Here is a 140,781-nt window from a genome sequence, read left to right as displayed (position 1 = left end):
TAGAACAGATATGCTGATCTGGACAATGTAATGACCACACTCAGGTTCTAATATCAGCAAAGCACCTCGTGATTAGTGTACACATCTCCGAAAATAGAAGAGCAGCCTACTCCCAGCAAGTAGCCTGCAGCCGTTTCCTGCTTCCCTTCTTATATAAATCCTGGCTAACACTTGAAGAGTTGGGAGTTGGTTCTTTCAGGCAGTAGTCCACTTTCTCCCCAGGTTGTCAGCTTCCTTAAAATAAAGTTACTTCTCCTTTACCCAACACTTGTTTCTCAGTGTTGGTTTCTTGAGCAACAGGCAACAGAAACTGAGTTCCATAACAATACTGATTTCATTTCCTTTGGATATATACCCAGAATTGAGATTGCTGAATCAAAAAATAGTTCCATTTTTAACTTCTTAGGAAAACACCATACTGTTTTTCATAATGACTGTACCAATTTACATTCCCACCAACATGGCACAGGGGTTCCCTTTTCTTCAAATCCTCACCAACACTTGTTACTTCTTTTCTTTTTGATAATAGCCATCCTTACAGGCGTGAGGTGATATCTCACTGTGGTTTTGATTTGCATTTCCCTGATGATAGTGATGTTGAGCACCTTTTCATGTACTTACTGGCCATTTGTGTATCTTCTTTGAAAAATATCTGTTCAGGTCCTTTGCCTATATTCCAGTGGGATTATTTGGGTTTTTCACTATTGATCTGTAGGAGTTCCTTATATATTTTAGATGTTAATACCTTATCAGGTATATGGTATCTAATAAATTTTTTTTTCCCATTCCCTAGGCTGCCTCTTTATTTTGCTGATGGTTTCCTTTGCTATGCAGAAGCTTTTCAGTTTGATATCGTCCCGTTTGTTATTTTTGCTTTTGCTGTTTATGCTCTCAGTTTCATATCCAAAAAAAATCATTGCCGGGCTTCCCTGGTGGTGCAGTGGTTGAGAATCTGCCTGCCAATGCAGGGGACACGGGTTCGAGCCCTGGTCTGGGAAGATCCCACATGCCGCAGAGCAACTAGGCCCATGAGCCACAACTACTGAGCCTGCGCGTCTGGAGCTTGTGCTCCGCAACAAGAGAGGCCGCGACAGTGAGAGGCCCGCGCACGGCAATGAAGAGTGGCCCCTGCTCGCCGCAACTAGAGAAAGCCCTCGCACAGAAACGAAGACCCAACACAGCCAAAAATAAAAATAAATAATAAATGAATGAACGAAGAATGAAAAAAAAAATCATTGCCAAGACAAATGTCAAGGAGCTTCTTCCCTGTTTTTTGTACATGTCCGTTAGGTCTATTTATTAGTTTCATTTGGTGGTGTCATGTTTGCCTGCTTCTTTGTGAACACAAGTCTGTTTCCTTTGGTTTGCTTTCTCAATACAGTCCTCCTTGATGGCTCCACTGGCGTTTTACAACCTCTTACCTGGAACCCATAGTTTCCACATAGGAACTTTTGTCCATGGATGGCTGCTAAGATTACTATTGCTGTGGGGTTATATATGAGAGACCTCCTATTCCACCATCTTGCTGACCCAGAGCAAACATTGTAAAGCCAAACAGAGTATTCTCTAACAGTTTTTGGAAGAACTATGATAGACGACATTTCCTACATGTAGCATATAGCATCCTTCCTGGCACACCCAAAATCCACATTTGATGTATATCTCTATGGTTTTCCTCCTGGGCTAGAAAACTCTCAGGGCATCTATCTTAGGAAAAAATCATAGGTCAAAAACCACTATGCTTAAAATAAAAAAATAATAATAAATTTTAAAAAAACACTATGCCAAAGACCTTCCCATGTCCCAGGCTCCCCCATCCTGCCTGTTCCAACTTCAGACTTACAATTTCTACTTCCATTTTTATATGTTGTAAGCCCTTGTTCCCATCAGATCTAATCTCTCAGGAGACATCAATAAAACACAACCAAAGTGGAATGGGAAAGAGAGAACATTACTGAAAACAGTCATTCACATAATTTATTCTCATTGGGCTGAAGGCAAGTAGGGAATATGAATCCTAAAGGTTTGGGATAGGAAACAAAGAAAAATTATTTCCTCATTCTCCCTGACCATACGTTTCAAGTCTTCTTCCTGGTTTATTACGTTATTAGGACAAACACACTTGACCACACCTCCTGACATTACTCAATATTTGCTTGAGTGAAAGAGACTGAGACAAACTGAAGGAGCAGCTCTCATTACCATCTGTCCATTGCCCAGTAAATAGCCAGCGATGTCCTCACCATTCCTGTACACTGTTGGAGAGATGAGACCATCACACCAGCTGCCCCTACTGGGGTTGCTATTGTTTTCTCTTATTCCAAGTCAACTATGCCAGATCTGTGGTGAGTATGCTTTGACCTAAAATTGCTCTAGCATGATAGTCTGAAGGCTACTGACAGGGAGCTTTGCGTAGAGTTACCTGAGAAAAGACCCTATTCCAATTCTGTATGCTGTTGGACTCTATGAGTAATGTAAAGGGTGGCAGGAGATGGTGAGGAAAGTTCCACAATGTATGTTGTTTTAAGAGGGATCATAGATTCAACATTAACTTGCCTAACTCTTCTTCCTATGCTAAGATCCTTTCTACCACAACAGGCCTGCCCAGTAACTGTCTATTCTTATTCATTTTCATTGATAGAAAATTCATGACCCAGAAATTATTCAAGATCATGGAAAGGTATCTTCTGATTTTGAGATGCAATCTATTTTTCTGAAGTTCAACCTATGGGTTTTAGGTTAACTCCTTGTTTAACTACGAAGAAAAAAATAATGTTAATAATCTCTTTCAAATGACGAAGACTGTTCTCTTGTCATTATTGAGTTCAGATATTCCAAGCTACACATCTTCTTCTTTTCAACTCTTCCCCACAGGACGTGGGTAGAAACCCATCATCTCTCCTCTGGGTGTAGGCTCCAGAGAGTATGTGATTCTATTTCAAAAATACTAAGAGAAAGAAAAACTGGGTTCAGGTATAGTCTGACCCCTTAATAGCCAAATGAGCCAATGTTTCTGAACTTTTTTAGCTTCATCCATAAATGGAGGATAATCAGGGAAGGGTGTTGAAGCAGGTGATTTCTTAAAGTCCAGTATAGCTCACAGGTGCATGATTTCTCTATTATAAGTCTTTACCCTGGAATTGAGCTTCAAACCAGTCCAAAGATGGTGCCACAATGTGGTGTCAGCTGCGGCTACATGTTCCTGGTCTCCACAGCCCACAAGAAGTGATCCATCCCACGGCAGAAACACTAAAGTTCCGAATCTGCCAGCTCTAATTGTTCTTCCTGGCCTGTCATTTCTTCTGTTGTATCCTAAGAACAGGGGGTCTCCATGGAGGCTTTGGAGTTTCATTCATTGTACAAAATAATTAACTTTGTTTTTAGTGGTTAAGGAAGCTGATTTGAGTTGTTGACCAGGAACTAAAAAGTCTACTTCAGTGCCAGAAAATCTGCTGAACTGGATGCTTCCACCAAATCTCAGAGGTGACTCACAATTGTCCAATTGTGCCTGTAACAAACCATGACCCTTCTACAATCACTCCATTCAGATCTTCCTGACTCTCTCTTTTAAAGTGAAGAAAGGTGGGCAAGGAAAATAACATTTCCTGGACTCTCTAAGTATAGTGATCCTTAGAAACTCGAGTTGAGCTAGAGGTAATAATATGTACAGTATTTTATAGTTTACTTAGTGGGGTTTTTTTGTCCAATATCCATGGAGTAGGTGTTAATATCCACCATTTCAACTGAAGTCAAGAAAGTTACATAACTTGGGACTTCCCTGGTGGCGCAGTGGTTAAGAATCCTGCCAATGCAGGTGGCACAGGTTCGAGCCCTTGTCTGGGAAGACCCCACATGCCGCGGAGCAACGAAGCCCGTGCGTCACAACTACTGAAGCCCGTGCGCCTAGAGCCCGTGCTCCACAACAAGAGAAGCCACCGCAGTGAGAAGCCCGCGCTCCGCAACGAAGAGTAGCCCCCACTCGCCGCAACTAGAGACAGCCCGCATGCAGAAACGAAGACCCAACGCAACCAAAAATAAATTAATTAAAAAAAAAAAAAAAGAAAGAAAGTTACGTAACTTACCCCCAGTTATAAGTTAAGGAGCAAAGAATCCAGCCAAGGTCTGCCTGAACTCAGGGTCCAGATTCTTCTCACTATTCCACAAACCCATGAGATAATCTGGAGATGGGTAGGATTTTCTTAAGATTATGGTCAAAGAATATTTAGAAATGTTTTCAGTGATAGCTAACTCTTCTTATTCTCCAGTTCCTGGGAGGTCCGGATTCTCCTTTTACTTCCACAATGTAATGGGACTCCCTCCATCCTTGCCCCTGGGATTTGGACACGTCGTAGGCTAAAACCAGAAGGTTTTCCAATGGGTCCATAATGCTGAATAATGATCTTGATGCCTGGCCACTTGGGCAGTCAGACAATGCAGCTTTGGGCTCAATCACCAATGACACGTAGAATTTTTGCCTTCTTTCTCTTCTCTCTTCTTCTCTTCAGCATTAACCCAAGTGAAGTAGAAGAAGATGGAGAAGGAAATAACTGAATCCAGAAAGTAGATTGGGCTAGGCTCCAATTACCAAGGTCTCTTTAAGGATACCCTCTCTAGGCCTCAAATTAGGTAACGGTACTAGATCTACCAGGCAGGACTTATATTCTGCCAGGACACAATGGTAAGGCTGAATAGTTGTTAAAATAGTTAACACTTCCATGCTGGTTGGCAAAAAAGTAATACCTGGCAGAACGGGGCTCCAGACACACTTTTGTATTGTTACAGCAACACTGCTAGCGGCTACTGGAAGGGTCTATGTCTGTGCCATATCTGTTACTAAATCTTTTAATATCATCTTTGTTCCTAGCCCTAATATTTTATGAGTGTGTGTTTCTTATTTCCTCCCTCCCTTGCCACAGAGGTAAGCAAAGAAAACTGCTCCTATCTAAATCCTCTAGTAAACACAATGGTAAATTCAAACTATACCAAAGGAATCCAAAATGCCAACATCCTGTTGACCCTCAGACTTGTTGGGATTCAGAACCAAAGGCTAGAACAACAGCTGACTCAACAAATTCAAGAAGATATGAACAGGAGAGGTGAGTGCCTATATTCCCCGGAAGAGTTAGGAAAAGACTTACCTATCTATAAAGATGATCTCCAGTGAGTTCTAAAAATTGTGTGTCCAAAACATCCCTGATACATCAATCTTAGCTGTAGAAAACTTGAGGTGAACAGGGGTAGATATAAAATGTAGTACACATGAAACTTATTTAATGTTATGTTACCTAAATGTACCTAAATGTTACCTAAATTTTTAAAAAATCTAACACAAGTACGTAGTGGGGTTTTTTTTTGATAAAGTTCACATGAAATTCAAAAAAAAATTGAGATGACACAACGGTACCTCAAAACATCAATCCCCTGCCACTTACTCTAGAGCTAGGCCTTCCTTCTTTGAGCCCTGAAAATCATATTCCTTCAAGAAGTTACAAGGAAAAGCAAAAGAAATTATAGACTCTCATCCATTAAGACTGTTATATGATATAGTTGAGTTCATGACCAGAGAGGGTGTGGACCACAACAAAGAAAGCTGACAGTAGAGAGGCAGCCATAGAGCAACAGAGATATGGACTGGGTTTGAGACCAGATTCCACTCTGAGCCTTTCATTTCAATATCGAGCTTTAGCTTTCTAATGAGTGTAAGGGGGAAATATACCACCCCTACCTACCTAACAATATTATTGTGAGAATTAGGAGCAGCCTGAGAGTTTGGACACTCTATAAGGCAGAACATACAAGTCAATTATTCCTATCCAGGAAAGATGGCACCCACAAGGAGAGAAAATTCCAAGGCTTTGTTATTTATCTATTTTCATTCTTTGTTCATTTTTATAAGGATTGCATGATTCCAAAAAGAACCCATAATTTCATGGGAAAGATTAAGATCCCGCTTGCATTTATACAGTACTGCTAGAAAAGGCTCTGTTTTGGGGATAAAGAAGAGAACAATAAAATATTAGTAAAGAGTAGAACAGGAGAAAGGAGTGACAACAATATAAGTCACAAGGAAGACAGGAGGCCAAAAAAATTATAAGCATGTACCTTGTTTAACTTGAATACTTTTCTTTTCAGAGTCAGAGATAACCTCAGGAGAGCTTGCCTTGGTTATCCTGGCTTTGGGAGCGTGTAAAAACCTTGATGAAGAGTTTATACATGATGCTCATCTGGTTAGCAAACTAGGAGAGAAATTCAAAGCAGAAATTGAGAATATGGGTGAGAATCAAATGTTCAGAGACCCTGGACATCCTTGTCTTCTCCTCCACTGATTCAGAACTGTATTAAGTTTCCCCCTACTTTTTCCATCTCCTCTTCACTTCATTCATCCCACTATACCTTTGAAGATCACTTTCCCTTCTTCCTTCTTTCAACATGCATCTTGAGTTTTCTTTTCCAATATGTTCAACTGAGCATTGACCTTACGTAGGATGATGAATGCACACACCAACACACAGACATACAGGTCACAGTTCTCTAGTCCTCCAGAAGCTTGGCATTTAGACAAATTACACCAGAAATAGCTGAGCAATACGAGACACTGTGTCATACGTATCAAAGCATATACATATGATTCTATAATATTACAAGAGCTAAAGATGGCAAAAAAGTACTTTATCACTGGGAAAAATAGGTTGACCATCACGGCTGCTAGTGAGGTACATTTGTGTGTTCTAGTCCTAACTATGTAGCCACCTGAACATCAGGATAGTATTTTTTTTAATTTTTATTGGAGTATAGTTGATTTACAATGTTGTGTTAGTTTCAGGTGTACAGCAAAGTGAATCAGTTATACATATACATATATCCACTCTTTTTTAGATTTTTTCCCACATAGGTCATTACAGAGTATTGCCCTGTGCTGTACAGTAGGTTCTTATTAGTTATCTATTTTATATATAGTGGTGTATATGTCAGTCCCAATCTCCCAATTTATCCTTCCCCCCCTTATTCCTTGGTAGCCATAAGTTTGTTTTCTACATCTGTGACTCTACTTCTGTTTTGTAAATAAGTTCATTTGTACCCTTTTTTTAGATTCCACATATAAGCGATATCATATGACATTTGTCTTTCTGTGTCTGACTTACTTCACTCAGTATGACAATCTCTAGGTCCATCCATGTTGCTGCAAATGGCATTATTTTGTTCTTTTTTATGGCTGAGTAATATTCCATTGTATATATGTACCACATCTTTATCCATTCCTCCACTGATGGGCATTTATGTTGCTTCCATGTCCTGGCTATTGTAAATAGTGCTGCAGTGAACATTGGGGTGCATGTATCTTTTCAAATTATGTTTTTTTCTGGGTATATGCCTAGAAGTGGGAGTGCCAGGAGTATTTTTTATATCTTTAATGGTGAATCTCCTCAGTTGTAAAATGAAACGAGTTGAGTTGAATTTGGTGGCCCTTAAGAACCTTTAAATTTCTCAAGTTTGCCGATTCTATGAGCAATATCTCCCCTCTGTTATTCACCTCTCTTTAAATGTAAAGAAATGGAGATAAAGTAAGTAGAAATAAGTTTAAAATGTACTATTCCGGTACCACTTCTGTGAATAAGGTATTTCTTTTCTCTCTGCCAGAAACACACAGTGACAATCCGCTGACTAACTATTACCAGCTCAGCCTGGCCCTCTTGACCTTGTGTCTGTCCAATGGGAGCTACTCAATCACCAACGTTATTCCTTACTTCACTCCTGAAAATAAAAACTATTATTTTGGTGGCCAGTTCTCAGTAGGTGAGTCATTTAAACCCAATTCCCTTGGTTTCAAGGACATAGGCACCAATAGGCCTTGCCCTTTGAATTTTTCTACCAGTAAGTACTTGAATTTTTTCTATCCTCTTTACCCTAGTCTCCTCAGAAGAGAATTTTTGTTTAGAAGAATGGATATTGAGTAGTATTTAAGCCTCTTTATAGATGTGCGGTATAGTAGAAAGACGTGGTTCCTACTCACACTTTTCTTTGAGTAACCAACGGATGTTAACTCTTGACTTTAATTTTCCCATCTTTAAAATGAGGATAGATCATGAGACTCTTCAGATAAGACATCTTAGGAAGTATAAATATTAGAGAAAGGGAATGCAGTGGAATTCATTTATCTCAACCCTGCATCTTTCTCTAATCTATTGGGACCATTTGGATGTGTGGGATTACTTGAATAATACAACCTCTCCAGTGGTCAGGCCCAATATTTTGATCAATAAAGTGTGTATCCACCATGGAGAAGGACCAGAAATTTCCCACTGGATCAGCTTACACATCCAAAAAGAAGTCCCCTTTAGACAAGTAGTGTTGTTGCTCAGTCCCTAGGGGCCCAGATCCACAAGCTCATTTTCCTCCAAGAAGTTCAAAGAAAACCACCATTCAGTGTCTCAGGATAGTAAGGAGAAAGTGAGTTTTTATACTCCTTCTTCTATGAGAGAGGGAAGGCACCGTGCCTAAAGAACATAGAGGAAACCAAGTAATGAGCCAGGAAAAAAAGACCTTATCCTCCATTCTTCCCATCTCTTGCCTCCTCCTCCCCATTAAGAAGGTTTATTGAATAAACTGCTCTTAAGCGCTATTTCTTAATCAGTCTAATGGAAACCTTGGAACTTTACAAAGACATATTTGTTTGGAGTATTATCCTGGGTTTTCTCAATTTCTTTGCCAATATGGCTAAAAGATAAAAAAGATGAGAACAACCAGTATGTAAAAGCAGACCATTCATGTGTTTGCACCTACAAATCCATATGTGTTTCTATGACCAAGATGTGAGTTTCTGAGTACAAGGTACATGGCTATTCAACATAAGGAAGGAATCTTGCAATATTTGAGAGGTTAGTGCCAGAGGGATGACTGCTGTACCTTGAAATTCTTCTCTCCCATCATTAACGAGCATGACCAACCATCCCAGTTTGCCCAGATTTGTCCTGTTGTTAGTACTGGAAGTCCCACATACCAGGAGATCACTCAGTCCAGGGTGAACCTGGATGGTTAGTCACCCTATCACCGGTGTTTTGCTTCCTGACAGATACTGGAGCAATGGCTGTTCTTGCTCTAACCTGTGTGAAGAGGACTATAGAAAAGGAGAAGATTGAAGCAGATATAAAGGATTTAAACAAAACCAATGTTTATATAACATCACTGGTAAATAAGATTCTGTCTGCAAAACATGACGGTCTCTTTGGAAACATATTTAGCACAGGAGAATCTATGCAGGTAAGTCAGAGGGTAAACCAGGAGACAGAAGGGGTTCATGGAGGAAAGCCACATCTTCATCCTCCCTTACTGGCCTCCTAAAGACTTATTATCCATTCTGTTTCCTATACTGACTTTGATTTTACTCATGTGATTCCCCTCTCCTGCCTGAAATGTATTCTCCTCTCCTTTACCTTTCCATATCTGATGCTTCTATGAAGCTCTTCCTGACTACATTTAAGAAATTCTAGAGCCTGCTACAATCTACCTTGTTGTTTTATCACATGCAGTTTCACACTTTACCATTCTTTGGCGTTTCACCTTACCTCCCAAATTAGGTTACTGGTATGGAAATAATAAGTGATAGTGGCAGTAACAGCAGCTGGTATTTATTGACATTAAGTCATTAATGCACAACCACCCAGTGAAGAAAGAATTGTTATCTCTATTTCCTAGGAAGTAATAATAATGAGTGTGAATCATGGAGTACCAGTAACTTGCCTAATAGCACAAAGCCAAAGAGTGATGCAGATGGGGATAGGACTGAAATAATTGGTTTCAAAACTCATACTCAATGCCAACACTATCCTGTATATGTTTCTTGAAGACTGAGAATTTATTCCTGCGTTTACTCAATGATCTACTCAACTCTAAGGGGTAGATGCAAGAGGAGATGAAGAAAGGTTTATAGAAAAAAAAAAAGACTTCACCGAGTCTTTGGCATGAATTTGGGTCTGCTAGGCTGACTCAGGGTGAGAGGACTTTCAAGGGGAGAGAAGAAGCAAGGACGAAGGACAAAGGCACAAAAGAACATTCCGTATTTTAGGAAGATCAAAATGTTCAGCACAAGGTACGTGGGAAAAATTACAAGATGAGGCTGATGACGTAAGCAAGGGTCCAATCATAAAGAGTGTTCATATTATTGTTACTGTTCACACTTGATAAGTTTGAAATTAATATAAAACCGTGGTTTCCCATTCTGGCTGCACATTTGAATCACCTGGAGGAGCTTTTATAAAATACTAATGTTTACACCCCACACCAACCCGTTAATACAGAAATTTAGGGGTGGAACATGGGCCTTGGTCTTGTTTAAAAACCCTACAGGTGGTATTCATTCACAGCAGGACCAAGAGCTGCTTACCTACCAGACAGTTTATAACAGAAGATATAATATGATGAGTTTTTTTTTTTTTTTTTTAATATCCCACAAATGCTGGTTGACTACTTGGTTATCTTTAAGAGTCTTCAAGAAAAAATGAAAAGGAGAACTGTCCTTCCTTGAGAAACCACAGAGCAATATCTTCAAGTTTAGTCCATTTTAGTCCTTGTCTTACTCACTCTAATACCCTCTTAATTTTTCCTACCCTGTAATTCTGCCCCTTCAGTCCAGTTTATATCTGCTGCCTGGATAGTTTCTGTTTAAGAACCTGTTAGACTTCCCACTGTCAAGCAAATGATGGCAGACACCACACCGTGAAATTCAAGAGTCTACCAATCTGGTCCCAACCTCCTTTTCCAGGCTGTCCTTCCACAATTGCCCTGAGTGTTCCCTCTATACCAGTTCTCCTAAGCCAGAAGGAATCCTCTGGGGATTTTACTAAAATGCAGATACTCTCATCATGGCCAGGCCAGGCTCTGGCCATTCCTACTTTATCCCCTTTGGTCAGGTTGTTGCCTCCTCATGTCACCTACTGAAATGCCATCATACCACCAAGCCTATTCAAGTATTGCCTTCTCCACCAAGCCTTTCCTCAGTCTCACTAAATGTTTATGAGCTCTTCCTCTTTGGAAAGGCCATGCCGCTAGATGCTTCTCCTAGGGCATTCATCTTAGGGACTCCTTTACAAGAATCTGTTCACACTATTTATGGATTGCCTCCTATATGACAAGTACTGTTTCAGCATCAGTGGTACAAGAGTAAATACGGTAGAGAAAGTCTGTTCTCATTGACACTATGAGAGATTGTGTGATTTAACAATTCCCACCTCCCCACCCAAACTAGCTTATAAGCTTCTTGATGGTGGGAAAGGTATTTTAGTGGTCTAAGGTGGTTCCTATGTAGTCAATGTCCAATAAAGGTTTACTAAATTAGTTAGATGCAGGCTTTCCCATTATGTGAAGTTTCTCTCATTTATTCTCATTCTCTCTCTGTCTCTGTCTCTGTCTCTCTCTCACGTTAGGCTCTGTTTGTCTCCTCAAACTATTACAAAAATGAAAGGAATTGCCAAGAAACTCTGCACACAGTACTTTACAACATTTCTCAGGGAGCATTCCATCTGCCAATTGCTGCAGCCCAGATCTTACCTGCCCTGATGGGAAAGACCTACTTGGATGTCAACAAAGACTGTTCTTGTGTCTGCAGTCCAGGTATAGCACTAATGAGCAGACTGTTTTGCCTTTCAGCATAACACCCAAAGTGTGTGAGACTCAGGTTTCCTCAGGGACCAAAAGTGACCAGTTAAACCTCTAAAGCATAACAGTTCCCAGATAGAACTCAGTCCTCCATATGTGATCATAAGCACCTGAGGATTTGTCCTTAACAGAGTAGTAGATGCTGTTCTTGGTTCAAACACTGATGAACAAGGTAGAGTTTATTAAAGGACGTCTATCTCCAAAGGGATGTTTTCTGACTGCTGGATACAGAGATTTTCTGAGCATCATTCCCATCCTAAAAAGTATGGTGTCTCTGACTTTTCATTATGCTCAAGGAGTGGTCCCTCAGAGACATAAGACATTAATGTGGAAAGAATATGGCAGTATTATAAGAAAATTGCAGCATGAATCCTTAATCAAACAACTGATTTTGCAACAAGGTACAAAGAAAGAAGACTTTTCCTTCTATCTTGTTCATTTCTGGTTCAGGCACATGTAGGTTTAGGGATCTTAGACAAAATGTTTAGCTTCTAAGCTTCAGTTTTCTACTATAAGAAATGCAAAGGATAATAGTATGTAACATAGGTATTTGTAAGGACTGAAGGAGAAAATCCATGTAAAATGATTAGTACAGTGCCTGGCACATACTGTTTTCAATAAATGTTAAGAAATAAAAAGGCCGGGGATTGAGAAAAAATAGGGGAAGGGCACTAAGAGATACAAACTTCCTGTTGTAAAATAAATAATTCATGGGAATATAAAGTACAGCATAGAGAATATAGTCAATAATATTGTAATAACTTTGTATGGTGACAGATGGTTACTAGACTTTCCATGGTGATCAATTCGTAATGAATATAAATGTCGAATCATTGTTTTACACCTGAAACTAACATAATATTGTATGTCAACTATACTTCAATAAAAAAATTAAAAGGCAAAAAAAAAAGGGGGTGGGGGGAGCATTATTGTATGCTGCACCAAAGCAAAAAACAAAAATCAGGAGCCTGTGTGGGAAATGGGAGATGGGGCAATTGAATTGCTGAAACAGCTGGAAGTTGACGCAGGCACAAGCCTGCACAAGCCGGTGAGTATGTGGTTTTAATTTGTGCTTTAGTCATATGAGAGATCTGCCCCTCGATTGCTGACCCTTGCTCCTTGTACAAACCTTCCTCTGCATCAAGGGAAAGAGTCGTTGCATAGGGGTTGGATAGGTGTGCAGACTCTAACATCATTTTTATTATTCCTTATAATCATTCTTCTCTGCTTTTCTGTCTCTGCCAGTTAAATTCAACATCTCCACTGACGAGCCTGTAACTGTGACACCTATCATCTCACCCTCGTATATTTCAGTCAATTACTCTGTGCAAATCAATGAAATTTTCAATTCCACCAAAGTCACCGTGAGAAAGGGTTCTGTCTTCCTCGATGTGATGAAGGCAGCTCAGAAACAAAATGAGGCTGCATTTCGGTATGTCTGTACATGACCTAAGGTTAAGGAATTTAATGTGATTATGACTCAGCAAGAATGCATCTGCACCTGAATACAATGTACATTTAAAACACCTCTCAGTCAGTACTTTTGCTGTTCACCAACATCGCACGGCAGGGGTTAAAAAAAGGGAGGTGAAACTTCTTCCTCTTCTAGCATGTAGCAAGTATTAAATTATTGCTCACTGAATAGATAAATAAGTACCAGGGATCTCTCTTCTGTCAGTAAAACTCCTTCAATAAATAGAACCTCTTAAGTCAGACATTTTGTGTCTGGAACAGTGGTTCTTAACTATTTTTGAATCACTGACCCCTTTGAAAGTCAGAAGAGTGGGATTCTCATCCCAGAAAAAGGAATATACACACAAAATGTGTCATTTATTTTTTTAATTTTTAATTTATATTGGAGTATAGTTGATTAACAATGATGTGTTAGTTACAGGTGTACAGCAAAGTGATTCAGTTATACCCATAAAAGTGTCCATTCTTTTTCAAATTGTTTTCCCATTTAGGTTATTATAGAATATTGAGCTGAGTTCCCTGTGCTATACAGTAGGTCTTTGTTGGTTATCTATTTTAAATATAGTAGTGTGTACATGTCAATCCCAAACTCCCAGTCTATCCCCTACCCCTGCTACCTTTTACCCTTTACCCCTGGTAACCGTAAGTTCATTCTCTAAGTCTGTAAGTGCAAAACTTGTCATTTATGGTTTTTTTACATGTGCGGGTTTTTTAAAATTAATTAATTAATTATTTTTTGGCTGCGTTGGGTCTTCGTTGCTGCACATGGGCTTTCTCTAGTTGCGTCAAGTGGGGGCTACTCTTCATTGCGGTGCGCTGGCTTCTCATTGCAGTGGCTTCTCTTATTGTGGAGCAGGGGCTCTAGGTGCAGGGGCTTCAGTAGTTGTGGCATGTAGGCTCAGTAGTTGTGGCTCGTGAGCTCTAGAGCACAGGCTCAGTAGTTGTGACACATGGGCTTAGTTGCTCCGCGGCATGTGGGATCTTCCCAGACCAGGGATCGAACCTGTGTCCCCTGCATTGGCAGGCAGATTCTTAACCACTGCACCAGCAGGGAAGTCCCCAAAACTTGTTTTTTAAATCAGAGGTTTTACAAATGCCCAGAAGCTTCTCCATGCCTCCCCCACCTTTCAGGAGGTTCATGGACTCCTAGATTAAGGTTCCCTGGCCTAGAGAGTTCAAATATTAAAATTAAGATATTGACTTTGCCTCTGAAAAATATGGCTTAGTTGGCTCCTTAAACCTAACTGACAATAGTTTATTGTGTTTAAAAACATGCTGTAAGATGCAACAGAGAAAATCGTATATATATGAAAATATATGTCTATGTGTATATATATAACTATAAAGCCTGCTTTCAAGTGTTCCCAGGAAGGGAGAGAAATGTGAGTAAAGAATGTGAAAAAGACATTGACTATGTCACTTTTTAATAAACAGATATGAATTACTAAATTATCCTTTCCTGTTCCTCTTTCCTAAGTGCCTCTAGGACAACCAATTAACACTTTCTTGTACTGCTTTAGTGTCTTCATCAGTTACTGTCTTGGGTAGAAGATTCGAAATTGTCGATGGCAAAGTGTCTACTGTGGCAGGAAGGAGGGGCAGAAACCAGGGGAATCATTTCTCTAATTTTGCATGGATTGTAGAGGGCCTGCATCAGAATGACCTGGAATGTTCATAAAATGTGCAGATTCCTGGTCCCAGCCCAGACCGACAGAATCAAGGTATCTGGGGATAGGGCCAGGAGATCTGTGTATTTTGAAGCATCTTCAAGTGATTCTTAGGTATGTTAAAGTTTGAGAAACGCCCATGGAGAGTTGCCTTCGACCATTCTAAGTTCCTGTAACCCATTCACTGTCCCCCACAGTTTCAAAATGGAGGACAGTCCATGGGGGCCCTACATCATCTCTGTTCAGGACATAACGGCCAACAATAGTGACAGAACCTACTGGGAACTTCTGAGCAATGGCCAACCGCTGAGCCAAGGTAAGGGAGAGTACAACAAACAACGCTGCAGAGTGAGATGCCCAAAGCATTCAGGTGTGAGGGTGTAAGCTTTGGCAGGGAACGTGCCAAGGAGTTGGGAGAGCCATATCCATTATCTGATGATTTGGTGGTCAAATCATTTGACCTGCTTCTCCTTCTTCTTCCTTTTCAGGAGCTGGGAGTTATGTTGTCAAAAATGGAGAATATTTGCAGGTTCGTTGGAGCAAATACTAATAAACCCAAACCATCCTCAGCTGGGTCTAACCCTTTTGTAGTGAGATTCCATGTGGAAATTGATCTTACACCTTCCTTTTCACTTATCTCGATCCCAATAGCATAGTCAATAACCTCTAATTCTCTCTTTGCATGTTCAATAAAAGATCAACAACTATACAAAAAGAGCATGTTCTAATAATTTCATAGCAAAAAGGAATTACTATTAGAGAGAAGACTACCTCAGGAGGAAACAAAGTGAAAGAGATTAGACCCACTTGTCTAATAAACTGAGTTCTACTCAAGGTTCCCCTGCTAACTATCTGGGTGACCTTGGGCAACTGGGGAAAATGGAGATAAAGTTCTAGGTCTAATGGTGCAGCAGCAACCAATGAGATCAAGGAGAAAGTTCGTAGGGAGACTGAGCTCTCTGAGACCCAGATGCAAGGGAGGAACTGAGTGGACGTATTGGCCTCATACAGGCAGTGGGTAGAGAGAAAAATATTGCCCTGGAGAAAGGGTAAAATGTGAGGCTTACACATAAAAAGTCCACAAAGTTTGAGGAACACTTTCATCCCCTCCTCCAGCTGCCTCCCCTGGGTCCCATTTGTTCTCCCACATTTATTTTCCTTTCATTTCACCATAAAAATCACCCTTATAGTCATATCATCAAAATACACATGTAAAAAAAATGACTCCAATGTTCATTTCAGCAGAATTCACTTTAAAAAAAAGTTGAATCATGTCTTAGCATGAGCTGGGTTACACCTTTTACTGAGTACCTGAGCTATGTGCACATTCAGTCAGGAACCAGAAGTGCCTTTAAGAAGCCGAAGGACAAAAGGTGCTTCAGATAAAGCATAAAGTAACCCACTTAAAATAACCTCCAAAAGGAAGAGGCCTTGAGGTAGAATTAGTTAACTTATTTCAAAAATGTCTTCCTCATTGCTCCTTGTGTTTTCATGATACTCTTCTCTTCTCCCCCTCCACCAGCAACCCTGATTCATTCACAGTCAGGGTTTGAACCCTCTTCCTACACACTGCTTTCTGGCACTGATCTTCAACTCTCAGGTTCAGCTCTGCCCTGGCCTTCATTAACCGGGTGTGACAGATGCCTTCACAACTACACAGCAAGGGATTCCAACCTCTTGGGTCTGTGTCACATCTTGAAAGCTAAGTTAGAGACAGAGGGAATCTCCATGGTGCTGTGAGCGTGCAGTACCAGCTGTCAGATCTATTCGTAGACTATACAATCTATGTGAAATTGAAGGATAATGGTTTAGGTCACAAATATGCAAAATATTAGGACTGGCATTGCTGTCCATCACAGTGTGACCATACAGTTAATCATCCAACCATAACTCTGTTAAGAGTGAAAGTGAACATTATTGATAAATATACTCAGAAAAAAAAAACAGATTAAAAACTGGGACTATCCTGGGAAAACCAGAACATATGGTCAATGTTGTCCATAAAGGGAGCTCAAGCAAAAAATATAAATACAAATATGTCAAAATAACAGAAAATATTGCCCCTGAAATAACCAATGAAACTGAATCTCAATATAACAATGGAATAGGTCTCTCCAACATCCCTAACTCTCTCTCAATGATTCTAGCTCATTTTCTGTAATATTCAGTCAATACCAGTAAAGCACCCAATTTGTATTAGACCTGTTTTCCCAAATGTGGTACAAGAAATTAATCTCATTGGTATACCAACATGGAGTCAAATAACATGCCATCACAACATTAAAGTCATTTTCTTTTCAATTCTCATTTAATTCTGATTGGATTAAATATCAAACCTCACTTTATGCCACTATGTTTTCCAACACTCCCCTCTAGCACTGCTAACCTCCGTTTCTGATGGAGAAAGATGAGTTTCTCCCAGCCCATGGTCTTTAAGTAGAAGGTAGTAACACTGTTGTCTGATAGAAATGCCTTTAGTCTCTGAAACAGACATGAAGGTCAATGGAATAACATTTCTTTAGCATTCCACTAACATTGGCCAGTGAAACCTAGCTCTGGCCACACTTGCATTCTGAGAAGATCCTATGGCTTGAGATTATGTCAGAACCTAGACTGAGTCTGAGGGGAGAAACTTACACCTGCAAAGAAGTAATTAACACAAATAAACATTTCAGATGCCCAGAGAAAATCGCAGCACTTTGATACCAGAAAATTAGGCACAGGAAAAAACAAACAAGGAAATAAATAATTAAGTCCAGTCAAGAGTTAACCAAAGACTGTCAAAACATATTCTTTAAGAAACTATAGAGGAGATTGGTTCAAGATGGCGGAGTAGAAGGACGTGCTCTCCCTCCCTCTTTCAAGAATACCGGAATCACAACTAACTGCTGAACAATCATCGACAGGAAGATACTGGAATTCACCAAAAAAGATACCCCACATCCAAAGACAAAGGAGAAGCTGCAATGAGACGGTAGGAGGGGCGCAATCACAATAAAATCAAATCCCATAACTGTTGGGTGGGTGACTCACAAACTAGAGAACATTTATACCACAGAAGTCCACCCACTGGAGTGAAAGTTCTGAGCCCCACATCAGGCTTCCGAACCTGGGGGTCCAGCAACGGGAGGAGGAATTCCTAGAGAATCAGACTTTGAAGGCTAGCGGGATTTGACTGCAGGACTTCAACAGGACTGGGGGAAACAGAGACTCCACTCTTGGAGGGCACACACAAAGTAGTATGTCCATTGGGACCCAGGGGAAGGAGCAGTGACCCCATAGGAGACTGAACCAGACCTACCTGCTAGTGTTGGAGGGTCTCCTGCAGAGGCAGGGGGTGGCTGTTCCTCACCGTAAGGAAGGACACTGGCAGCAGAAGTTCTGGGAAGTACTCCTTGGTGTGAGCCCTCCCAGAGTCCGCCATTAGTTCCACCAAAGAGCCTGGCTAGACTCCAGTGTTGGGTTGCCTCAGGCCAAACAACAAACAGGGAGGGAACCCAGCCCCACCCATCAGCAGACAAGCAGATTAAAGTTTTACTGAGCTCTGCCCACCAGAGCAACAGCCACCTCTACCCACCACCAGTCCCTCCCATCAGGAAACTTCCACAAGCCTCTTAGAGAGTCTCATCCACCAGAGGGCAGACAGCAGAAGCAAGAAGAACTACAATCCTGCAGCCTGTGGAACAAAAACCACATTCACAGAAAGATAGACAAGATGAAAAGGCAGAGGGCTATGTACCAGATCAAGGAACAAGATAAAACCCCAGAAAAACAATTAAATGAAGGGGAGATAGGCAATCTTCCAGAAAAATAATTCAGAATAATGATAGTGAAGATGATCCAGGACCTCGGAAAAAGAATGGAGGCAAAGATCGAGAAGATGCAAGAAATGTTTAACAAAGACCTAGAAGAATTAAAGAACAAACAGAGATGAACAATACAATAACTGAAATGAAAACTACACTAGAAGGAATCAATAGCAGAATAACTGAGGCAGAAGAACAGATAAGTGACCTGGAAGACAGAATGGTGGAATTCACTTCTGTGGAACAGAATAAAGAAAAATGAATGAAAAGAAATGAAGACAGCCTAAGAGACCTCTGGGACAACATTAAACGCAACAACGTTCGCATTATAGGGGTCCCAGAAGGAGAAGAGAGAGAGAAAGGACCCGAGAAAATCTTTGAAGAGATTATAGTCGGAAACTTCCTTAACATGGGAAAGGAAATAGCCACCCAAGTCCAGGAAGTGCAGAGAGTCCCATACAGGATAAACCCAAGGACAAACATGCCGAGACACATAGTAATCAAATTGGCAAAAATTAAAGACAAAGAAAAATTATTGAAAGCAACAAGGGAAAAACGACAAATAACATACAAGGGAACTCCCATAAGGTTAACAGCTGACTTCTCAGCAGAAAATCTACAAGCCAGAAGGGAGTGGCATGATATACTTAAAGTGATGAAAGGGAAGAACCTACAACCAAGATTACTCTACCCAGCAAGGATCTCATTCAGATTCGATGAAGAAATCAAAAGTTTTACAGACAATCAAAAGCTAAGAGAATTCAGCACCTCCAAACCAGCTCTACAACAAATGCTAAAGGAACTTCTCTGAGTGGGAAACACAAGAGAAGAAAAGAACATACAAAAACAAACCCAAAACAATTAAGAAAATGGTCATAGGAATATACATATTGATAATTACCTTAAACGTGAATGGATTAAATGCTCCAACCAAAAGACACAGGCTTGCTGAATGGATACAAAAACAAGACGCATTTATATGCTGTCTACAAGAGACCCACTTCAGACCTAGGGACACATACAGACTGAAAGTGAGGGGATGGAAAAAGATATTCCATGCAAATGGAAATCAAAAGAAAGCTGGAGTAGCTATACTCCTATCAGATAAAATAGACTTTAAAATAAAGAATGTTACAAGAGACAAGGAAGGACACTACATAATGATCAAGGGATCAATCCAAGAAGAAGATATAACAATTATAAATATATATGCACCCAACAGAGGAGCACCTCAATACATAAGGCAACTGCTAGCAGCTCTAAAAGATGAAATCGACAGTAACACAATAACAGTGGGGGACTTTAACACCTCACTTACACCAATGGACAGATCATTCAAACAGAAAATTAATAAGGAAACACAAGCTTTAAATGACACAATAGACCAGATAGATTTAATTGATATTTATAGGACATTGCATCCAAAAACAGCAGATTATACTTTCTTCTCAAGTGTGCATGGAACATTCTCCAGGATAGATCATATCTTGGGTCACAAATCAAGCCTCAGTAAATTTAAGAAAACTGAAATCATATCAAGCATCTTTTCTGACCACAATGCTATGAGATTAGAAATCAATTACAGGGGAAAAAAACGTAAAAAACACAAACACATGGAGGCTAAACAATACATTACTAAATAACCAAGAGATCACTGAAGAAATCAAAGAGGAAATCAAAAAATACGTAGAAACAAATGACAATGGAGACACGACGATCCAAAACCTATGGGATGCAGCAAAAGCAGTTCTAAGAGGGAAGTTTATAGCAATACAAGCCTACATCAAGAAACAGGAAACATCTCGAATAAACAACCTAACCTTGCACCTAAAGCAATTAGAGAAAGAAGAACAAAAAAACCCCAACGTTAGCAGAAGGAAAGAAATCATAAAGATCAGATCAGAAATAAATGAAAAAGAAATGAAGGAAACAATAGCAAAAATCAATGAAACTAAAAGCTGGTTCTTTGAGAAGATAAACAAAATTGATAAACCATTAGCCAGACTCATCAAGAGAAAAAGGGAGAAGACTCAAATTAATAGAATTAGAAATGAAAAAGGAGAAGTAACCACTGACACTGCAGAAATACAAACGATCATGAGAGATTACTACAAGCAACTCTATGCCAATAAAATGGACAACCTGGAAGAAATGGACAAATTCTTAGAAATGCACAACCTGCCAAGACGGAACCAAGAAGAAATAGAAAATATGAACAGACCAATCACAAGCACTGAAATTGAAACTGTGATTAAAAATCTTCCAACACACAAAAGCCCAGGACCAGATGGCTTCACAGGCGAATTCTATCAAACATTTAGAGAAGAGCTAACACCTATCCTTCTCAAACTCTTCCAAAATATTGCAGAGGGAGGAACACTCCCCAACTCATTCTACGAGGCCACCATCACCCTGATACCAAAACCAGACAAAGATGTCACAAAGAAAGAAAACGACAGGCCAATATCACTGATGAACATAGATGCAAAAATCCTCAACAAAATACTAGCAAACAGAATCCAACAGCACATTAAAAGGATTATACACCATGATCAAGTGGGGTTTATTCCAGGAATGCAAGGATTCTTCAATATACGCAAATCAATCAACGTGATACATCATATTAACAAATTGAAGGAGAAAAACCATATGATCATCTCAATAGATGCAGAGAAAGCTTTTGACAAAATTCAACACCTATCTATGATAAAAGTCCTGCAGAAAGTAGGCATAGAGGGAACTTTCCTCAACATAATAAAGGCCGTATATGACAAACCCACAGCCAACATTGTCCTCAATGGTGAAAAACTGAAACCATTTCCACTAAGATCAGGAACAAGACAAGGTTGCCCACTCTCACCACTATTATTCAACATAGTTTTGGAAGTGTTAGCCACAGCAATCAGAGAAGAAAAAGAAATAAAAGGAATCCAAATCGGAAAAGAAGAAGTAAAGCTGTCACTGTTTGCAGATGACATGATACTATACATAGAGAATCCAAAAGATGCTACCAGAAAACTACTAGAGCTAATCAATGAATTTGGTAAAGTAGCAGGATACAAAATTAATGCACAGAAATCTCTTGCATTCCTGTATACTAATGATGAAAAATCTGAAAGTGAAATTAAGAAAACACTCCCGTTTACCATTGCCACAAAAAGAATAAAATATCTAGGAATAAACCTACCTAAGGAGACAAAAGACCTGTATGCAGAAAATTATAGGACACTGATGAAAGAAATTAAAGATGATACAAATAGATGGAGAGATATACCATGTTCTTGGATTGGAAGAATCAACATTGTGAAAATGACTCTACTACCCAAAGCAATCTACAGATTCAATGCAATCCCTATCAAACTACCACTGGCATTTTTCACAGAACTAGAACAAAAAATTTCACAATTTGTACGGAAACACAAAAGACCCCGAATAGCCAAAGCAATCTTGAGAACGAAAAATGGAGCTGGAGGAATCAGGCTCCCTGACTTCAGACTATATTACAAAGCTACAGTAATCAAGACAGTTTGGTACTGGCACAAAAACAGAAATATAGATCAATGGAACAGGATAGAAAGCCCAGAGATAAGCCCACGCACATATGGTCACCTTATCTTTGATAAAGGAGGCAAGCATATACAGTGGAGAAAAGACAGCCTCTTCAATAAGTGGTGCTGGGAAAATTGGACAGGTACATGTAAAAGTATGAAATTAGAACACTCCCTGACACCATACAAAAAAAAACCCAAAATGGATTAAAGACCTAAGTGTAAGGCCAGACACTATCAAACTCTTAGAGGAAAACATAGGCAGAACACTCTATGACATAAATCACAGCAAGATCCTTTTTGACCCACCTCCTAGAGAAATGGAAATAAAAACACAAATAAACAAATGGGACCTAATGAAACTTAAAAGCTTTTGCACAGCAAAGGAAACCATAAACAAGACCAAAAGACAACCCTCAGAATGGGAGAAAATATTTGCAAATGAAGCAACTGACAAAGGATTAATCTCCAAGATTTACAAGCAGCTCATGCAGCTCAATAACAAAAAAACAAACAACCCAATCCAAAAATGGGCAGAAGACCTAAATAGACATTTCTCCAAAGAAGATATACAGATTGCCAACAGACACATGAAAGAATGCTCAACACCATTAATCATTAGAGAAATGCAAATCAAAACTACAATGAGGTATCATCTCACACCGGTCAGAATGGCCATCATCAAAAAATCTAGAAACAATAAATGCTGGAGAGGGTGTGGAGAAAAGGGAACACTCTTGCACTGTTGGTGGGAATGTAAATTGATACAGCCACTATGGAGAACAGTATGGAGGTTCCTTAAAAAACTACAAATAGAACTACCATATGACCCAGCAATCCCACTACTGGGCATATACCCTGAGAAAACCATAATTCAGAAAGAGTCATGTACCAAAATATTCATTGCAGCTCTGTTTACAATAGCCAGGACATGGAAGCAACCTAGGTGTCCATCATCGGATGAATGGATAAAGAAGATGTGGTACATATATACAATGGAATATTACTCAGCCATAAAAAGAAATGAAATGGAGGTGTTTGTAATGAGGTGGATGGAGTTAAGAGTCTGTCATACAGAGTGAAGTAAGTCAGAAAGAGAAAAAGAAATACAGTATGCTAACACATATATATGGAATCTAAGGGAAAAAAAAAAAAAAGGTCATGAAGAACCTAGTGGCAAGATGGGAATAAAGACACAGACCTACTAGAGAATGGACTTGAGGATATGGGGAGGGGGAGGGGTGAGATGTGACAGGGTGAGAGAGTGTCATGGACATATATACAATACCAAATGTAAAATAGATAGCTAGTGGGAAGCAGCCGCATAGCACAGGGAGATCAGCTCGGTGCTTTGTGACCACCTAGAGGGGTGGGATAGGGAGGGTGAGAGGGAGGGAGATGCAAGAGGGAAGAGATATGGGAACATATGTATATGTATAACTGATTCACTTTGTTATAAAGCAGAAGCTAACACACCATTGTAAAGCAATTATACTTCAATAAAGATGTTTAAAAAAAAAAAATACCTAGAGACAAATGACAATGAAAACACGATGATCCAAAACCTATGGGATGCAGCAAAAGAAGTTCTAAGAGGGAAGTTTATAGCTATACAAGCCTACCTCAAGAAACAAGAAAAATTTCAAATAAACAATCTAACCTTACACCTAAAGTAACTAGAGAAAGAAGAATAAACAAAACCCAAAGTTAGCAGAAGAAAAGAAATCATAAAGATCAGAGTACAAATAAATGAAATAGAAACAAAGAAAACAATAACAAAGATCAATAAAACTAAAAGCTGGTTCTTTCAGAAGATGAACAAAATTGATAAACCATTAGCCAGACTCATCAAGAAAAAGAGGGAGAGGACTCAAATCAATAAAATTAGAAATGAAAAAGGAGAAGTTACAATAGACACCACAGAAATACAACGCATCCTAAGAGACTACTACAAGCAACACTATGCCAATAAAATGGACAACCTGGAAGAAATGGACAAATTCTTAGAAAGGTATAACCTTCCAAGACTGAACCAGGAAGAAATAGAAAATATGAACAGACCAATCACAAGTAATGAAATTGAAACTGTGATTAAAAATCTTCCAACAAACAAAAGTCCAGGACCAGATGGCTTCACAGGTGAATTCTATCAAACATTTAGAGAAGAGCTAACACCCATTCTTCTCAAACTTTTCCAGAAATTTGCAGAGGAAGGAACACTCTCAAACTCATTCTATGAGGCCACCATCACTCTGATACCAAAACCAGACAAAGATACTACAAAAAAAGAAAATTACAGACCAATATCACTGATGAATATAGATGCAAAAATCCTCAACAAAATACTAGCAAACAGAATCCAACAACACATTAAAAGGATCATACACCATGATCAAGTGGGATTTATCCCAGGGATGCAAGGATTCTTGAATATGCGCAAATCAATCAACGTGATACATCATATTAAGAAATTGAAGGAGAAAAACCATATGATCTTCTCAATAGATGCAGAAAAAGCTTGTGACAAAATTCAACACCCATTTATGATAAAAACTCTCCAGAAAGTGGGCATAGAGGGAACCTACCTCAACATAATAAAGGCCATATACAACAAACCCACAGCACACATCATTCTCAATGGTGAAAAACTGAAAGCATTTCCTCTAAGATCAGGAACAAGACAAGGATGTCCACTCTCACCACCATTATTCAACATAGTTTTGGAAGTCCTAGCAAAGGCAATCAGGGAAGAAAAAGAAATAAAAGGAATACAAATTGGAAAAGAAGAAGTCAAACTCTCACTGTTTGCAGATGACATGATACCATACATAAAGAATCGTAAAGATGCCACCAGAAAACTACTAGAGCTAATCAATGAATTTGGTAAAGTAGCAGGATACAAAATTAATGCACAGAAATCTCTTGCATTCCTATACACTAATGATGAAAAATCTGAAAGAGAAATTAAGGAAACACTCCCACTGACCATTGCAACAAAAAGAATAAAATACCGAGGAATAAAGCTACCTAGGGAGACAAAAGACCTGTATGTAGAAAACTATAAGACACTGATGAAAGAAATTAAAGATGATACCAATAGATGGAGAGATATACCATGTTCTTGGATTGGAAGGATCAATATTGTGAAAATGAGTATACTACCCAAAGCAATCTACAGATTCAATGCCATCCCTATCAAATTACCAATGGCATTTTTTACAGAACTAGAACAGAAAATCTTAAAATTTGTATGGAGACACAAAAGACCCCGAATAGCCAAAGCAGTCTTGAGGGAAAAAAACGGACCTGGAGGAATCAGACTCCCTGACTTCAGACTATACTACAAAGCTACAGTAATCAAGACAATATGGTACTGGCACAAAAACAGAAATATAGATCAATGGAACAGGATACAAAGCCCAGAGATAAACCCACGCACCTATGGTCAACTAATCTATGACAAAGGAGGCAAGGATATACAATGAAGAAAAGACAGTCTCTTCAATAAGTAGTGCTGGGAAAACTGGACAGCTACATGTAAAAGAATGAAATTAGAACACTCCCTAACACCATGCACAAAAATAAACTCAAAATGGATTAGACACCTAAATGTAAGACCAGACACTCTAAAACTCTTAGAGGAAAACATAGGAAGTACACTCTTTGACATAAATCACAGCAAGATCTTTTTTGATCCACGTCCTAGAGTAATGGAAATAAAAACAAAAATAAACAAATGGGACCTAATGAAACTTCAAAGCTTTTGCACAGCAAAGGAAACCATAAACAAGACGAAAAGACAACCCTCAGAATGGGAGAAAATATTTGCAAACAAATCAACGGACAAAGGATTAATCTCCAAAATATATAGACAGCTCATGCAGCTCAATATTAAAGAAACAAACAACCCAATCCAAAAATGGGCAGAAGACCTAAATAGACATTTCTCCAAAGAAGATATACAGATTGCCAACAAACACATGTAAGGATGCTCAACATCACTAATCATTAGAGAAATGCAAATCAAAACTACAATGACGTATCAGCTCACACCAGTTAGAATGGGCGTCATCAGAAAATCTACAAACAAATGCTGGAGAGGGTGTGGAGAAAAGGAAACCCTCTTGCACTGTTGGTGGGAATATCAATTGATACAGCCACTATGGAGAACAGTATGGAGGTTCCTTAAAAAACTGAAAATAGATTTACCATATGATCCAACAATCCCACTACTGGGCATATACCCAGAGAAAACTGTAATTCAAAAAGACACATGCACCCCAATGTTCATTGCAGCACTATTTACAATAGTCAGGTCATGGAAGCAACCTAAATGCCCATCGACAGACAAATGGATAAAGAAGTTGTGGTACATATATACAATGGAATATTACTCAGCCATAAAAAGGAATGAAATTGAGTCATTTGTTGAGACGTGGATGGATCTAGAGACTGTCATACAGAGTGAAGTAAGTCAGAAAGAGAAAAACAAATATCGTATATTAACGCATGTATGTGGAACCTAGAAAAATGGTACAGATGAGCCGGTTTGCAGGGCAGAAGTTGAGACACAGACGTAGAGAACAGACATATGGACACCAAGGGGGGAAAACTGCAGTGGGGTGGGGATGGTGGTGTGCTGAATTGGGCGATTGGGATTGACATGTATACACTGATGTGCATAAAATTGATGACTAATAAGAACCTGCAGTATAAAAAAACGAACAAAACAACTAATACTAATCTTTCATTGGGTTATTTGTATGGAAATATGTTAATATAAATGTTTCAGACATTACATGAAATTTCTAAAAATCTTATATGTTCTGGTATAATGTTATAAGTCATAATTCTAGTTATTATTTTAAAATGTATATCTCAGAAATAACTAAATTTCCTTGTCAAGTGCATTATTATGAACTTTCATCAAATCTTTAACTGTGGTCATTTTAAAGTCTTTTGTCATTTACAGACAGTTCTGGGTGTACTGTGATGCTTTTGCAAATATGTTCCTATAAAAGGGTTTCATCTTCAAGGAATTCATGGATAAGACTCTGACAAGTACAGGTTTCTGGTAACTGACTGAAGTGAATGAATAAGCATTTTCAGAACTCTAATGAAAAACTGATGAACTCATAAAAGTGCTAACAAAAGATCAAGATGAAAAAAAAATTAATTACATGGGACTGAGTGAACTGATGAGGATGATTATAATTTTTGTGACTTTCTGTTTGAATTAAAAAAAAAAAATCCCACAAGGACTCAGAGGCAAAGAATATACAAATCAATTTTCACTGCAAAGTAAAGGAGCTGTTACAGTGGAGGATTACTGGACTGAATGTCAATATTATGACATAGTATGGGTGTGTTTCGTGTTTCGTAATTGCGATCATTGTTGTTTTTGTTGTGGTCATCCATTTACAATGCTTGGTGTCAGTCTATTTATCTCTTGTAAAAATAAAATACAGTGTGTGTGGAAAAAAAAAAAAAAGAAGAAAAGAAAATGGTATAGCTGAACCGGTTTGCAGAGCAGAAATTGAGACACAGAAGTAGAGAAAAAACATATGGATACCAAGGGGGGAATGCGGCGGGGGTGGGGGGTGGTGGTGGGATGAATTGGGAGATTAGGATTGACATGTATACACTGATGTGCATAAAATGGATGACTGATAAGAACCTGCTGTATAAAAAAATAAATTAAATTAAATTAAAAAAAAAAAAAGAAACTATAGCCTCTGTGGTTTCTGTTCTGAAAGTTATTTGCTAATGGAAACAACTGTGTCAACATCAGTCTTGAAGCAACCATGGCTGTAAGAAAGTGTATGTTCAGAGAGCAGGCACACCAAGCGTGCACGGGTTATCTCAGGACGGTTATGAGCAGGTCTGGAACCCAAGGTCAGCACCATGCTGGTTCCTAATCCTGTATTAGATCCTTACTGCTGCTCTAACAAATTACCACAAATGTACTGGCTTAAAACAAAGATAGATGTATTCTCCTACACTTCTGGAGGTCAGAAGTTTGAACTGGGACTCACTGGGCTAAAATCAAAGTGTTGAAAGGGCTGTGTTCTTCAAGAGCTTCTAGGGGAGAATCCATTTCCTTGTGTGTTCCAGCTTCTGGAGGAATCCTGCGCTCCTAAGCTCACGGCCCCGCCGCCTTCAAGGCCAGCAATTGTATCATGCTGACCTCTACTTCCTTCATCACCTCTCCTTCTCTGACTCTAAGTCTCCTGCCTCCCTCTTCCACTTATGGACCCCTGTGATTATATTGGGTCCATCGAGATAATCTACAATAATCTTCTTATTTTAAAGTCAGTTTAATAACGACCTTAATTCCCTTTGTTATCGACCAGGGTTTTTGGCCTCCTTAGTCAGTAGAAATTGATCAGAGGCCAGACAAGAAATTCAGGTGAGGCTTTATTGGGACCCCTGCTACAGCAGCGGGGAGAGAGAACAAGTAACATGTTCCCTTGCTAGCTCACTCCCCGAGCAGGAGCAAGCTGGTTCCTTACATGGGGGTGAAGGTAGGGATGTGTCTGGGGATCGGGCCGGGGGGTGGGGGGTGGCGTGCACAGGAGGCATGCACAGTACCCTGCTTTTGCTCCCAGCTCTTCAGAAGTGCCAGTTGAGCTTGTTTGGTCTTTTTGTATTTTTTGTCCAGAATTTGCCCCAACTGCACATTCATGAAGTTATTTTTAGACCCTTATAGTTTCTTTGTATTTTGTCGCTCAAGGAGACGTTTGTCCAGGTTCAAGCGTTGCAGCACTGCACAAAGGGTCCCAGGTCCCAGCCTGACTCACCTTTACCATGTAACTTAGCATATTCACAGATTCCAGAGATTAGGATATGGACCTCTTGGAGGTGGGGGAATTATTCTACTCCTTCATAGGGCATACAAGGCTCTCTACCATGCAGACCAAAACTGTCTTTCTGGCTTCATCTCCCACCACATGCTGTGTATTAGTGATATATCGCTGTATAACAAGTCACCCTAAAACTTAATGGCTTAAAACAACAACACTTATTATCTCACAGTTTCTATGGGTGAGGAATCCAGGGACAGGTTACCTGGGTCCTCTAGCTCATGGTCTTTCATGAGGCTGCAGCCAAGATATCGGCTGGGGCTGCTTACATCGCAAAGCTCAGCTGAGGAAGGATTTGCTTTCAAGCTCATCCTCGTGACCCTTGGCGGGATTCTTTCCCCCCTGGCTGTGGGCTGGAAGCTGCTCTCAGTTCTTTGCTGCACCGGCCCCTCCATAAGGCAGCTTACAGCGCGGCAGCTGCTTCATCAGAGCAAAAAGCGAGAAGAGCCAGAGAGACTGCAAGCAAGACGGAGCCGGTCTACTGCAACCTCATCCCATCACTTTTGCTGTATTATATTTATTAGAGGCAAGGCCAGCCCACACGCTAGAGAAGGGGATTGATTACATAAGAGCATGAATGCCAGGAGGTGGGAACATGGGTCGATGTTAGAAGCTGTCTAGCACACCCCAATACGTATCCTGTGTTCTCACCTACGAAACCACCAAATTAATCCAAGAAAGAAAAAAACATACTTTTTTTTTTATCACCCATGCTCTATATTTGTTCATTAATTCACTCGTTCAAAAAGTATTCATTTGATAATGCCACTTGCAGCAACATGGATGGACCTAGAGATTATCATACTAAATGAAGTATGACAGAGAAAGACAAATATCATGAGATACTTACATGTGGAATCTAAAATATGATACAAATGAACTTATTTACAACACAGAAACAGACTCACAGACTTAGAAAACAAACTATGGTTACCAAAGGGGAAAGGGGGTGGGGGAGGGATAAATTAGGATTTGGGGATTAGCAGATACAAACTACTATATATAAAATAGATAAACAACAAGGTCCTACTGTATAGCACAGGGAACTATATTCAATATCCTGTAGTAAACAAAATGGAAAAGAGTATGAAAAAGAATATATAACTGAATCACTCTGCTGTACACCAGAAACTAAAGAATAAAATAAAATTAAATAAATAAAATGAAATAAAATTAAAAAATAAATAAAATTTTTAAAAAGTATTCATTTGATTCCTACTGTGAGCTGGGTAGTGTCTCAAGTACCTGGGACAAAGCAGTGAACAAAATAGATTAAGCTCCTGCCCCTTTGGAGCAGACATTCTAGTGGGGAAGGAGACAGACAGTAAGTGAACTACACATAGAGTATGACAGAGGGAGAGGAGCTAGAGCAGGTAAGGGGCACGGTGGGTGTCAGGGGGGTGAGGCTGTCTCATATGGAATGGTCTGGAAGGCTTCTCTAAAAGCTGACCTTTGAGCAGAGACATGAAAGAAGTGAGGGAGCCACCATGAGAGTATTTGGAGTAAGGATTTCCCAGGCAGAGAGGACAGCAAGAGCAAAGGTGGCTGATGGGTCCAAGGAACAAGAAGTGCTGCTGCAGGGAGATCAGCTCCGTGCTTTGTGACCACCTAGAGGGGTGGGAAAGGGAGGGCGGGAGGGAGGGAGATGCAAGAGGGAGGAGATATGGGAACATATGTATATGTATAACTGATTTACTTTGTTATAAAGCAGAAACTAACACACCATTGTAAAGCAATTATACTCCAATAAAGATGTTAAAAAAAAAAAAAAAGAAGTGCTGCTGGAACAGAGTGAACAAAGGAGAAAGTGGGTGGAGGTGAGGTCCAGAAGGAAACCAGATGCCAGATCTTACAGGGCCTGGAGGTCATTAAAAGGAATTTGAATTTTTTTTTTTTTTTTTGCTTTTTCATCATATGGTATATTTGTTCAATTTTTATCGGAGTATAGTTGATTTACAATGTTGTGTTAGTCTAAGCTGGGAGTCACTGTGAGAATGGCCTCCTAAAAGGAGCTACTTAAAATGCGGTAGTTAGAAAAAAAAGTAGCCCCCTCCTTCATAATCTCATTATTTCCAGTTCTCTGTGTGAGGGGGAGATATACTTTGCTTTATTATACAGCTACAATTCTAAAAAAGTTTTTAATATATACATATTACTTAATATAGTTCATTGATCTCATGCTTTGCAATTACTTACTTTAAAAGATAATATCTGAAAGCCCTGGGTGTTTGAAACTGCTTTCAGCCCCAGATAAGGAAAAAGAAATCAAACAAAACAATTTATGGCCCATTGCTTTCCCAACATCAAACAACTTCAAAGAGCCTAGGCTGGAACCCAGGTCATGTCAATTTAATTCATTGCATAAAGCCAGACCTCACCTGGCCGATGCTCACCTGAGAGCCTAAGAGGGCTTATTGTAAAGCAAGTGCCTCAGACTGTAAGTGAGGTGGTGCCTTAGGAATCCCCCAAACCTCAATGAAGTGGTTGCCAATAAACAGCCAAGAGGCTGTCTGGGTGTGCAAAGGCTTAGGAGAAAGTCTCTGTTATACGCACACATTAGCCGGCCTCCCAGGATTTTAGTAAAGGATACTTGGTCATCGCTGCCTCCACCGCATATTAAGCCCTGAGTGTCTCCTATGACTGTGCGGCCTAGATGTGACCTTCAGGCACCTTGGAGGCTCTATAGTAGGTAAACTTAGATAAGCAAATGGAAATTAGTTTTATCAGGGAGAGAGCGGTCAGCATAAGTGGTTAGGAGTGGCTGGAGGATGGGGGAGGAGGGCAGACTGTTTTACAAAGAGAAGCGTATATAAGAAAAAGTAGAGAAATACTCTACTTGCAAACACTGGGACTTGTGAACGGGAGACATGGACAGGACAGGGGAGAGTGGGATGACCCGGGTCACCCTCCAACTCCTGACCCTTCTCTGGGCTATGACTGGGACCAGCACCCAGACCGGAAGCTCATGCTGTGAGTAGAGCATTTTCTCCAAGGTCAGGGAAGCAGTTACCCTGGGGATAGGCAGAAACCTCAGACACTGACGTCTGCTCATGAGGTAGTGCCTGAAAATAGCGATCACTCTCGGAGTTCCAAAACAGGTGAGTCAGGGTGTGAGCGTGTGTGGTTCATCTTTCCTGACTTAATAGCATAAGCTCTTTGAGAGGCAAGTCTATGCATTTTACTTTAAGAGAAATTGAAATACCATTGCAGGAATGATGGTTGATGATACAGAGAAAGACCCTCAGTGGCTGTTCTGACCAGGTACCACTACTAGTGAGAATGTTGGGTACCTGCTGAGGATAGGTCATATCCCAAATCTTTCATATTTTTCATGTAAGAGGGAGAAAAAAATGGATTCAAGGAAATCAGTGACTTCTAGGAACATGCTAGAAATAGCATGAAATGTCTGTGAGCCATAGTGCTCGATGTTACTAAGTGAAAAATCACCTTCTTAAAGATAAGGGTTATTTGGGAAGATGTAGGGACTAATTGGCCTCAAAAGAAAAAGCCCAATGTTTTCTCCATTGCTCTTTAATAATCACCCCAAAGGGAGCATCCCTGAGGATACCAAGGCTAATCCTGTCTTCTCCTAAGAGACACAGGAAACATGTTTCTGAGAAGAGGGAATGAGGATGAGGGGTGTGGTAAACGGCTTTGTCCCTTGCAGCTGTTCCCTTAGCAGAGCAGCCCTTGGTTAATGGCATCCAAGTGCTCATGGAGAGCTCCGTGGTCAACTCTGCCTTCCCAAACCCCAGCATCTTGATTGCCATGAACCTGGCCGGAGCCTACAACTTGGAGGCCCAGAAGCTCCTGACTTACAAGCTCATGGCCAGTGACACAGCTGGTGAGAAGACAGGGCCCCTCTGCCCGCTCCCTGAATCTCCACCCCCAGGGCCCACGTCCACGTCGCCCCACCCCAATGCTACCTGTGATGGTACCTGAATCACCCAAACACCTTTCCCTGCATACTTGGAAGGACTCATGTGTGAAGTCAGGGCATTCACACAGGAGGGCAGTAAAGCAGAAAGAGCTCTAGATTAAATGTAAAAGAGTGGATTTCCAGGTCTGGCTCTGCCACTTACTAATTCTGTGACCTTGAACTAGTCACAGATCCCCATCAACCACAAGTTCGTCATTTGCGAAATGCAAATAATTTTAATAACAATAACACTAATAGCAATAACAACAACAACAATAACAATAATAATAAAATCTCTGTTCTGCCTACCTCACAGGAGTTGCCTTGAGGTTCAAATTAGATAAACTTGAGTAAAGTTAAAATTATCTTGTAACTATACATTTTTTATATAGGAATTTGTATGGGTATTCTTGCTGTTTTTCTAAACAGATACCAGGAATTCCTTATGGGGTTGTCAAGTCACATAGAGGCCACTAGATTAATGGCCTACTTAATGTTTTTCCATACTTCTTCAATGTTTTTCCATACTTCTTTCCTTAAGAAAGATCAAAAAACTAATCACATTATTTAAAAAATCGAAATGATCTGGAAAGAAGCAGAGAGCTCAGCCTGGCCCCTGGTGCTCTCTCCCCTGAGAATGCCTTCGTTTAACTATATTGTTCTCTCTTCTACAGACCTTACCATTGGTCAGCTTGCCCTCACCATTATGGCCCTCACCTCCTCCTGCCGAGACCCTGGGAACCGAGTATCGATTCTACAGAGACAAATGGAGAACTGGGCACCTGCCAGTAAGACCTCATCAGAAGGGAAGGGGAAGTGAGGCAAATGGCCCTTCCTGAGAATTTTAAATCTATAAAGAAAAAGGAAGGGAGAGTGGAAGTTTAGGCAAGAGACACAAAGTACCTCTGATGATCCCACAAGTGAGATCTCCACTTCCAATCCAATGAACTAGAAAAGACCACTATCCCAGGGAAACAGTTCTATGCCATCATTGAAGACAGCAGCATCCCTTTTATTCTGTTCTCATGCCAGATGACAGTCTTACTCTGAGACACATGGTCGTTATCTCTTGTCATATGGTATCTTTCTTTTTGGACAGGTTTTCTAGCAATGTCTCTTTAAAAGGTTTGGCTTTTCCTTTTTCACAAATATCTTCTTTATGGTGAATGTTAGTCTTATGAAGGCCCTCTATCCCTTTCCAAGGCCTCAATACCCATGCTTCCTCCTTCTATGGGCCCAGTCTGGCGATCTTGGTGCTGTGCCAGAACAACCCGGAGACGACCTTACCCATAGCAGCCCGCTTTGCCAAGAGCCTGCTGGCCAATTCCTCTCCCTTCAACATGGGTGAGTAGGTCACCACTTTCACACAGTGCCCTGAGCTGGGAACATCAAGGTCACTGAAGGGTAGAGCTGGAGGGAAAGTGGGGGGGGGGGAGCTTTCCATGGAAGAGGAGCTCAGGACCATGAAAATGTCTGTAGATGAGAGATACTTGGCAAATATTTGTTGGACATGTGAATTAAGGTATAAATGAAAGAGAGAAAATAAAACAGAAACCAGGACAATACTTGACATGTCTGACAGTTACAGAGAAATCAGAATCTCCACTGAGAGCAATAAATATGTCATCCAAGTCAGGAGTTGTTCCCAGATGAGTGATTAAATTATTAAATCAGTGTCTGGACTCAGTCCCACCCTGAACCTCCTTTTTAATCGCTGCTGACGCTTCCACACTCTATTCTTCTCGATGCTTCTCCTTACTACATCCAAATATTCTTTTTTTTTTTTTTTTGGCTGTGTTGGGTCTTTGTTGCTGTTCACGAGCTTTCTCTAGTTGCGGCGAGCGGGGTTGGAGCATGAGCTCTAGGTGCATGGGCTTCAGTAGTTGCAGCATGCAGGCTTCAGTAGTTGTGGCTTGCGGGCTCTAGAGTGCAGGCTCAGTAGTTGTGGCTCACGGGCTTCATTGCTCCGCGGCATGTGGGATCTTCCCGGACCAGGGCTCGAACCCATGTCCCCTGCGTTGGCAGGTGGATTCTTAACCACTGCGCCACCAGGGAAGTCCCCAAATATTCTCTTTATACTAAACAGCTACTCTCTGAACACTAAACCCATAATGCTGCCCTTCAAGGATGCACTGGAACCATCTTGTTCCTTCATCCTGCAAGCACGTGGCTGCTTGTGAATGGAAGCTCTATCCTCTACCACACCATGTCCTTCTTCTGCACATAACGATCCCTTCTCTGTATGATGCCCTCTGTGGGGGCCACTGTTATGTCCCTCATTGGTGGTCATCTTTTCTCCTCTACCACTATCTAAGCAACAGTATTATCTCAGGTTTTCACCCCTTATACATGCCACATGAGCAACCTTTCTCTTTTCAGGCTTTATCAGACCAGCACCCAGGTAGATATTTACTCAAGTACCCTCCCCATGGGTCAAACACAGACTGGCCTCTGTTTCCCATCTGGGACCTCATGCATTGCTGGGGCCTCTCTGCCAGTTCAGGAAATTGGGACTTCTTTGCCAACATTGTCATCCTTAATGAGGTGATGAAATTTTGGGTGGAGATTAGGGTGGGGAGGAAAAGATTGATGAAAAAAGTGCCATCTGGCAAGTCTTTGATTTGTTCTGGTCTCGTCATGCCAGAGTTTGCCCATTCAGTTCACACATAATAAGAATGAAATAATGAAAAAAGCCCTTGTGCTGGGTACTATGGGAGATGAAAATCCCCGCCCTCCCCCCATCCGAGAACTCACAGGGCACAGTAACAGCAGAAAGTGCCGAGATCGCAAAACAGGTACGAACAACAAATGCTAAAGGAATCCAGAAAAGAGACTACACTTGTTGTGTGGGGTGACAGAGAGGACTTAAATGAGAGGTGGTGATGGCTGGACCTTCACCACTGCTGACATTTTGAAAGATAAACATTGGGACAAGAGAAGTGGGATTGAAAATGCTGCTAGTTGACTTTCATTCAAAGCATGAGCTGTGGAGTCATACAGATCTGCATTCAGGTGTGTGGCCTTGGGCAGTTACCTAACCTCTCTGAGCCTCCATTTCCTCATCCCCTAAATGGAGATAATTATAGGTCCTATTTCACAGACTGTCCTGAAGGGTAAAGGAGGTAATGAACCTGAACACAATAAGCACACAAATGTTAGTTGTTCATATTGTGGTGGTGGTGGTTGTCTTATCCTGTGCTGTGATTCTCAGACACAGGAGCAATGGTGACCTTGGCTCTGACCTGTATGTACCACAAGATCCCCGTAGGTTCAGAGGAAGGTTACAGAGTCCTGTTCGGTCAGGTACTAAAGAATACTGTGGAGAATATCAGCATGAGGATCCAAGACAATGGCATCATCGGAGACATCTACAGCACTGGCCTTGCCATGCAGGTAAATGCATCATTGATGCCCTTCGCTGGGTCCATGTCCCTAAGCCTGGATTGTAGGACCAAGAGACCAGGCTTCTGGTAGTATCTCTGGGGAGGACCAGCTACTGTGGCTAGAGGTAGATTCCTTACGGCACCTGTGCCTCAGTTTCTCTACTGGTGAAATGCAGGTAAGTGTTAATTCATCCCTACCTCACAGGTAAAGTATAAAATCAAATATGCATGAACTCTTTTCCCTTCCATGGAAAAAAAAAGAAATAAATAAATCCAAGAAATATATTGGTTTATTATGAATAATGATCAGTTTGTTCATAATAATTATAGACAATTGAAAGTTTGGTGTATTAAAAAATAAGGATATTCAAGGAGGTCCTCAAAAAATATTGAATCTTCTGATTCCATGCTGCCAATCAAGTGTTCTTTTATCAGATCTTTACCTTGATCCAAAAAAAGGTGGGATTGTATTCAAAATGATTAATGAAAATAATCTAAAACGGCCTGGACATCTAGTCTTTGTCAAGGTCTTTTACTATCTCAGTCTCAGTTCAACCTCACAAAGATCCCTAATATATGGCAGCGCCAGATGTGTCTGGTCATCAAGTCTATGCTCAGTCCTATGCTTCCCTAGTATAGAGTCTCAGGCTTGGATTCTATAAGATGCTGCTTGATATAGCTCCAAATACAACCACACACACACACACATACACACACCCACACACACACACCCCTCCCCTTCCGTTGATTAGGGCAACATCTTCCCATGGAAAACACACCAATAATAACGGGGAGAGAGAACCAACTAGAATCAAAAATTAAAGGGTCATCTGTGGCCAAATCCTGTAGTCCAAACTAAGAAATTTATGCTCCAGAGTCTCAAAATGCCCCATGGGATTAATAGAAAAACTACATCATGACCTTCCCAACTTGGAAATCCCAAGAAACAGAGAATCATAATGTTATGCTTAATGAATTAAATCAAGCAAAGAAAGATAAATGCTGCATGATATCACCTATATGTGGCATCTAAAAAATAATACAAATGAATGTATATGCAAAACAGAAACAGACTCATAGATATAGAAAACAAACTTGTGGTTACCAAAGGGGAGAGGGAAGCGGGGAGGGACAAATTAGGGGTATGGGACTAACAGGTACAAACTACTATGTATAAAATAGATAAGCAACAAGGATATACTGTATAGCACAGGGAATTATAGCCATTATCTTGTAATAATCTATAATGGAGTATAATCTGCAAAAATACTGAATCACTATACCATATGCCTGAAACTAAAATAATATTGTAAATCAACTATACATCAATAAAAAATAAAGAAAGAGAACCATGGAGTTACAATGCCAACCCTAAATCTAATTTAGCTCTGGACTAGTGCAGGGGGTTGGAGACTGGTCTGATATTCTATACATTAAAAATTAGTGATGTAATGTACAGTATGGTGACTATTGTTAATAATACTGTATTATATATTTGAAAGTTACTAAGAGAGTAAATCTTAAAAGTTCTCATCACAATATAAAAAATGTGAAACTATGTGTGGTGATGAATGTTAACTAGACTTAAACTGTGATCATTTGACAATGTATACAAATATCAAATCATTTGTTACTATACCTGAAACAAATATAATGTTATATGTCAATTACATCTCAATTTTTAAAATATTTTTTAAAATTAAGATTAAAAAATGAGCAAAGGGCATAAATAGACTAGAAATTAGTTCATGTTAAACATAAGAGTAAATACAAAGTCCCCACTCCAATGTGCCATAGGACCAACTAATGAAAATAAAGTCAGTTTCTACATCATGTCGTGGTCAATAAAATTTTGTCAGAGAACAAAACAGTTTGTTTTTATGGCTGAATCATACAAAAGCTTTCCCAGGGCTCAGGTCTAGAAAGCTTTGTCGGGGAACAAAGGAAGTCTTGAAGAAATCTAAGGCAAGTTTTATTCACGACTCACTTAAAATAACCTTGCTCACCTTAGAGCCAGACAGAGAAGTGTTTGCTTTTGCTAATTTGGTTTGTGAATTATATTTGGGATTTTAGCACCTGCAGAGTACACCGTGAAAAGCTGTACCTGGGAATTAAAGTTTTTCCTTGGAAAAAGGCAGGACCTCCATATCCAGATATCATCCATATCCAGATATCAAAGGCCACGTGGATTACTTATCAGTTAGGATACATAACCTCTCCCTACCTGAGTTATGCCAGAGTTTACCCAGGCAGTCTGAAGTCTGAAATCACCAGATATCTACTATATAAACTTTTTCTAATCTAAAATGTTCTGGTGTCAAAAACAAAGGGTTTCTAAGGCTGTAACAAGTTGGGTTTGCATCCCAGATTGGCCACCATTTTAGGCAAATATTGAATTTCCTGGAATTTCATTTTCCCCATAATAGTGAAGGTATAAAAAAAGTCACAGGCACAATGTGGCATTTAATAATTGTTTGTGATCTCTCCCAATGGAAGAGAGGTGATATTTAGCTTCCTTTGCAGCCTTCACTCACCCTCTGCCAGCTGTCAGTGCCCTTCAAGTGACCTAGGCCACCCACATTGTTTCCCAGAGGCATTTCCTCCTCTTTCTTCCATAAATATTCCAACGCTTTCAAGGTTCCTCTGACAAGAACCTAACTTGGGGGCATGAACTTCTTCATGCGAAGTTATTATTGACTTCTAACTGGCTAATGCATTACTCCTTTCTAAAGAGTTGGTGTTGTGATGTTTTATCCCAAGGGGATACATCTCACTTAGTGGGGTTTGGGATATGAATATGGCAAGTGGACGAGATACAGATACGGTTGCTGGGAAAGCCTAACTGATGCCCTTTAACCAAACTGCCCTGTAAAGGGGCCTCTGGGAAGAGCCATTGTCATGGTTAGGGAGGTTAACAGAGCCTGTCAAAACTGCCTAGTTGCTCTCAGTACTGCCTCTAGCTCACAGCCATTTCTGGCTCCCCTCCCTTCTCCCATTTCCCATTCAAAGCTTCAAGTGAATGGGTCATCAGCAACCCCAGCCCATTAACGTGCTCTGGTGGATGAGTCAGCACAACCCTAAAGGCAGGGAGGTGCTAAGGACAGCTTCTGCAACACACCATTACAAAATGCTTTTGCATAGCATCCCATCTGAACCTCCAATGACCGCCCCAAAGGTAGGCAGGAACTATGATTTCTATTTTACCCATGAGACAGAAAACTCAGCAAAGTAGAGTGACTTGCTTGGTGTATTCATCAAGACTCATTTTGCAAATAACAGAAACCCAAATAATTTTTGCTTAAGAAAAAAAAAATGGAGATTTACTATTTCACATAAACTGGGGGATCCAGGGCTCGATTAGGTGATTTCGGGATTAATCAGAATAGAGGGCTCAAATCATATCAGGGATCACTCTTTCATCATCTCTCAGCCATAGTTTTTCTCATTCTCTCCTGCTGTATGGCTTCTTCAGAGTGGCTGAGAAAGATGGTCACTAGCACCTCAATGATTACTAACCCCAGCAAAGGGGAAGAAATGTTTCTCTCTCCCAAAGTCTGTGTATCATGGAAGGACTCTGATTAGTGCATGTGTCCATCAATCACTGTCACCAAGAGGATGGCACTCTACGATTAGCCCAGCCCATGAGTCCACCCTTGTGGCCAGGATCCTGGAGCCTCTCGCTGACAGTACTGACATGATCAAAGAATGTGGGAAGAGTCCACCAAAGGGTGTGTAGAACAACAAAAAACAAAAGAAGTCTACTACCGTTAGATGGCCAGGTTGTCCTACACTAAAGCTTCCCCAGGAGCTTGCTTTGCCAGCTCTCATCCTCCTTCTACATGCAAGAACTGTTAGTAAATACAGCAGCCCTAATAGCACTCCCTGAATCTGAGTGTAGCTCAGATATTTATTGTGTGACTGCTATGTGACAGACACTGAACTAAGCAGTGGGGACACAGCCGTGAATAAGACAGATGTTGTCCTGAACCTCGTGCAGCTTCGGTTTTGGACTCTGGTTGATCACAAAGATTAGTGATCAAGTCTGTCCCTTATAAGGCTAATAAAGGCCAACTCTCAGCTATACCTAATCTGTCTCTCTCTCTCTACCCACCCTCCCACCCCCACCCCGGCCCCAGGCTCTCTCCGTGACACCTGAACGACCTAACAAGGAGTGGAACTGCCAGAAGACCATGGATTCTGTACTGGATGAGATTAAGGAGGGGAAATTCCACAACCCCATGTCCATTGCCCAAATCCTGCCTTCCCTGAAAGGCAAGACATACCTAGATGTGCCCCATGTGTCTTGCAGCCCTGGTAAGAACTCTTAACATCTGTCTCTCCCTATAAAGTGGCAACTTATGCCAGGAATGATACGTGGACCAATTTTAAGTGGCATAAGGGCTTGTTATATCCATGACTGCCATGTAGGCAGGGCCAGTTCCCAAGAGTTGTGTGTTAGCACGCAGCCGTGCTGTCCTGTCCTCAGAATTCTGCTCCCACATCCACTTCATTCAACACACATTTACTGAGCACCTACTATAGGTAAATCATTTTGTTGGATGCTTGTGGAGAGAGAAGATCCATGGTCCTAACAAATAACATATGACTTCATTCATTCATTTGACAAATGCACCAAACATTAGGCAATATCTTATCATATCTGCTCTTTACAAAGTCAGGAGATGGTATGTAGACAAAAACTACAATATTTGGAAGAATGAAATAAGTATTAAACAGAAATAGAAGCCATATACAGTGCAAAAGCAAAGAAAGTATGACCGATCATTGAGTTTGGGAACCTTAGGAGAAGAACAGAGTTGATATTTCAGCCAAGACTTGGAGATACAAAAATGTGCTCATAGCACACCAAGGGGATGGGGTGGAAATCTGGCACATTACCTTTTTATTTGAAATATCTTTATTTTATCCATTTACAAATATAATACAGAGATACTTAAAATTCAAACATGGCAGAAATATACATCTAGAAAGTAGAGTCCTGCAAAAAAATTTATCACCCCAGAGTCTTTGGTATAGAGTCCTCCAACTCTTCTTTCTAATCAAATACTAACATAAAGTATGATTCATCTTATGTTGCATGGACTTCCTGAGATAAGCAGAGATTAGTAAGCTCCTTGTCTATCTCAGTACAGAATCTATAGAGACCACAATTAAGCAATCTGACAACAATCATACCAAACATAGCCACACTCACTAACTCCTTAGGCTGCTTCCCAAAGATTTCCCAACTTGAACAAGGTGGCCATGGAGTCCTTCCTAGGATTCTACACTAGGTGCCCAGGTATTTTGTTAAATGGTCTGAAACTTACTACCTTGGCTTCCAGATTCTTCGGGTTAACAAAAAACCCCAAGTGAACAGAGAGCACCATGTAAAATACATGACTTAGGGCTCAAAGTCCTCCCTTCAGTTTACAAATCCTTTTAACAAAATGAACGTTCGTTATTAAGCTAGCTGTCAGTTCTTCAGCTACGATCAATTCTCTAGGATGGAAATGAGAGCTTCATAGGTCACACCAGTTCTTCAGAACAATCCACAAAGGACACAAAACCACTGTCATCTCTTGAAATGTGTTCTGGGATAAGCTGCCAATAACAGAGATTTTGTACCTGTACTACAAACCCCATAATCTTTAACAAATTTGGCCTCTTTGCTCTTCCCAGATCATGAGGTGCAACCAACTCTACCCAACCCTCCTAGCCCTGTTCCCACCTCAGCATCCAATATCACCGTCAAATACACCATAAATAACCAGCTGAGGGGTGTGGAGCTTCTCTTCAATGAGACCATCAATGTTAGTGTAAAAAGAGGATCAGTGCTACTTGTTGTCCTAGAGGAAGCACAGCGCAAAAACCCCACGTTCAAGTGAGTGTTACAAGTGACATTCACCACTCCTCCCAAGCCCAACCTGAATTCCCATTCTCTCTCTCCTTCCTTCATTTTCTTGCTTTTTTCCCTTCTGATAACATAACAGATCTTTATTTAATAGCCCTTTGAAGAGCCTGCAATCTATTAACTAGGCAAGGCTCTCATAAAAATTAAATCATTCAAGTCAATATAAGATGGAGTTTTTTTTTTTTATAAATTTATTTATTTTATTTATTTATTATTTTTGGCTGCGTTGGGTCTTCGTTGCTACTCTACGTTGCGCTGCATGGGCTTCTCACTGCAGTGCCTTCTCTTGTTGCGGAGCATGGGCTCTAGGCACACGGGCTTCAGTAGTTGTGGCACGCTGGCTCAGTAGTTGTGGAGCCCAGGCTTAGTTGCTCCGCTGCATGTGGGATCTTCGTGGACCATGGCTCGAACCCGTGTCCCCTGCATTGGCAGGTGGATTCTTAACCACTGTGCCACCAGGGAAGCCCAAGATGGAGTTTTTAAAACAGGAATTCAAAGGAGAGAGAGCACAGTGTGGATTAGAAGAGTCAAGGAAGGCTGGTGGCTTTGGACCACATTCAAAGAATAGGTACCATACAGGAAGATATGGAAGGATGGTGTTCTAGGAAGAGGGGGATGGTGAGGACAAAGCATTTGAGACAGGACTGAGCAAGGAATTTAGGGTCAATGACTAGACCAGCTTGACTAGACAAGAGAATACAGGACTGAATTAAATGAATGATGTCTGGAAGGATAGATTGGGTGATATTGTAGAAAGCCTGAAATACCAGGCTAAGGAATTCGGACTTCATGTTGCAGAGAAGAATTGAAAGTTTTTGAGTAAGAAAAGTCATGTTGTAAAACGTTAATTGGTTTGGGGAATGAGTGACAAGGAGGAAAGCTAGGGCATGACTACAGAAATGAAGCTGTAAACTGATGAGGACTTCATCTAGGAGAAATGTCCTCATACCAAGGAAGATGCCCCAGGGCTCATGAGTGACTGGATGTGGGGGTCAAGAGCAAGAAGCTTCAAAACTATTGGTAGGAGTGTCAGGAAGAAAGAATGTCCTTCAGAGAAAAACCCAATTCCTTTAGATGATTGTTGGCATTCAAAACAGAAACATTAGGAAGCTTTTGGAGGTATAAAGGAAGTCCTAGAAAAAGAGGTCAGGACAAGCAAAAGAGATTGGGTAGTCACCTGATAGAGTTGACGACTGAAGTTAGGGACAGTGTAGTAGGTGGCAGATACAATGTTTCCAATAAACCATGAGACAGATATAATTATTCCCATTTTACAGATAGAACCACTTAGGCCCAAAATGGTTAAGTAATATTCTGAAGATCACATAACATGCAACTAGTGGAATTGAGATCTGAACCCAGATTTGACTGACTCTTATGTTCTTTCTACTACCCAGTTGGGAAAGGGGAAATTATAGAAATAAATCACAAAGGAGAACATTAAACATTGGGGAATGTTTATAGTTTGCAAAAAGAGGAAAAAGTAGAGAAATATGGAGAAGCCTAAGCTATAGGAGGAGGAGGGGGAAGATGCCAGGTCATGGAAAGGAAAAGAGGAGATACTTTCAAAGGAAAGATGGCCCAATCCAAATTCTGCAGAGAGATGTCCAGGAGAAAGACTGACAAAGGCCAAGGAATAGACGAGTGACATGGGATCTATTCTCCAGGGTTAGGATAAGTACACGTGTCTGCTGCCCACAGACCAGCTCCATAACTTCCCTAACTTCTGTGGAACAGGTCAAGATAAAGATCGCATTTCGAGAATACTTAATTTTCCAACAACCTGCTGAATATACTTTACTTCTTCTCTAAGCTTAGCTTTAAATTTGCCTGATTTAACTTTTCCTAACTATAAATGTAATAAATACACATAGAAGAAATTTTGAGGGGGGGAAGCATAAAGAAGAAAACAAAGCATCTATAGTCTATCCACAATATAATCACTGTTGATATTTTTTATAATTTTATAGGTATTTTCTCCATGCATATTACAAATAGTTGTGATCCATAATATACGAGATAGATATTTCTGATACAACGTGTATCCCACATTTTCACTTAATATTATTGCATAAGCATTTTCCCATTTCACTGAAAAATATTGAAAAATACGATTTTCATAACTGCAAAAGAGTCAATCTTGGATATTCATTCCATCACTCACCTAATTTTTTTGCCCATTGTTGGACATTTACATTTTAAAAATTTGCTTATTGATAGGTTTTTTAAAAATCTGTTCATTTTATTTTTATTTAATTCCAAGTGAAGTAATTTTATGTTCATTAGTCATTTGCATTTTCTCTTTGAAACATGATTTTTTCTGATCTTTAAAGCATTTAGAAGGTTTCTGTCCCTTCATCTTAACTTCTTATTGCCTGACTTAAAGTGAGGTATTAATCGTATATGATTTTATTCTTACAGATTTGAAACCACAATGACATCCTGGGGACCTGTGGTCTCTTCTATTAACAATATCGCTGAAAATGTTAATCACAAGACGTTTTGGCAGTTCCTGAGCGGCAAAACACCTTTAAATGAAGGTGAGAGAAGAAAAGGAATGTGGGCATTTTCTCCATCGTTTGAAGGCTAATTCTTTCATTGCCATATTTAATTTATTCATTTATTTAATCGATAAATAATTGTGAGACTGTATGTATATACAATAATTGTACATATAGCTGTTACATATGTATGTACATACGCAGATATATTATGAATATATATACAGTGTTGATAGATGATAGATAGAAAGATAGAACAGATGGGTAGCTCTCTAAAATAGCTTTTGAAAAAATCAAGAATCCTAACTCCACTCCGAGCCAGTGGGAAAATACCCAGTGAACAAGAAAAGTGGATTGACCTAAAGTAGTAAGAGCTAAAGATGGAAAAAGCAGATGTGAGAAAGATTTTTTTTTTAAGTGTGTGATCTAAGAAGATGGCCAATTCGGGGTTAAAAAATTAAACACGTATGTGTAAAGCAAAAGAACAGTGAATTCATAGCCAGTGGGAAATAAATGAGAGGGATAAGATAACATCTATTAATGTAGTAACGTTATCTTATTTCATACTCACATCAACCCTGTAGGCATTAGTGACTCTTTTTACAACAGAAAAAACTAAGTCTCACAAACAAAAAAGGGACTTGCCCAAGGCATACATGTAGTATGTGATAGAGCAGATAATCAAGACCACAGCTTCACTCAAAATCCATTCTTCGTCTTCTTTTGTTGTAGTGTTGTTAAAAATCACCAGAAAGAAGAATGTTTGGGTGAGGAAAGTGGGAAGAATAAAACTCAGACTTCAGCAAAACCTTAACAATCTTTACAATGTTTGTGCAAATACTAAAATATCCTGCAACTTAAAGAGTACTGGTCTATGGTTTTGTCGAAGGATGATGTTACCTAGTTAACCTGATGTTCATTGTCATCGTGCTTTGTCAAGATGCTTCATTATCCAAGATTACAATGAGAGAGACGTTTTTCCTAGAGCCTACCATGGATTTGACAAAAATATCTGGTCAGAATTTGTGGAATTGAAGCACAGCATTTAAGAAAGATCTTAGAGTCACATAAGCCTTGGTTAGAATACCCTTCTCTCTCTCTCTCTCTTTTTTTTTTTTTTTGCCACACCATACAGCTTGCAGGATCTTAGTTCCCTGACCAGGGATCAAACCTGGGCCCAGCAGTAAAAGCACTGAGTCCTAACCACTGCACCACCAGGGAATTCCTGAAGCCCCTTCTCTTATTTTCTAGCTATACTAGGCAAATAATGAATCTTCTCTGAGGCACAGTGCCCACAGCTATAATATGGAAAGAGCAATAACCATTTCTTAGGTTATTGTGAGGATTAGAAATAATGTGTTTGAAATGAGTAAATTCAGTGCCTTTTGCATGGCATTTGTTCAAAAATGCTAATCACTATTGCTATTAATTCTCTTACCACCTTCATCTTAAGAATTGCCCTGGGAACTTAAATCAGGCTAATTCTCATGTCTGCCAGTTACTTTTCTTCTCTGGGGAAAAGAAAGTCCTCTGAGATCCAAAAAGATTTGGGCCTGGAATTGTCATGCTTTCTGATGCCTGGCTACTTCAGAGTTAATCATCGATTATGTCATCATCTGTGTTTCCTGCCCAGAAAGACAAGAATTCTCAACCCACTGCCCTTCCTCACTTCTTACAAAATCTTCCAAAATGAACATGAGTTCCCACCTTGAATGCTCTAAATTTGGCTTACATAAGCCATTTTAATAGTAACTACTTTCTTGCATACTTATTATGTGTCAGATACTGTATGAGGCATTTGGCAGTCATTATTTCTAATCCTGAAAATAATTCTTCAGCATAAATACTAGTAGTACAATAGTGTATATGAGGGAAGGAGGCTGGCACAATATAAGGGGCTTGGCCAAAGATGTGCTCCACATGGCAACTGAGAACCTGGAAACAAGGACCCCTGAATCTCAGTTCCATGCTCCCTTCATACTAATCAACTCTTTGGCGATTTTGTCTCTCTAACTAATTTAATGGGCTGGTCCCGTGGGAGGGTGGCGTGGTTATGGGCACCGTGGGCACCTCGTGTTGTTCTCTGCTTGTTTCCAGGAGTTGCTGACTACAAACCCTTCAACCATGAGCACATCACAGCCAACTTCACACAGTACTAAGGAGGAGAAGGATTGAGCTTCTATCAAACGTCCCCAGAGGACGGCTGGAATTTTTTTTTCACCTCATTTCAAATCTGTGCAAAAAAGTCAGTATTTACAATGCTACCATATTCCTGGTTAAAACATGGAAACCACAATGTAAAATAAATGATGCAAACGTCACTGGAGTTTCAACATCTGTGACCCATGAAAGAAAAAGTCCGGCTTCTCAAGACAATGACGGCCAGTCATCATTTAAACCTAGGGTGAGGGGGAAAAGGGGGCGTCTCACTGATATTTTGGAAGGTCTTTCTGATCTTTTTGATTAATTAACCAACACACTCTTTTATTCTATAAAGGAAATGATGTATCTTTAAAACTTCTATTTTTATTTCTTATACCAAGTACTCCTTTTCAAATCACCTAGTGTAAACATATATATGTACACACACATTCATCCATACATAAAGTGATGAAAATTATTTCATATGAAGCTCCCAGATGGTTCAGAACTAGGTAAATCATGTTATCGATATATCACAACTCTCCCCTTCCATTTCTAATATTTGTTCTGCGTAAATCACATTTCAAATATATTTTGTATAATTTATATATGTATTTAATATATTAATATGAACATAATGTGTGTTTAATAGTAATATAAATTTAACATACAATATGTTTTATATATTAAATGTAGATATATAACTGTGTCCCATAAATAATACATATAATATTTTAGATATAAAATATAGATCTATAATCTCACCCTGTCCTACATATGTATATAAATACTGAAGTTACAGATCTTTGGGAGAAAAATTTAAGACAATCAACTGGTAAATTCTGCTTGTTGGAGTCAACACTGGAACAAACTTTCTAGAGAAGAATATGAACATTTGTATCAAAAGACATAAGATATACACTTTGATCCCCAAAAGTCCTAATTCTGAAATTTATAGAAAGGGGGAAATCATAAGAGGACACAGATATATATATAAGAATCTAAATGTCAGCTGGGATGATTAGAGAAAAAAACTTAGATATGCAGCCTCAATACAGTTCCTAAAACTGAAGCCCAGAAGTGGACAGACTTCACGGCCCCATCACAGGCCTCCCCTCCTGGCATCTCAGAGTAAGAACCTGCTCTCTGGTAACAATCTGGCTCCCAGGAGAAAGAGGCATGAACCACACAGGCCCAGATCCTCACACCCATCACAGCTATTAGGTAAGTCACTGTATCCCTGAAAAAGACCAGGACTGTTACAATGGTAGAAACCCTCAGGGAGTGGTGAATAAGTGCTCTCTCATAACATATGATAATGTTTGTAATATGGAAAACATGGAAACAATGTGTATGTCCAAAAACAGAGCAATGCATAGGTAAACCCTGGTGGGTCTGTATGATGGGATTCTTATAAGTCACTAAAATTCATGTTGAAGATAAATACTTGATGACATGAAAAGACATTCATGCATAGCCAAGTGAAGAAATCAGACTACACAACATCACAATATCATCCATCCCAGGGTGTGACAGTGGTTATCTCTGCATGATAGAATGATTAGTGATTGATGTTTTTTTGTTTATTTGTTTCTCTGGTTTCTAAGTTTTCTCCATTCAACACATAATAATTGAGCAATGGAAATGGGGGGAAATTATTTTAAACAAAGATGACTTTTTCTCCTTTAACAAAAAATTGGGCAACCAAAGGAAGGTGTGTGTGTGTGTGTGTATTCCACACCCAGCGTTTGCTCTAATGATAGAAATTGAAGGGAAAAGAGGGGCATGAAAGACTAGGGGGAATCTCAGGCTGGTTTCATGTATGAAAACCTCGTTTTAACTACCTACCTAGTAATTAACTGTGTTCATCTGTATTGGCAGGGGTGGGGGTCAGGGGATTGAGGTTGACAATGGGTCTGCTATGAGAAGTTGCAATTCCCCTTTGAGGAAGCACCTTAATTAAATGTAGTCTGTGTGGGTTCATTTTTGCGTAATCTGTAATGCCCTAGACTGCATTCCGTTGTTTCAGTGACTACAATAAGTGCTTTTGTGACCTCTAGTGGTCATGGCTGGTAAAAGGCTAAGCCTCCTTTAGGGAGTGGTCAGTTATGCATAACTGCTTTTGTGAAGATGCAGGAGAAAGAGGAAGGAAGATTGCTACCAAATACTTTTCCCCTATTTAAAAATAGTATGGAATTAACAAAGTGGATATAGAGGGAACATACCTCTACATGATAAAGGCAAGCCTACAGTCAATATCTTACTCAAGCATGAAAAGCTGAAAGCATTTCCTCCAAGATCAGGAACAAGACAAGGATGCCTATTCTTGCCACTTTTATTCAACATAGTATTGGAAGTCCTAGTCACAGCAGTCAGACAAAGAAAAAAGAAATAAAAGGAATCCAAATTGGAGAGGAATAAATAAAACTATCACTGTTTGCAGATGACATGATACTACATATAGAAAATTCGAGACATTACCAAATAACTAGAGCTAATAAGTGAATTCAATAAAGTTGCAGGATACAAATTAATATAAAGAAATGTCATGTTTCTATATACTAACAACAAGCTATCAGAACAATTAAGAAAACAATCCCACTTATAATTGCATCAAAAAGGATAAAATAAGAATAAATCTAACCAAAGAGGGAAAATACTTGTACTCAGAAAACTATAAGACACTGATCACAGAACTAGAACAAATTCTAAAATTTGTATGGAAACACAAAAGACCCCGAATAGCCAAAGCAATTTGAGAAAGAAGAACAAAGTTGGAGGTATCACGTGCCCTGATTTCAAACTACACTTCAAAGCTACAGTAATCTAAACAGTATGGTACTGGCACAAAAAATAGATCAAAGGAACAGAATAGTGGATCCAGAAATAAACCACACTTATATGGTCAATTAAGCTACAATGAAGGAGACAAGAATATATGACGGGGAAAAGACAGCCCCTTTAATAAATGGTTTTGGGAAAACTGAACAGCTATGTGCAAAAGAATCAAACGAGACTACTTCCTCACACCATATACAAAAATAAACTCAAAATGGATTAAAGTTGTAAATGTAAGACCTGAAACCATAAAAATCCTAGAAGGAAACAGAGGCAGTAAGTTTTTTGACAGCAGTCTTAGAAGTATATTTTTGGATATGTCCCCTTAGGCAAGAGAAACAAAAGCAAAAATTTTTTAAATGGGACTACATCAAACTAGAAAGCTTTTGTACAGCAAAGGAAACTATCAATCAAGTGAAAAGGCAGCCTACTAAGTGTAAGAAGATATTTGCAAATAATGTATCTGATAAGAGATTAATATCCAAAATACACAAAGAACTCATACAACTCAACATGAAAAAAAAAACCTGATTTTAAAATGGGCAGAGGACCTGAATAGACATTTTTTTCAAAGAAAACATACAGAAACCAACAGGTACATGAAAAGATGCTCAATATTGTTAATCAGCAAATCAAAACCACAATGAGATACAACCTCACACCTGTCAGAATGGCTATCATCAAAAAGACAACAAATAACAAGTGTTGGCAAGGATGTGGAGAAATTAGAACCCTCGTGTACTGTTGGTAGGATTGTAAATTGATGCAGCCACTATGAAAAACCGTATGGAGCCTCCTTTAAAAATTTAAATAGAACTGCCATACGATCCAGCAATTTCACTTCTGAGTATTGACCTGATGAAGATATAAAAAAATATAATTCAAAAAGATATAAACACTGCAATGTTTATTGCAGCACTATTTACAATAGCCAAGATATGGAAGCAACCTAAGTGTCTATCAATAGAAATCTTACCATTTGTGACAATCTAGATGGATCTAGAGGGTATTGTGCTAAGTGAAATAAGTCAGACAAAGAAAGACAAATATTGCATGATCTCACTTATATGTGGAATCTAAAAACAAACAAACAAACAAACAAAACAAAATGAAAACAGATTCACAGATACAGAGAACAAACAGGTGATTGCCAGAAGGGGAGCAGTGAAATAGGTGAAGGGGGTTAAGAGGTACAAACCTCAGTTATATAATAAATAAGTCAAGGGAATATATAGCATAAGGAATGTGGTCAATAATATCGTAATAACTTTTTATGGGTCCAGATGGTTACAAGACTTATTTCATAATGTATGCAAATGTCAAGTCATTATGTAGTACACCTGAAACTAACATAATATTGTATGTCAACTATATTTCAATTAAAACAAGTTTTAAAAGGTACAAATGAACTTATCTACAAAACAGAAACAGAGTCACAGATGTAGAAAACAAACTTATGGTTACCAGGGAGTAAGGGCGGGGAGGGATAAATTGGAAGATTGGGATTGACATATACACACTACTATATATAAAATAGATAACTAATATGGACTTACTGTACAGCACAGGGAACTCTACTCAATACTGTGTAATGGCCTATATGGGAAAAGAATCTAAAAAAGAGTGGATATATGTATATGTATAACAGATTCACTTTGCTGTACACCTGAAACTAACACAACATTGCAAATCACCTATACTCCAATAAAAATTTTTTAAAAAACCAAAGATATTCCAAAACAACTGACTACAATTAAATTTCACAAGTAAATGATTCTTGTTCCTTTGGGTCTGGGTTTGCCAATCAGCTTTCATACAGTTGCCTGCTTCTGGAACCAAGTCCTTGACTTTGTTTGCAGGTACACTCTTTAGAGTTGTCTCAGCGATGCCAGCTTTAAGCTCTGAAACCTATGCTAATAAATCAATTTCCTGAAATACCATTAAATACATAAATAAATAAATAAATAAATTTTTAATAAAAAATAAAATAAAAACAATATGCAACTGTACTTGCCTTTAACCAGCTATCTGAATGACTTGTAGCAAGTTCATGATTGAAGATAACATGCTGATGAGAGGTAGAACTAAATACTTGACTCCTCTAGCCCCTCCCAGCTGAGAGCCTGTAGTTCTTTGAAATAGCAAAAGCCTTGAGTCTTGCTCAGAAGTGCAAATGATTCTGAGATTAAAATGAACACACACAAAAAAAAATATGAAGAACAAGAATTCTGGCCAAGGAAATAAAAATGGAAAGGGAGAGAAGATGGAACTTAACAAAAAGTTTTAAATTTTATCTTGAAGACCAAACATGCAAAACATGCCATAATGTTTTTTGCAAAGTAAAGTGCAAAAATGGAGACCTTGACAAGACATATATAAAAATGTGTAATAAAGTAACAATGATTAAAACAGTGTATCACTGGTTTCAAAACAGAGAGAACATGAGAATGGAATAAAGTGTCAAAAGGAATCAAAAAAATTATGTGGGAATTTAGTACATTATAAAGTCACATATTAAATGAGGATTTTCAACTTGGAAAAGAATTATTTTAGATCCCTACCTCTGGCCCTTATAAGCATATGATCAGAGTCAAAAACTCTTAAGAAAATTACTGTCAGATTTTTCTGCTTAAAAAAAAACATAATGGGGAATTCGCTGGCGGTCCAGTGGTCAGACTCCTCGCTTTCACTGCCAAGAGCCCAAGTTCAATCCCTAGTCAGGGAACTAAGATCCCACAAGCTGCGTGGCACAGCCGAAAAAAAAAAAAAAAAATCATAATGGTCATGCCTCAAAAAAAAATTAAAAGACATACTGAAAAATGAAAAAAAAATCAAAACATATACAACTGAAGAGGAGTTAATGTACTTATACATAACAAGCAGTTTTGAATCGATAAAAAAATGAACAGTATGATTGAAAAGTACACAAGCAAGCAAATCACACATACAGTAAAACAAACAGACAAAAACATATGAAACCAAAGAGATGAGAAAAAGTTCAACATTGCTAGTTATTTTTTTAAATTTTTATTGCTAGTTATTGCAAACTAAGGGACTTCCCTGGTGGTCCAGTGGTTAAGACTCCATGCTTCCAATGCAGGGACTGCAGGTTCAATCCCTGGTCTGGGAGTTAAGATCCCACATGTTGTTTGGCCAAAAAAATAAAAAATAAAAACAAAAAAGCAAACTAAGTATAACCAGATGTAAGTTAGATCACTAAGTAGAACTCAGAGAAGGCTATCAGAAATCAACTTTAGTTTACCTTGCTACTATTTATCCAAACCAACTCTGTAAGGCTGGGGGTTTTTTTGCATTTTCTCATTACTCTCTGATATTAAAAAAAAAAAAGTTGTGTTGTCACTTCTAACCACAGAAAACATATTGATTTCAGTAACTAAAATGTCCAAAACTGTGTAAAAATCAAAACTCTGAATTGCATTTGAAGGTAAAGCTGCTCCCCGCTCCCAGCTCAGCCCAACTCCAGATAGAAAGTGGGGAAAACAAAAATGTAGGCAAGGGAAGAGGTCTCTATTTCCTCACTTCTGCACATTTACCAATCACTTAAGATCTTTTCTGCCCCTGACCCCTCATCTCTGACCCCTTTGGGGTGGCTTACCATCATGGCACCTGTTATGAGTTGACTTGTATCCTCCTCTCCCCTGAAAAAAACATAAGTTGGAGTCCTAACCCCCAGCACCTCAAAATGTGGTCTTATTTGGAGAAAGGATCTTTACTGAGGAAATCAAGTTATAGTGAGGTAATTAAGGTGGACCCTAATCCAATAAGACTAGCGTTCTTATAAAAAGGGGGAATTTGGACACATGACAGACAAACATAGAGGGAAAATGATATGAAGAGACACAGGGAGAAGACGGCCATCCACCAGCCAAGCAGAGATCCTTCCCCACAGCCCTCAGAAGAAACCAACCCTGCTGACACCTTGATTTCACACTTCAAGCCTCCAGAACTGTGAGGCAATAAAATTCTATTGTTTAAGCCACCCAGTCTGGGGTACTTTGTTACAGCACCCAACAGTACCGACTCGGGTCCGGGTATAGTTTAAAGTATACTCTTTCTCTTATGGTGCTTTATGGAGTCTTCAGAGGACACACACACACACACACACACACACCCTAACCTTAACTGCTGAGGACATCTCAGTTCCCTTGATGCAGGCAAATTCACCTCTGCTAAACGTTTGGCTGTTTGCATATAATTCTTCTCACAGGCCCTGGACATCCATCATTACACCTCTTCCACCTTCTTTCTCCTTGTCTCTCCATGGGGTCCCGTTGGACAGGATATAAGAAAACCGTAAACCCACACACTGCACTGGGGTCCGCATCTGGTCAACAGGATATTCACACCTTTGACCTGCCATCAATAGTAATGTGGCTACTTCTCTCTACTCTGATGTCACAGGCTGCTTTGATCAGCCTCCAAACATAGACTTTCCCAAGCCTGTGTCAACACAACCCCCTTCAAACTGCAGAGGCCTCATATCAAGCTCTCTGCATGATCTTGAAGTGTCTCTCACTAAGCTTGATGGATCACCTCACCCCTAACCATTGGAGAGGGGAAGTGAAACTCACAGTATATCAACTCTGTCCAAAGAAATCTTTATTGTCATTGCCAGTTTCCACTTCCTTTCTTGATTTTTCCAGTGCTTTTTACAGGTTGGAGGAGAGTGGGTAGCTAAGAAAAGCAAAGCCACTTCCAACCAGCTCCTTTATAAGTCCAGCCTAGGAGGCCCAGCTCCCCACTTTGGAATACGGGGATTACCACATACCTTGGGCCCTCAGGCAAAACTAAGTCAGAAGCAATTCTGCTTTAAAACCCTGTTATAAACATAACATTGGATGTGGTTTTTCACCTTTCATATTGGCAAAGCTCTAAAAGAACTTTCATATCCTTCCTCAGAAAGGATGTATATAAACAGTCACGCTGATACATTGTTGGTGAAGGCCAGTTTCAAGCAATTTTATGAGGTAAAATGATTTTAAATGAACATCCCTTTGATCCAGTGATTTTTCTTTGGAATTTGCTCAAAAGAAATACCAAAACAGTACGAAAATGGTATGTATAAGGATGTTCATTAGAGCATGGTCTATAATAACAGACTTGTAAATAACTTGACTAAGCCACAATAGGGAATCATTTATTATGGTGAAAAAATTCATAGGAATACCATGGATCTAGTCTGTAAACGCCAAGACAAAAGCATGAACAGTAGTTGGCATTGTTCCCTCTTCTTGGCCAAACAATTAGGACTAGATCCATTCTTCGTGCCTGTTGACTTACTCCCTGAGAAATGCTGGAAATAGCTCTCTTGTAAAACTCTATTAACTCCCCAAGTTGGGACTGACTCTAATTTAGCTGGAAAGCTCTGGAATATGTGTAGACACATTCATTTTTCTCATGGCAGTAAGGTGTGTATGTGTATGTGTGTGTGTGTTTGTGTGTGCCATTTAAGTCAACAACCGGACCTGGGACTGGGCTACAAGTTTCTGTTATCTCTGGATGTTTAAATAAGAAGATTAAAAACTGAGGTGTTAGATAATTTTTATACAGGTGGGAAAAATATACATCCCAGTGAATACTGGCCTGGATAGTCCAGAAACAATGCCTTGTACCTATACTCTACTTTTTAAATTTTCAAAGTGCTCATAGAGCGCTGATTCCCAAACTTGATTGGGCATTAGAATCACCTGTGGGGCTAGTTCACAATAGGACTTCCTGAACCCCACCTTTAGAGTTTCTTAGTAAGTGGGGACCAGATATTTACATTTTTAACAGAGGCCTCAGGAAAGTCCAAAGACCAACTTTTGAGAGATGTTAGCAAATGCATTCCAATAAAAGTAAGTTCATCAAGGTTCTTAATCCTACTTTGCATCATACTACCTGTGTAGCAAATCGTTTAATCCCTGAACCTCAGTTTCCTACAAATAACTGCCATTGAACTATCAGAAGAGAAGAGTAAGTAAAAGAGCTGTGAAAAATCGAAGGGAAAAATGATTTTCTGTGATCAGGGAAGACCTCAGGTCCACCCTTCGATTTTTCACAACCCTTTATTTAAACTTCTCATATCTCAACGTTAGCTATTTGTATTCTCATCATATCATCGCTACATAAATGTAAATTCATAAAGGATCACTGATTTTTCATATTTGTATCCTCCATTGTACTTAACACAACTCTTACAAAGAAAAATAGACATTACAGTACTCCTTAAATGTAGAATTTTGAGTTAATTTTTAGTTCTTTTAAAATAAGCAATGAGGTAGAAGTTTTAGGGCACCAAAAGACTTAGAGACCAATCAAAGAGTGATTGTACTGCAGCTTTATTCTCCATCCAAACAATCTTATACAATATTCAGCTTGAGATTTTTAAATACCTGAGTACATTTGAATCTCCCACTTTCGGTGGAAGGGAGAGGGGAGCACAGAAGAGCTGCCCAGAATCCGACACGGGCTGAGGGGGCGGGGGTGGTTTCACCCTTTTAAAACTGCTCTTGGGACAGAAATGATTGGCTGTAATAAAATTCACTAACTCTTTTGATACAGATTCAGTGTGCAAATAATCAAGAAGTACATAAAACCTGTAATCTCGCAAAGCTACTGGAAGAACTCTCCCTGTCCACAGTTTTATTTGTTGCCATTTACGATATTAATCCTTGGAGAAAGACCACGCACAGATTTAGCATGATTTAAATACAATAGACATCAGCCTCAATTGGTAATCCCATCGGTGTCCTAGAAGCTTGGAAAAAGATACTCCCTCTTTCTAAATATTAAAAAGCTTCAGGCCCATAAAAATGATTTGCCCAACATTCTCCCAGAATAATTATACCTTTTTTTCATTTTAACTTGATATCGAGTCATATTGTCCGTTCACTGGGGTCTGTGGAGTCACACCGACTGTGCTCAAGTACTGATTGTACTGTTTTCCTGCTGTGTGACCCTAGGAAAGTTAAATCCTTTGACCTTCGAGATGGAATCTGCAAAGTGGGTGTAATGACTTACTTATCGCATGGATTCGCTGGGAGGACTAGACGCAAGGATGAGGTACTCATCGCCCGACACACTGCAAGAGCCCAGTAAATGTTAAGACAGTGATGAGTCCTTCGCTTTTTTCTAACGTCTTGCGGGAGAGAAAGGGGCTAGAGACGCGGCGTAATGTAGTGAATTTTAAGGAACCAACTTGCCATATGAACCCAGGCTTTCTCAGCATGGTACTTCGCGGAGAAAACTCCCCGCCCTGCCGCCCTCATCTCCGAAGGGACCCCAGAAAGAACGCAGAACCCCCAACAGCCCAAGGGGCGCCGGGGCGTGACCCGCAGACACCAGGGCGGAACCCAGGTTCCGAGGCTCCGGTTTCTTCCGCTTCCACCCGCCCTCACTGCAGGGGGGACCGGCGCGAACGCAACTTCCGGCCCGACCAGGTGGGGGCCGGAGCCGGTTCCGGCGTGGCTCGAGAGTGCCGCGTTCCCTGCCCGCGTCGAAGTGTCCGCTGCGGTCGCCGTGGGTAGCCCGACGCGACCGCACGCGCGTGACCATGTGGCGGCTGCTGGCTCGCGCCCGCGCGCCCCTCCTGCGGGCGCCTTTGTTAGGTCAGAAGTCCCCTGTTGTTCCCTCCAGGCCTTGCCTCTCTCCACACCCCTCCCCCGCATCGGGTATCTCGCACAGTCCCAAGACTCTGCGCATGGTTGCGGAAGCACGGGGAAGGGGCTGCGCTTTGCTGCCGCCCCTCCCGCCATAAGATTCGTGCAAAAGGGTCAACAGCGTTCGTGCAACCTGGGGATCGGCGCCCAGAGTCCCCGGCTTGTCCTTTGGGGGCGGGGGGCAGTGAGCCCCTTTAGTGGAACCCACGTCCCAAACCCACAGGACACCTCTGTCAGGAGCATATTTGGCCCAGAGTGTACCAAGCCCTGGCCTTCTCGCCTTCGTCGTTTAACTTGATCTGTCTTTGTAGATTCTTGGGCAGCGCCGCCCGCCAGCGCTGGCCTAAAGACGCTGCTCCCGGTGCCAACTTTTGAAGGTGAGAGCTTATCTGTTTTCCTGTTTGTAAGCCTTTAATGCGATGGAACCCAGCAGAGGATAGGTAAAGAGTAGGAGTGTTCTTGTGCCCCCTATCCCCATTCACCCATTCAGTAATTATGTATCGAAGGCATACTGTATGCCAGGCAGTGTTCTAAACGCTAGAGAAAAATCGAAGAACAAGAGACTCAAAAAGGCTCCTGCTTTTAGGGAGCCAACCTGTCATGGAATATCTCCCCTATGGCCTACCACTGGTGCGTGGCCCACAGCTGCCCACTCAGCTAAACCTAATTGGCCTCAATTTAGACTTTTGATGTTTTCCCCAAATGAGGTTACACATGTGCAGTCAGTAACAATATTATGTGAAAAGCATTAATTTGTTAATATAAACAATTAAGGTAAGCCACAATTTGGTATATCTAACTTACTTTTTTTTTTTTTTAAATATATTGGAAATCTCAAAAATGAAAGGGGCCTTGACCTCTGAGGGCCTTATCTTCTACACATAATTGTGAAACTACTACATGCACTGAGTACATATGGCCGTGGAGGCAAGAGAAAGCATTACTAAGTTTCTCTGTAGCTACATATAGAAATGGCAGGGGGCAGTTTCTGTAGCCTTAAAGTCTCCTGTTTTATATTGGACTCCATCACAGAGCCATGCTTGTTTTACTATAGAAATACTTTAGGTGACTTACAAGTTAATTTTTTTTTCCATATTGTCAAAACGTCAGACATGATAAAGACGGAGCATGCCTGGCCCTCACCCAGCAAGCACATTGTAGTACAGGTCTCAGCATGAAAAGCGCCTGTATATATAAAGGAAAGAGCACTGATCAAAGGAGTACTAGGTTGTAAGTTTCCCAACAAGAATGTGGCAGAGCAGGAGAACTTAGGTATTTTGATGTACAATATAGTATCCTTTCCACTACCTCTGTTATCAGAGAGGCAGTGTGGTATTTTTTCTTAAGTGACATACTGTCTAGCTTTGCTGTTTCGACTGGATGACCCGAACCAAATTATAAAATGTCTCTAGGCCTGAAGTTCCTCTTCTATAAAATGGAGATTAAAAATACTACCTGCCTATTGTTCTGTTTCTTGATGTGGATGATAGTTATGTGGGTATGTTTGTGTGATCACTTTATGATACTTCACATTTTTTTATGGGGCCCTTTGATACATGTGTGTTAAACTTTTAAAGGTTTAAAAATATTAAAAAGGAAGCCCTAAAAGATACTAAGGCTATCAAGTTGTTTTAAAGATTAAATGAGATGATGCATGTAAAGCATTCGGCTCAATTCCAGCACTTAGTAAACATGCACACACACACAAAAATGTTACCTAGTGTTATTTTGTGACACTCTCATATCTCTATACCTTCTCTAACAGTCCCTTTTTCAGTGTTAGGTACAGAGTAGGCATTTTAAAAAAGCATTTTGGTTTGAAGGTTAAAACTCTGCTCTCTTAAAAGGTTCAAAAACATCTGCATCAACCACTGTTGTAATCAGAAGATTCCAGTGTCAGTGAAAGCATCCACAAGATAAACCTAACACACTTTTGGAATTGTTGTTGAGTGGTAACTTTAAGACTTTGACCTGATTGTCATAAATCTTTCTAGGAAGAAAATGAATCCTTTGAGATGTGTGGTTTGACTTATTCTTGGTTGTCTGTGCTCCTTTTAGATGTTTCCATTCCTGAAAAGCCCAAGCTCAGATTCGTTGAAAGGGTACCACTTGTGCCAAAAGTGAGAAGAGAGCCTAAAAACCTGAGTGACATAAGGGGACCTTCCACTGAAGCCACTGAGTTCACTGAAGGCAGTTTTGCGATCTTGGTGAGTCCAGCGTCAAGCGGCTATAGGATGGAAGCCAGGGAGTTGCCCTTTAAACTGATGAGCAGGACCCAGTAAGCATTAAGTCATAAATGTTTTTTGTTTTACGTAGAGTGAAAATAATGTAAAAGCAGAAGGAAGAGGCTACCTAATTTACCCCATAATCAGACCATGAGATTTTTCAAGCCTCTGGTCAAAATAAAACTATCCATGTTTTAGTACATGGGACAGACGTTTCCTTACTCATCAAGTAGCTTCCGTGAAGACTTGACGTCAGTACCTACACAAACGGCTGTGGACAAGGATTTAGTTCCCATCAGGCAGCCAGAGTGATGTTTTAACGTCCGATTCCCACAGCCTGCATGATCAGCCCCTGCCAGCCTCTCAGATCTCAGTCTGTTCCCCATTCCTCTCTCTACTCCGGCCACACTGGCTTCTGCTCAGACTCACCAAGCCATTTGCTGCACCAAAGCCTTCGCGTATGCCATTCCTCTGCCTGGAACACTCATCTGTTTTCCCTTGGCTGGTTCGTTCCATTCTGGCCTCAGCTATAAAGGTCACCTCCTCAAAGAGATCTTCCCTGGCTGTCCACTGAAGTGGGTCCACCCTTGTTCCCATTTATTACTGTACCCTAGGCTTTTCCTCCATGGTACTTACTAGAACTTATATTTTTACTTTCATGTGTATCATTGAAGCCACAGTTACCATAAAAGAAGAGACATAATAGATCCCATGAAGGATATCTAAATCCCCATACGTTTCTAATTCTTCCATTTACTTTTAGGCACTGGGTGGCGGTTACCTCCATTGGGGGCATTTTGAAATGATGCGCCTGACAATCAACCGGTCTATGGACCCCAAGAACATGTTTGCCTTATGGCGAGTACCAGCCCCTTTCAAGCCCATCACTCGCAAGGGTATGGGACAGCGCATGGGGGGCGGCAAAGGTGCCATTGATCACTACGTGACCCCTGTGAAGGCTGGCCGCCTCATAGTAGAGATGGGCGGGCGTTGCGAATTCCAAGAGGTACAGGGTTTCCTCGACCAGGTTGCCCACAAGTTGCCCTTCCCCGCGAAGGCTGTGAGCCGTGAGACTCTAGAGAAGATGCGGAAAGATCAAGAAGAACGAGAACGGAACAACCAAAACCCCTGGACCTTTGAGCGCATTGTCACTGCCAACATGCTGGGGATACGGAAAGTGCTGAGCCCCTACGACCTGACCCATAAGGGGCGATACTGGGGCAAGTTCTACATGCCTGAGCGTGTGTAGTGAGGATGTGAGCAGGAAATGGACACAGGCTGTTTATTCCCCTCAGCCAGTCCTTCAAGTCTTTGGGTAGCTCTGATGTCATAACCAAGGAGCAGCATATGCTTTCTAAAAAGCTGTACATTATCTGTCAGGTTTTTTAAAGTGGATTATATTTATATTAAATAAAGTTTGAGCATCACCTCAAGATGATGTAACTTCTCATTGGTCACTAATTCCCTTATATGATTAAGAACCAGGCCTGATTGACTGTTTGTTAGGAGCTCTGATTCTCCCCGGCTATAAGATAAATGTCTTCAAGGCTGAAGCAAATGTTTGCATCTCCCACCTCTGATTCAAGTCAGACTTAATATCTGTACTGCCTTTTATATATACACACTTCAGGAGCTAGTTTCTATGACATTTTACTAGTTACAGACTTTTAATGTTTTTGGAAAAGCAAAGAAAACTACAGTACATAGGTTAATTGATTCAACATATTTATTTACGCCCAGCTACCCATCTTCTCTCAATCTTAGAAGGGGGGATGTTGGACAATACGGCAACAGACATACCCTTGCCTTTTAGCAAAAGGAACTGATAGAAACAAAACCTGAATTGTGTGGTCCTTCCTAGGCCTGAAACCCGCCGGGGATGGGGGGTATTTGGCTCTATATCTGTGTCCCTATAGGTCCTAGCACAGTGCGGGGTGCCACACAGCACTCAAATCATGACTGTTGAATGAACAAGGGCCCTGGGTGACTCAAAGCCCTATGGTTCCAGCTCCCTGTTCGCCTTTAACAAAATTCATCTATTTTTCAGAGCTAGCCAGCAATGGTTTCTATCCTGTATTCAAATCAAAGGAAATACAGATTGATAGGGAAAATATTAAACCATTTGCTTTGAAAGTGGGCAGAAAACAGCACACTGACTAAAATGTCAATTTTTTAAATCCCACTTTCTTAAAAAGTAAGACCTCCGGCAAAGAAAATAATTTACTTTCAAAAGTACAAATTTAAGCAGTGGTGTGGTCCTCGAGAATTGTATACCGTGATTTTTTAATATATTTTTAGTGAACCTCTTGTACTATAACTAATCACTAAATTGCATTAGAACACACCTGAACCTTGAATTGGGGACAGCGTTTGGAACAGTTTCTTGTACACAAGTTACTGGCCAGCAAAGCCAGTGTCAGCTGGCAGCGTGAATCAGTGAGAAGGGGTGTGAGTGACAGCCTCGTTTTTCTGACCTAACTTTGTCACCTCTTCGTTAGGGTTCACAGAGCATGGTATTCGTGACTGTTGGGCATTCAATCACAGCATAACGTGTTTCTTATGGGGTCCACGTTTAATTACTGAACCACAATCCTGGGGCCAGCCATCTCTGCAAAGTAAGAGGCCGCTGAGAGAACTCTATCACCACCTCCCATAAAAAAAGGACTTTACAGTGTATGTTGTGAAAGTGGGGCCTGCTGTGCTTCTGCGTGGGTGGATGGACCATTCCCAGGCATTTCTACACAGCCTGTGACACAGACCATTTCCCACTGATGCCTTAAAGCGTTTAAGAGGCAAGTCCAAGGACTCGGCCATAGCAGAAATGAGAGCTTAATTTCAGATAGAGTCAACAGATTTTTGAGCAGCTATAAGCGGCAGGCGCTGTGCTAAGTACTGGGGACACAGCAGCAAGGGAGACGTGCCTGGGGCCTATCGTTAAGACAATCACCTTGGAGAACGCTGGACCCTGAAGAAGGAAGGAGACAGAGCGTTGGTCAAAGGTGAGACCCAGAACTGGAAGAGCAGAAGTGACAAGTGCCCTGATCCTGACTGACTCCCAGCAGTTAAAATCAGATCCTGATGGGCCGGGTGTGCTTCAGCCATAACGTCAGCCTGGGCTCTCTGGCTCTGAGTTTATTTCCTAAACAGGTACCTATGCTTTCTCCTCTACCCTGCAGTTTCCTCCTTTAACCATCCTCCTAACCTGCTACACAGTGCTGTACTCCCTGTTCCTTCACCCCTGCCTGCCACCCAAGTCCATATTTTTGTAAATCTCCCTTTGCGTAACTTTTAACTGGTAGGTGGTTGAGGTCCTGTGTCCTAAGAGGTTTCATAATGGAAAGAAGAGCTTTTGAGGAATCTGCAGCGGAGAAGGGATGGCACCACAGAGGTGGAGGAAGAATTGAAAATGCCAGGTGAAGATCCATCTGTGAGGACTGAAGGGGATAACAAAAACGGAGGGAAAAAAATCATAGATTATACAGCAAAACGTGTGGGGCTAGGATCACCAAGCCTGTCTACAGGGGTAAGGGACTACTCACAAGGCTGCAAAAACCTGTCCTAACCTCATAAGGGGAAAATTTTATTGATATTTACTTTGGGCTCCCTGTGTGGCCCTCTTCCAAAGAGTTCAGGGTGCTTCTAATGCAATAATGAATTCATTCTCCTCTGCCGTTCCCACATGCCAGTGCCCAGATTTCACTACGGGAAATCAACACCCTCAGGCAAAGCATTCTGAACAAAACAGTCTGCCACGAGACCTGCTTATGGGACAGACTGCCACCTTCTGTCTCCCCATTTACCTATTCCCTACCAACTCCCTCTTCACTCATTTTTCTTGGTTTTCTCCAACCTTTATTCCAGCACCCAATCCCACACAGATTAAGGCACCTGGTGACAACCAAAGCCCTCAGGACACAAGCGTCTTGGGCAAAAACAAGCCTGACCCTCCCCACAGATGGCTCACCTGTTTTGTTTTGGCTTTTTTCAGGCAAATATGCCCCCAATAGTAGAAGCTAAGATGATCGCAAGGATAACACAGCAGATCATGATCATGATCTTCTTCTGCTCATCCAGACAAGGAAAGAAAAAGCACGTGAGAAACAATGTCACTGCAGAGAGGGTTCCAAAGGAGGGGAGACAAGGGTGGGTCTGGGCATGGAAGCAGATGTGAAGGTAAAGGGAGATGGATCTGGCTTCTAGAACCCAGGGTACTAAGAGAAACGTTACTTCTCGGTGAGAGATGCAAAAATCAGATCCACGGCAAGCTCAGAGGATGTTTTGTATGTAACATGTTCTGCCTTCCAGCTGCCATCCTATCAGATTTACCCCCACTTCCCCCCAGAGCGAGATACTCTCAGTGAGTCAGCTGAAGTCTTTTGGGGGGGGGATCCCTTGAAATCTTAAGACTCAAATACAGTTACACTGCACTCTTGGAGAGTTAAACCATTTTCAAAAATTAGAACTTTTGATCCATCTGAGCTAGCACATGGTTAAAAAAAAATCTAACCCCTTTCCGAAACCTAAACAAAAGTCACCACATGGTGGCAGCCAGTCACCAAGTGTTTTACAAGGACATCGAGCCAGAACTGTTTCACAATCAATATAAAGTCATTTATTTTTAAATTAGCAATAAAATAATCAAGTTTACATTTTTAAAAAAAGTACAAAGAAAGAACAAAAATCCCTTCACTTGTATTCCAAACTATAAGCCCCAGGCCTCAATCTCAGGAGAGCAAAGATCTGTGTGTGATTGAAGCTTGTCTGCCCTCGTTGCGGAGCCAGGCCTGTTGGACATCATAGCCACAGGCAAGAGGGCGTCCCCTGGGCTCTGTCCAAGTGCTGGGCAATGATGAGGAGGAATCATTCCTTTGCAAAGGAAGCCAATGGACCAGGCCTGGGTCAGGGTGCTCGCTCTATCCTAGAAGGCATTAAAGTCAAAGCTGAAATATCAATCCGGGAGGCCGGCAGAGACCAGCAGGGTATCTAAGGGGCTCACACTGGCTCAGCACGGTCACTACACTTAGAAACTTCCTGGCTTTTGTTTGCTCCATGACAAGCGGGGGCGACAAAGAATCGATCAAGCTCATGAATGTGGGAGCAGGAGGCGCTGCTGAGTAGACCCTGGCCTCCCCGAGCTGACTCCGTCCTGGGGACGGGACATCCCACAGGTCCCATGAATGATATCAGATTCCGTCTGCTGAAAACCTAATGGGGGTCAAGTTGGTCCTCACCCCAACCATCTGTGATTCTCCGAGCGCTTGTGCAGAAAACAGCAGGTTTCCCGATGATGTGGGAGGGTCACATTTCTACTATGATTCATTTGCAGGTAAGCAAATGTCTCTTACCTAATTTTTAGCCTAGCTCAAGTTATTTTTTTGAGGTTATAATATCCTCATTTCCAGTTTCCTACTTCCTGAGAGACATATACATGTATGTACATACATCTCACACACACGATTATAAAAATACACTTGGAACACATGAAATGACTGAATACTCATACTCGCCCCAGTCTGAAACATTCCCAGAGCCTGAGACTCAAGCACCTCATCCCTGGCTTAATTTTAGTGCCTGGTTATTCTGGGCCTCAAGGCAATGGCTTCACAAAGCATCACTCTAACAGTAAACAGCCAGTTCCCAAGACTGAGACACGGAAACAGTTACTCCATACGACCAACCTCTACAGACGGTAACCTCAGACGACTGTCTCATGGCAGCGCCTCCTTGAGTCAACAGTAGGGAGTACAACGTAGACAGAGATCGAGTTGGCCATCGAGCTGAACACACTGAGAGCTTAATTAGAGGCTGAATTTCAAACAAGTCAGCTTCCAAGACCAGAACGACCTCTGCCAGTCCCTCCTGCTTTCAGGACAGGGACAACCAGCCATGAGCACTGGGGTCCTGCCAGGTAGAAGACTCAGGTCCAAGCCTTACTGTTGCCGAACTTGGAAGAATCCCCTTGCTTTGTTAAAGATATCCCCACCCCACCCCCCCGGCAAAAAAAAAATACACTGCGATTCTGGGGAGAAGAACACTCCATGAGGTAGAAAATACAGCACCTTGGGGAGGTCTCAGGTAGGCTCTCCAAGGTGCGGGGCATAATTTGACACATCAGAGGGGAGAAGGAGAAGCTGGGGCAGTTGCTACAGTCCAGGAGAAGGTGCTTCAGAGTCGGTGGGGCAGGAGAAGGTTCTGAGGGCTGCATCAGTAGTTTAGATTCCTCCTGGGCTAGACTGTTTGCTGGGTCAGGTCCAAGGTTGGTTACAAGAAAACAAAGGAACAGGTCCCACTCTCTCTCAGGAAGGCCATTCACACTCCGTTCCCATCTGAAGACAAGGGTGGCCACACCAGGCTGGGGTGAAATGGGCTCTACAAGAGGCAGGGGGAGGAGGAGCCGGTCAGCGGCCAGGGTGACGGTGAAGAGCAACAACAGTAAGACTCAGCCACAAGCCACACACCTAGAAGGTGGAGAGGAAAGGTCAGAACCAGCTGCAAAAAGAGAACAATGGAAGACTCAACACAAACCCAAGAAATCCAACAAGCACACCCACGACAGGGCCTGGAATTAAATACCCCACCGCACCAGAAACAAAAAGCCCTGTTACAAGAGGCAAAAAAATAGGAAAATCCCTGGGCCTTTTACAGCCCTTCCCAGGGGCTGTCGCGTTACCGTGGAAGGACTTATGGGAAGAGAGGCACCATCGCTGGTGGAAAACACCTGTTCTGTCTGTGGGGCTCCCATCAGCACCTTTCGAATACAAGTTTCAGAAGCTTGCTGGCACTAGAATCATCTTCTCCTTAGTCCCCCTATCCCCCACTCATCTTAGAAGGCAGAAAGGCACCGTGAAAAAGATGCAGAAAAGTTCAGGTGTCACACCTGCTCTGCCTTGCGAGCGGTGTAGGCTTTGGGTAAGTTCCTAATTTCACTGAGCTTCACAGAGCTTCCCCAGTGAAGATGGGGTGATGATGTTATCCTAGAGCACAACTGGGGAGCATAAACATATTCAGAAAAATAATACTTAAGAAGTCACAGAAGTCTTCACGGTGCCAGTAACTAGATCATTCTTGTCATGCTGCTGCTGTACACATGAAACCCTGATTCAGTGGTCAGCTCTATTCTTTTTACCAGATTTTAAAGAAATTAATATCCTGAATTTTAAAGTTGCTATTGGGACTTCCCTGGTGATCCAGTGGTTAAGAATCCACCTTCCAATGCAGTGGACGTGGGTTCGATCCCTGGTCAGGGAACTAAGATCCCACATGCCACGGGGCAACTAAGCCCGCACACTCTAGAGCCCACGCGCCGCAACTACTGAGCCCACGCACCACAACTAGAGAGCCTGCACGCTGCAACTACTGAACCCACGCGCCACAATTAGAGAGCCCGTGCACCACAACTAGAGAGAGAAGCCCGTGCGCCACAACGGAAGTTCCCACATGCCACAACTAAGATCTGACACAGCCAAATAAATAAATATTTTTTTTAAAAGTTGCTATCCTCTAAGGTTCTCTAGACTTTGTAGATGATGATAAATGGCCACCTTGTTTTACAAAGAGAAGCTAGGTCCACTATTAGCTGTGTGTTCAAACGTGCCCGTTACCAAACTTCTGTAAGCCTGAGCATCTTCATCTGTAAAATAGGGACGATAATGGCACCTGTCTCACACGGGTGGCGTGAGGACTCAGTGATGCATGTGTAAGGTGTTTAGTACATTGTCTGATACCACCCAGCCCTCAAAAATGTTAGCCACTCTTATCATTCGAGATCCAACCAGTCAACCACAAACAAAACCCTACAGACCCAAATCCCGATTCAAAGCTTCATTTACACTGAAAAGGATACGGAAGGCAAAGCCCAAGATACCTGAAAGCCAGTAAGAACTCACAAGACAAACCCCAGATCCCAGACATAGACTGCACCCAGCTGAGGAGGAGCAGGCTTGCTGGGGAAGGGGAGTGAAAATGAGGGACGGTGTTGAAACAGGACAAAGAGCGGGGACAGAACCCACAGAAGAGGAACAAACAGGAGACCCAACCCCTGTATGCAGCCAGGACCCGAGAACAGGAAGTTACATAGATGAAAGAACGCACAGGTACTGAAGTCTCAGAGCGCTCGGTGTGTCCAAGGACAACCACAGGGGGAAGAAGCAGAATTTTAAATCCCAGGCTCATTTCTCAAGAGGGAGCCAATCCAGAGTCCCCGAGTACCTTCCATTTACTTACATTTCAGGGCAGCAGCCTTCCGGGCCGCCCTTACTTCAGCCCAACGGAAAGTCCAATAACCAACGCTAAAATGCCCAGCAACACAACCACTACCACAATGATAATTATCAATTTCTGGAGAGAGGGATAAGAGAAATAAAAACAAGTCATTATTACAAACAACCAGAAAGCCATAGTAAGTCATCCAAAACCCAACCCCTCTGCCTCTACATAGGAAGCATCTTATCAATCCAAATAAATGAAATAAAAAGCCAACATCTCTACATAAAGACACTCTACTAGGATATTTTGTTTCTTAAATTACTTCTGCACTAGCAATGCCAGCAGATGGGAATATGGAGTTTCCATCAGCTCTCAGCTCACACGGCGGCCTTCATGTGCGCACAGATGTAAGGGCAACCATAATGGGGTCTCCAAGCAGCAACAGGCCAAGATACAAGTGACTAACTTGTTCCTTTTCAAGGAGGAGTATAAAGACATTTTTGACATAGTCCTAATTACACACGTCTGTCCATCTCTCCCCCAAAGTACATTCCCACCTGTCAAACCCAGTACAGTGACTGGGGATCAGAAAGTATGGTTACGGTGCTGTTGCAAACCAGCCTGGATTCATCACGTAAAATAACTTCCCAGCTCCCTAGATACCTGCCCAAGCAATAGGTAAAGTTGGAAGAAAAAGAAAGAATTGAAGAACAAAAATATCAAGAGCCCAAGAGAAATAGAAGAGAGCAGGCTAAAAAGCAAAACCCACCAGAGCTAGCCACCACCGTCACTAGGTAGAGAAGCTTACAAGTCCTCAGGTGACAGGGCCACCAGAACTAGAGGTGGGGGGCAGGCCGTGGAGACAGGATGGAAACAGCTTGATTGAAAAGCTGAATTTGAATCCTGGTTCCTATGCTTCCTAGGTGGCCCAAAGCCAATTACTTAACCTCTGATTCTCTACTGTTTCATCTATAAAGGAGAAGTAATCGGTGCTCCCAAGATACAAGATAATGTTCACATAGCCATCAGCACACCACTGGGTTCATGGTAGAGAAAAAGAGACCAAGTGGGGCAGGGCTTGGGCTACCGGAGTGGAAGGCAATGAAGGGAAGGCTTCTGAACAGCAGAGGAGTCAAGTGTAACAGCTGAAGGGACCATGAGCTCTGGCCAGGGGCTTAGCAGCAGCACCTGGGCAATGATGCAGAGCTGCCTGCAAATGTGGGTTCTCGGGTAGAGGGCACGTGAGCCAGATCCATGCGAGGCACACCTGGGAAGGAAGGGCAGCTATGCTCTAGGGAAAGCTGAGGTAGGCTTCTGGACGAGGCCAAGACGGAGGGAAGGCACGGGCTCCAGGACACGGGTGGGGGCGACCAGAGAGAGGAGAAGCCGGTGGGTCCAGCTGGGACTAAGGGCTCACCCTCCGAGCTTCACTCTGATACTTGACAGCCTTTTTGGTATCTGCCACGGCCCGCTCCACGAAGCCCACTGACTGGTCCATGTTATTCTCAATACGATCAATCATGGCTCCCTTTGCGGGGACGCAAGAGGTGGGTCCAGCAGAAAGAGGGACGGGGAGAGAGAGGGAGGAGAGAAAGAGCGAGAGACGGCGCGCACAGTGGACTCTCTTCTCCGAAGGCAGCAGGAGAGGCTCACCTTCCGGGCCTGACCCTGGTACTTCACGGCTCTTTTTGTCTCCTCCCGAGCCTTCTCCACGTGGTCCACCGTGTGCATGACATTCAACTCTATGTTATCTAACATCTCACCCTGCAAAGGACAGACACTAGTCACACCCAGGAAACCCACCCCAGGACAGTCCTAGCTCACACGAGAAAGGGGTTCTCTTTCTTTTCAGCACCAAGAGGAGCATCTGGAAACTTTAACATGCAGCCTTCTGTGGGGCAAACTTGCACAACTTCCCCATGATTACCTGTGGTTCCCCAGGCCTTGGTGGCTGTCACTCATTCCAGAAACATTCACTCAGTTACTTCTCTGTGACAAGCACTGCACTGGGCACCTGGAGCACACTGTCTAGATGCCTGGAATATTCTGAAGGATCCCGCCACCTTTTTTTTTTTTTTTTTTTAAGTATGTGAAGAGAGAAGCCAAGATATTGGGTTGGCCAAAAAGTTCGTTCGAGTTTTTCTATACCATCTCACGGAAAAACCCGAACGAACTTTTTGGCCAACCCAATACATCTATCTCATGTTCTTAGGGCATTGCCAGGATGCCGGCTTCTTCCTGCTCATTCAGACCTGAACCAAGTTCATTCGGCCTGAACTGAGTTCATTCACTACTATAGAATAGTGCCCAGCACACAGCAGGTGCTCAATAAGTAGCTGAGGTGGGAACAGTTGCTTTCTCTAAGGTACTCCCAGGTCCCATAAGTGACAGACATTGGTTTTACCTGAGTTATCTGGTTAAGAGACAGCAGTGTCTTAATAAGATTCCCAACCTTTTCCCAGCTATTACTTCCAGACCAGAAGTTTGGTCTCTCCAATTGATTTCTGTGCATCTTAGGATGGGAATTCCCTCCACCCACCTAGACCTTCCTCAACCCAACCCATGGCGTTACGGCAGTCTCTACACAGAGAACAGAACTTACCATCACTTGAATCTCAAACCAGTTCCTCGGCAAGGCAGTGTGGGGAGAAAAAAGAAGAGTAGGGATGGAGGGGCAGGAGAAATGGTCTCAAAGGCCGCAAGTGGGTGGAAGAAAGGCACCTGAGCCCAGAGCAGGGAACTGATGTCAAAACCAGCCAAGTGGTGCTCGGGCTTCAGTTAGGTTTCCTTCTACAAAGGAAGCAGTTTTCAATCCTCTCCAGGTGGCAGAGCCACTGGGAGTTCATGGTAATAGTGGCACCAAACCATGACACAGTGGCGAATTTAACTGCATCATAAGAACCAGGAGACATGTGACTATGTGACACTGAGACCATATGCTGGGGACAGAGCCATCCATCCCTGAGCAAGCTTACCCGGGACAAAACAGACTGTCAAGCTAAGCACTGTGAGAGTTTCAAGTTTTTCTGTAAATATTACTTTGCTGTCCCTTCAATCCTTTTGTTGTCTGCTCTTGTTCCTTAGCAAAAACTGTCAACATTTTTGGAAAAACACACATACAGAAGAAAAAACAAAAATGGAAAAATACAAAAACCTCTGTTAAACCTAACTTTTCGCCCTAAACTGGGGAAAAGGCCCCATGTTTTCAATGTCACCAGTGAAATAGTTCCTATCAGGAGATTGTTTTAAGGCATCACCATTAAGAACCCATATCTCTAATTTAAAAAAGACAACGATCCTGAGGCTGGAGGGAGCCAGGTACTTGACAGAGCACATCAAACCCCATATTAATCAGAAATGACTTCCAGGCCAAATTAACAGGCATGAATGATGAGGCTGCGATTGCCCAAAATGTCAGCATCTACTTCGCAAGTTCCCAATGATTCTCCCACCCCACCCGGCTTTCCAGGAGTCCCGTCTCGCCCTTCTCAGGAAGCCCCGGGCTTTCTCTCCTCCCTGCCCACGCGGCACCCACTGGGCTACCTGGTTCTCCACCAGCACGGCGATGTCCATGAACATGTCGTGAAGCTCCTTGATGCTGCTCTCCAGCCTCACGATGTCCTTGTGCCGTCCCTCGATCTCACTGAGGGCTTGCTTGGAAATCTGAGAGTCGATGATCTAGGCCAGGCCGCACAGAGACCAACCATCGGCCATCACGCCCGCCGCAGCCTCACCCACACCCTGCGGGGCTCCCGCCGCCCCGCCCCGCCCTCCCTGCCTCTGCAGCCCAACCCGCCCCCACCATCACTCACCCCCGAGGTGAAGATGGCAGGGTTCCCACTCTCCAGCATCTCCTCCAGCTCCTCATCTGTTGTCTTTCTGCCGGCTTTATAACAAAAGGAAGAGAGCATCAAATATAAGATCAAAGCTCACCATTTCAGAAGTTCCCTGAAAATGGGAATACAGCAAGTTCACTCTAAAGACCATGGCCTTACAAGCCTCCGGACTCGCCTTTCTCTGGATTTCTCCCCTAATCCAGTCCATCCTCAACATTATCAGCAGTTACCTTCCTGAAGCCCATGTCTGATTACATTCCTTTCCAGCTCAGAATGTCTCCTGGCCCCCTTCACTCCACCACGGAGTCCAAGGTCCTCAGGACAAGGAGCCAGTTCCTGGGTGAGCCCTCCCTCCATCCGCCTTAACCTCCCCCGCTCCACCCAAATGCGCCCTGTTCCCAGGGCCTGGACGGCCTCTCCCTCCTGAACACGCGTGCTTTGTTCTGCCTGCGCCCTTGTTCGTTCGGTTCCTGCACTCAAAGCACTTTCCGCCCTGTGGGGCCCTGCAGTCCGGTTTCTGATTCCTGAAGGGCGTGGCTGTAGTAACTTCTTTATTCCTCGGGGCAACTAGCACCATTCTCTGCTGTCAAACAGGCAGCAAAAGATGTCATGAGCCCCAAGGAGTGCAGCTGTGTAGCAAGTGCTTCCTTCCATGGATGCAGAAACGCTGGTTCCCACGGCAATCAAACGACTCGGGCCTGGTAACTCCGAGCCATCTTTCAGCCTAAGACGCAACGTCCAGGATGCACCAGTGCTGTGAGGCCTGTCCTCAGCTTGGGCACGAAAAAGAAGGCAGAAGCCACCGGCGGGGCTGCCGCTCCCTCTCCCCGGGCCTCACGACTGGGGACGGACAAGCACGTGGCAGGAAGGGTGAAGGGGCACAGGCCAAACTTCAAACACGTACTGATCTCGAGCTGCCGCTGGATTCGCCCTTTGCTGCGTTCACGGAAGTCCACCTGAGCCTCGTTGTATTTGGTCATCACCTCCACAAACTTCCGGGAGAGGACGGAGTGCTGTGGGAGCAAGGTCAAATGCTGTGAGCCCCCAGGAGGCGAGGGAGGGGAAGGTCCACAACTCTTATAGAACCCCAGCCCCGACGCAGCCTCATCTACAGCAGCACTGGTCCTGGAACCAGAAGCCCAGGGACAACTCGTGGTGGGAATGCAAACGGGTGCAGTCACTGGAAAACAGTATGGAGGTTTCTCAAAAAACTAAAAACAGAACTACCATATGACCCAACAATTCCACTCCTGGGTATATATCAAAAAAAACCCAAAACATTAATTTGCAAAGATACATGCACCCCAATGTTCATAGCAGCATTATTTACAATTGCCAAGCAACCTAAGTGTCCATCAACAGATGAATGGATAAAGAAGATGTGGTATAGATATCTACAATGGAATACTACCCAGACATAAAAAAAAAAGAATGAAATTTTGCCATTTGCAGCAACATGGATGGACTTGGGAGGCATAAGTGAAATAAGACAGAGAAAGACAAATACTGTATGATATCACTTATATGCGGAATCTAAAAAATACAGCAAAGTAGTGAATATAACAGAAAAGCAGCAGACTCACAGATAAGGAGAACGAACTAGTGGTTACCAGTGGGGGCGGGGAGGGCAATATAGGGGTGAGGGAGTGAGAGGTACAAACTATTGGGTGTAAGACAGGCTCAAGGATGTACTGTACAACACGGGGAATACAGCCAACATTTGGTCATAACTATAAATGGAAAGTAACCTTTCAAAATTGTATGAAAACGGAAACAGAACAAAACAAAAAACAAAGACCAGGTACAAGACCCAGTTTTTTGGTTTCCTAACTTTATACCGTTGGAAAGGTCGGCTGACCTTTCCAAAGCATGTTTTCAGTATGTATTAACCTGTCTTGCTGAACTCCTATAGTAATTGTGAGGCCAAAGGAGATACTCTGTGAATCTCAGAGGCCCTGCTTTCTAAAGCTGCCGGACTCCCTCCTACATCCAAAGATCCTTGGGTTGTTACTCAAACTGACCTCCCCAACTTTTCTTGCTTCTAACTCAGTGCCTTCAGTCAATGGCCCTGGTGCCTAAACTCAAATCTTTATCATTTCTTTTCCTTACCCACCTCTCAGCATCAAGCCCTACTGGTTTTTCCTTTGCAAAATCACCAATATCTATCTTTTTTCAAACCAACTACCACCAGGAAAATTCAGACCAAAGTCATTGCAAAACCCAACTAGAGACCCACCTGCCTCTTGCCTCTTGCCTCTTTCCCACTCTGATCCAGTTTTCAAATGGTTCCCATATTATCCTCCTAACAAACTGCAACCCAAAGTAAATGCATACAGGCTACTCAGTCAGATCCAAACTCCCTGGACTGTAGCCAAAGGCCTCTGGAATATGGTGCTGTTTTCTCTACCAAAAACTCAACGTCCACTGTCCCATGACAAACTTTTTTCTCTAGACAGGCTGCTCTCTTCACGTCTGCCCCTCACACCCACCCCCACCCCCGCTGCTACCAACCCGCCCAGGCACCCACACACACCACTCCTGCCCCTATGCCTCTAAGGAGAACCTCTCCCCGAGCCTATCCATGTTGGCATCTTGCCCACCAAGGCCCAGCCTCCTCTGGCCACCCCAGTTTTTCCCGAGATCGTCTGATGCTGGGAGCACGTGCATTTGATCCCGTCTTCGTACACGTTCTCCTGTGGGTCTTATGTCATAGTTTCCTTGTGCTACTTGACCATCGTGCCAGTTCAAGGACAAGGATCATATCTTTGATGACCACCAAACAGCCTGACTCCAAACTGGACAACTAATGACCAACAGTCTTCAGAGAGGACTTCAGTTTCCTCACCTGTAAACCAAGGAGGCTCACTAAACCCTCAGCAGTGCTCTGGGAGCCTCGGGCACCTCCTTAGAGGACAGTGTGAGAGGGGCCACCAGCTGGACTTGGCCCTGCCCCCCACTTCAACCTGGGCAGCTCCCCTCCACCAGTTCTTCAAATTGAGTTCCAAATAGTGGTTGTTGGCTGTTTTTTGTTTTTTGTTTTAAAGGCTCCACAGCTAGAAAAGGGAACCCTCCTACACTGTTGGTGGGAATGTAAATTGGTGCAGCCACTATGGAGAATAGTATGAAGGTTCCTTAAAAAACTAAAAATAGGGTTACCATATGATCCAGCAATCCCACTCCCCATCATAGATCTGGAAAAGACAAAAACTCTAATTCGAAAAGATACATGCACCCCAACAATCATAGCAGCACTATTTACAACAGCCCAAGACATGGAAGCAACCTAAGTGTCCATCCACAGAGGAATTGATAAAGAAGATGTGGTACATATATACAATGGAATACTACTCAGCCATAAAAAAGAATGAAATAATGCCATTTGCAGCAACATGGATAGACCTAGAGATTATCATACTAAGTGAAGTAAGTCAGACAGAGAAAGACAAACATATCACTTACATGTGGAATCTAAAAAATAATACAAATGAATTTATTTACAAAACAGAAGCACAGACATGACTCACAGACATAGAAAACAAACTTATGGTTACCAAAGGGGGAAGGGGGGGAATAAATGAGGAATATGGGATTAACAGATACACACTACTATATATAAAATAGATAAACAACAAGGATTTACTGTATAGCACAAGGAACTATATTCGATATCTTATAATAACCTATAATGCAAAAGAATCTGAAAAAGAAGCATATATATATATATATGCAAAACCAAATCACTTTGCTGTACACCTAAAACCAACACAGTACTGTAAATCAACTATACTTCAATAAAAACTTTAAAAAGGGACTTCTCTGGTGGCACAGTGGTTAAGAATCCGCCTGCCAATGCAGGGGACACGGGTTCAAGCCCTGGTCCGGGAAGATCCCACATGCCGTGGAGCAACTAAACCCGTGAGCCACAACTACTGAGCCTGCATGCCACAACTACTGAAGCCTGCACGCCTAGAGCCCGTGCTCCGCAACAAGAGAAGCCACTGCAATGAGAAGCCTGTGCACCGCAACGAAGAGTAGCCCCGCTCGCCGCAACTAGAGAAAGCCCGCATGCAGCAACGAAGACCCAACGCAGCCAAAAATAAATAAATTTATTAAAAAAAAATTTTTTTTTTAAATTAAAAAGACTCCACAGCTAAGAAAAAAAAAAACTAAAAGATTGGACTAGATGCTTGTTAGACCAGGGAAAATCTCACCTGGGATTTCCGAATCCGAAGGTCTGCTGACGACCGGACCTCGTCTTCTTCAATATGCCTCTCCATGCCTGGATGGGAGAGGAGGTTATTCTAGCAACGCATCTGCTGCTCTCCTCCAAGAAACACACTGTGCAGTGCGGCCTCCTCTCTCTTTCTCACACACCCGGCCCAGGAGACGTAACAGCAGACAGGTCCAGTCTCAAAAGGCCAGCTCACACCTGAGCCACGGGACATGCGTTCCACGACCTTTACTACTGCCGGGTCTTCTTCCTTGGATACCTCTCAGCACAGTGGTTAACAGCATGAGTCTCTGTCACTAAGAGACTCGGACTCAAATCCTTGCCACTGAGTAGCCATGTAACTTTGGAAAAGCCACTTAACCTCTCTTAGTGTTCCTGTTGTCTCATCTGTAAAATGGAATAAACAGCAGTGCCCCCCTAGCAACACCAACGTGAAAATTAAATGAGAATGCACACAGAGGGCTTGGCACATGATCACGGCTATGACTGGAAGCTGCCACTAACGACTTCCACCTCCACCCACATGAAAACAGGCAGCACAGTCTGTTTGGGGGGAAGAAATGATAAATTAGGCTGAGCAATGCTGCTTTCACTCTCAGACCAACAGCATGCACTTGTCACCAAATACAGTGGGGCAAGAATGCAGATGATAGCCATGGAACTAAGGAACCTTCTGGGCCCCCAGAGGAACTGAATCTACGACAGTGGCTTCACTGAACAATGCCCTAAATTGAGGGGTGGGCATGGGAGTGATGGGAGGGTGATACCTGGCCCCCAAGAAATGTCTCTAGACTCTATAATGCATCTGGCATCCATACATCACTAACATCACTGTTCAAATGTACGTAGGTGCTGGGGAAGGAAATGGGACCAGGAAGAGAAAAGTCGAGGGACTAAGCTAAAGGACCAAGTCACACAAATATCCAATAGCTGAAAGCACACTTTCATTCCCATCTCTGAACTTCAATTCTGGACTCTCTCAACCACAGTCATGACTCAAGAGCAGGTAAACTGTCTGGGGCTATAATAGGTCATTCCAGGGACACTGCCCAGACCACAAGCAAAGACGGCAAGGGTGGTGTCACTCCATCAGGAAGAGTTTCGGTCCAGAAGAGTTGGACCCCGGATGTGAGATGGATGGTGGGAGTGCTGCCTGCTCCCTTTGTCCCTTTCTTACTCTTCAGTTTGTTCCGGACATTGTTGGCCCTTTTCTTGATCTCAGTCGTGAGCTGCTCCAGGTCATCCTTGGTTTCTGGGTAAACAAATGCAGGTAGAGTCAGTTAGAAAAGACTGAAAGCTTAGTCAGCTACAACAATCAACAGAGGAGGTGGGGAACTTTCTCAGGTGCCCACTGCCCAGAGCAGTATGTATCCTGGTGGGCTCTCAAGACATCTGTCCTTAGAATCACAGAGAGCTTATTTTTAAAAGGCATTTTTTCCTGGCATCCTATCCAGAACTACCGAATAAAAACACCTCATGGAAAAATAGGGGGGTACTGGGGAAGCATTTAAGGCAGAGGAAATAGCACAGGGGCAGTGGTGGGTGGGACAGAGATGAGGTATGTCAGCAGCTGTAAGAGCCATTGCCAGTCATGAGAGGAACTAGCTGGGAAGGAGAGGAAAGTTTGGCTAAATGGGTTAAGTGGGACCATGAAGAGAAGAGGTAACAGCAGCACAGCAGTGAGCCAGGAGAGGGTAGAGGAGGATGGGAGGTGACATGGCACATACATTAGTGTAAGGTAATACACCCCCTCCCCTGCTGCTCACAGAGGGAGGAAACCAAGGCCCAGCCCCAATGGCCAAGGGTCACTGTTGGGTGATTCAGCCCTGAGTCAACACTCACTTGGCTCTGGAATGGGTGCAGACAGAATGATACTGTAGAGCTTCTTAGCTTCCTCCACGTGCTCTGAGATCTTGTCAATGTTGAATCGAGTTTCCTCGATCTATAGTTAGAAAGATGATAGCCTTTGTCATCAAGAGGAAGAATACAGCCATGACTGAGATGAAAACAGAGCTCCCTGCCCACCTTCTGGGTTTGTGGAAGAAGATGGTGACAGGAAAAGTCTTCTGAGGACCAGTGAGCCCAGTGAGTACCCTTTCCATAGTCAGAGAAACGAACGTCAACAGAGCAGTCATTGAAGACCCGTCCTCATTGCTCCCTGAGAGGAATACGTTTACTCACCTTGGATGGGAAGATCCCAGCCAGAGTAGAGAACAGCCAGGACAACCCATGAGGAATAATCAGAGGGAAGGGTCAAGAAACCTTACCAGGCAGATCCTCGGCTCCTCCAAAAGTACAACAGCAGAAAGTGAGGACAGGAGAGAGGGAAAAAGGAAAGAAAAAAAGTGAAAGGGAGAGAACAAACCTGGAGAGTGAGCAACACAGAGAGAAGAATGAGAGGAAGAGAAAGACAGAAACAGAGATGAAGAAAAGAGAAAGAGAGAGAGAGACGAAGCAATGACCGTCTCAGGAGATGCTGAGCTTCTCTTGGACACGTGTTCTGGGGAAATGCCTCTTACTAGCTGATCGCCTTAGATGGTCAAGACCCAGGAGCTCAAGCCGTGGACCATTTCTGCCCATTTCTGAGGTTCCTAACTGTACAAGGTGTGTATCAGAAAGTACTTCTAGCCGCGCCTCATTCCCAGATGGAACACCGTCCCAGGACGCTGCTGCCTGAGCATTAAGTTCAGCCTTGGCTCCCTCTTCAAAGGCACCGGCTGTCCTGGCACCACGGCCTCTGCTGCGGTGCCAGTGCATATGCAGGGAGCAGCACATGCCAAAGAGACCTCAAAACCCACCACATCTACCTGCCTCTCTTCCACAATGAGGGGCACGTCAACACGGCCACAGTCAACAAACAGAAACCTTGTAAAATGCCAAAGAGTAGGATCTTAACACCTGAGATACAACGAAAATACAACTCAATATTCCGGCAGCCCTTTCTTCTGGTGAATAATTCACTTTAAAAAAAAAAAAAAAAAACAAAACAAAAAACCCCTGATCACAGCTCTCCAAATTACAAAGAAATAAAACTTGAGTTCTCTACCCCTCAAATTAGTATTTTTGACAGTGGAGCGGGGATTTGACCCTCTACAAATATGGGTTGGCCAAAAAGTTCCTTTGGGTGTTTCCCATAAGATGTTACAGAAAACTCGAACGAACTTTTTGGCCAACCCAATATATTGGCTTTGATGCACCATAGTTTGAGAATAGAATTACTTGCTTAAAGATACAGAATAAACAAAACAAAACAAAAAAAACCAAAAAAAAACGATACAGAATAAATTTTCAGTCTAATAATATCATCAGAGTGTAAATACAAATACAAGTAGCTACCCAAACATTTGTGAAGTATTTTCACAGCTGGCAAAACAATCCATAGCATTGCATTCAGACCATTATTGAAATGAGGAAACTAAGGGTTAAAGAGGTCATAGGTCACCGGGTTGGTGGTAGGGACAGCACTCAAATACTGCTCTCCAGAGTCCGACTGGGGTGCTTTTTCCATTAGAGCTAAGACAACAATGTTTTTGGCTTCTTCATACTGCTTCACTTTTAGCAGCATCCCAAGCCTACCCAATTATCAAAAAGGCCTATGTTATCACCTGTGAACGCCAGTGGCTCTAGGGGTGTAACCACCTCAGACTCAGGCCCTCGGGGGACCCAGAAATTGCCACCTTACCCTTCCCTCTCTCTTTATCTCTCCCATCAAACACTGACTCCTCTTCCAACTCCTAAAGTGTCAGTGCATCACACCATGTTTCCACGTCCATCACGTGACTGTCTTGCCAGAGCAATTACATTGTATAAAACAGGACTGAGAAAAAAGACTTTCTAGAATAACATGTCCTCACCATTTTCAAATGAATTTTAACAACGGAACTAATCACCCTATTTTAAGAAGCCAGAGGCCTAAGGTTTTGCATGTTCAACGGATTGGATGTCTTAGAAAATAGCTCCTGGAATATTACTTCATCAAGTGAAGAGCATCCTGACCCAAAGCTGGGTCACTGGTAGGAAGACGAGGTAGGAAGACGAGGCAGGAAGCTTTTAGGATGAGACTGCTGGACCCCAAGCTTCGAGTCGCTCCAGGCACTTGGAGACCAGATGGTAAATGGCTTATCTGGCCCGACAGATGGGAGCACTGGGCCTCGGGCTCCGTCCTCAACCTGCCCGCAGAACTCTCCAGGTCAGGGGCCTCCACCCCCACCTGCACTCATCCTCCACCCATGGCGGCTGCTCTCTTCCCTCTGTCCTCAACACCCTCACCATTTGGAGGTATTGCAGGCACTCTGATTTAGTAATCTAGTAATTTAGTCAGTTCACCAAATAACCTCAGAATCCCTTCAGGACTTCAGGATGGGCAACTGGCAGATCACAGAGCTTTTTTTTTTTTAAACTTTGTGTCTCTGTTTTTTCTTGGAAGTGTTAGTTTTTCTCGAAGGTGACTTTCTGAGTATTTCATGGTAGCAGGTATACATGCAATTAATTTCCTTTTGTGCATTTGCCAGACAACCAAAGATCGGGGCAGGGGGGACAGGGCTAGCAGGAAATCTACCAGTGCTGAATCTAAAAGTTCAAGTGCTATTTGTCTGTGTGTCTGTTTGGGGTTGTTTTAAATAGACTGACATTACCCTGCACAATAATATATTTAAGAACTAAACCCGATTTAACATATACCTGTCCCAGAAACAAGGCCCTTCACTGGATGTCTGTGAAGTCACCATCACTATCTCCTTTTTATGCACGAGAGCACTACGACTCAAAGAAATTGAGGAAGTCAATCAAGGCCATAACTGCAGAAAGAGGCAAAACCGAGGTTTGAACCAAGGCAACTGTTAAATCCAAACCCTGTCTCCTGAACCAGGTGAAGGTGCAAGAATCACCTACGGGAAGCTCTCTATCTTCTCTCCCAGGTCCGTGTGTATTCAGCCTGTGTCAGTTGAATGCGTGTGATCCACTCACCAGTTCTGTGAGATTGGCTCAGTTACCTTTGACTCATATCATGTGCCTTATTTCTTTGTTCTCCAACCAAGGCTCCCTGTAGAGAGCTTTTTACACAAGGAATGCTCAAGCAATGTTGCTGACTGAGGGAACCAATCTGCAAGTTTTTTTTTTTTTTAATCGCCATGCTAAATTTGCAGCTAATACATCCCCAATGCCCACTTATTGTTTGTTACTTTTTAAAATGCAATTTTCAATGATTTGTCAGTAATGGGGCAATCTAGATAGCACAGTTTAAGAAAATAAGTTAGAATCATATCAGGTTCACATTCTGGCTCCACCCCTTAGCAGTTTTTTGACCTTGAACAAGCCACTTACCCTCTCTGAGCCCCAGTTCTCTCATCTGTGAAATGAGGATTATCATATTTCCCACTTCCTAGAGTTTGTGTGGGCATTAAATAAGATATGTCAAAGGCATAACACAAAGTACACGCTCAATAAACATCAGATGGTGATAAAGACAAAAATAGCCAGCAACTACTACACATTTATTGTGTGCCAGGTACTACGCTGAGCCTTTATAAGCAATGTCTCATTTAATCCTCACAGCAATGCTAATGTTAACAAAATGTTCTGTGATGTCAGTAGCCACCCAAGGAAATCCAGTAAGGACAGCAAGTCAACCACTCTTCACGTTGGGTGTCTGCCTCATGGAACCAACTATAATTACCACAGTATATAGGCTGCCCTCTGTATCCTCAAGTTCTGCATCCATGGATTCAACCAACCCCGGATCGAAAATACTCAGGGAAAAAAAAATTCCAGAAAGTTCGAAAAAGCAAAACTCAAATTTACCACACTAGCAACTATTTAACATAGCATTTACATTGTATTTATAACTATTTAGATAGCAATTACATTGTATTAGGTATCATAAGTAATCTAGAGATGATTTAAAGTATACAGGTGTGTGTAGATCATATGCAAATACTATGCCATTTTATATGAGACTTGAGCATCCACAGACTTGGTATCCACGGGGGTCCTGGAACCAATTCCCCCCACCCCCGCAGATACCGAGGAAGGACTGTACTAATCACCATCACCTAACTAAAAGGAGGGAGTTATTTTCAAGGCATGCATGGCCTCTTCCCTCTGGACCTAATTAGCCAGTGGACTCCAATCCAATCTAATGTAATGTAATCTAATCTAATCTAAAAGCAGAGAAAGTACTACTTTGGAGACTGGCAGATGCCGTGGGTTAAGGTATAAGGCTTTGTCCCTTCTACATAAAGGTCTCTGCCTCCCCTAAATTCCCATGTGCCTTGTACCTCTAAGTTAGGCATTAAATCTTACATATTTATTTATTGAAAACTTATTATACGTCACCTTTTTAAGGTGACAAAAGTAATGGGGTTGTAAGGGTCAAATAAATGATTCCTGCTTTGCACAATTCATATACCTTTACTTTTCTCCAAAAACAGCAAAATCCAAAACAGTCCTTGTATTAGAAGTTCTCGGTGAAGTCCTCTTTGATTTGTTTGCTTCTTTGCTTTGGAACACAAACATTGACAAGAAGGGACAGAGAAAGGTCTCAGTCAGCCAAGCAACAGAAGTCAAGTCCCTCAAGGGGTTTTATCAAGACTGAGAGTAGTATTTCAACTCTCCTTTTACGAATGAAAAGAAACATATGATCTCAGAGTTATACTGACCAGTGAAAGGTAGTAGTCTTGGACAATCACCTCAAATCAATTAAGTGTATCTGGGCTTTGCATCACTCAAAATAGGGTCAGGAAAATAAAAAACTATCTAGTTATTTTAACCGAAGTAATTGGGTAGTTTGGGTAGTTTTCCTCCCTCATAAAAGGACTTCTGAGCTCTTCTAGCTGCCCGCTAGAAAATACAGGGAATTCTTGACACAGAGATGCAAGAGCTGAGAAGCCAAACAGAGGATGGTGAGGCACTCTGGCAATGAGCAACAGCAGGTTGGAGGGACGACAAGGAAGGCAGGGTCACCAGGGCCCCTCTGATGGCAGCCAGACGCTGGTGGAGTCAACTGGCAGAACAGGACCACGGAGGCAGGGTCTATGGAGTGAAAGTTGAGGCCGTGGAGGAGATACGTCTGGGAGGAAACCACAGCTTCATCCCACGACCTTGACTCTTCTGCGGTGCCTCCCCTGGGTCAAACACACCAAAAGCCAGTTGGCAAGGGAACCTGGGCAATGAGTACCTTGCAATACAGAGCAGAGTACAGGGAGGGCGGGGAATGGACCTGAGAGTAAACAGGCAAATGACCGGCAAGGGCTTCCTGCCTGCCTATGGAAAGAGCCCGGAAATGCAGAACCTACCAGCTCGCCTAGTCATCCAAAGATGCTACTTCAAGAATGAGTTGGGGGCTTCCCTGGTGGCGCAGTGGTTAGGAATCTGCCTGCCAATGCAGGGGACACGGGTTCGAGCCCTGGTCTGGGAAGATCCCACATGCCACGGAGCAACTAGGCCCGTGAGCCACAATTACTGAGCCTGCGCGTCTGGAGCCTGTGCTCCGCAACAAGAGAGGCCGCGACAGTGAGAGGCCCGCGCGCCGCTGCAACTAGAGAAAGCCCTCGCACAGAAACGAAGACCCAACACAGCCAAAAATAAATAAATAAATAAATAAAATGTAAAAAAAAAAAATCCTTCCTTCTCCCCATCTTTGGCTTGGTTGTGTCTTTAAAAAAAAAAAAAAAGAACGAGTTGGAGAGTATTTAATCTGCTAGATTCAACTTAATGCCTAGATTTCCAAGTTACATCCACTTCGAGAATCTTCGTTTTAACAAAAATCACAAGACTGCTCACCTCTCAGTTCCGCTAACCAGCCACGGCTCCACCCGCCTTGTTCCCCTCAGATGCCTGGATCCCCATCACTATGCCAAGCACATGGTGTCCCTCAGTAGAAGCTTGTTCAATGGATAGATAAATGAATACAAGGAACTCCAGGGGTAAGCTTGCTTCATACACCACTGCCAAATTGCCTCATATACCTTTTTTAAGCACATCCAAGAAAGAAAACTTTATAATAGCATTTTCTGAAATCTATTCATTCATCTTGCTAACCGAAGTTACATGTCAGAAGGGGTTCTATGAAAAAAATAAGTGTTGAGATAGGTAAGTTAACCAGGTTTCTTTATTATAGGATTTCTTAGAATCTTTAATAAGTTCATGTGCATTTTCAATCTCCATGGGAGGAAAACAGTATGAAGTGTTTCTCAAACATGTTTGATCACAGAAGTCTTTCTGCATCTCATACTGCCAGCCAAATAGCCATCCCCACCTGCCCCTGCCCTTTCTTGTTAACAGAACTCTGATTTGGTTTGGGCAGCAATGTTGCCAGCCCCAGAGGATGAATCATGATCGGTTCTATGGCAATCCTGACAATCCTGCCCCTTTGCTAAGTTCTCACTTTCTTGGTCTCCATTCTAGAAAAGAGTGGCCATGACCATGTGATCCACTGCCGGCCAAAGAGCCACAGGGGAAGTCAGTGTGGAGGACTTGGGTAGTTTTCCTCCCTGATCAAAGGATTTCTGAACTTTTCTAGCTGCCTGCTCTCTCACTGCCTGTGATGCTGGTGTAGGATGATGGTATATGGAGCTGTGACTCTGGCGGTTTTAAAACATGGGACAAATTCTTCAATCTCCTCATTGAGAGGTGGTATCTATGTACTGCTCTCTTGAATCTGGCGGGCTTGTGACTGCTTCGACAACAGAGTATGATACAAGTGATGGGCTGTATGATTTCCACAGCTACAATGCTTGTCTTGGAGTCCTAAGCCTCCTCTACCAAACCGATGACCCTGAGTTGGTCATGCTGAGGAGCCCATGCCACAGAAAGAGGTCAAGTACAGGTGCTCCTTTGAGTCACCCTAGTTCAGGCACCAGATGCTTGAATTAAGAAGTCTCTGAGGGCTTCCCTGGTGGCGCAGTGGTTGAGAATCTGTCTGCCAATGCAGGGGACACAGGTTCGAGCCCTGGTCTGGGAGGATCCCACATGCCGCGGAGCAACTAAGCCCATGCGCCACAACTACTGAGCCTGCGCGTCTGGAGCCTGTGCTCCGCAACAAGAGAGGCCGCGATAGCGAGAGGCCCGCACACCGCGATGAAGAGTGGCCCCCGCTTGCCGCAACTAGAGAAAGCCCTCGCACAGAAACAAAGACCCAACACAGCCAAAAATAAATAAATTAATTAATTAAAAAAAAAAAAAAAGAAGTCTCTGAGATTCCAGGGACTTCTCTGGTGGTCCAGTGGCTAAGACCCTGTGCTCCCAGTGCAGGGGGCCTGGGTGCGATCCCTGGTCAGGGAACTAGATCCCACATGCCGCAACTAAGAGTTGGCATGCTGCAACTAAGAGTCTGCAACCTGCAACTAAAAGATCCCACGTGCTGCAACTAAGACCTAGCACAGCCAAATTAATAAATAGATAAACAAATATTTAAAAAAAAAAAAAAGAAGTCTCTGAGATTCCAGACTCTGGCTATTCAAGGCCCCAGAAACTGTGCAGCAAAAATAACCCACCTCCGGGAGCTCCCTGGTGGTCTAGTGGTTAAGAGATTCGGCACTTTCACTGCTGGGGCCCGTGTTCAATCTCTGGATGGGGAACTGAGAGATCCCACAAGTCGCGAGGGCACAGCCCCCGCCCCCCCCCCAAAAAAAACCACCTTCACTGGGCCCTGTCTGAATTCCTAATCCACAGAATCCATCAGTATTACAAAGTGGTTGCTTTACCCCACTAACTGGTAGGGTGATTTGTTACATAGCAGGCAGACTCCATCTCTCAATCCCAATCCTGCCCTCTCAGGCAGGTTGTTTCCTCTAAAACTCTGCACTCTCTGCCGACTGAACAAAGAGACCAAGGAAAATACAGACAACTGCAAATTAGACAAAAAATCTAAGGTTTATCATTTACTAGACCCTGGCTTTTTAACAGCTAAGGAGGCCTAAACACCCAAGGGTCAACCCTTTTCTATAATAACTGGGAGGCTGGAGAAACCATTTGAGTTTTACAGGGCAAAGCACATTTGGAAAACATCCTGATCTTGTGACTTCATCTGCACCTTGCAAATGCCTCTCTGACCAAGCTGTGATTCACACCATCAGTCCTCAGCAAATAACCAGGGGTGACCGACTTGCTGAAAGCAGTCCAAAAGGTACCTTTTATCACAAGAGTGCATTCCCAAGAAATCTACACAGCTATCAATGTATCCTGCAGGATGTACTGGGTGTATTCCTTAGACACACAGAGAGGGAAACCTTTTCATTTCCCCAAATCCCTATTATCTGGAATGCACTTTAACCCACCTTCAAGGATATTTCCAGACCACATTCTCTAAAGTAAACTTTGCGGTCTATTTATTCACAAATACACTGGGGAACAGAACGGTGATGAGAACTAAAATTTACTGAAGACATACTTACTGTAGGTCAGGCACTGTGCGGGTACATCTGTATACTTTCTCATTTTATGTTTATAACAACCAGCAGGTAATGCCACTAGGCCTGTTTTAGAGGAAACGGGGGTTTAGAGCAGTTAAACAACTTTTCCAAAGCTATACCACTGTAATGGGCAGAGCTGAGATTTAGACCAGGATCCGTGGGGCACCAGAGCCTGCACAATCTCTTCCCATGATGGGCTCCCTCCTGCCTCTGCCCCACTCCCATACTGATCCTCTCTGTGCTCTATCTACACGAGTACAGAGGAAGGTAACATTTACCTAAGCCCCCTCTAAGCACTTTCCCAGTGCTGGCTCTTTTCATCCCCAACACATCTGTCTGGTCAATATTTTTCTCCCCATTTCACAGCTAAACCCACAGAGACTTAGAGAAGTTAAGGCATGTGCCCAAGATCACACAGTTAGTGGCAGGTAGGGAATTATGTCCAAAAAAATAATGCTGTTTCCACCCCACCATGCTGTCCCCTTCTCCACCCTAAATATGATAGGTCTTTTTTTTTTTTTCCTAAATGATAGAAAAGCATTTAACTAAGAGAAAGCAATAAGAAAAGCAGCAGCCCTTGAGACCTTGTTAAGTCCCCCAAAATAACTACCATCCGTCTGGTGCTGTTCTGTTCAGATGACGCTTTCCAGATGTACAATCTTCATGGGATCTCATGTGATCCTCACAACAGCCTTGAAAGGTAAGTACTGCCATTCCCAGTTTCCAGAGCAGGAATCAAAACCCAGCTGGGTTAAGGAACCTGACCAAGGTCAACTGCTATTAAAGGCCTGAGGATAGACTCAGACCAGGTCTTGGAGGCCAAGGCCCACCATCTTCCCACCTCACAAGGAGCACTGCCTCTCGGGGCCCCTCTTACGGGTTAAGAAAAGAGGTAGGAGACCGTTAATGGAGAAGAATCCTTATCCTAGGAAAGAAGTTAATGTAACTGGTTCTCTAAGGCAAGTTCAGAGGGATGAGCTACAATGATGTCATGCATCTCCTCAAGTCCACCCCCAGCACTGAACAGAAAGACCCTTTCCTTCCACAGTCCACACCTAGAACAATACTGGACTCACAAAACTCAAGCATTGTTTGATCTCACTATGACTCCTCCACCAAAGGGATGGGCCCACCCATGGGGAGGGTGGGGATCTGTGCAGTATTCACAGCCAACTTCCCAATCAGGTCAGCACACACTCAGGTTTGCTCTGAAACCCGCTTGTGACTCTCACAGATGAACTGGCATAAGCCATCAAGTCCCGCTCCACTCCCCTTAGAAAAGAACTAGAGGGTGGCTTTTCCACACTCACAATCCAGACGACCGGAAGCACGCACATCTCCCCTGCAAAAAGAATATGACGCCTTTTTATATATGCAATAAAAAGCCTAAATAAAGAAACCATAATATGGTGGCAGAAACTTCCGTGCCGGAACTTCTAGTGGTTTGGTTTGGTTTTATTGAAACACATGTACGTCAGATGCTACATGGAATGTTTTAGAAACACTAACCCATTTAATCCTCCTAATAGCCCTATGGGGAATTACATTATCAATCCCAACGTACAGATAAGGAAACCAAGCCTGTTAAGGAAATGTTCACAAGATCAACAGCTGTCAGAAGCAGGGCTGAGATTTGAACCCAAATTTCCCTGGCTTCAAAGGCTGTGTTTCTGTCCATGATACACAACGCCCCCCAACCCCCCACCCAAGCTTTACATCACTCACTGTCTACCACAGCACCTTCCAACAGGACCCTCTACATCAAAGACTATGTGAATCTGTACACGCGGGACACCCATGTTTGCCTCTGCTGAATTTCGAAAAAAATAAACTGGTGGTTTCTTGGTTTCTCAGTTATCACCAGAAAAGTCAAAGGGATTGAATTTTTGGAAACAACAATTCTGATCTACCCAAATCACAGGCCTAAAAATGCAATGAAATGCAATTTTTTTTTTCCACACACTTGTGGCTGGGCCCCCAGGGTTGGTTCTGTATTTAAAATATGTAATTCAGGCAAGAAAGGATATCATTAAAATGTTGTCATGTAGCATAAGACTTTAAAAGCATCTCTTTAACATATATAATTTACCTTCTCCTGACTTTCTCAGTAAGATTAAAAATCCTTCCAAGTACTGAAGAAACTCTCCTTGTAACTTCTTGGTGTGTCCATTCCACCCCAGCAAAAGACTGACTTTCCTCTGCTACCCTTGAAAGATCTGAGGGTTTTTATTCTTTACTAAGGAAGTTGTGTTTCCTTATGTCCATTCAGAAAAAAAATACCGGAAGGGCACCTACCTCAGAAAAGAACTCGTCCATGAAAGCTGTGTTGTCAACAGCAATCTCGACCTCATCGGCATCGTCATCCTGTGTCAGCTGCTTCTGTGAGAGACAAAAAGGAGGAGGGTGAGACCAAACGCACCGGAAATAACGAACAGCACTGAATGCTCGCTAAAGACGAGAAGCTATATCTGTAGTGAACATTTTACATACATAATCTCCTTTAAAACTCAGAACAGCTCTGTGATGTATCAAACTCTGATGTCACACTGTCTGAGTGTAAATCCTAGCTCCACACTTACTGATATTTTACAGGGGGATGAGGGGAAGAAGTGAGCAAGTTACTAAACTCGCTGTGCCTAGGTTTCCTTATCTGTAAAGTGCTAATAAGAACACCACTTACGTCATAGGTTCGTTTACAAAATAAATGAGATAATGAATATAAAACACTTTGGCACAGTGCCTGGCATACTGTAACTACTCAATAAATATTATGTTTTGGTGGTGGTGGTGGTGGTATTGGTGATGTTACTATAACTCATTCCAGTTGGAGAATGTAAAACAGAGAGGTTAAGTAACTTGGCCGAAGTCACACAGCTAAAATGTTGGAGACAGGCAGATTCTAGCCCATCCTTTGGATTTGGACCATATGTTCCTAAACTCTTCTCCACAACGTTCAGATGCATGACCTACCCTACCGGGGATCTGTATGAGAACAGTCCCAATTCCTCCAAAGCACTAGCTTCAAATCATCACAGTAGGAGCAAACATTTTCCTGTTTTCAGAAACCACCTACTGCAAAGGAAACAGCACTGTGTGCTGTTCCCTGTCAGAGCTCACGTTTATGGGGAAAAGGAAGCTCTCCCGGCAGCCCCCAGCAACCCCCGGGGACCCCGGCTTTCATAATCTCATTCAGCTACCTCTACAAAAGCACAAAATGGCTATCTAAACGAAGTGCTTCCCTTCCCACCCAGCTAAAGGGCCTGAGCGGCTTCTGCATTCTTCCCAGATGCTCCTCCCAGACGACTGCTGCATTACACACAGCCCACCTCTGAGCAAGGAAGAACTGGTTGTTGGGAGTGGAGGTGGGGAGGGGGTGAACCCCTCGACACCTGCTTCTCCACACCCTTCAGTGGCCTATGGCCTCCTAAGCCAAGACATGTCACTCTCAACATGGGAACTCCACCAGCAAGGAAAGCCACCAGGGAACTCTTTCCTTCCCCTGCTACCATCCCCCTGACCTGCTATAGCAGATGGAGTTACCGGGAATTCCCACTGAAATTTGGGACTCTCCAGCCATCCGGGGAGCCTCTTTTGACTGGCTCCTCTGTAATCTCATTCTCTGGCTTGTCTGCAACCATCAGCCACCCAAGCTTAATAGCCACGTTCAAAGGAACTGAATTCGAGGACACTGCTACAGCCCCCAACAATCACCTTCCTAAAACTTAGGACTGATCCCGTCCTTTTGCCACTTAAAGTCGTTCAATGATAGTTCATCTCCCAGGATTGAAAGTCCCAAAGCCCAACAGAGCACATGGGGCCCTTTAAGATCCAGTCCCGCCCACGTGTCTCCCTCTATGATGCATCTCTGGACCAGGCGCTTGGAAACTCCTAGCACTTCCTGGACACACCATTCTTTCATATTGCTGAGCTGTCACACAAGGACTTCTTCCTGAAATGCATCTGTCCAGCTGGCAAAATTTTATTGAGGCTTTAAAACTCAATCTCAAACAAACTTCTCTGTCTCCCTGATCTGACACTCCCCGACCCCCCATGCAAACTTGAAAACCTCCCTGAGTTCCCAATGCATTTTGTGCAAACCTTCCACAGCATTAATCCCAGCCCTCTATTAATTATCCCTTCACTTATCTATCCTTCCCCACTGACTGTAAACTCCTGGAGGGTCAGGGTTGCCTTATGTATCCACTGGAGAAGATACTTTGAGTGTGTGCCTGCCCAGAACACCTCCCTTTGTGAAGCTAACCCCGACCTTCCCCACATGATTCTGGGAAGGTTATCAATCACCACCCAAGCTCCCTGAGGATTCTGAATGTGAAATGAACAGAGCCGAGTCAACCTATAGCAGCACCCAACAGAGATACCTGCTTGGTTCCCAGGGCTACCCTTGTTTCTATCCTCCCTAAGCCACGCCTTGGCTTAGAGCTAGTTCTACACATCTTCCCCAGTATTCTTTCAATGAGCCCAACAGTATTCTTGTAATGCTGTTTTTATTCATTTAGCCAGAACCGGCTTCTGTCACTTGTAATTAAAATTACTTGTACTTGGGAATTCCCTGGCGATCCAGTGGTTAGGACTCGGCTCTTTCACTGCTGAGGGCCTGGGTTTGATCCCTGGTCGGGGAACTAAGATCCCACAAGCCATGGGGAGCGGCCAAAAAAAAGAAGTAAAATAAAATTACTTGTACTTGTCATTAATTAACTTATTCCGCATGTATACTGGGCACTTACCATATGCTATATATGTAACGGAAACTTAATCAATTCTAGTTGAATAAATAACCCTTACCAGAGACCAGTAGCCTGGATCCACCCAGCAGTTTCTAAAGTGTGAGATAAAATGCTCCTTTTATCAACTATCATCAATACTTGGGCCTCTCAGCAGCCTCCAGAGAGCTCCATCTCCCAAAAAGGATCTTGGAGATCCTCTCTAGAAAATAGGAACCTGGTCTCCCTCCAGGAAGGTGAGTTAACAAGCATTTGTTGAGTTTCCTCTCTTTGGAGGTCTTGTAGAGACCCCCACTGAGGGGATATATCCCATGTCTGTGTGTGTACAGACACACATGAGGGTGTCAACTCAGTTTTCTTCAAATCGGTACACGTGCTATGGAAATGGGATGAGGCTGCCATCGTGGGATGGACTAAGGGAAGGTTTTGGAAGCTGGGAACACATGTGTCCTGAAGCATGGGCACAGGCCCCTAGCCCTCCATCCTAACATGCACTTGTGAGACCCCTGGAATTTGTACAGGGATTCCCCACCCAAGACGGCCACATGTTGGCTTTGAACAGGCTCTAACAGGGCAGCCTGGGCCACCTCCAGTGAGAGGACACGTGAACTAGGAAAAAAGAAGCCTTGGGTCACCCACAACCGAGGTCCAAAACCTGTTATTACCAATTACTGGCTGTGAGACCTCTGTCAAGTCCCTTACTGACCTGAGTTTACCTGCAAATGGTAATAACACCACATACTTTATGACTTTTACGAGGCTTGGAAGAGTTCACACGTGGAAAGCTTCTAGCACAACACAGGGCACACAGTAGTGCCTAATAAGTGACAGTTTCCCCTTCACCTAGTCATAAAGACGTGATGTCTAAAAGTGTGTGTTCTGGGCTTCTTCCCTCGTGGCGCAGTGGTTAAGAATCCACCTGCCAATGCAGGTGACACAGGTTCGAGCCCTGGTCCAGGAAGATCCCACATGCCGCGAAGCAACTAAGCCCGTGCGCCACAACTACTGAGCCTGCGCTCTAGAGCCTGCGAGCCACAACTACTAAGCTGCGTGCCTAGAGCCCGTGCTCCGCAACAAGAAGCCACCACAATGAGAAGCCTGCGCACCGTAACAGAGAGTAGCCCCCGCTCGCTGCAACTAGAGAAAGCCCACGCGCAACAACAAAGACCCAATGCAGCCAAAAATAAATAAATAAATAAATAAATTTAAATAAATAAAATAAAGGGCCTGTTTTTAAAAAAAAAAAAAGTGTGTGTTCTCCTCCGCGGAAAGTGCTCACACAAAGAAGTTCAATTCTGCAGCATCAGGACCACCAGGGTTCTATAACTGGCTCCACCTCATGCTAGTCACTGAGCCTTAAATACTGGGCTCAACATCTCTGAGCTTCAATTTCCTTATCTACAAAACAGGAACAAAAGTGTCCACCAGGGCTTTTGTGAGGATTAAATAAGATAATAATTTTAAGCTCCTTACACAACGAATAGCACATGATAACATCTCAAAAAAACAACCATACATAAGATCCAGCAAAGTCATCTTCTCTATAGCTTTAATCTGGATCTAAGTACCCTTAAACAGGAAAGAAAAAAAAAAAGATACAGAACTTTTAGAGCTGAATGCAACCCTACCGATTCTATCATCAAATTCTCTCACTTAAGAGATGGGTAAACCAAGGCCCAAGACCAAATAATGAGTTACTGGAGCAGCCAGGAATAGAACCCAGGTTTCTTGATTCCCATCGTCCCATGCAGAGTTTTTCCCACTGTAGCGTGCTGCCTCCAAAATATAAAATAACAATGGCAACAAAAGCAACAAAGTTTAGTCCAGATCAGAAAATTCCAGAAAGAGGCCATCATCCCAGGTTATCTGAGTCACGTGACGCTGGAACCAGGCTTCTCCGGAAGGGGATCTACCAGATCCCAAGGCAAGGGTCCTTCCCCTCTGACACATCTGTGCTCTTACAGACCAAGAGGCCTCAGGGACCCCAGGGGCAAGGAAAGCACATGATGCACTTTATCTTCAGCCCACATGACTGGGCACAGCCAAGAAGAGAACTTTGGCATCTTTATCAAAGCATCAAGGCATGTGATAATAGGAACGTCACAGTAGCTGCAACATCAGCTGCAGTAAAAAACGTACATGAGAACCACAAGCCCCACCATCCACTTCCTCTCCCCCAACCTTCTGCTGCCTCTCCTGCCAAGAGATGGGAGATACCACCAATGACTCAGGCAGCACTGAGCTCGAATCTGGGCTCCATCCCCCGCCCCCCACCCCTCACATGCACCCCAACACTCAGTGAGGACAGCCAGGGCTATGACTCCCTCTCTGGACACAGTGGAAAGAGTTCAGGGGCCCAGGACTCAACTCAACCTGCAATTCCTCTCACTCAACCTTACTGCCTTTCTCTCAACTGCCTTCTCGTCATCCTTAGTCTGTTCGACTGTGGGTCCCTCCTCATCAGCTCCTTTAATAAAAATAGTTGCCACCTGCAGAGCCCCTAGGAGGTGCTAGGTGGCCGCCACACTCTGGCTGCTTCACGTACGCTGTGTCAATGAACCCCTCCTAAATTCTGTCACTGAGAACCTGCAGGGCAGAGAAGTTCTCATTTATTCATGGCCTCCCAGCTACTGATGTGCAGAGTCGGGGCTCACGCTTCGGTTGTTGGTCCTGAGCCCCTGTTAATTCCACTGCATCCCACTCACAGCAGCCCAGCCCTACAGAAAGCGGGGCCGAGAGAAAGGCGCTGGGGGCCTTGGGGACAGCACTTGTCTCCACTAAGCCTTGGTTTTCTCACCAAGTAAGGAGCTTAGCTTTCCAATGTGGCTTTGTGGAACCCCAGACCTCTGGGGTGCCTCAGAAACCACGCCGGGGGGGACTTGCCTGGTGGCACAGTAGTTAAGAATCTGCCTGCCAATGGAGGGGACACAGCTTCAAGCCCTCGTCCGGGAAGATCCCACATGCCACGGAGCAACTAAGCCGTGCGCCACAACTACTGAGCCTGCACTCTTAGCCCGCGAGCCACAACTACTGAAGCCCACGAGCCACAACTACTGGAGCCCACGTACTGCAACTACTGAAGCCCGCGCACCTAGAGCCCGTGCTCTGCAACAAGAGAAGCCACCGCAATGAGAAGCCCGCACACTGCAATGAAGAGTAGCCCCTGCTCGCTGCAACTAGAGAAAGCCCGCGCACAGCAAAGAAGACCCAATGCAGCCAAAAATAAATAAATAAATGTGTTAAAAAAAAAAAGAAGAAGAAACCACCAGGGGAAGTCAAGGAGGTTGGCCCGCACCCCCCCTTCAATCTGCATAGCTTCATTTTCATCTGCTTTTTACACTGAGGTTGAATATATGATTTCATTTTCAGAACGAGGCCTCTTACCAAGAGAGAAAAAGGAAGGAAGGAAGGGAGGAAGGGAGGAAGGGAGGAAGGGAGGAAGGGAGGAAGGGAGGAAGGGAGGGAGGGAGGGAGGGAGGGAGGGAGGGAGGGAGGAATATAGGGACGGAGGACTATAGGGAGGGAGGAAAATAGGAAGAGAGAAAGAAAGAAGCAAGCTTAGCTAGCTGGAAAGCCACCAAAGTAAATGAATGGATCTGGCTCTCTGATGCCCTCCCTGCCTCAGGTGTCAGACCCCCGAAAGATGAGAGGGTCCCCAGACAAGAGGGGAGACCCAGGAGCCCTCGGGAAAGTTTTGGGGCGAAGGAAATAATAACAGAAAGGATGGGACCAGCAGTCTGGACTAGGAAGGAGCATCTGGTCCTGATTTCCCCCTGTGGGGTATTAAAGGGTTGTGGCCAGTGGGAACAAGTGAGCACAAGTTCCCGCATCTCCTCCTCTGAACATGTAAATAGCTCTTTGCTTGGGGGTATAAACTCTTCTTTATAAACCCAGATCTTCACCCAATAAATCCGATTCAAAGAGACAAGGACGCGTGATTTTTCTTGTCCCTGCAGCTTACCTCGCCCACCAGCCTCCTTCCAGGATGAGGGACTGTGGATTCCCAAAGACAAATACCATCACGTCCAAGGATTTCAAACACACACTCATGCCCGTGCACCCTCGGCCCAGCATCTGGTTTTTCCAGTCTCTCTTCTCTAATTAAAAGAGCCAGAAATTCTGAGTAAATGTCAGCTCTGAATAGGCACTCAGTGTTCTCTGTTCCCCATTTGAGAGTCAGAGGGACCTTCTCCTATGCCCCTTCTCCCTCCTACACTGTGGTCTCTTCCAGCAAAACCCTCCCAGAGGGAAGGTTCCCAGTGGAAAGGGGAAGGTTTGCTTCCCCTTTCCACTGACTGCCTCTTCCCTAACACCTGCGATGGAGGAAATCAAGCGATAACGGTACCCTGGGTGAGCCTCGCACTTTTACTTTCAAGATGTTGTTCTGGCTGAACAGTTTGAGGCAAGAAATGGCCCCATTTGGAAATGAAGACACTGAGAAATAAACCCAAGGCCAGTGAGTCGCTGGACAACTGAACAAGAGCCAAAGTCCCTGATGGCCCTGCTCCTTGCGTTCCGCCATAACAATGATACCACCAGATAATATGTGTATTTTGTTGCAGGCACTCTTGTGGTTTCACACATATTATTTAATTCTCACGGCAACCTTATGAGGGACAAATAGGACTTTCCCCACTGACAGCTGAGACAACTACTTAATTAGATTAAATAACTTGTCCCAGGTGATTCAGTTAATAAGTGGCAGAGTTAGGACTCAAAAGCAGGTCTGTGGGAGCCAAGAGCCCCAGTTCTTACCCTCTACACTCTATTTGAAGATGTCCTTCCCATGCTGGATCAGAAACACGCCCTCACTTATTTCAGGGGATGCTGCAATGTCAGTATAACTAAATTGATCTAATCTATATGCATGAATGAAAAAGATAGCAGTGCATATAATCCCATGAATGTGCAGGTATGTGGAGATATATCTGACTGCCTGAGTTGAAAACACAGCTCTGCCACTTAAGTAGCTGTGTGACCTTAAACAAGTGGCTTAACCTCTCTGAGACTTGGTTTCCTTGTTTGTAGCATGAATAATCTGCTCATAGAACTGCTGTGAGGATTAAATTAGTGAATGCATGTGAAGTGTTTAGAGCAATGCTGGGTACATATTAAACTCCCAAGACCATGCCATGCAGACAGTTTTCTCTAAAAAGTGTTTCTGCAAAAGATGCAACTCTAATGCCAATTCTCAGAAGGTGGCAGCAGGACCCTTAGAATGAGCTAAATTGTAGTTCATTTATTTGAATGAAGTCATTTCTCTACTATATGGATTTAAAGAAATAAACCTCCTCCTGAATTTTGCTTCTGCGACATTCTCACAAATTTTGACCTTTACTACTCTCATTATCATTCATTTCTAAATAGTTTGTCATTTCCATTTTGGTTTCTTTTGAACCCAAGTGTTATTTTAAAAGGTGGTTTTAAATTTCCAAAGTGGGTAAACCTGGGGAGGACTCTGATTGTATTGTTAATTTCTAATTTTATTATATCAACATCAGGGAGCATGGCCTATATGACTTAACATTTTGTGGAATTTGACATTTTATTTATGTCTTAATACATGTTCAGTATTTTTTAATCTTCTATGTGTGCTTGAAAAGATCTTGCATTCCATTTGTTGGATACAAAAATCATCAAAGTTTCATCCCCACATGCCACGTTAATTCCTCTGCTTTTGTTTCTCAGGACCTGAGCTAGGTCTAGAGAAGGAGCAGTGACAAGGGATGGAAGTTCATCTAAAGAGAGGAAGGAGGAAAAACAAAACAAAAATGCCCTGTGGGCAGATGTTATCTATACTGATGAGTAATCTGTGGTTAGGGAGGTTAATTCATCCAGAATCACACTAGTAAGGAACAAAGCCAGGGCTGGAACCCTGCTTGGTCCAACCCAAAGTTCACAGTGGATTATTTTAAAGAAGAATGTTGGGGTCTCATAACCAGCCACCTCACCTACTACATTCTCCTTCTCACTCACTACAAGGTCCCATCCACAATAACAGATCCATCTGTCCATTTACTCAGCCAACAGTATTTATTGAACATCTATCATTTCCCAAGCAATAGTACAGAACGCTGGAGAAACACAGACCAAACTCAGCACCCCTTGCCCTTCGGGACCTCATGGTCTCAAATGGGAGGCAGACAGGCACACAGGTCATTGCAATGCCACATGGTAAGTGATGACAGCACTTAGCACAGGAATTGTACACCCAAGAGAAAATGGGGCACCCAACGTCACCAGAATTCAAGGCGGAGCCCAGGGAGGGGGGAGGTATTGGAAAATGGATGCAAAGGTGACTTCTCGGGGAAATTTTGAAGGTTGCATGAATTTACCCAAAGGATACCTACAGGAAGGCCATTTGGGGTGAGAAGACCACACCTTTTCCTGCTTTCCCTCTCACCCCAGGAGCATTCAAGGAGATTCAAAGATGACCATCTTCTTCTTCCTCCCCTACCACAGCCTTCTCCACTTTTTCCTGACTTCCTCCCCCTCCTCCCACCCCCCACTGCCCCCTCAGCACCCCACAATATCCAGTTGCCAAGGATACCAAAAGGAGGAAGGAGCTCACAGTGTCTTCTCTAGTCCGTCCTCAGCCTCCTCCTCAACTTCCTTTCAGCCTCTGTCCCACAAGCCCCTCGCCCTCAGGATCCTCCCAGAGCACTTCACTAATAGTTACAATACCTAACAGTTACTAAGCAGCACCCTGGGATGAGGATTCTAAGATATGTGCCTTATAGTTATTTCCCAAGGCACTTAATCTCTACGAGAATCTTCTGGGGACCCTCCCCACCTTACAGCTGAGAAAACTAAAGCATAAAGATGCAAGCAACCTCCCCAAGACCATGCAGACAGTGAGTGCCAGAGCCGGGAGGAGAGCCCAGGCAGTTTGCTGCAGAGCCCTTGTTCTCCACCACCATGGAGTGATGCCTCTTAACAGCAAACCCCACCCCCAGCTGTAGCCTGCAGCCCGCCCCCTCCCACCCCACCCGCCCCCCCGCAAACATCCAAAGCACTAAAACACAGATGCTGTACCAAAGAGGTCGTGAAAAACAAGGAAAGCCTGAGAAACTGTCACAGCTCAGAGGATGCTGAAGAAACATGACAGCTCAATGAAATGCATTATCTTGGGTGGGATCCTAGATCAGAAAAAGGGACATCCATGGGAAAACAAGTGGAATCTAAATAAAGTCTAGAGTTTAGTGAATAGCAATGTACCAAGGTCAGTCTCTCAGTTACGACAAATGTACCATCATAACTTGAGATATTAACAATGGAGGAAACCCAGTAGACAGGAACTCTCTGTACTGTCCTTGTAACCTTTCTGTAAATCTAAAATTAGTCTAGAATAAAACGTTTATTTCTAAAAAAAAGCAATCTTGCCGCCGTACCGCGTTGCCCTGACCCAGGCAGCTAAACATATCCAGATAGTATACGCTCCACTAATCTCTTTGGGTGGGGGCTGAACCTTACTCACGTCTCCAGATGGAGACAGGAGAACGTTGCCATGGACACGGCCCAATGCCAGAAAACAGGCTGACCTAACAGCGGAGACAGTAATGAGGGGAGGAAGCTACAAAGGGGCCTAATACAAAAGGCTGGAGGTAAGGCCCCTCGGGACTACAGAATCTCCCAGCAAGTTCATTTGTAGAACATCCCTGTTCATCCACTGGACAGCAAGGTTTACGGCTTTCTGAGCTGTGGGCTGGGAAGTGAAAACACAGGGGGAATGAGGCGTGTGTGGTCTGGGCCCTGAGAGAGGAGGATTTAACATAACATTACGTGGCTGCTTTTACATATCGACAAAAATAAAGATTTGTGGAAGCCCAGGGAAGGCCTGGTGAATGCCAGACCTGGAAGCTTCCCTGCAGCGATGACACTGGGACTGAGCCTTGAGGGACATATAAGATTTTCCAGGGGAAGAACGAGGTTGCTAGATTTTCACCATGGTATCCACATCTTCTCCTTCACGGTCTTTCTGAAAAGGGGCAGCCCTCCGTGAGGTGTTGGGCTGGGGTACAGCTAGGAGCCTTGGAACTCATCCATCCTCATCCTGGAGGACGGAACAGTGACCTCTGGCTTCGTCACCAAATTCATGGGTTCCCTGAGTAAACGCTGCACTTCAAGCAGGTAAAGTTTCACCAACCCAGAGGGGACGGAGTGGGAAGAGCAAGTCCTAGTGATGAATCAGGGGTGTGTAAGGGCCAAGGTGCCGTTGCTCAGTCAATGGACAAGTGTTTACTAGGGAACTACCATGCAGAGTGCTGGCCCTGGGACCCCAGAAGAACGTCCCATCAGCCACCGCATCAAGGGCATACAGTGTAGTTGGGAGATGATTATATACAGTGTAGGGTGATATAAATAAGCAAGACAGACTTGTTCAATTCTTGATCTCACCACCTCCCAGCTGGGGAATCTCAATCCAATCTGAGCCTCAATTCCCTTAGTTGTAAAATGGCAATAATATATAACACCATCGTGCCTTGTGGGGGTTCAGACGATTAGAGACAAGGTGTGTAAGGCACCGAACACAAGTCTTTTCCGACAGTAAGTAGCAGCTCAATAAATGATCATTGTTACTGCAGTTGATACGGTGACACCAACAAGTACTAGAGCCATCGATCTTAAAGACAACGGGACCTAGGAGGCAAAAGAGTCCAACCCATAAAAAACAGATGGAAGGTGGTTTCAAGCCCACTCCATGGTAAGAAAAAACCCCACTGACTTAACAGAAGTATCAATATTTCACTGCAAAGCAACATGCTGCCCATGAGGGCTGCCGGCATGGAGGGGGCATATTCTAGGCTGCGTTCAGGGAGCGTTACCTGTAAAGTGAGTTTTGGAAGATGGGCAGGAATTTTGACAAAAGGGGAAAGGAGCCCTGAAGGGAGAGAAAACAACATGAACAATCGTTTCTCCCCGGGCTCTTGCCAGCCCCCCACTCCCGGCCTCCCCACCCCCACCAGGAATAAAAATAACACTAATCCCCTGCTCTCAGCCAAGCATTTTCTCTCTGGCCTCTGGCTGATGGGTCTGTAATCCCTACTCAATCCCTATAACTCTCATCTCAGCCCTGCTCATGGCAGAACAGCTCTCCCAGGGGATGAATCCTGCCAGGGAGAGGGAGGAGGTGAGGAAGGAACCACCGACCAGTTAGCAATCTTATCACCAAAGGATGGAATCCCAATGCAGCGAGTCTCCAGGCAGGGTGTTACAACCTGGCCGTGATCCAAAGCACCTGGCATGCAGTAGGGGCTCATTAAATAGTCTTGGAAGGAATTAAGCTCTAAAGGGGACGTACAGCTCCATGTTTCTGATGGTTATACTATAACCGTGCTCCTGAGGAACTCAAATGGGGGAACTTCAAATGGGGAAGGAGGCCAAGGACAAGCCATTTAAGATGCAGCAAGACACAAGGCAGAACAGAAAGAGTGAAAAAGTCAGTCTGGTCTTTAGGGCCTCAGGTGGTTGATTTCATTAGCGTGTCCTTAATGGCGCCGGCTGTCGAGGAACCAGTAAACCCCAAGATGTTTCCAGTTCTCTACAGATCAATCTCCACAGGGATCCAAAGTCCTGGCCCTCCATTCCATACATCACTGCTTCTCTATGAGCATTATCTACCTTTGATGTTGGGGGTTCTCTTTTCATGGAATATACCCCTTTGTTTTCCCTATATGACCATGTATTCTTTCAGACCAGGACTCTGTATAAGAACTCTGCCTAGAATTCCCTGGCGGTCCAGTGGTTAGGACTCGGTGCTTTCACTGCCACGGCCCGGGTTCGATCCCTGGTCGGGGAGCTAAGATCCCACAAGCCATGCAGCGTGGCCAAAAAAAATAAATAACTCTGCCTAACAGGATGCCCAACAGGATGCTAGGCACGTAGAGGTCAAAAAGCACCGATCATGTTGTCTGTGTGAAGCACTCGCCAACGGGAGAATGGGTGAGAAAATCCAGGATCCTTGCCTTTCTTCTTAGGAGACTCCCCATGCCTCTGAAGGAATTGGATTTCAGCCTTAACACGGACTTGAGCAGAAGCATCACTTCTTCTGGGAAGAGCCCCCAGGCCCTAATGCCCTGTCCCCAGGGGCTGGCCAGGAGGGTCTTCCTGCGGTTGCTTCTGTCCCAAGGATGGGACACTGTGTCTGTTTCTTGTGTGTCTCCCTAGCTGACTGTGACCTCCCTAAGGCCCAGGAGTATGTGTTCATCAGCATTACCATCCCCATCCCCAGCACCTATCAGAGAGCTTAGGACATAGCAGGCGCTCGGTTTTTTTGTTTTGGGGTTTTTTTTTTTTTTTGGCTGCGTTGGGTCTTCATTGCTGCGCACCGGCTTTCTCCAGTCGCAGCGAGCAGGGGCCACTCCTCGTTGCGGTGCATGGGCTTCTCATTGCGGTGGCTTCTCTTGTTGCGGAGCACGGGCTCTAGGCACGCGGGCTTCAGTAGTTGCGGCACGTGGGCTCAGTAGTTGTGGCTCACAAGCTCTAGAGCGCAGGCTCAGTAGTTGTGGCGCAGGGGCTTAGTTGCTCCGCAACATGTGGGATCTTCCCGGACCAGGGCTCAAACCCGTGTCCCCTGCACTGGCAGGCGGATTCTTAACCACTGCGCCACCAGGGAAGTCCCTCCGTAAACATTTGCTGAATGAAAAGAGGGCCAGGCAAGAGGTTCCTGGATGGGAATTGTCTGGACTCAGTGGATCCAAAGTTCAGCTGGTGAGAAATCAGGAGGAACCGCCTTGTGAGACAGGCTGGGTGTAGGCACCGCACCTTCCTGGCAAGCCTGTCTGATGTCACTGAAAGGGCAGGCTGCTGGGATGGCCAGCCAGGAGGAGCCATGCAAGAGATAAGATGAGTCCGGGCTTGTGACTGTAGCCTCAGGAAGGTGCGCCCTTCAGTGTGGGTGCTGCTCCCAGCATGTCAAGTTTGGGGAACTCGAATTCACTGTGGTGGGTGATTATCACGGATTATCTCGTTTCACCCTCAGTGACCCTATAGGGAGGGTACGATGATCCACTTTACAGGAGCAACTCTGAGACCTCAGTCCTATGGACTTCAGAGCTTCCCAGTGCTTGGGACAGGCTCACAATGAAGCATTTCTAGAAACACACATCCTCAGAGTTGATGGAGGAGGCCTTGAATCTCCTCATGTGCTTCCCCTCCCTCCAAGAACACTCAGATTCCTAAAACATTCAACATCCCAACAAGCTTCTTGCCTCCCTCCCATGTCCTGCCAGCCCAGCCCATCCTCGGGCAGCTCTGACTACCAAAAACGCTTTCTACAGAGCCCTCACGTCTGCCCATCAGCCTTGCTTCTTCACGTCTTCTCCTCCTATCTACACGGAGCAGAGCTAATCCCCTGCACGTCACAGCTCTCCAGCTATCTGGAGGCAGTTAATGCCTCGCCTCCCCCAGAGTTTAGAAAGAGCCCCACAGACAGAGATCGCACCACCGCTCAGGGTAAAATTGGTTTCATGCACGTTAGCCAACGTTGATAAAAGGAATCAGACAAGATGGTTATTTTGTTGCTGGGGTGGGGGTGGGGCGGGGGTGTCTCTCTCCCAGGGGAAGGAGGGGCTGGTTAGGGGAGGTGGGCCAGAAGCCAAAAGCCATCTAAACCTTAACAACAAACAGTCTTCAAGAAAAACGTTAATATTGCCGGAAGGGGCTTCTGAGATCAACCAAACTCCTTTCGTTCCAAAGGGGGATTGGAGGAGCAGAGAGGTAAAGTGACACCAAGGAACACAGCTCTTAAAGGGCACAGCCACAATTGGAATCCTTTGAACCCACAGCCGGGGCCTCTTGCACCGTGTTACCACCCATCTCCCTGCTCCACAAGGCTGGAACAGCACCTGTGATGTCACAACAGCACTGCCATCATAACGGCGCCGTCTACAATCTCACTTCCACCACATCCCCAAGAGGGAAAGGGAGAAACACAGCATTAGCTCCATTTTACAGAAGGTAACAGTGAGGCTCAGAGAAGCAAAGGGACTTGCTTGGGTTCCCCGGCAAAGTGAATGTATACTTGGAACTCAAAGCTCAGTGAAGGCTCTGTGCTGTTTGTTGGCAATGGCCGTTGAAAGGGCCGTGGGAGGGACTTCCCTGGTGGTCCAGTGGTTAGGACTCCACGCTCTCACTGCTGAGAGCACAGGTTCCATCCCTGGTCGGGGAACTAAGACCCCACAAGCCGGACATGGAATGGACTTCCTAACGCAAGGAAGGGCGCCACCTCCACCTGCTGTCCAGTTCTGCATTGTTTTGGGACTGCCGGCTGCACGCTCCAGGAAGATCTTCAAAACCACGCTCTTCTTCCCTTTCTGCCGCCCCAGTCAGCATGCTCCAGGGCAAGAGAGGTCAGCAGCCTGGGTTCCTCCCCCGGCTGAGCCCTCACCAGCTCTGTGACCTGGGGCGTCCCTCCTTCCCAGTCTGAGCTCTAGCTTCCTCACCTTTAAAAACAGAGGCAATCAATTCTGCCCTGACAGTAAACGGGATGATATGAGGCTCAAATGACAAAGAGCAAGTAGGAGGCTGGGAGGCTCACTCCCACCATGGGCGGCTGCCCCTTGGCCTCCGTCACTTCCCCATCACTCCTGCCTCCTCCGCAGCCCTACTACCTAGAGCAGGTGAGAGGGTCAAGAAGGTGTCAGCCAAGACAACGGAGGAGAAAGAAAAATAACTGTGACATCAGCCCAGAAGTCCCTCACACTTGGACAAGGCTTTATTTTTCCGAAGAGCTTTCGCAGGGACGAGCATAAGATTTACCGTTGCTTAGTCCTGTATGTGCCAGGCACCATACAAAGGGCTCTGCATACTCTCTTGGGTTCAGTCCTCACAACTACCCATTTGACAGATGACAAAACTTCAGCTCCAAGGTTAAGTAAGGGATGGCTGGTAAGTAGTGGAGCCAGGAGGCAAACCCAGTTCTATCCAGTCCCCTGTTCCCCAACCTTCAATGTGCTCATGATCACCCGGGGAGATGTATGAATAATCAGATTCTGATTCCATAGGTCCAGACTGAGGCCTAAGCTTCTGCGCTTCTGACAAGCTCCCAAGTAGATGGACTACCTTGTATCACGGGCTAGATTTTAAATTCCGTTAAGACAGAGCCTGAGTCACCCAATCCCCGGGGCTTAGCACTGGGCCTGCCCCATAGAATACACTCAATAATTATTTGTTCAATGAATGTTGGACTTAACCCATGCTTTAACATTTCTCTATACTAAGCCCCATTATATCATTTGATATCATAACAAATCTCTAAGGCATATCACTCTCCCTTTGACAGATAAGGAAACAGGCTCAGAAGAGTACGTAGCCTAAGGTTTTACAGCTTTTGTGCAGCAGAGCTGGAAACGATCTACCTTCAGATCCTTGGCCCTGACCACAGCTGTCCCAAGGATGGGGGTGGGCGTGGGAGGGGGGAATTAATAATTACAGACAGCTGGGTAGTGAGGCGCTGGACCCATCCAGGCACGTGACCAGCTCACAGCTCGGGAGGTCACCCACTAGAGCTGCTCTCCGGGGGCGAGGGCAGTCGTCTCAGCGTCCCCCAGGAGAGAAACTAGGAGGAACGTGGGAGGAGGCGGGTCCTGGGCACAGTGCCAGGCAGCACTGGGCAGGTGGTGAGTGACCCCTGACCTCACAGAGAGCCCCGCTGGGCCCAAGCACCCACCACCTCCCGAGGAGCCCATCTCTAGACTGATGCTGTCCAACTTGGGGGGCGGGGGTGGGAGGAGACTAGAGGCATCCAGGGAAATTGCAGCCTAGCGATGAATCACCCGGCACATGACACCAGAGAGGAGGGGTGGGTGCGTCTGGGGCTTGGGGAGGACAGGCCTTGCGCCCGCCCCGCACTCCCCCCGCCCAGCCTCGATTTGGGGGAGCGAGGGAAGTCCCTCTCCCGCGCAGCTCCACCCCCGCAGCCCCCGGCCCGCCCGGTTCCCGGATGCGGCGGGACTCACGGCCTTCAGCTGCTCCAGCCGGTCCTTCATCCTGGTGCCCAGACGCCCGGAGGCAGGTGAGCGCGTCCCAGGTGAGCGGCCGGAAGTGGCGGCCGGGCCCGGCCAGGACGAAGGAGCAGGAGGCGCAGGCAGAGGCGGGCGGCGGCCGCGGGCGAGAAGGAGCGTCCGAGGCCACTGGAGGCTCCGCCGCGCAGCCCCCTCCGGCCCAGCCGGCGCCGCGCGCTCCAAATCCGGCTACCCGGCCGGCGCCGGCGCGCAGCGCTGATCCGCCCGGCGGACCCGCCCCTTACCTGGGCCGCGCCCCGCGCTCCTCCTTAAAGGGCCAGTGCCTCCGCCGCCGCCGCCGCCCGGCCACCCTCCGCGCCTCTCACTCCACCTCCCCTAGCTCCAGGTCCCCCGATGGACCAGCACTGGGAGATCCCGCCGCGAGTGGGTCTGTCTGACCTCAATTCCAGCCTTTCCATTCAACAGCCATTCATTACCTGTGCCGGGCTCTGTGCTAGGATCCAGCCCTCAACAGACTGATTCATTGCAAGGCGGCGCCAACATCCCGTAAACGAGGAACTCGAAGACAACGTGATTTGTGCTATAACAGGTGGGAGAGAGAGAGCAATTAATTCTGCCTGGAGGAAGGGCATTCCAAGTAAAGGAATGCGCACGGTCCGGGGGACTGCGTGCTGGAGCTGAAAGAGTGTGTACCTCGTGGAAATAACTGGAGGTGAGGCGGGGTAGGGAAGGCCGGGACGAAGAATTTGGATTTTATGACGTTGGCAATGGGGATCCTTAAGAGAAATGCAAGCAGTTCAATGATGAAGTCAGAACACCTGCCACTAACAAAGTGTATACCTTTGGGAAGTTATTGTTTCTCTAGGGGACTCCGTTTCTGTATCTATAAATCAGAGATATTACCCACTTCCCAGTTTGCTGTGAGGCCTTGTTGACAGAGGAGGAATGACTGATTCGTCACCTGTGGAGCAGAGCTGTAAGAGAAGGATGTGTGTATTGGAAAGCTTAAGCTTTCCGACCTGATCCCCTAGGTGAGTAGTACCTGATCCCACTTTCTGAAAAGTGGGCGGTTTCTTCGCACTGCCCCTCCGTCTTTCTCCCCTCCCCTGCCCCACACCTCCACCCTCTCTTCCCTCTTCCCTATTTATCTTCCTTCTTGGGAACAGATGACATATCCAGCAGATATGGAGTGGAGCTCAATAAATAGGACTGACAGGCCTAAGATTCAATCCTCAAATCAGGGAAAGAATCTGAGCTATGCATCCAGATTAAAGGGCTGTAGGACTTCCCTGGTGGCGCAGTGGTTAAGAATCCGCCTGCCAGGGCAGGGGACTCGGGTTCGAGCCCTGGTGCGGGAAGATCCCACATGCCACGGAGCAGCTAAGCCTGTGCGCCACAACTACTAAGCCTGCGCTCTAGAGCCCTCGCGCTACAACCACTTAAGCCCGCAACAAGGGAAGCAGCCACCGCAATGAGAAGCACGTGCACCACAACGAAGAGTAGCCCCCGCTCACCGCAACTAGAGAAAGCCCACGTGCAGCAACGAAGACCCAACGCAGCCAAAATTAAATAAATAAATGAATATTTTTTTTAAAAGGGCTGTAAATATTTTCGTAATTCTAACAGAACTTTGCCCTGTTCTGCAATCTTAGCGCTTGCTCCGTGTTGACTTCATCGCCTCCCATGAAGATATGGTCTGTAATCCTCGCTCTAGTCCTGCACACTTCCTTCTACCCCAGGCGTTCGCTAGGTGAATTAATTTCCAGTCTTTGGTAAAGGGAAGGCTTCTGCGCCCCCTGGTGGTCAGAAATGGAAACGGTAAGCTAATCAGAAATCGCATTCCACCTCCCTTCCTTCACAAATTTTTGATAATGGGGATAGCTAAGTTTCCGCGCTTCAGGAAAAGAGAGTCTTCTGAGGAGACAGATATGTGAACAACTCTTTACATTAGACATCTGAAAAGGACCACAGGAAATGATCAAGGATGGCCATTCAGCCTCTGCCTGAATGCATTTTAATTTTTTCAGTTTTTTCAAACACTCTCAAGCATCTTCTCTGGTTGAACAGTTCCAACTGTTGTTTAAAAGTGTTTTGTTATATGAAACAAAAATTTTCCTTCCTATAACTTCCACCACTGTTTCTTGCTCTTTGCCTTTGTCCAAACATTTAAGAAATTTAATCTGTCTTTCACAAGACGGGCTCTCCATGAAGGGACAGTAGCTGTGGAGCCACAGAACAATTGCTGACACATAGCCAGGAGGACTGAGTTCTAGACACAGTTTCTGCCACAAAACAGCTGTCACTTGACATCGCACAATCTATTTTCTCATCTGTGAGGTAAGGAGGCTGATCAAAACTAGTGATTCTCGAACTTTTCAAGATCAAGAACATCATACATTCTTTATTTTCATTTGTGGATATCTTGTTTTGAATGATTCCATATCTCTTAGAAAATACATTTACTAGGTAATCAGAATTTGGTTTCCTCAAACTCATAGATACAGAGAACAGATGATTGCCAGAGATGGGGGGCGGGGAGCAAAATGGGTGAAGGGAGTCGAAAGGTACAAACTTCAAATTATAAAAAAAGTAAGTCCCGGGGATGTAATGTACAGCATGGTGACTATAGTTAATAATAGTGTATTGTATATTTGGAGTTGCTAACAGAATAGATCCTAAAAGTTCTTATCAAGGGTCCTCTCTGCTCTTGTCAAACTTGTTTTTATAAACTCCTATTTTATATTTTATTTTGGTATATCAATCTTGAGTACTTGATTGTCAGGTCTTCATTGGTAAACCCCTTCCCTATGACAGTACAGTGTGTACTCAATTTTGGAGCATGGAAAATACATGTACTTGTTTTGTACCTGTAGTTTGGATATATAATTGACATCTTTGTGCTCTGGTCTTTCAAAAATTTTAAGGCTGTAATGAGGAGTCACATTTACAATCATCAATATATTCTCTACAGTTCTCTACAATGAATATGCTCCCTTAATTAAATCATGATGCTGGAAAAAAATAAAAGTTCTTATCAAAACAAAAACAAAGTTGTAACTATGTGAGGTGATGGATATATTGTGGTCATCATTTTGGGATTAATACTGGGATTAATACATTTGGGATTATACTCCTACTGTATAGCACAGGGAGCTCTATATTCAGTGGTAACCTATATGGGAAAAGAATCTGAAAAGGAATGGGCATATGTATATATATAACTGAATTACTTTGCTGTACACCTGAAACTAACACATTATAAATCAACTATACACGAATAAAATTTTTTTAAAAATCATTATGTTGCACACCTTAAACTAATGCAATGTTATATGTCAATTTATATCTCCATAAAACTAGGAAACAAAAAAGAAATTTGGTTTCCTATGAGAGGATGTTCCCATGAAGGGAAAAAAAAAAAAAATGACCTTTTGGTTAGCCTATGTGGCCATAACAGAAATGACCACTTGATTTTCCTTAACCTTTTTACACATTGAAGACAGCATAAAGAGCGCTCTTAACTGCACGTGGAGTCCAGGAACCCAGGAAGGGAAGCATCAGCAGAGTTCTCTTCTTATGACATTTATTCGAAGGGAGTTGTCACAGACTTCCAGCCTTTTTTTAAAAACTCCTATTAGGTATGAACCCTATTTTGTTCATTTTCTATTAATATTTGCTCTTCCATGACAGGCAGAAATCTGGATGGCAGCAGCTAGTTGTGTAAAATGAACTGAAGAAAGTCAAGTTACTGAGGGACAAGGGACCTGGGTGAGGAGAGGCCATGGGCTGGTGAGGAAGACTCTGACCTTGAGCCCAAGTGGACTGTAGGGTCTCCACGTAGACCGACAGTGACTTAAGGTTCCAGGCTTAGTAGGATCCCCTCCTCTCTGATGTATTTTTATTTTTCTGCTCTACCAGGGTACTTGGTTTCCCACCATGTCTAATGTGTAGTTGTTTCCCCACTAAACAAATACAGCAAGATTAAATCAAGAGTTTGCATTTTGGCTATAGATAAGTCAGCCAACACTTCATTTCACCTTTACAAACAAACCAAAAAGAGGATCCTGGGGTTTGGGGCTCTGCTTCCCTCTCTCTCTCTTTCCTCTAAGCCTGTTTCTTTCCCACTGAGCACTTACCCCACCTTGACCCTCAGGGCCTGCTGAGGAACAGGTGAGACCACTTTCTGGCTATTGTACCTGGAGGCAGTGTCCTCATGGTGCGGTGTTCAATAGAAAGAGATAAAGGAGCTAGAAAATTGAAGGGGAAGGTCCTTTCTGTTCCCCACAGCAATTCTTCCCCACTGCAGGGAGGATGGAGAATACACTTCCTGACTTGTAGTTTTCACCCCCTTAGAGTTTGTATTAGTTATCTATTGCCACATAACAAATTGCCCTAAAACGGCTTGAAACAACATTACCCTCTGGTTTCTGTGATTCAGGACTCCAGGTGCAGTTTGGCTGGGTGCCTCTGCCTCAGGACTGCAGTTAAGGTGTCTGCTGGAGGCTGCGTCTCATCTCATGGCTTGTCTGGGAAAGGATCTGCTTCCAAAGTCACTCACATGGTTGCCAGCAGAATTCAGTTCTTCAGGGGCTGTACTTCACCCCGTGGGCCTCTTCATAGCACAGCTCACAACATGGCAGCTGAATTCCATCAGCCCAAGCAGGTGAGAGGGATAGAGAAAGAGAGAGAAAAGCCAAAGTGTTTTTGTAACCTAATCTCGGCTGTGACATCACTTTTGCCATACTGTATCGATTAAAAGAGAAGCACTAGGTTCAGCCCACACTCAAGACCAGGAGATTACACAAGGGGATGGAGACCGGGAGCCATCTCAGCAGCTGCCTAGAACACAATTCAAATCCCAAATTCATGCCAGAGTTATGCTCTTTCTTAGAGCTCTCTTCTCCCCTGTATCTGAACTGGACAACCCTCACCCATTCTAGGATTGTGTCCCTCAAACATGCTTCCCTGACAGCCTGGACTTCATTATAGCCCTACCACACTGTGTAACCCGGTCTACCTCCTGTACCTTCCGTGAGCTCCGCGAGGTCAGCAGCCTTGTCTCTCCTTTTCACTAATGTGAACCCAGACCCCAGCCTCAGCCCCAAAACGTCGTTGTAGGCACTCAGTTAGGGTTTACCAAATTAATTAAATGAATCTTCTTGTCCTATGGCTCCATTATGTCTTTCTTCTGATTAAAATTCATCAGTGGCTCCTTACTACACGATTAGGGAGTCCAGACTCTTCTTAGAATGGCATTCAAGCCCTTGCGCAGTCTGGCCCCAGCCCCAGGCGCTGTCACTCCTGGACACACACAGCCCCACCTTCAGCCTCCTCAAACACTCACCTCTTCTCTGCATCTAATATGCCCAGGATTTCCCACCCAGCTCTGCCTGATTTGTCCTTTTTCCCTTTCATGTCTGACAAATCCCTACTCCTCCTTCAAGACCGAGGCCTTCTCCAATTCACTCAGGTGGTCTCCTTGGCCCTCTGCCCTCCCGCCCCAAACAGTACTTGTTCAGATCTATTTTAAAAGCAAACCCTGGGTTGTCTTATACCTCGTTGCTTACATATCTGTTGAGAGCAACGACCAGGTATTATATTATTCACCTTCCAGGGGTATTGTGAGGTAGGTGCACTGCAATTATTTGGAGGATAAATCAAAGAATAGTTGACTACTATTCTTATGTAGTGTGTGACTACACATACACACACATACACACACACACACACACTCACACACACACTCCCTAGGGATTCTCCTCTCCTCTCCCTAAGGAGGAAAGAAGATCCTTCCTGGATCTTAAAACTAAATGCAATTGCAACTCCCTGTGTCACTGAACGGTGTGTTTAAAGTAATGTATTTTAAAGACATAGAGGACAGACTTGTGGTTGCCAAGGGCGAGGGGGGTGGGTGGGGAAGGGATGAAGTGGGAGTTTGGGATTAGCAGATGCAAAATATTATATATAGAATGGATAAATAACAAGGTCCTACTGTATAGCACAGGGAACTCTATTCAATATCCTGTAATAAACCATAATGGAAAAGAATATGAAGGATGTATATAAATATATAACTGAATCACTTTGCTATACATTAGAAATTAATACCACATTGTAAATCAACTATACTTCAGTAAAATAAATTTTAAAAAAATAATGTGCTTTGTTTATAAAGATGTTTTATATCATGTTGTTCAGATGTTTTCCTAACACGAATCTCCCTATACCACATACCTATGCCTATGATTTAACAATATAAATAATTTGCACCATATTCATTTGTTTTTATGTTTATACAAACTCCTCAATCCCTGGAGCCCTTATGCACATAGTTCTCCGAGGAGCCTGGTAAGGTAAGTGGGAAGACTCAGTGAGGAAGCCTCATGCAGAGAAGCCTGCTGTTACTTCTGAGCTGCAGAAGACATGCTTGTTTCTTACAACACCTGTGAAACACCTATCAAGAGTAACCATAAACATAGGGAAACCTTAGGTGAAAGGAATTGAACACTTATGTCTTTAAACTTTTGGTATTTAAAAAAATGAGCCATCTAGTGTATTTCTCCATGTCGATGTTTGAATAACCATGCTGCATCTTTTATTATCCTTTTACAGTTTGGGGGTTTTTTTCCTTGGAGATCTCACAATAACTCGGGGAGACAGAGTAGACAGTATTGTCCCCATTTTATTATGCAACTGAATTGTCAGAAAAATGAAGCGATTTTCCCAAGCTCTAACTGGACAGTCATAGCATGTTGGGAGAGTGGTTTTTTGCCCAGGCTTTGGTGACCACACTGCCCAGGTCAAATCTCAGTTTTATGTTTACTGGCTATGTGACCTTGAACAAGTTACTTAGCCTCCCTGTGTCTCAGTTTCCTTATATGTAAGCGGAGATAATACTAACACGCATTTCATGGGTTATTATGATGATAAATGGGTTGGTATATGGCAATCATTAATTCCCTTATTCAATCACTGGAAAAGAAGCCTGCTAACTCATAACTACACTGTTTTCTCAAAGAGCTTGGGGAATTGAAAAGTGCCTGGAATATTTCAATCACTAGTGAAATCGCCCTCTTTTTATCCAGTCAGCCTTAGCCACGGCAGCATTTTCCAAAGTAGATTCAACACGATAAAATATTTCCTAAGAGATTCCAAGGAATAAAAGAGTTTGGTGGTGACAATTTAGAAAACATGCAACGTGCATCCCTCATCTTGGAGAGTCATGACTGCACGTTTGCACAGTACAGGCACTGAATAAACCTGCAGTAAACCACTAGTTTTATTTTGATCAGCACAGTATTCTTCACATTTGTTTGACCGTATAATGTTTATTTCCCCCAAACACCTATTATTCAACAGGATTGGTGTCCTACAGATAATAACGCTGACCCAGTAGAATACTGCAGTAGAACATAGGAGGAGAAGCAAGCCTCTGTAAGTGAATCAAAGAAGATCCTTTTGGGTTCTCGTCTTTCAAAAGAGTAAGGTGACATTTCAGCTTCATGTAATATGACTTCTGGTCATGGTTTCTGCCCTGTAGGCCTGTGATACACGTCAGAAGAAAGAAAAGAAAAATGTCATGGCACACGTGTTATGCTTTTCCAGATAGGGAAACAGAGGTTGTTTCCCTGCGTAGCTGATTCCCTTGTTTTTGTGCCTTCACAGTTCCCTCCTCCAGAAATGCCCTTCCTGCCCCTCTGCGTACACGCAGACCTGAAGACCTGGCATGGTGCAGCTCATGTGCCACCTTCCCCAGCAAACTAACCTGGATTCCCTTCACTGACCCTCCTTCGGTGGCTCATAGCATTGTATCACTTGACACTTGGTGTAATCGTGGTGTATGTTCTCATATACTGCTAGACTTTTAACTTCCTTCTAGGCAGGAGCTGCCTCTTCCTTACCTTTCCCTTTCCTGTTCCACCTACCACAGGTGGGAGCATAGTACATAGTAGAGTTCAATAAATCATTGCTTACTGTCTCCTTCAATGTTGTTGAATAAATAAATCCCTCAGTAATCAACAGGTAGAATGAATGAGCTTCCTCTGCCTTACAAAAAGATAGTAAAGCATCTATGTTCTTCTGCCGTTGCCTTGAGACAAATGATCATCGTCAGAATGATTATCATCCTACTGTGACCGCTCGGAACCGTATGAATGAGTTCTTTCACCTCCTCAATGTATCCAGTCAGTGTTTGTCTTCACAGAATTAGCTCTGTTTTACCTGAATCCAGATTTGAACCAACACTACCTCTTTTCTACACCAAGGGGCTTAGTGAACAAAGCAATTTTTCCATATTATGCATACTTAGCATAATACATACACTAGGCTTAGTCCATTTGGGCTGCTGTAACACAATACCACAGACTGGGTGGCTTTATAAACAACAGAAATTTATTTCTCACAATTCTGGATGCTAGGAGTCTAAGATTAGGGTACCAGCATGGTTGGGTAAGGCCCTTTTCCAGGTCACAGACTTCTCATTGTATCCTCACATGGCAGAAGGAGCTAGGGAGCTCTGAGGGGTCTCTTTTATAAGAGCACTAATCCCATTCGTGAGATGACCTACCCTCATGACCTAAGCACCTCCCAAAGGCCCCGTCTTTTAATGTCATCACACTGGGCATTAGTAGTTCAACATGTGAATTTGGAAGGAACACAAATATTCAGACCATATCAACTAGGGGTAGGCAGAAAGGGAGACTATGAGATAAATGTGTATGCGTGTGTGTGTGTGTGCAAGAGAGCGAGAACGAGAGAAGAAAGGGACAGAGAATGGGAAAGAGAACAAATGGAAAAAGGGAGAGGGATTTGGAAGCAGACTAATAGAGTCAGAGATTGAGATGGAGACAGATTAGCTCCAGGTATAAAGTTAAATAAAGAGAAACTAACAAAACTTTAAAACTCTAGTGCTTTCCCTATCACTTTTCCCTGGAAGATAATTGAGGATGAAAGATAAATAATTCAAAGCGGCACAAACTCAGCATTTACATAATGGGAATCATGATTGGGATGGTCCTGGTTTGATTTGCCTCTTATGCTTGGCTCTGCCTCTGCCCATATGTGCAATGCTAAGAACCTGAGAACTACATCTGGAGAGAAGTCCAAAGCAGAACACAGACTTTTCACTTGATGCTGAGGTTAGTGATAATGATGTACACTGCTACATCTCCCTCTAAGAGTCACAAAGTAGGAACTTCCCTGGTGGTCCAGCGATTAAGACTCCATGCTTCCACTGCAGGGGGCGCAGGTTCAATCCCTGGTTGGGGAAATAAGACCCCACATGCCCTGCGGCAAAATAATAATAATAATAAATAGAAGTCACAAAGTATTTCCACTTAATATATCTTTTGATCATCATAACTATCCCAAAATTTAGGTCTTGTGGGCATTTTAATCCCTATTTTAGAGATGAGGAGTCTAAGAATGAGAAAAGGAAAATGACTTTTCAAAAATAATATAACCAGGAAGAAGTAACAGTGTAAAACCAATGACCTCTTAGCCCCTGTCTCCCGTCTTTCAGAGAGCATACCCATTCGTCTCTACTCAGCAATGTCACACAGGAACATCCAGGGTGTTTGTTGCGTTTAGGATGACAGGACCCTCATCAATGCTCTCTTCAAAGCATCCTTAAGCTCTCTGTTCCTCATGCTGTAGGTCAAGGGGTTCAGCATAGGGGTGATGAATGTGTAAACCACAGACACTACCTGGCCCCTCTCTGGAGAGTAGCTGGAGCTGGGGCACAGGTAGATGAGGCTCGCACCTCCATCCTGGAGCAGAACCATGGTCAGGTGGGAGGAGCGGGTGGAGAAGGCCTTGTGCCTCCCTCCACAGAGCGGATCTTCAGGATGGCAGCCACGATGGAGACATAGGACACGGTGATAAGTAGGAAGGGGATGGTGAAGACAGTGACACCGACCACAAACAGAGTGGCCTCGTGGACCCGGGTATCTGCACAGGCCAATCTCATAACAGGAAGGACATCACAATAGAACACACCGATTTCTTTGCTCTTACAGAAGGGGAGTTGGAAGATGAGCACAGTCAGCTGCATGGCCAAGATGAACCCCAACACCAGAGAGCCCAGGGCCAGTCGGGCACAAAACCACCAGTTCATCACGAGGGTGTAACGCAAAGGGTGGCAGATGGCCACGAACCTGTCATAGGCCATGACGGCCAGCAGAATGCAGTCAGCGCTGCCCAGGAATATGAAGAAGAACATCTGGGCACCACAGCCAGGCAGGGAGATGAGGGTTTTTTCCATGGACAGGGTGCTTGCCAGAGTCAGAGGGGCAATGGTGGAAGAGTAGCAGATCTCCAGAGCTGCCAAGTTGGCCAGGAAGAAGTACATGGGGGCATGGAGAGAACGGTCAATCCAGATGATGAGAGAAATGGAGAGGTTGCTGCTGATGCTGACCAGGTACATAATCAGGAAGGTCACGAAAATCAGCAGCTGTACCTCGGGGAGTTTGGAGAAGGGGTGGAAGTGGAGGTGAATCATTCCGGTCTGGTTTGCACCCTCCATGGATTCAATGCATCGGGCCAGCTGATGGCACAGGCGCTGCTCCCTGAGGATAGATAAATGTCAGGACACAGGGCTCCTGCTGGATGACCCGTTCAGCTCCTGGCCTCTCCCTTCCTTCCTCAACGAAAACCATCTTTACCTCCAAATTCAGCAACTTACTTCTACAACAGCTTTTTTGTTGTTGTAATCACCCAGAAGTAGCTCCCCACTGAAATCTTTTTTTTTTAATTGTGGTAAAATATACATTACGTAATATTTATCATTTTAACCATGTGTAAGTGTACAATTCAGTGACATTAAATACATTCACAATGTTATATAACCATTACCCCTATCTATACCCAAAACGTTTTTATCATCCCCAGCAAAAACTCTACCCAATAAACTAATGATCTCCTCCACGATCTCCTCCTCCCAGCTCCTAGCAACCTCAATCCTACTTTGTCTCAGTGAACTTGCCTATTCTACGTACCTCATGTAAGTGGAATCATATAGTATTTGTCCTTCGGTGTCTGGCTTATTTCACTAAGCATAATGTTTTCAAGGTCCATCCATGTGGTAGCTTATATCAAAATTATGTTCCTTTTCATGGCTGAATAATATCCCATCGTATGTGTGTATGCCACATTTTGCTATCCATTCATCTGTTCATGGACACTTGGATTGTTTCCACCTTTTGGCTATTGTGAATAATGCTGCTATGAAAATTGGTGTATGAATATCTGTTCAAGTCAGCGATGAAATGTTAACCCACAGTATACTATTCCTAGACCACAAATGTCTACGACCTCATTCCCTTGTCTGGTTGTCATTGACCAACAGTATGACCTTGAACAACTTGCTGAAGCTTTCTGCTTCAATTTCTTCATCTGTGAAGACAACAGTAGGACACAGCAGGTAGGATTGCTGTGAGAAGTAAATGGGTCTGGCCCCTAGGAAACTCTCCATAAATGTTAGCAATCATCATTAATACTATTCTTCTTCCACCTTTTCAAGACCACCTTTGATGCCTCCAGTTCCCCCAAATAAGCCTCCTTTGGGCTTTCCTCCCTGCCCCATCCAACCAAGATCTATGGTCCATCTCTTCCATCAGTCTTTCACCAATACTGTCACTGTCTTTGGCTCCTTGATCTTCTGCCAACTCTGTTACCTTCGGTAATATCCAGCATCTTCATGCCAGGCTGAACATGACTAAAGAAGATCACAAAATTCTGCTGACTGGTGCCACGGTAGGGATAGAGAGGTATTATCAACCCCAGTGCTGTCCCCAAGGCTCTGAGTCAGCTGCTCCTTCGGGTCCCCACCAAGACTGGGGCAAATTTCCCTGGTCTCTTTAAGACCTCTCTTCTGCTACCTCCTCTCTCACCAACAGTAATGACCCAGCCTCCAACTTCACTGAAAAAAATAACAGAAGCTACCTGGAGACAACTCATCATCATGCTCACCAGCTCTAGACCCACAACATTCTCCCTCCATATACCCATAGCAAATCCCCATATGCCTCTCTAAAAGTGTCCCCTCTCCTCTGCAAAGCTGGTGGTCTCAGCCCCTCCTGCTTCCTCTGTGATCTTGCTTCACAATCATTCAGTCTGTTTCCAGTATCTGCCTCTGCTCCCTCATGGCAAAAAGCAACTTCCCTCTACACCTCATGGCAAAAAGCAACTTCCCTTAATCTTATATCATCCTCTAAAGGCTCCCTGTCTCCTTTGCATTTCAACCATTTCCTATTCTTTCTTTAGCACAGTCTGGTTCCGGTCTTACACCCAGAGACCACTCTAATGAAGGTCACCAATGACTTCCAAATTGCTGAATCCAGTGGCTACTTTTTGACTTGATCTCTGTTGCACTGGAGGCTCCCTTTTCCTTGAAATTCCTCACCCAAGGACTCTGTGATGCTATTCTAGCCAAACTTTTTTCCCACCTCTCTGGACACTATGTTTCCATCACTTTTGGAGACTGCTCTTCCTCTTAGTGATACGCAAAGGGAAGGTTTTGTTGGTTAATCTAGGTCTACCCCCCCAGATCCACTCTCCACCTTGCTCTGCCGCCTGGGAGGCTGGTCACTAAGGACTGAATCATCTCAGCTCACTCACCCTGCGGCTTCTGGTTGGATGTGGCCAATGAAGGTACTTGAAGGAAAATAAAGAGTAGCACAAAGGTCTGTAGGGTATCTATCCCTCTCCCCATACACACACCACTACCCCCTTCTCCCTCTACTATGATGGTTCTATGACCACAGCTCTTGTTGTGTAGCCCATCTTCCATGGCTCCAGTTTTTGCTGGGCTCCAGTAACAGTGTTCTCTCACCTTGTCACTTCAGGCCCCAGGATGCAAACAGTTTCCTACCATTGCTAGCCCTGAGTGCCTCACCATCCCTTATAGTGTAACAAGGAAGAATAAATCTGAGTCCATATTGGATCGTTTTCTTTTCGTTTAACCTTTGTTTTCTATTGTTTTTGCTACAAGTTAATCACTAAAGTGTTGCCTATACGCTTAAAGTATACATAATGGCCCATCTCTGGGAACCCTGCCTCCCACGCCTGAGATTAAGCTAAAATACCTTTGTTTAGCTCACAGGAAACATCCTGACCAGGCCCACCCATGAATGGCTGCAGGAAAGAAGAAATTAACACATCTTCTTGGGAACCCGGCTGGAACCAGGAAATATTTGCAACAATTTATTGCCTTTTTTACTTTATCACCTCATCTTCCCCTCTTTGTTCTATAGAAGAAACTAGCATCCAAACCCTAGCAAGATGGTTCTTTGGGACACGAGTCCACCATCTTCTCAGTCTGCTGGCTTTCTGAATAAAGTCACTGTTCCTTGCCCCAACAACTCGTCTCTCGATTTATTGTCCTGTCTTGCGGTGAACAGTCCGAGCTTGGACTTGGTAACAGTAAGTGCCCTTAATTCTGCCCTCACTTCTATAAATGGTCCCAAAATTAAATGCCAAGTCTTGTCCATATGACTAGCATAGAGAACGTTTTAACAGATGATTGTTGAATGCATAAAGGAAAAGAATCTTATTATTTTAATTTATTTTAGAATCTCTTTATCCAGTTTTCTTTCTGCTGCCCATGATCGGTAGGAAAGAATTTCAGGGCAAGTGTACATGGTATCCAAAACAACATACCCTGACTACACACACACACCAACACATCATATCTACTGTAGAAACAAAAACTGACACTTGGCCTTGCGTCCAATGATTAAGTGTCAATACTTCACATGCCACAGTAAGTGGGGTGGGGGGGACACTTTGCACCCTGAGTTAAACCAAAACTAACAGGATCACCTGACTGGTTTTGTCACCCCCCCCCCAAAGAATGTAGTTTTGCTTACTTTTGCTGTGCTGATGTCTGAAGATATATCACAACCTTTATGAATATGATAATCATGTAAGGACATTGTTGTTTTCCACCACAAACAGAATAATGCAACCTTAGTATTCTTGCTGATTTGCAATTTTTCCCTTTGAATATTTGTTGTGGTTTTTATTCTGGCAGGCCGGTACTTTTAAAGTCTGGCTCCCTGCATGTTTTGCAAGTTTTTCTTTCCTTTTCTAAATGCTTCTGCCTCTGTACTGTCATCTGTTGGGCACAGCCTTGTGTGGGGTAAGAGGGTTGGAAGATGGGTGGAATCATAGTGGGAAATTTTTCACTTGGAAGTTTCTAAGACTATTATTCCTTGAGAATTTTAATTCCTTTTCTAGGAGCAGCATTGGAGCACACACCTGCCTGTCTCTCTTCCTACTTTGGGTAAAGGCGACCAACACACCCTCTACCCCAAATAATCTTCGTGAATTAGACGTTAAGGGGACAAGTCGGGCACAAAAAAGAGAACTATTATCTATAACCAGGGATCTCACCACTCCTTTAATGATGTGTTTGCCTCTGAGATCACTTGTGTATCTCTGTCCCCTCCTCATCTCCATGAGGGCAGGGACTGATTGGATTCTGTTCTTCACTAATACCCAGGACCTAGCACAATACTGGGTACCATGTAACTCTGTATTGACATGAACACTGGAGAGATACTGAGGTTCTATCAATGTCAACGACTGCTACCCAGTACTTTTGAAGTAGAAGTAATAATCTTCAGTTTAGTACTCTGATGCTAAAAGAGCATATCCCTTCTAGAAAGAAAATCAGCAATTTTCAAGAAATTATATGTGTTGAATCACTACCCTCACATTGAAGGATCTGTCCTGAGGTAATAGTCTGGAATATGGAGCCAAATACATAAAGATATGTGCAGTGTGCTTTGATAATAATTTTTATAAGGAAACAAAACAAATACTTAACAAGAGGTGACATTCTAGTCACTTGAGGTGTATTAATATGATGAACTGTTGTATTGACATTAAAATTGTTATAATTATAAGGTTTAATACAGTGAGAAAGTGCTTACAATATCATGTTAAATGAAGAAAATGAAAAGGCAACATTGCACACGGAACATGACACCAATTCTGCTACCAGTCTAAAAGGAAACAATAAACTCTCAATGGTGTTTTAGAGAAAAATGGGAGATGACTATTTTCTTCATGCTTTTCTCCATTTTTTCAAACTTTCTGTGAAGAATATGTGTTTATTTTTAACATTAAAAATGTTATTGCTTTTTTAAATTCCCATTTGAAAGGCAAGGACACTGAAGTACATAACATAATAGTTATACAACCAGGAATTGTCAGAACGAGGATTAACACCTAAATATAGCCACAAAATCTGCACACTTGCCAATGATGTTGTCCAAGATTGTTCTAATCTAGTTATTTATTCATGTGCTTGTTCATTTCCAGACATACCACAACCTTGACTTGGGCTGAGTTAGTTGTTAAGTAGTTAACCTTCCTTCCTTCCTTCCTACCTTCCTTTCTTCCTTTCTTCTTCCTTCCCTTTCTTTTCCATCCCTTCCCTTTTCTTTCTTCCTACTTTCCTTTCCCTCTCTCTTTTTTTTCTTTACCTTCATCTCTTTTTAAAGTCAACCTTTCAGATTTAGCTCATCATTCTAGCCCATTGAGATCTTATGGAGAATTACAATTCTTTACTTGAACAAATAATCAATTTCTCCCCATTGTCATCTACAAATTTAATGAACATGCTTCCCAAAGCTATAACTGTGCATTAGACCATAGCTCAAGGAAGCCACATCCCTCAAGCATACTGCCCTTAATATCCCTCAAAATTTTCTTCAGAATATCAGTCAGTTTTCAAATCAGTTTAAAAATACAAGGCTCTCTGTGTGGAATATCTCTGGAACACTTAAAAACTATAGTGAATTCCACTGCAACAAACAATCACATTGTTTATACAATGGATGTTCAACATACCTGGGATAAAGACTCACCTGACTTCTCAATGCATTCCCCACACCCTCACCCAGACACATACATTTCTCTCTTAATGAACACACATAAGTCATCCTACTTGTCTGTGAGAGCTACATAATTCATTTCCCTCTTTGCCTTAGCTGCTAGGAAGCCCAAAACTAAGTTTTATATTCAATCGCTTAGCATATCTCAGCCCCAATATCTTCATTTCTATTTAACTTTTGTCTTTTATACTGCCTTTTATAAGTTGATCTTGATCTCATTGTAGCTAGGGTTTTACTGTAAGGCACTCTATTTTTAGGAGCATTCAAAGAATAATAAATATATTATACAAATAAAAAATTATTCTTGCCTTTTGTGTCTTCATCCAAGGCATTGATGAGTGAGTGAGAAATCTCTCCCCTCTTCACTCCCAAGTATACTCCTCCTCTGGGGTCTTCTCAATGGGATAAAAATAACAATACTGTGAGCTTTGGTTGTGGTTAAACGTTCTCTTCCACTGTCTGCTTTATCCTGCCTTTGCTATTGCACAGTTCCTTGCTACGTGAATCAGGAAACGCCAGACCTCTTCTTACCCAGGAACTATAAACCCTCAGTAACACTGCATCCTCTTTGATGAGTCTCTTTTGTGGCACCAGCACTGCCTCCAAAGACATGGCATTCTTCACACAGAGAGCCCTTCCTTTTCCGTAAAGACCTTTGCATACTCATCTACCTTCTCCCCTCACTGAGTGTAATTAATAGGACTGTTCATGCATTCACTTATTTGACAAGAATTTATCTAGCAGCTACTATCAACTAGGCATTGGGTGTGTAACTTGAAAACCGAGCAGATTACACTATGCTTTCTGGGTGTCCCAACAAAGCATGTAGTCCTCTTTGAACAACTCTCTCATACCCGTCTCAGACAACCTAGGAAATGGGACACATTTCTGTCTCTCTAGGGAGAGACAGAGTTCCTTCTCTCACCCTCAGCAGTGGAGTGTCTTTTGAAGATCTGCTTGTTGTTAGTATATTTGACTTCAACAGTGTCACATCATTAGCTCCAGGAGGTTAAACTAATGTTCCAATTCATTTGTATCTCCACATGAGGAAGCCCCTCACAGGATCAGGAAAGCCCAAGGTCAGTAGGGTTCATTGGTTCATTCCCCAGGGTCTAGACCACACAACAACTCAATCAGCCTGGTCTTCCCTTACCCTCCTTACCTTCTGCCTAGAGAGGCTGGCAGCCACATCCTTCCCTGAGGCTGAGTGAAGCCCAAGGTGGAATCCTCTTCTTAATACCTTGGGAACCATTGAGACTGAATCTCTGAGAAACTACCCAGAGAACTGAGGAAAGCACACATCTAGATACTGTTAATCCTTCCCTGCTGCTACATCTCAAGGGAAGAACGTGGGACTTTAGGATTTGCAGAGTCAGAATTCTGGGTTCTTTCTCAACTCTCACCCCTTCTCATCTCATTTCTGGAGAATTCCCTGCCTACTTTGGTTCAACCAAGCCCCAAGAGGCTATCTTAGCTTTTAACTTGACTATCCCCTGTAGGTCAATATTTGAACACAAACAGGAATTGTTTAAGGACATGATATTCTAAACTGGTCTAATTGCTGCTAGACTTAGCTATATTTTAATTATTGCCTAAATTTTTACTCTCCAAGTTTGAGGTAGTTTAGAAAGACATACAGTTTTTTTTAAATTTATTTATTTTATTTATTCATTTTTGGCTGCATTGGGTCTTCGTTGCTGCACGTGGGCTTTCTCTAGTTGCCGCGAGTGAGGGCTACTCTTCGTGCGGTGTGTGGTCTTATTGCGGTGGCCTCTCTTGTTGTGGAGCATGGGCTCTAGGCGCGCGGGCTTCAGTAGTTGTGGCACACGGGCTCAGTAGTTGTGGCTTGCGTGCTCTAGAGCGCAGGCTCAGTAGTTGTGGCGCATGGGATTAGTTGCTCCGTGGCATGTGGGATCTTCCCGGACCAGGGCTCGAACCCACGTCCCCTGCATTGATTGGCAGGCGGATTCTTAACCACTGCGCCACCAGGGAAGTCCAAGACGTACAGTTTTAATTTATTCAATTAGAGGTACACAAAGTGTACCTAGACAAATTCTACGGATCCTTCAAAACTCAGCCAAGTGTCACCTGTTACATGAAGCCTTATTGTGATACACACACCTTCCCCCACACTCCTCCAAAAACGAAGAATTACTCCCGCTCCATGCTCCATGGTGACTTTGTGCCCACCCCAATTATGGCATTTATCACTCTGCATTGTGTTTATACACTCATTTTTCAACCTCTACTAGGATAGGTCCTCAATGCAAGTGACTAGTTCAACTCAGTTCAATTGCATCCCATCACCTAGTATGGAGCTAAGCACCTAATGGATGTCTGGTATTCATTGATTGCAGAATGTTATAGCACTGAGCATTCCTTTATTTATTCACCAATATCATCCAAGACCCTATCACACTCCCTATAAATTATGTGTTTTATACCAGCGGCCGCTAGTGCTTTTGCTCAAGGCCATTATAAAATGTAGAAACAAAATTTTTTCAAAGTTTGGCCATTCACGAACAACCTTCATGATTTATGTTTTATCTAACTTATCAGTATAATTTACTTAATGTTTTTCTTGACTTAAATTCAGCTCACTCACTTTTTAAAAAAAATTTATTAGGGCTTCCCTGGTGGTGCAGTGGTTGAGAATCTGCCTGCTAATGCAGGGGACACGGGTTTGAGCCCTGGTCTGGGAAGATCCCACATGCCGCGGAGCAACTAGGCCCGTGAGCCACAACTACTGAGCCTGCGCGTCTGGAGCCTGTGCTCCGCAACAAGAGAGGCCACGATAGTGAGAGGCCCGCGCACCGTGATGAAGAGTGGCTCCTGCTTGCCGCAACTAGAGAAAGCCCTCGCACAGAAACAAAGACCCAATGCAGCCAAAATAAATAAATAAATAAATAAAATTAATTAATTAATTAAAAAATTTTATTTATTTTTGGCTGCGTTGGGTCTTCATTGCGGTGTGCAGGCTTATCACTGCAGTGGCTTCTCTTGTTGCGGAGCACGGGCTCTAGGCACATGGGCTTCAGTAGTTGTGGCGTGAGGGCTCAGTAGTTGTGGCTCACGGGCTCAGTAGTTGTGGCTCGCAGGCTCTAGAGCGCAGGCTCAGTAGTTGTGGCACACGGGCTTAGCTGCTCCGCGGCATGTGGGATCTTCCCGGACCAGGGCTCAAACCCGTGTCCCCTGCATTGGCAGGCGGATTCTTAACCACTGCACCACCAGGGAAGTCCTTCACTCACTTTTTTTTTTTAATGTAACAGCATCATTGTACTGGCTATATTTTTTATCCCTCACTTTTAAATAAATACAAAAAAAAGGTTTAAATGCTCATGTACGTATCACCAAAAACTTTCATCTCAAGGACAAGTAGCTCTGAAAACTCTGGAAATATTGTTGAAATGAAGGCCTACAGGTGTATGTGTGTGAGAGAGAGAGAGATTGAGAAAGAGAGAGAGAGGGGAGAGAGAGAGAGAGAGAGAGAGAGAGAGAGAGAGAACTTGGCAGGAGTTTGTCAAAGCAATCTTGAAAGAAAAATGCAAAACAATTCCAGAAGAAACAATCACCAGCCACTTGAAAGTCTAATTGTATGTGTACTGAGCTGGGACGTATTTTAGCAAGTATCAGTGGTCCACTCAGAGAAGAACAAACAAAGCCACTCTGTTGCTTTGGAGCAGAGGCTGCCAGCTGCTGACCCACACGCTACACATAGGCGGTGGATGGCTTTTCAGACACTTTGTGTTCAGCAGTTTTGTTACACTGCTCAACACTTCAGAATGCTATATAACAGAACAGCTGCCGTGCTGGGGCTGGAACTCACTTTATTTGGAGTCTAGACCCTTTCCACTGCAGCCAGAGCCACAGTCATCTCTGAGTGACACCGCAGGCCGTATCTGGCAGTCTACTTTTTAATTCTAGCCACACAAAATTTTTTTAACCTTTCTTCTTTAAGTTCTCCATTTTTGCCTCCCAGTTCCATTTCTCCCTCTCTCCATTTCTTTTGCCTTTCTTTCTCTTCTTTTTTTCCTAGTCCCCTATGATTTTCTATTTGCTGAATTTAATGTGCCTATACCTTACAGGTGCTAAGTAATTATTCATGTTTAAAAGGCTGCAAGGAGAAAAATCTACTGACTCTGAAACCATGCCCCATAGGGTTAACAGAAATTGGTGACTAACAGAAATTCTTGAACTTGTCTTAAAGCTTGCTAATAACCCCTCTGCCTGGTGCCTGCCTTCACTGAGCAAGTTCACCTTAATTATTTTGTTGCAGATTGCATACCCTCCAAGCTTCTCATAGCCTAAACAGTAAGATGTTTGCCCTAGGAACTTGGAGTCAGCTGTGTGTAGTTCTACTTCTAGCTGGCTAAGACCGGTTGGGACCACTGACCCTAAAACTGGGCCTGTGCAGGTGTCTAATGACCTTTTAACATCAGAAAGCCAAAAACTCCACCCTCAGATCATGCTTAACACCACCATTTTGAACACACATCCCATGAAGAAGCATGTAACTCAGATATGCCTGCGCAGAACACCAATTACCTCACCTTTTCCCTACCTCAAATTGCCTTTCCCCATGTCTAAGACCACCTTGGTTCTTTTCTTTTTTTTTTTTTTTTTGGCTGTGTTGGGTCTTCATTGCTGCACGGGGGCTTTCTCCTGTTGCGGCGAGCGGGGGCTACTCTTCGTGGCGGTGCGCGGGCTTCTCTTGTTGCGGAGCATGGGCTCTAGGTGCTTGGGCTTCAGTAGTTGTGGCACGCGGGCTCTAGAGCGCAGGCTCAGTAGTTGTGGTGCACGGGATTAGTTGCTCCGCGGCATGTGGGATCTTCCCGGATCAGGGCTCGAACCCGTGTCCCCTGCATTGGCAGGCGGGTTCCTAACTACTGCATTACCAGGGAAGTCTACCTTGGTTTTTTATCCCATAAATATCTCAGGCCCCTGGGCTTCAGGGAGATGGACCTGAGACTGGTTTTCCTGTCTCATCTCCTTTCTTGGCTGTCTTGTGAATTAACCTTTTCTTTGCTGCAAATCTTGGCGTCTCAGTGTTTTGACTGGCTGCATGTCAAGCAAACAACCTGGTTCGGTAACAACTCCTTAGTGACACTAGCTTTTCGTCATATTCTGATCCTTCTTCTAGAATCAGACTCCACGGAGTTTAGATGAGAAAATGACTGTACCCAGTGAGGCCACGAAGCTATTTCTATGACCAATGTATCATTTTCTCCCAGGATGCTCTCTCCACGTTCCCCACTGGTTCACTGAGTCTTTCCCGCTGTTACCGAACCAAAACTTGGGTCCGCTCGCCCACACACAGTAAAGCCAATCTACTGACACCAGGTTGTGGTGAAGGAAAGTGCAATGCTTACTGTAAGGCACCATACAAGGAGCCCAGGACAGCTAATGCTCAAAAAGCCAAACTCCCCGATGGGTTTCAGCAAAGCCATTTTAAAGGCAAGGTGAGGGAGGGGAGTCCCAGGGTATGTGATCAGCTCGTGCACAATTCTCTGATTGGTTGATGGTGAGGTAACAAGGCAGAGTCACAGGGGTTAAACATTATTAATCCACGAAGACATGAGGCTACGTGCTCATGGTCATCAAGTAGTTAATTTCTTCCATTTGGTGGTGGTTTTAGCATCTGTAAAAAACTCAGGAAATGTCCATCAGATACTATTATCTAGGTACTTCAGAAAGGAGCTAAAGCAGAGGATATGGGGGAGAGGTCTGCCCTGGGAAGTCCCCCTAGGGTCCTGCTCAGGTACACAGCTGACCCCAACATTCAACCTGCTTCTCCCAAATGCAATTGAAAACCACAGTGGACATAGTTGACAGGTACGTGCAGTGTCTCTGTGGGCTGAAGGGGGCCAGTGAATCCTGCTGTTTCTCAGTGAGGCCTTGACCTTTATCCTGACCCACATCTCACGTCTCCAGGAAGAGGAAGCGGAGATATGCTCCAGCGAAGGCTGTGTGGCCCCAAAGATCTTTTTTTTCCCTAAGAGGAAAGATCAATAGTGGCGAGGTCTGAATGTCACTACAAAAAAATCGTTTCTTCTATTTGTTCTTGAAGTTTTTTTAGTTCTCAGGTCAAACTTATCCGGGTAACAATCAAATCTTAAAATATATATGAAAGGATTTGTGTTTGGTAATGCGAAGAGGGTATGGGTCTAACTGGCTGCATTTTCTTTTTTTTTTTTTTTTTTTTTGATGCAGCAATTTCACTGCCAGGAATTTATTCTACAGATTTACAAGTATGCAAAGATTTGTGGACAGGGACACTCATTGCAGCATTATTTATCACAGTAAAACAAATGCCCAAGGGGTGGGATAGGGAGGGTGGGAGGGAGACGCAAGAGGGAGGAGAAACGGGAACACATGTACATGTATAGCTGATTCACCTTGTTATGCAGCAGAAACCAACACACCATTGCAAAGCAACTATACTCCAATAAAGATGTTTTAAAAAAAAATGCCCATCAACAGGGGGACCAATTGAGTAAAATCAATACTCTGCATCTATTAAAAAGAATGAGGTAGATCTATACGTGCTGATATAAAAAGATGTACAAGATACATTAAATGAGGAAAAGGGCAGAAGAGCCTTGTAACACTATCCCATTTGTGGATTTTTGAAGGAAATTGACTATACCTATATCTGTACTGTAATAGAAAATCTCTGGAAAGATATACACAACAAGAAACTGTGAATGGTGGTTACCACTGGGGGAAGCTTTATTTTTTATTTTGCATTTTTCTCTACTGCTTTGAATTTCTTTTCATGAACATGTATTATTTTTAAAATGTAAAAGAAAACATTTAAAGAAGGAATAAGGGACCAATGAAAGGTAACGTATCAAAAATTAAAGAAGAAATTTCTCAAATTTACCATTAGAAGGCAAATTCAGCAATAGGACCTGAGGTCAGTAAGACATGGTAGCTCACTGGTGAACCCTTCCTGACCCAGCTGACTTGGCAGTATGAACATGCTGCCCTCCCTCATTCAATTTGCTCACCTGTTTTACTTCCTCACAGCCTGGTGTCTGTTGCAACAGACTCATTTCGTCAAGACGCTGCTTGAGTAAAATAGTGTTTGCGAAAGCGCTTCTGGAAAGACATGCTTGCCAATCAGGTTCTCATAGTTTTAGGTTTATTCCCTAAAATCAAGTTAGAACATCAGAGAGCTGTGTTCTTATTTGACTGTGATCATTCCTTCCAGAACTGTGTTAAGTGACTTGAACGTCAGTGTCACTCCATCCATTTACATTGAGAATTAGCCCTAGAAAATTCATTTCAAATTTACTATATGTTATACTGGTTAAGGTCACAGGCTCTGGAATGAAACTGTGCCAGCACTTACTGCCTGTGTGATCTTGGGAAGATGACTTAACCTCTCAGAACTTCAGTTCTTTATGTGTAAAATGGGGATAATAATGGTACCTATCTCCTAAGACTTTGTGGGATTCAAGTAAGTTAATGTGTACTAAGCACCTAAAACAATATCTGACTCATACTTCAGGGCTCAATAAATGACAGCTAGTGTTATTATTATAATTGTTGGTATGTTGTTAAATGTGCTGTATTCTCTTTTGAAAAGCAGTAAGAAAAGATTCTTTTACATCTGAGATTTAACCCCCAAAATGTGTTAAATTTCTCCCTATGTCTAGAAATTATATGACCTGTGAAGCTCTCAAATTTAATTGTATTTTATTTTTTACTTTGCCTACTAGGAAGCTCAGATACCTGTAGGTGACCACTATTATAAACTGCAGAGAAGCACATGGTTTACATTTCTTTTTGTTCGTTTGTTTGTTTTTGTTTTTATTTTTGGCTGCGTTGGGTCTTCGTTGCTGTGTGCGGGCTTTCTCTAGTTGCAGCGATCAGGGGCTACTCTTCGTTGCAGTGTGCGGACTTTTCATTGTCATGGCTTCTAGGCGCACAGGCTTCAGTATTGTGGTGCGCAGGCTTCAGTAGTTGTGGCACGCGGGCTCAGTAGTTGTGGCACATGGGCTTAGCTGCTCCGCAGCATGCGGGATCCTCCTGGGCCAGGGCTCGAACCCGTGTTCCCTGCACTGGCAGGCTGACTCCCAACCACTGCACCACCAGGGAAGCCCATGGTTTACGTTTCTGCATAGAAATCTTACTACTATATTCTTCCTGAAGTTTGCCTTCACCCTGATCTTCTTGACTATGTGGGGTTTTTTTGTTTTGTTTTGTTTTTGTTTTTTTTATTTTTGGCTGCGCTGGGTCTTTGTAGCTGCACGTGGGCTTTCTCTAGTTGAGACAAGCGGGAGCTACTCTTCGTTGCGGTGCATGGGCTTCTCATTGTGGTGGCTTCTCTTGTTGCAGAGCACAGGCTCTAGGCACTCCGGCTTCAGTAGTTGCAGCATGTCGGCTCAGTAGTTGTGGTGCACTGGCTTAGTTGCTCCGCTGCATGTGGGATCTTCCAGGACCAGGGATCAAACCCATGTCCCCTGCATTGGCAGGTGGATTCTTAACCACTGGACCACCAGGGAAGTCCTGACAATGTGTTTTTAACTTTTGTATTCAATGTATTTCTAAGCCACTTCACATCTTTTGTATAAGGATATTGGGAATAGAATAAATTAAAAATAGAGAAATAACTTATTAATTTCAACAAATACCATTGTTATCAAAAAATATTTATTGACTCTCCACACTAGCACTATTCAAAATTCTGCATGCTCCTGTACTTCTTAATGTTGCTGCCTGGCCAAGGGTCCCAAGAATTCTTGTCATCAGGTTTTCATACTGTTTTTCCCCTTTTTCCCCTTTCTTGTGTGTAGCACAATCAGATATGGAATAGGGTGGCTTTTATCATGTATTGCATTTGCAACATCAAGAAAAGAATGGGATTCTTTTCTTTTTCTCTTTAAGGATGGTATCTTGGAAGTATCTTTCCCTGCTCTCAGTCCTCCTTCTGGTCCTCTCCACCAATCTCCACGACAGCCCTGCTCATTGGCTAGTGTTGTTTTGGGATTCTCCTGCAAGGATCACAGGAGCCAATCTCCTGCCATGAGAAGCAGATGACTCTACTGAGATAGGCTGGGACCTGGGACCCTTTACCAGAGTGCTTGCCCCTGGACAAACAGCTCCTTGAGCAACAGAGTACAAAGAAACTATAAGGGACTAAAAATAACTGCAAGCATGCACAGTTGGGGCAATTATGAACAACAGGATACAAAAAGGCCACAAACCAACTGCCACTTCTGAGGTGCTGGGAGCAAAACCAGGGTATTGCGCATGATCCATGGGCACGGCACTGCCAAGTGGGTGGAAAGACCACCTAAGCTACACCTCCTGCCCAACCCACGGACCTGCCCCCCCTTGTTAGCGCATTTAAGGACCCAAGCAGCTCCTTTCTGGAGCAAGCAAGGGCACCTGTTACTTATTTTCTCTCCCTCATGCTGCAGCACAAGCCCCAATAAAGACTTGCCTGAAATTCTCGTCTGGCCTCTTATCAATTTCTATTGATTAAAGAGTACAAGGGCCTGGGTCAGTAACACTACTGTTACAAAGAAGAACAAACCTGACTCCATATTGAATCTATTCCTTTAGTTCTAAACTCTGTGCTCTGTTGCCTGTGCTTAGTCATGCTGGCTCTGCACCTTTGTAAGAGAATGTTACCTATAGCCTGAACTATACATGATGGCCCATTCTCAAAACATCTACTTTATCAACTGCTGTCATCATCTTATCCATCCATTCAATCATTCTCTTCTTCACTGACATTCCTGTGCTAGTCCTTATTCTAAGCACTATGGTGAGAGAGGAGGCTGGTTTTGTAGGCAATCCAGGGTTTCATCATTGGAATCTAATACAAAGTGGATGAATTAGTACTGATTAGCATTTCACAGGCGAGACAGCCATGGGACAGTCATCTCTCCGCTCCTTCCTTTTTCCTTTTGAGCTTCCTGTCCTTCAGATCATGTCCCTACTTCTGATTTGAGGAATATTTTTTCTAAGAAGGAATACTTCCGGCTCCCTGATCAAGTACATTCTTGCCATTGTCTCCTCACTGCATTAGTCACTTCTTGATTCCTTATGCTATAGACCAAGGGGTTCAGCACTGGTGAGAAAAAGTTGTAGACAACAGACACTGCCTGGCCTTCTTCTGGGGAGTAGCTGGAGCTGGGACAAAGGTAGGTAAGGGTACAACACCCATACTGCAGGAGAACCACCATGAGGTGGGAGGAACAAGTGGAGAAGGCCCGGCGCTTTCCCTGGGCTGAATCCATCCTCAAGATGGTGGCCACAATGCAGCCATAGGAGAGGCAGATAAGGAGCAAGGGAATGGCCACAGCGGCCACACTGATGGCATAGAGAGCTGCCTCGTGCCTGTGGGTGTCTGCACAGGCCAGGCGCATAACGGCAGGCGTGTCACAGAAGAAGTGATAGATTTCATTGTGGCCACAGAATGAAAGGTGGCAGATCAGAATGGTCAAAGGCAGCACCAACAGGAATCCCAGATCTAAAGAACCTAAAGTCATCTGCCCACAGAGCTGCCAACTCATGATGAGGTTGTAATGCAATGGATGACAGACTTCCATGTACCCGTCGTAGGCCATGACAGCAAGAAGGACACAGTCAGATTCCCCAAGAAGGATGGAGAAGAACATCTGGGCTCCACAGCCAGGGACAGAGATAAGCATCCTCCCCATGGAAAGGACGCCAGCCAGAGTCAAGGGAGCAAGGTTGGTGGAGTAGCCAATCTCCAGCATGGCCAGTGCAAAGAGGAAGAAGTACACTGGGGTATGGAGGGAGTGGTCTCCACCAGACCGTGAGCCCAGTGGTGACATTTCCAATGAGGCTTCCTGGGTACAACAGCAAGAAGGCCATGAATATGAGGGACACCACTGCCTGGTCTGTTGAGAAGGGGTGGAGGTGGAAATGGACCGCTCCCGTCTGGTTGTGTTCTTCCATTAGCCCTGGTACCAGGAAGGACATCATGGGCAAAGTGATCCTCCTGTGTCCTTGAGCTTGCCTGTGTCAGAAACACAGTTTGCAATCATTGATTCCTTACCTTCATTGCTTCCTTTGGAGTTCAGTTAAGGTGATCTTGCCTCCTGCACTGCTTAATCTACTAGCTGTGTGACCTTGGAGAAGTTATGGACATCAGCGTTCTCCTTTTAAACATGGGAAGGGTGTGACACACACCTCGGAGAGGTGGTGTCTGAGGGTGCCATGCCCCATGCCAGCCATGCAATAGAACAGTTATCAACAGGGTTTCCTTCCAATTGCATTTTTTCCTTGATCTCCATTCCTCTTTTTTTTTTTTTTAATATTTATTTATTTATTTATTTACTTACTTACTTACTTATTTATTTATTTACTTATTTATTTATTTATTTATTTATGGCTGTGTTGGGTCTTCGTTTCTGTGCGAGGGCTTTCTCTAGTTGTGGCAAGCGGGGGCCACTCTTCATCGCGGTGCGCGGGCCTCTCACTGTCGCGGCCTCTCTTGTTGCGGAGCAGAGGCTCCAGACGCGCAGGCTCAGTAATTGTGGCTCACAGGCCTAGTCGCTCCGCGGCATGTGGGATCTTCCCAGACCAGGGCTCGAACCCGTGTCCCCTGCATTGGCAGGCAGATTCTCAACCACTGCGCCACCAGGGAAGCCCCCCTCTTTTTTTTTTTTAAAGCAAACCTTCCTGAACATTCTCATGCCTCTTCATTACTATGATTGTCCAATCACCCCCAGGACACCTTAAAAGTACATATTTGTACAAAGAGCATATGATTCTCAAATCAAGCCTAAAAGGCTGGCAACACAGGTGTTTCCTTTACCTGTTTTACAAAGGTGGAAACCGGAAGCCCAGATAAGTTAGACAGCTCACACTGCTCTCCTCCCCATTCCCAAACTCGCAATTTTGGTATCGTATTTTTTGTTTTTGTTTTTTTTTCTTAAACTTTGAACAATCCAATTTTGTTCTGTTTTGTTTTACCAAATACTAACCCTACTCTTGTTTTACCTTCTTTCTCATATCTGCCTTCATTTGCATCATTACGGTGTCCACCCTAAATAAGGCTTTCATCCCCTCATGTTTAGCTCACTGCCCACCAACCCAACTTATCATACTTTTAGATTAACCTCTCTTATACACTTTTAAAATCATATTACTCTACTCTGACCCTAAACTTAAAAAGCAAAGGAACCTCAAATTTATTAGTCAATTATACCTCGATAAAACTGAAGAAAAAATAATAAAGGAATCTCTTATTCTTGTGGTATCACATACAATTATCACAAATAATTTTATAAGTGAAACTAGCATAACTTACCTGGGGTATAACTTCAGGAAATCCCTCAGTGACCAAAATCCACTGTCCCATCTCACCCACCACACCTTTGTTCTAAATCGCCCAGTCCTTATGCACGACTCTTAAATTTTGTTTTAATTTGCTGCAAGGTAGACTTGCACATGTGCAAAAATACTTTCTTGTGTTTATGGATTACCTTTGCAATGATATTCAAACAGCCGAAAGTAGCAGCCTACAGAAGGGTGTTTGCATTGATCTTCTCAGGGGATTCTCAGACAGGCTGGGCCATGCCAAAAACACTTTCCTGCTAAAATAGAGGGGTAGGGCCAAAAAAATACGCAAATTAAAACGTTCAACCACAATTGTTTTTTTGGTGTAACAAGTGAACCAAGTTTTACCATTGTGTTTTCTTTTGGTTTAGTTGTTAACAATGATCCCCAGCACTGGCAAAGTTGTGGACAAATGAGCATTACCAAGCTCGCTGGTGGAGAGGTGAGAGGTTCAACACTTTAGGAAAATAATCATATTTTTAAATGCTCATATTTTGTCAAATATTGACAGTTTTCCAAGGTGAGTAATACATACCTAAGTATTCATAGTACTATCCTCTTAATTTGTGTAGATTTGAAATTTGCCAAATAAAAAATTAGCATTTGAGTTTAGTTATCACACTTTGGGAGTCTAAAATTAGAATGACAATGACAACAACAAAAACCTTTATATACAAGGTAAAAATCATAGCATAATTTTAATAGGGAACAATGAAGACAACTTAATACGGAATGCTAGATTCAGTTGATGAAATACTATGCAATTGTTTAAAGTTATATTTATATAGACAATGTAATAACATGAAGATATCTGTAATATAATACTAAACAGAAAATGAGATTTAAAAAATTAGGATCACCACACTGTAGAAAGAATGCACTCTGAGTGATGAGGCTGAAAAGTGTTTTTCCTGTTCTATATTTTCTAATATTCTTTAATAAACATCAATACTCTTATCATTTTAATTAATTGCAAACTTATAACATGATAAAAGGAGAAACAAGCAGTGTTGTCCTCAAACTGTGGAGTACAATATTTTGCAAATTTTTAAAGCAAAGTAAACAATTTATACAGATTAAGAAAAAAGTTTGTCTAACCACAACTGATCACTATATTTTCGATAAGAAAAGTGTCATTCCATGAATGCACAGTTCATCCTTCATTCAGGTAACTTATCATCAATCACCCCTGGAATGGAATGGAAGGAAGTTTGTTTTTCTAGCCAGGCTGCTTTCCCGGAATGCCTACTGCAGAACAATCCCTGTGCCTCAGCTATTCTGTGGAAACATCTGAACCAAAGCCATCATGGCCAGAAGCACCAAGCACCTCAAAGGAAAGTGCTGATTTGGAAGCTTGAAACTGGCTCTTTCACACTTGGTACATGGTCAACACATTCCTTTCACTCTACCCTGTTCACTCTTGAGTTATCTGTGTATGTGCCTGTCTCCCTGGCTGCACAATACACTATTAGCATCTTTGAGGGCAGCTTCTATATTTCGTTTGCCTTAACACACATACTCACACATAATTTGCCTATAGTAAATGCAACTCAATTTTTTAAAAATAATGAAGCTGACTTGACAAGTATCCTGAGTCACAGCAGGGAAAACTGTAAAGCAAAATAAAACTAAAATGCCAGCTAACGGGTATTGAGTGCCTCTTAGTGTCCACTGCATTACAAATAATAATGACTGACATTTATTGGGTGTCACGGACTATTCCAAGCACTTTATGCCAATTAACTCATTTGCTCCTCAAAATAAACTTATGAGGTAGGAGCCATTATTGTCCTTATTTTACAGATGAGAAAAACCAAAGCATAGACTCCAACCCTGGCCAAATACTGCAGATTGTACACACTTAACCACTACTCCGTGTTGGCTTGCCATGAACATGCCCTCATATTTGTCTCCTTTGCAGGTTTCAGCTTTGTATGTATGGACTTGGGGAAGAATAATGATTTGCTATATTCTATCTATAGGAGACAGTACATCATCTCCTAGTTGGGAATCTTTAAAAAAAAATTAGACACTTAATATTCCTACTGCTGGGAATTAATTCTAAAGAAGCAAGTCAAAGGGATGAAAAAGGTATTCATATAAAGCTATTTCTAGTAGTATTGTTTCTGTATCTAAAAGAAAGAAGCAGATCACACAACATACAGGGAACAAAAATATCTAACTGTTCTATAGTCATTAAATAATATAGTGTATGAATTCAATGCATTAAAAGGCCTTCACTAAGAAAAGAACCCAGAAGTAGTGATGAAAACCTTAATGAGGAGGTAAAAGACCCATACACTGAAAACTATAAAACACTGATGAAAGAAATTAACTATGACACAAATAAATGAAATGATAACCCATGTTCATGAATTGGAAGAATTAATATTTTCAAAATGTCTGTGCTACTCAAAATTATCTACAGATGCATGCAATTCCTATCAAGGTTCCAATGGCATTTTTCACAGAAGTAAAAAAAACAATCCTAGAACTCAAATGGAAGGAACCACAAAAGATCCCAGAGCAAAAGCAATCTTGAACAATAAGAACAAAGCTGGAGATATCACACTTCCTGATTTTTAATTATAATAAAAAGGTGTAGAAATTAAAATAGTATGGTACTGGCACAAAAACAGACACATTGACCAATGGAACATATATACATTAGTCAGCCTAATAAAGAATGAAATCCTGCCATTTGTGACAGCAAGCATGAACCTGGAGGAAATTATGCTAAGTGAAATAAGCTAGACACAGAAAAACAAGTGGTGATATCACTTATATGTGGAATCTAAAAAAAAGTTGAACTCATAGAAACAGAGAGTAGAAGTGTGGCTACCAAGGGTCAGGGAGTAGGGGGAATAGGGAGATGTTGGCCAAAGGGTATAAGCTTTCAGTTATAAGATGAATAAATTCCGGAGACCTAATGTACAACATGGTGACTAAATTTAACAATAATGCATTGTATACTTGAAATTTTCTAAGCGAGTAGATATTGTGTTCTCAACACACACAAAACAACAACTATATGAGATGAAAGTTATACTAATTAGCTTGATCGTGGTAATCATTTCACAATGTATAACAAAATGTCACATTGTACACCTTAAATACGTACAAATTTTATTTGTCAATTATACCTCAACAAAGCTGAAAAATAAAATATTGAGCATAAGTATCTGTATTGGAAGGAAGGTTGAATAATCGGTAGCTCTTAACATTCTCTGCACCATATGAATTTTACAGTGTTTTCTCCATAAACCCCACAATAATCCTTTTAAAGCTAATAAAGTGTTATGTAACATAATGAACACTGCATATGCATTATCTCATTCAATCTCCACAACTTCTCTATGAGAGGGGAACAGTACTATCATTGCCACTTTACAGATAAGGTAACCAAGGCTTAGAAAATGTAATTAATGTACCCAAGGGCACACATATAGTCAGTGGCTGAGCCAAGGTTTGCATCCAAGTCTGTCTGAATTAGACCTACTCTTTTAACCGTTCTTATGTATTGCCTCCAACCCCCAAGTTTTGAAATTACTATCTGCCTAACTCTATCTTTTAAACAAACAAAAAACAAAGAGTAGTAGTAATAATAATAACAATACATGTATAGATGTATCCCAAGAAAATGTATGACATATGCTAGGGCTTTTGAAATACTAAAATTACCTTGAAAACTCCATTAGTAATCTTGAAGGCCCTTTGAGATATGGCGATCCAAGATATGGTCACCCCACTACATGACCTCTAAAATCCCTTCTAGTTCTATGATTTCATGAAAAACCTTGAAAAAAAAATTTTTTTTTAATAAAAAAAGAAGCTCTAGATGGGCCCCATTTCTCCAAGAGACACTGAAAGAAAACCATCTCTTCAGGTGCTTTACATGAAATTGAATGAAGCATTTGCTTCATCAATGTCAAGTAAAATTTTTTTTTGGCTGCGTTGGGTCTTCGTTGTTGCAGCGAGCAGGGGCTACTCTTCGTTGTGGTGCACAGGCTTCTCATTGCAATGGCTTCTCTTGTTGCAGAGCACGGGCTCTAGGGCACGCGGGCTTCAGTAGCTGTGGCACACGGGCTTAGTTGCTCCGCAGCATGTGGGATCTTCCCCGAGCAGGGATCAAACCTGTGTCCCTGCATTGGCAGGCAGATTTTTAACCACTGCACCACCAAGAAAGTCCCAAATGTCAAGTAAATTGAGAGACTACCGTCAGGATTTGAATGGTGCAATACAGAACACCCAAGTAGATGGTGGGTGAAAAGTTCTGGTTTTGATATGTTAAACGTGAGATACTTACTAGGATCCAAATAGTGATGTCAGCTAGACAGTGGATATACTAGTCTGGAGTTCAGGGACAAAGTTAGGCTGCAAATAACATATCTGAGAGTTATCAGCCTGTTTTTGTATTTAAAGACAAACAACTAAACTGGATTACCTACCAAAAAAATGTAAATAGAAAAGAGGGCCTGGGGCCAAGATCCAGCCTGAGTGGGGGTTAGGGCAAGTATAGAAGCCAGCAAAGTAGACTAAGAAGGAATATTAGAGATATGAGAGTAAAGTCAAGGGGAATTAATTTCCCAGAAGCAAAGAGAAAAGGGGATATTGCAGAATATGGAAAAGAACAGAAAAACAATGAATAATGTAGACTAAGAAGGAATATCAGAGCTATGAGAGTAAAGTCAAGAGGAATTAATTTCCCAGAAGCAAAGAGAAAAGGGGATATTGCAGAATATGGAAAAGAACAAAAAAACAATGAATAATGCCGCATGTGGAAATTTTCTTCTTTGAATATTATTTCAAGGTAAATCAAGTGAAAATAGTAATTTTTCTTTTCCCCAACTGACCTCATCACTGAGTTCATCAACAAGTGACTAAAAAATAATCCTTAGGGAAGCTGTACCAATGGAATAATCCTGATGCAATTTTAACTCTTAGGAACACTGAATTTAATCTTGTTGTTTTATGCTTCCCAAGCAGACCTTCCCAAGTCATCTCCGGGGACCAAGAGTGTCACTTTAGCCAGCTTAGTTATTATGAATGTCATTATTTGATGATAATTTCAAGTCCAAATATCAAGGGAACTTCAAAGGTAAGTTCCAGGCTACAGAGATATAAGTATAGCCAGATGTTACCTTATACAAGGAAGAGGCAGGATGGACCATACTCTCAGTCCCAGAATTGATCAGATAGGAATCAGATCTAGTTTGAGAAGAGCTTTAACACAGTGCCCTGAATCAGTGAGATACGTGAATCCAGAAGTGGTAAGCACGCCAGCCCACAGATCTTCTGAAGACAGACCACTGGGGCCCTCAGCATTTAGCAAAGGATCCATGTAAATCTGCAATGGCTTACAGTCCACAGGAGTACATTCAAAGGTAAGAATCTCCTTCCAGACTCCAGATTTTAGAAGATTAGGAAAATCCCTAGCTTGTAACCAGGACAAGGCTTGCTGTGGACATTGGCCAAGGAACAGAAACTAAATATGGAGTGGAGCTTTTCCCAGAAAGAGTCAAAGTTCAGTTTTGACTCAGAACCAGTGTCCTTTACTAGACAGTTTAAGGAGAATTCAAGAATGCATACTGTGAAATCCATGTTCTTCAAAATGATTAATGGCAAGAAGGAGGCTCTGTCCAAAATAGTCAAGGGATCATGCTCTAGATCAGATTGAGTCCGAAACTAACTGGCCTTGAAATATAATGTCAGTACTTTCAAGGTTTCTCCAGTTTAAAAATATATCTGTCATCCCAAATGTCAATAGAAGCTGAAGAATTAGAAAATATCTACTTCTGTTCTAAAAGGAATGGCTAGAAGGTTTCTTCTCGTTAAGAATCCCCCATATGTTCTGGTACATACAAAATTAAATTTGATTTTCTCCTGTTTAAAAAAAAAAAGAATCCCCCATATGCATTAAAAAATAATTCTAATTACATGCAATTTTTCAAAAAGCATTTCTGGAAAAGAGAGATACACCTGCACTTTCCTAACACATTGTCCTTTTACAACAGCCCTTAGCTGAATTTGACTTGTATTCTTTTTATTACTATATCTCTCATTCAGTTTTGGCCTCTTTGTGTATTGACACCCCCTCTCATTCTCTACACTTTCCCCTCTTCTCCTAGAAACTAGAGCTATGCCTTACATAGAGGGGGGTCTTAATAAATATTTTTTTAAAGATTTATTAAAATAAATATTGATTAAATGAGTAGTTGGTGAGAGAGGATGAAAAGAAGGAGCAAAAAGGAAAGAGAGAGAGATTACAAATCAGGACACTGAGCACTGACTTTGTAAGGATCTGAGAAAGGCTTGTGGCATGTCACTTTACAGTGAAATAGTTTGTAGATAAAGGACAATTAGAAGGAAAGGATTTGTCTCTCTAGGACACCTATCAGTCAGCCTTACACGTAGTGCATTGTTCAGTGAGGTACAATTTATTTTTGTGATAGAAGCTTAGACTTGCTTCTGACTGACCTAGGAATTGTGTTACTTTGCCATTTACTAGCTGGGCAAGTTGGTTAAACCTTTAAGCCTGAGTTTCTTCATCTGAAAAAAATACAGACAATAAAGGAACATGTTGCATAGGACTGAAGGACCCCTTAAGTGAAAGGATGCCTGTAAAATGATTAGCATGGTGCACAGTACCCAATAAATGTTACCTATTATTATGCAGTAGGAGAATAATAACTTTTTGTTGAGTGTCTGAATATGTCATTTGATATACTCAAACTATGCTTGTAGAAGTATTATGTTGAAAAGTATTATGTGCGATTGCCTATATGCTACCATTATTGACTTTCAGAAGCAAATTCTATATGACTCAACCTATTAACAGTAAAGGGAATGATCCAGCAACCCCACTCCTGGGCATATACCTGGACAAAACTATAATTCAAAAAGATACATGCACCCCCATGTTCGTAGCAGCACTATTCACAATAGCCAAGACACGGAAACAACCTAGGTGTCCATCAATAGATGAATGGATAAAAAAGATGTGGTACATATATACAATGGAACACTACTCAGCCATTAAAAAGAACAAAATAATGCCATTTAAATACCATATGAAATCACTTATATGTGGAATCTAAAATATGGCACAAATGAACATATTTATGAAACAGAAACAGACTCACAGACATAGAGATCAGACTTGTGGTTGCCAAGGGGGATGGGGGGAAGGGAGGAACTGGGAGTCTGGAATTAGCAGATGCAAACTATTATATATAGAATGGATAAACAACAAGGTCCTACCGTATAGCACAGGGAACTATATCCAATCTCCTGGGATAAACCATAATGGAAAAGAATATTTTAAAAGACTGTATATATATATATATATGTGTGTGTATAACTGAGTCACTTTGCTGTACAGCAGAGATTGGCACAGCATGGTAAGTCAACTATACTTCAATTTAAAAAAAAGGAAAAAATAAAAATGAAGTAAAATAAATTAAAAAAAAAATTGTAAAGGGACACGACTTTGGCTCTTCTTTCCAGATGCTGCTGCCAGAAAATACTCTTAGAGTCTCCTCCAGAAAGTAAAAATATGCTCTTCAGACATAATTTCTTC

At 43.0% G+C, this 140,781-nt stretch overlaps 6 protein-coding genes and 1 long non-coding RNA gene across 12 annotated transcripts; 4 read left to right on the top strand and 3 right to left on the bottom strand.

The window, feature by feature from the left end:
• Window positions 1-2,201: 2,201 nt before the first annotated feature.
• On the top strand, window positions 2,202-15,450 carry TCN1 (transcobalamin 1). Its single transcript, XM_061203419.1, has 9 exons — window positions 2,202-2,345; window positions 4,917-5,096; window positions 6,133-6,273; window positions 7,639-7,794; window positions 9,071-9,258; window positions 11,421-11,607; window positions 12,898-13,084; window positions 14,990-15,108; window positions 15,281-15,450. Exons 1-9 carry the CDS (start codon window positions 2,234-2,236, stop codon window positions 15,340-15,342), a joined length of 1,332 nt encoding a protein of 443 aa, XP_061059402.1. The 5' UTR covers window positions 2,202-2,233; the 3' UTR covers window positions 15,343-15,450.
• A 16,450-nt stretch (window positions 15,451-31,900) lies between these two features.
• CBLIF (cobalamin binding intrinsic factor) lies at window positions 31,901-46,885 on the top strand. Its single transcript, XM_061203418.1, has 9 exons — window positions 31,901-31,979; window positions 32,677-32,853; window positions 33,603-33,716; window positions 34,132-34,272; window positions 36,140-36,321; window positions 40,448-40,625; window positions 41,994-42,195; window positions 44,647-44,765; window positions 46,824-46,885. The coding sequence occupies exons 1-9, from the start codon at window positions 31,901-31,903 to the stop codon at window positions 46,883-46,885; spliced, it is 1,254 nt and encodes a 417-aa protein (XP_061059401.1).
• Window positions 46,886-57,146: 10,261 nt separating this feature from the next.
• Window positions 57,147-61,014, top strand: MRPL16 (mitochondrial ribosomal protein L16). The gene is made up of 4 exons (XM_061203417.1): window positions 57,147-57,316; window positions 57,679-57,744; window positions 59,426-59,574; window positions 60,356-61,014. Exons 1-4 carry the CDS (start codon window positions 57,262-57,264, stop codon window positions 60,839-60,841), a joined length of 756 nt encoding a protein of 251 aa, XP_061059400.1. The 5' UTR covers window positions 57,147-57,261; the 3' UTR covers window positions 60,842-61,014.
• Window positions 61,015-63,562: 2,548 nt separating this feature from the next.
• On the bottom strand, window positions 63,563-105,237 carry STX3 (syntaxin 3). Of its 6 annotated transcripts, none has more exons than XM_061201802.1 (11): window positions 104,974-105,235; window positions 88,569-88,652; window positions 77,707-77,806; window positions 77,042-77,116; window positions 75,845-75,912; window positions 72,538-72,646; window positions 71,610-71,683; window positions 71,341-71,475; window positions 69,451-69,561; window positions 67,816-67,929; window positions 64,415-65,961 (listed from the first exon to the last, which is right to left on the bottom strand). In XM_061201802.1, the coding sequence occupies exons 1-10, from the start codon at window positions 105,001-105,003 to the stop codon at window positions 67,846-67,848; spliced, it is 870 nt and encodes a 289-aa protein (XP_061057785.1). In that variant the 5' UTR covers window positions 105,004-105,235; the 3' UTR covers window positions 64,415-65,961; window positions 67,816-67,845. The 6 variants fall into 6 exon arrangements, with proteins under 6 accessions (XP_061057787.1, XP_061057783.1, XP_061057785.1 ...); XM_061201801.1 differs by having other exon boundaries at window positions 64,415-66,050; window positions 104,974-105,234; XM_061201803.1 differs by having other exon boundaries at window positions 64,423-64,510.
• Window positions 105,238-109,423: 4,186 nt separating this feature from the next.
• On the top strand, window positions 109,424-112,758 carry LOC133099645 (uncharacterized). The gene is made up of 4 exons (XR_009702358.1): window positions 109,424-109,642; window positions 111,312-111,332; window positions 112,339-112,413; window positions 112,520-112,758. It is a non-coding gene; the product is annotated as an uncharacterized LOC133099645 (long non-coding RNA).
• A 1,805-nt stretch (window positions 112,759-114,563) lies between these two features.
• LOC133099954 (olfactory receptor 10V1-like) lies at window positions 114,564-115,501 on the bottom strand. The gene is given in 2 exon segments (XM_061203779.1): window positions 114,564-114,805; window positions 114,808-115,501. Coding segments are annotated over 2 exon segments (936 nt in total).
• Window positions 115,502-130,882: 15,381 nt separating this feature from the next.
• LOC133099953 (olfactory receptor 10V1-like) lies at window positions 130,883-131,816 on the bottom strand. The gene is given in 2 exon segments (XM_061203778.1): window positions 130,883-131,662; window positions 131,664-131,816. Coding segments are annotated over 2 exon segments (933 nt in total).
• Window positions 131,817-140,781: the final 8,965 nt, after the last annotated feature.

The sequence above is a fragment of the Eubalaena glacialis genome, chromosome 10 (genome assembly GCF_028564815.1).
Source record: "Eubalaena glacialis isolate mEubGla1 chromosome 10, mEubGla1.1.hap2.+ XY, whole genome shotgun sequence".
Taxonomy (NCBI): Eukaryota; Metazoa; Chordata; class Mammalia; order Artiodactyla; family Balaenidae; genus Eubalaena; species Eubalaena glacialis.
Note: the sequence above shows the minus strand (reverse complement) of the source record. Positions and strands in the feature narration are given on the sequence as shown.

What these genes read in the sequence shown, in the direction of transcription:
- TCN1 (XM_061203419.1), top strand. Translation starts at nt 2,234, where the DNA reads ATGTCCTCACCATTCCTGTACACTGTTGGAGAGATGAGACCATCACAC. An exon ending in TGGTGGCCAGTTCTCAGTAG is followed by an intron (nt 7,795 to 9,070) that starts GTGAGTCATTTA and finishes GCTTCCTGACAG; the next exon opens with ATACTGGAGCAATGGCTGTT. An exon ending in TGGCCAACCGCTGAGCCAAG is followed by an intron (nt 15,109 to 15,280) that starts GTAAGGGAGAGT and finishes CTTCCTTTTCAG; the next exon opens with GAGCTGGGAGTTATGTTGTC.
- CBLIF (XM_061203418.1), top strand. Translation starts at nt 31,901, where the DNA reads ATGACCCGGGTCACCCTCCAACTCCTGACCCTTCTCTGGGCTATGACT. An exon ending in CCATGTGTCTTGCAGCCCTG is followed by an intron (nt 40,626 to 41,993) that starts GTAAGAACTCTT and finishes TGCTCTTCCCAG; the next exon opens with ATCATGAGGTGCAACCAACT. An exon ending in CAAAACACCTTTAAATGAAG is followed by an intron (nt 44,766 to 46,823) that starts GTGAGAGAAGAA and finishes GCTTGTTTCCAG; the next exon opens with GAGTTGCTGACTACAAACCC.
- MRPL16 (XM_061203417.1), top strand. Translation starts at nt 57,262, where the DNA reads ATGTGGCGGCTGCTGGCTCGCGCCCGCGCGCCCCTCCTGCGGGCGCCT. An exon ending in CCCGGTGCCAACTTTTGAAG is followed by an intron (nt 57,745 to 59,425) that starts GTGAGAGCTTAT and finishes TGCTCCTTTTAG; the next exon opens with ATGTTTCCATTCCTGAAAAG. An exon ending in AAGGCAGTTTTGCGATCTTG is followed by an intron (nt 59,575 to 60,355) that starts GTGAGTCCAGCG and finishes ATTTACTTTTAG; the next exon opens with GCACTGGGTGGCGGTTACCT.
- STX3 (XM_061201800.1), bottom strand. Translation starts at nt 105,003, where the DNA reads ATGAAGGACCGGCTGGAGCAGCTGAAGGCC. An exon ending in TGCACCCATTCCAGAGCCAA is followed by an intron (nt 77,117 to 77,706) that starts GTGAGTGTTGAC and finishes TTGTTTACCCAG; the next exon opens with AAACCAAGGATGACCTGGAG. An exon ending in CCAGCGGCAGCTCGAGATCA is followed by an intron (nt 71,684 to 72,537) that starts GTACGTGTTTGA and finishes TTTGTTATAAAG; the next exon opens with CCGGCAGAAAGACAACAGAT.